The sequence below is a fragment of the Monodelphis domestica genome, chromosome 2 (assembly GCF_027887165.1).
Source record: "Monodelphis domestica isolate mMonDom1 chromosome 2, mMonDom1.pri, whole genome shotgun sequence".
Lineage (NCBI taxonomy): Eukaryota > Metazoa > Chordata > Mammalia > Didelphimorphia > Didelphidae > Monodelphis > Monodelphis domestica.
In genome coordinates, this window is record NC_077228.1 from 295,117,820 (window position 1) to 295,261,998 (window position 144,179).

Sequence of the window (144,179 nt, forward strand, 5' to 3'; positions counted from 1 at the left end):
GACTTTGAGTCAATTAAACAGTACACACATATATATAACAGGTATAGCAGAAGGATTTTTTTAAATTTTGAAGTAAAATTATATCTGCTTGTAAGTACCTATATATATAAATATATTTGCACAAATAAGAAAAAATATAAGAAATTATAATATTGGTGTGTATTTTTATTTAAAAATAAAATAACTTCTGATCATTCTTTAAGCTGTGTAGCACCTGTATATCAATGCATGTGGAGCACTCATTTTAAAATAGAATTTAAAACCCACTTTTACCAGGAAGTCTTCCTGAATTAATTTTAACCTACTTGGACAATTCAAAACGAGGCCTGTGTGTATATATAAAAATACACATATTGATAGATTTATATGTGTAAGTATATATCTACACACATTTAATTTTGTAAACATTAAACTATGATATGAATGGAAACTATTTAACTCAGTTCAATGAATATTCCTCAACCTGCCACAATATTCAACGTATAGTGGACAAAGAACCCAGATAAAAGTCCAGAAAATCTTTGTTTTAAGTTCTGCTTTTAAAAAACACTATTATAAGACCATGGAAATTCACTTAAGTTTTCAATGGCTTAAACAATTCTCCATGACTATAATGTGAGAATGGATTGCTTATCTGCTTTTGGTAGAGGGGTTTTCCACTCTGGGAATTCAGAAATTTCTCCTCCAACCACCCCCAACATTCAAAAAAACCAAGAACAAAATGTTCCAGTCACTATTAAAAATATTGGAGTTGAAAATACAGAATGAAAAGGCATTCTTACCTATAAGGATTTTATATTTTTATAACCTACTTGGGAAACTTACATTCCATGTTAATAAAGATCATGGTGGTGGTGACGACAGTGATGATGATAATAAAAAACCATAAAACATTTATTAAGAACATAACTTTATTCTGGACACTCTCCTAGGTTTGGGGATACAAAAGAAAATGAAACAGTCCTTGTCATGAAGCTAATTATTTTCCTTTAGGGTAAATGATATATACACATATAAGTATCTAAAAATAAATATATACAACATACATGAAAGTAATATGGGAAGGTAGGTACTAGTAGTTGGGAGAAGGGGATCTTAAAAAGGGGGCTTAAATAGGAGAGGTGGTTGGGAATAAACTTTTAAAGAAAAAAAGGGATTAATAAAGGAGGAAGGAATGATAAATTCCAGGAATGAGGAGCAGTCTATGGAAAGACACAGAAATAAGAGAGACAGAGATATAGAAAGAGAGAGTGAGACTGGGACAGAGACAGTCACAGAGAGAGAGAGAGAGAGAGAGAGAGAGAGAGAGAGAGAGAGAGAGAGAGAGAGAGAGAGAGAGAGAGAGAATTGTGTGTGTGTAAGAGGACAGAAGCCTATCTACCTAGATTGAAGAATGAGTCATGGTGGATTAAGGTAAAATAGACCTTAAAAAGTGGGTAGCCATCAAATTGGGTAAGTAGAAGAACTTGTATTTAATCCTAGAGGTAAGAAGTCCTGTTTTTATTAGGTAGGGGAGTGAGATCATGCTCTAATAGTGAGGAATAGCACTATGGCAGCTGTATGGAGGATAGATGGGAAATTTGATGGTAACTGAAGTGATCATGGTGATAAGGATGAAGATTTCTTTACCATTAAGCTCTTTTTAATGTATTTGTCTAGTTCAAAGATTGGCAAACGAGAATGTTCCACCTGTTTTTGTAAGTCTTCAGAGCTAAAAATTTCTGAACATATAATTTCCCCCTCCTTTCCTACCCATTGTAAGTAAAATATAAAAGAAAGGAAAAGTAGTTCAGATAAAAACTAAACACATTCAGTCAAGCCTTTTAGTATATACAAAGTCCCCCATACACAACTACAAAGCAAAAAGGGAAGTACATTTTTTTCCTCTACTTTGAGACTGAGCTTGGTCATTACAGTTAGACAACATCATGTAGATTTCTCCAGCTCCCTTGATTTTATGTTCTAAATTTTCTACTTAAGATAAAAGTTAAGTATATTGACATATAATATAAAAATTCTATCTTTTCCCTTATTTTGAAAATTGTGAGTGCTTCATTTTCCACAATCTGTCAGAGTAATCAATGAATCATAGCCTTCTCTTTTCATTTCTTTTTTCCCCTTCTATATTGTTCACTTGAGCCTTGAACACAATGCTTTACAATCATATCATTAATCTTAAATTTTAAAAATCTACTAACCACTTTTGTTCAATATTTCCCATTCCAAAACTTGATATCTTTGAGATATCAAAAGAGAAAGTGGAAGCAATATGTAACAATATTTGTATAGAATAATAGAGCTAAAGTTGAAAGTGACCACATAGAGCATCTACCTTAATATCTTAATTTAATAGATAAGTTTATTGAAATGTAGAAAATTTGACTTGCCCAAGGTCAAATAGAGAGTGAATCAGAACAGGTACTTGAACCCTGGTCTCCTGGCTTCAGCATTAGAATTTTTTTCTACCTAACATACTGTAGTTTCTATGCATTTCCCCCATCATCCTTTACTATCATCTATTTATAAGCATTCTTATATTCACCAAGGATATAGTTAGAAATCCCTTTGTCTTATTCTGACTTTGTCTTTTGGTGGCTTGAACCAGTCATTCAGTCTTTGTTTTCTCATCTAAAAAATAGAAGAATAAATCCATGTTCTATTTACCTCAGAGGATCAATGGAAGCATTTTGTAATTGAACAGCTTTATCTAAATGTGAACTGACATTACTTCCCTAATTTTATCTTCTTAATTCTATAAGAAAAGAGAGGCATGCAGAGTAGGGAGTACAATGGATTTGGAAACAGAGGACCTGTCTTAGACTCAGTTTTCTAAACTGTTAAATTAGCTTGTGGAAATAGATAATTCCTCTAAATCTATCAGACTGTGTTCCACTTTATTTCTCCTATGATCTTTAAAAGGTATTTAACTTTTCTTGGTCTCTGTTTCTTTCTCTCTAAAATGAGGAAGTTGGACTTCCAGTAAAATGAGGAAGCATCTCGTCAACCTCCAGTTTTAAATATGTAATTATTTGATAACTCTTATTTTATAATTAGAGAAAATGAAACCCTGAGAGTAGGGACTCTAAGATATAGTTAGCAAGTGGAAGGGTAGATTCAAGACAGATAGATAGGAAGCTGGAGTCAGAAAACTTGAGTTCAAATCCAGTTTTAGACAATTACTAGCTGTATGACCTTGAGCAAATCACTTAACCTCCATTTGCCTAGGAGACTTCAAGGTGGCTCAGTGAATAGAGTGCTAAGTCTGGAATCAGGAGGGTCTGAACTCAAATCCAGTCTCAGATATTTACTAGCTGTGTAACCCTAGGTAAGTTCATTTAATTTCTGCTTGTCTCCGTCCACTGAAGAATGAAATGGCATATCATTTATGTACTTTTTCCAAGAAAACCATATAGACATTATGGTTCATGAGTCACAAAGAATCAGATATGACTGAATGACTGAAAGAAGAAGGCCATAGGATTCACATATCACAGTAGTTGAACCACACACCTTTCTTTAATTTAAATCAGAACAAGCATTAGGTCTTTGTTGTCTTTGTGCTTTTCCACTGAGATTTCTCCTTAAAGTATTTTCATATTGTTGCTGTGGATTAGTTTGATGATGGTGATTAAATAGAGTGTCTTGTTTGGGGCTGGAAAACAGTGTGAATCTTTGCCTAAAGCTATATTTTGACATAAGAATTTTTTTTCTTATGATCCATGTCTCAAAGCTGACTGTAATGACCAATTGTCCTAATAGGTCAAGGCTAATAACTAACATAAAAATTTACAAGACCAAGGGGAAACATTTTAAAAACACAACTCTTATGCATTTCAAATTGCACATGGCCTCTAATATCTACTATGGTACAAACCATGTTGGTGGGCACACAGAAGGAGCTCAAAAATATTGGTTGGTTGATTGATTGATTCATAATTTTATAAATTACTCTAAGCAATTTATTATATAACATTTGTATTAACAGGTGTCTTACTACAAATATTTAAAAAGAAGAGATAAACATTTTTCTAAAGAAATTCAAAACATTTAAAAATTCTATTATTTCCTTCTTCCTAGTCTATTAAGATGCTCCATCCCCTCCCCCCATTTTCAAGCAGAATATCTTATCAGAGGTTTCTATCATGGGAACAATTACAAACCTCCATTGTCTAGTCCAAACTTTCCTTACTTTCTTTGACCCCCATTATCTTCTTATTTCTCTTAACTTAGAAATATTTTTCTTTATTTTCTTAATGGCTTCAGTTCTATAACTTGTCCTCTTTTACAGTATTTTTATGATATATATCTTATTTCTAAAGTATTCATATTGTGATTGTCTCATAAAACTTCAACTCTAAAGCATCAATTGGCTATGAGCCTTCCAGCTCTCTCATTGCTTTTTTATATAGCTCATTTAATCTTCCTTATTTAAAAGATTTTATCTAATATTCTGAGAGTCCTGTGTTCTTTTCTGTTTCATAAATGTATCCAAATGTCAGATGTCCCTTGTACTCTTTATACAGTTGAAATCCTTTGAAAACTATAATATGAATTTGTCTCCATGGCAGCCCCTCAACATTTTGAATACTGCTATGAGATGAGAGGAAAGGAAAGGTACAGATAGTTGGCCATGGTCCAAATGTTGGGGCTAAAAATGGAAGATTCAGTTCATCTACCTTTTCAAAGGTAGGATATACTATATTCCTACCATAGCACCAATGAAAGAAAAATATAGAACATAAGTTCTTTGAAGTCAGGAATAGCATCTCTTCTATAAAACCTTCCTTGATGATGCCAAACAAAATTGGCCTCTCCTCCCTTCACATAAAAGATTATTGTTATCTCTCTTACTTGCTTATAATATTCAATTTGATATTTAATTATTTGCACATATGTGTCTTCTCCTTTCTTCTGTTCTTTGCCAACAAGAAGTAAGAAACATTTATTATCTTTGTATGTCTTCTGGTACCTAGAACAGTACCTTACATATAGTATATATTTAATAAACTTTGTTAATTTTTTTAAATGAAAAATAGTTACTATGTGTTTGTTTAATGAAGGAATGAGAGAATGAATGAAAGATCAGTTTCAGGCCAATTCTCAAGCAAAATCATAGATGCGGGTCATTAGAGAAACCTGGCAGAGTGTCCCGCAAGAATAATTGTTTTGAGAAGCAATTGGAGTTGTGGGACTTGGGGTCAGGAGTGCCTTAGTTTTAAGTCCTACCTCTAATACTTGTAAGCAGTATGACCTCTGGCAAGTTATATATATTCTCTAACTCAAATTTTCTCAGTTTCAAAATTGAGATCACAGAATAATTAAACTATAGATATAGAATAAGATAAATACCTATCTCACAAGTTGTTAAGATAGAATTATATAAGATCAAATAGTTAGAACTAATAGTTTAATAATAATAGTAATAATGATAACAGTATCTGATATTTATATAATGCTTAATAATATAATACCTTACAAATATCTCATTTGATTCTCAAAATGATCATAGAAGGTAGATGTTATCTTTTTTTGGAAGATGAAGGAACTAAGTCATATAAACATTAAAGGACTTGCTCAAAGACATTTGGCTAGTGCCTGAGACAGGATTTGACTTCAGGTCTTCTTGGCTCCCAGCTTCAGTACTCTCACCACTGTGCAATAGACCTGTCCTTTATTTACCTTAGAAGTAATCTATTCTAAGTCTTTCACTGGACAGATAAATCAAGATCTATAGAGTTTACACAACTTGTTCAGTGCCACATAGGTAGGAAATAGTAGATCTGGGATTTTAACTCAGCTGCTTTGACTCCAAGCTCAATTTTCTTTCTAGTATATCAACCTATCTATTCTATTCTATCTCCCATTATGTAAAAAGTACTTTGTACCCTAAAAACACTATGTAACGTTAATAAGTTATTAATAACTTTCAGTTCACCATCATAGACATGCATTTTGGTAAAGATTATAATTTTACCAAAAGGAAAATGCCCACGAAATTCACAGCAGAATCTCATCACCAACAAATGCAAACAATCTGAAAAAAAACATAAATTATAACTGATGAGCAAGAAGAACATTCAGATAACTAAAGGCATGAAAATGAGCTATTATCTACAAAAGATTGCACTACAGGAGGGTTACAGCAAGAGGCTAATCATGCTCAGGGCCAGTGTTATCATGAAAATATTCACTAAGCTACCTTGTACAAGTTGACACACTTTTTAGAAGAGAGAAAAGATATGTCCCTTGACCTTGGAATAGCTGATATCTGAACAAAGGTGAGAAGGACTCACATAAATCAATATGAAGAATTCATTATCTTCTGCAGAGAAAAAATAAATGCCTATGGCACTTCAGGTAAGGAGGAACCAAGTTTTCACTTCACCAGGAAAAAAATGGCTTGAGAATTCAACATAAACATAAAAAGAAAGAAAGAAATGAGCAAACAGCAAGACTACATCATCTTTGTTTTTACTTACCATGGCCTAACCTACAACTTGTTTTTCACAGGAAATGTTTCAGTGAGTGCTTATCCCTATCCCACCACCTGATTGAAGGCAAGATTAGGAACATCAATGGTTTCACAGCCAATACCAGTTATTTTAGACATGCCACACAGGAATTCAGGAGCAATGAAGCCTATTCTATAGAGAAAAACCAGTTATTGAGTTATATTTGGGAGTTCATTGAACATTGAACTGTAATAAAGGCAGAATACATAGCATCAAAGAGACTATTCTCTCATCCTATAATGAGGTTTTGTGAGAAAGCATAGAAAAGTATTTGGATCCTACCTAAACTGAAATTCCTATTTTTGACATTCAAGAGTTGCTGCAGGAATAATGAAAGGGACTATATTTCCAACTCCCAGTACAGAATGCTAGTTGGCACTATAACATTGTGAAGAATCCTAGCTTCCTGGGGGATTGCCAGGGGGCTTTGGAGGAAGTACAGAAGTAGTGTCTTCACTGGATAGCACTGAGAACTTCAAGGAGGAGAGTACACAAAGGGGTTAATAACTCCCTTCTGGGAGAAATCCAGAAGGCCAAATTCAGGAAATTTGACTGGTTCTTTTTTTTCCCTCTCTTTTGACATTATATCCATCCATTGCCAAGTCCTATTGTTCCTATTTTCTGTGAAATTCCTCCATCACAAATAACATAGTCTGAGTCCTAATATTTTCTCATCTAGGCTACTATAATAACTTCTTATCTGCTTCCAATCACCTCCCCCACAAGATGGCCCACTATATTTAGACTGGCCATGCTCCTCTTTCTACTATTTGACCATCTTCTCCTCATTAGTTCCGTCTCTATACTATCTCCTCATCCCAACTCTGGAACCAAATAAATATTGATATCTCTACCAAAAAAAATGTATAACAACATATTTCATGATGACTCCACTCACCATTCTGGAATTTTTCTGACCTGAGATGCTGCATTGCCCATAGATACCACTCCTCTATATTTGTTGTCTCCACAATTAGATTAAATAATTCTTGACAGCAAAGAGTCTTGATTTTGTCTGTATTCCTAGTACATAGCACATTGATTGTCATATAATAAAGTCTAATTTTTTTCATTTCTTCATTCTCATTTTAGATGCTCCATAATCTTGTTTCAACTTTTATTTTTAATTTGATGCTATTCCATTAATATACTCCATATTTTGGATTACTCCTTCTTCCATATTCCTATGTTGTCCTTTCCCATCACTGAGTCTTTGTTCTTACCACAACCACCAATAAGTCTAGAACGGACAAAGTCATATGTTCTGCATTAAGCCTAACTCAGATCAGTTCCCTAGGAATTTAGGTTCTATATTGGGTCAAAAGGAATACTCAAAAGTTATTCACCCTTTAACAAAAAGAGATTTACTCTTGCCAAAGCAAGAGAGGAGAAGGATATTCAACAGGGGTTAGACAATGAGGATACATCAATCTGATTCAGGCAAGTGAAAATCTCTCATGTGAATTGTTCACAATGACTCATTAGCCAAACATCACAGTACCCTGGAGCTCCTTCTGGTAATTTTATACTCCAATAGTCATGAAATTATGCCAATTATTCTGAAAAAGAACTTAAGGGTTATCTCAATATCTTTTAAGGAAAAACTAGCCCAACTTGCCTGGTGGGGGCAGGGAAGGGTTAAGATATTATTCCCATTATTGTAGAGATGCCTATGGCACTTCAGGTAAGGAGGAACCAAGTTTTCACTTCTCCAGAAAAGAAAATGGTTTGAGAATTTAACTTAAACATGAGGGGTTAAAATATATTTTTCTTATTTTTATAATATCTTTATTTCAATTTCCACTTTTATAAAAATACCAATTAAAGATGTATTGAGATGTTCAAGGGAGGGACTAAATAATGAACTCCCAAAAATGCATATAGGTACTTGGACTAGGAGTTTCCATTTGTCTTATGATAGTTTAAAGAGTCATATAACCACCATTAGGATGTCTTAACTAATTAATTAATTGTTTTAAAATTAAGATGATTCCATTTCTTGAGATAACTTTAATCACTATACCTTTAAGACCCAGTTCAGAAGTCAGTTTCCTTCATCCTTTGTAATTCAGATAAAAAGATTTTCCCTCTTTAAATTTCTCATAGCATTTTCTATAACTTTTATTTTCACTTCTTTCTCATTCCTTCTTTCTCTGTTTCCATCTCTTTTTCTTATCAAAGTTGCTTGATACTTGAAATTTCCCTAATACTATCATTCCCCAAAAGTAGAATGTGATCCTTCTGACTCTTTATGCCCAGAATCTACCATTTTGACCACAGAAGGCACTTAACATTCATTAAATTTAATTAAACCAATATACCAAGTAAATTCACTCTGAGAGAGGCAGAAGTTGATTACTATGTTCATAAAAAGAACAACTAAAGTTGAAGTTCACTTGTCATCCATCCATACAGAGAGAAGAAGGTCAGAAAGCGAGAAGGAATAGTGTAATGGGGAATGCCAACTCCAATGCCAACTCTTAATATGAAATAGTATACTACACTGAGGTATATTGGATTCCTCAGTGTCCCTCAGTGAAGTAAGGCCAATGGCCTCACCTATTGGGACCAGTGCAGGATCAGGCCTCAAAACAGTATTGGTACACAGGTAAAAGGATTTATTTATAATAAAAGAAAGGATTCTGAAGAGAGGATTAAGGAACAGGGTTTCCCTAACTCTAAGAAGTCTCATTTCCTACTCCCTCTACTTTTCCCTCATGGGAAAATCTTCATTTTCTTGACACTCCTTAAGCCCTTTCCTATCTCTGGCTAATTTCCCCAAATTCCTCATTGTCTCTACCTGTCTCTAATTAATCCTCCTTGTTGGTTTCACAAGATGTGATAGTTCTTTTAGATGACCAAGGACTGAACTCTTGACTGAGTTCAACCCAGCTGGGCCAGACCCTGAGCTTGGCCTCAGTCCTCACACCAAGGCTACTCTTGATTAAATAAGGCTAGAGGTTATAAAGATCATCTTTGATGTATATCTTCTTGTGAGGAAAGGTACTTCCCAGCAGGTCTAAATGCTTCCCTTTAACCTCACTATAGATTTGATTATAGCAGGAACAGCAGAGATCAGCTACCTCCTCTCCTATCAGCTTCAGGGACCAGGAAGTCAAAAGCCCCTTCAGTGGGTTGGTGCCCCTTCAAATCCCCTCTCTGGATTCCAGAATCTCTGGTCACCAGGTTTTTAGCATGCAACCAAACAAACATCTACAAAACCAACCTCTCACTTATATTTCAATCCATTTCTCTCACTGTCCTTTTTACACTAACAAATACCATCAGCTGAGGAATGGCTGAACAAATTATGGTATATGACTTGATGGAATAATATTGTGGAATGGAATAATGACAAGTAGGATTAGAAAAATCTGGAAAGACACATAAAATGATACAAAGTGAAGTGAGCAGAACCAGAAGAGTATTATATAAAGTGACAGCAATATTTTTTTGACAAACAACTGTGAATAACCTAGTTAATTCTCAACAATGGAGTGATCCAAGACAATTCCAGAGACTCATGATGAAAAATACCATCTGCCCTCCAAGAAAGAACTTAGTAGTCTAAATGTAGATTGAAACTTATTTATTTCTACTTTTTTAAATTTGAGTTCTCTTCTACAAAATGACTAATGGAAAATTGGTTTTGTCTGATTGAGCATGTAAAATCCATATCAGATTTCTTACCATCTCAGGGATGAGGGAAGGGTGGGAAAGAAGATAACAAAAGGTATGAAGGATAGAGAGAATTTGGAACTCAAAACTGTAAAAATGAATGTTTAAAAAAATTTTACATGGAATTGGGGAAAGTAAAATATTATTTAAAGCAAATATATAAAAGAGAAAATTTTAAAGTTAAGAAAATACATTATCTTTTTAATTACTAATCTACAGAATAGGAATGGAATAATGGCTCAAATGTCTGGGTAGCCATTAGCTTTCCATAAACTAAAACAATATTTCAAATAGTTTTCTCAGGTACCTTAGGACTGTCTGGCTATGAGAAGTGGAGAAAATAAGAAAAACTACATCTTCCCCAAATACATTTCTGTTTATACTCTGATTCCTGTCACAAAATGCATTGGTAAAGACCTACTCATTCCAGTTACCAATGCATTTTTGTGACAGGGATCAGAGTATAAACAGAAATGTATTTGGGGAAGATGTAGTTTTTCTTATTTTCTCCACTTCTCATAGCCAGAGTCCTATGACTTTGGTGGCCACAGAGGTCTAGGGTTCTGTCCTGGAGTCATAATAGTACACATAAAGCATCTTAGCATTTGTAGGAATGAAAAGATCTTTTTCCTAGACCATGAGAGATCAAAGGATCAGAGATTTGGAACTAGGAGGGGATGCAGAGTGCATGTAATGCAACACTGCCATTTCACAAAAGAGAAAACTGAGTTTTATAGAGTTTCCATGACTTACCCAAGTTAACCTAGGTAGCAAATCAGCATCTGAACCCAAGCACTCCAATTTAAAACCCAGAACCATGGCTATTACACTGTGGTGCATCAAATTATGCTAAAGGATTCTAATCTCTAAACCAGATAAATTGATAGTCATTAAAAACTACCTCATGAATAAAATGTCACAAATTTATCTTAGAAGACCAACTTTCATAAAGTCACAACTGGTTTCTAGTTGCATGTGGGTCCCTTTGTCCCTGAATCAGAGCCTACCCTGACTGGAAAATTTCCTAGGCCACCTGCCCTCCCTATACTTGTCATCCAAAGCAAAAGTTGCCTTAGAGAAAACTGAGACATCTGTTCATCTTAGTAGTAAGCAATATATAGTTCCACGTAAACTATTTGCCTCCAGTGCCAATTACCTTCTTGTTCATCCAGCAATTTTCCCTGGAGTTTCATCTGACTTTATAGGCCAGAGGGTACATCAGAAGCCAGAAATATTTCTTCAGAAAGAACAAAATCCTAAGAGGTAGGACTGAAAATATTTCATTTTGCATCCACATTATTGGACTAGTGGGAAAGGGCGGAGCTTTATGCTCATACTCAGCAGCTACAGTTCCTTGATTTAGCTTTTCTTTTTCTTGTTTATATAGGGCAACAATTTCCACACTTGAAAAAAAAATATTTGTTTGATGAAAAAATCCCATTTTAAAATATTGACTTTACCTTTGGAAACCTGATAATCTGGCCAGCCACTGTAACTTGTCTTTTATAATGTCTGGGGAAATCTACAGGCGCAAACAGGCTATGGTCTGTCTCAGATGAACTAAAGCTGTTATTACTGAATGTATATTATGGAGTCTCCTCACACCAAACTTGTCCTCTGAATATAGCACATATCATTCCAAAAGGGCAAGAGAAACAGAATTAATTCTCACGCAGTTGAATTTATTGCATGCATCTGATTAGCAATTTATTTTTGTATGGCAGGGTCCACTTGTGCAGAATTTTATTTCTTACTTATTTCCTCATGAAGTTCTGATTTTTCTAGCCACTTCATAATTCCATCCTCCAGAATTCGCATCACATGCTTATACTTCAAGCCTCCTTCATTAACTTTCCTAGTGTTTTTCCTACTTATTACTCTTGCTTAGAGATGATGTCTCTGGGTGAGTATGCACTCAAACATTTTGCTTTGAGTTATTTTCTAGCACCAGTTTAGTAATTACAAGGATCATTCTTTAGGGAAAGTGACCATTTCTAAGAGTGGATCCATATGTATGCTGAAGATGTTGCAGTAAATAATCCTACTTCAGTAAGTAAAGTAGCATTTCTTAGTACCAAAGTAGTAATAATGTAAATGGTAAAAAATTTTATATATGATATATGTAACCAGGCTTAATTTCATGTTTTTTTTTATTTTTAAAAATATATAACTGTATATATATGTAATTAGGCTGAATTTCAGATATTCTCATTTTTTAGTTTTCCTTTCTTTTTTGACCAAGGTACTCTTTGAATTCTCCTTAACTCCCTCACCATGAAGATCTTTGAACTATTCCTTATAATAAAAAGAAACCTTTAAATAACACATATAACTGATAAGAACAGACATATTATATGGTATATGTTGCAAATCTATGGTTGTTTGTCTATTAAGAAGGACAAGGTGCATTTCATGATCAATTCTCCAGGATCCAAATCTCCAGGATTCAGTGAAATCCACTGAAATTCAACTTCTTTTTTAGTGTTATTACAGTCATTGTTACAGTTGTTTTACAAACAGATATCTGGGTGGTTTAGTAAATAGAGTGCTAGACCAGGAATTAGGAAGAACTGATTTTGAATCCAGCCTCACAGACTTACTCAGTATGGGTCTCTGAATGAGTCATTTAGCCTCTGTATTACTCAGATTTCTCATCTGTAAAAAGGGGATAATAATAGTATCCATCACCCAGGATTATTGTGAGAACCCAATGAAATAACATTTATGAAATGCTTTCCTGATGTAAATCGCTATATAGATACCAATTTTAACATTATTTTTTCTCTTGGTTTGCTTTCTTCATTCTGCATCATATATGATAGACATTTTACCAAGATCTACAATGTAGCCTGAGTACTTTTTGCTATTTCATTTTTGAGGATACTCTTGGCATTAACCAAAACTAAGCTTTAAGTAATTATCCCTAGAGCTATAAGGTGGAGATAGTCAGATATTGTGAAGGAAATATTGCGATCAATCTAATGACTAGATTCCCCCACGATTAAAGTCATGTCTCTGTTTGTAAGCTTCAGAGGTAGGATCCCTTGGTGTGAAAGGTAGCACCTGCTCCCTAGGCCAGATCTAGTCCATTGTCTCAAATCCTCATACTATATTTTGTTCATCTATCCTTTACTGGTGGATAACCATATTGTTTCCTTCTTTTTTCTGCTACAAAGATTGTTACTACACTATAATTTTGTTATAGTTAAGGCCTTCTGTCACTGACATTTTTAGGGATATATGGTGAGAAGAGAGATCAAAGAGGTATGAGCATTTTAATGGTTTTTATTGACTAATTTTCACAAATTGTTTTTCGAAACGTTGGGACCCATTTTCAGCCCAATCAACAGAATATTAGTTTACTTTTCTTCCAACAAAACTTCTAACATGGAATGCTTTTGTTCTATATCATCTTCATCAATTTGATGGTTGTGAAGGAAAACCTCAGCAGTATTTTAATTTGCATTTTTCTCATTAGTAATAAATAAACAAAGGGAAAAATGAATGAAAATCTAATTATTTGGTGCTTCTTTATGTAAGGTACTGTGCTAAAGGCTAGAGATTACAAGTTCCCACAATCCCTGCCCTCAAAGAATTTGCAATCTTATAAGGAAATTTTTATCCAGGGAATCAGCCAGGAAAAGACATTTTGGTTTGGAGAATCAAAAAAGAAAAAAAAAATGGTGACTGGAAAAATAGAACAATTGACTGTTTCATTATTCTCCATATGTAGAGGTATAAAATAGTATTAGAGAGTAGGTTGTAGCATGGGAGAATTGGATGCAAGTGCAGGAAGCAAGGCAGAAAGCAAGACAACTTGGAGTAGATGACTGAATAAGACATGAAGCATGTTTTGGTCTGAGTCCAGCTAGATATAATGGACTAGATGAGTGTACATTTACATATTCGTCAGTCATTTCAGCTCTGCCCCAGGGATACAAAACTGAACAGATTTACAAGATTAGCTTGCCCATAAATTAGTATAATGTTTCTGGAGCCTCAGTATACAGAATATCATTCCTAAGAAGAGAGGAGCGGGATAGCATCAGGTTAAATAGTGCTAGTAGATGGCTACATGGGATGGAATTTATAGCATTTAAATATTTATTGTTGACCATTTGCCTTTTATCTAAATATTGTTTGATCATATCATTTGACTATGGAGCTATTTGGAAATTAATAGTGGCTTTGTTCTTGTAAATTTCATATGTAACTTTGATTTCATATTTTTATAAGATATTTTATGAAGTGTTCTCCATTGACAAACGCTTTATTTTAAAATTTCAGTTTTTCACTTCTGCTACTTGCCTCAATCATTTTGCCTTCTCTAGATAGCTTATCTTTGCCTCCTCAAATTATCCAAAAATATTAGTGTCTTCTGTCTTCATTTATGTAAGATTCCTTACCATCATGATTTCCTGAAGGAATCACTCTAACCAATCTAAAAGTAACTTTGCTCCTCTGGAACTAAATTTAATACCATGTTTCAGCGATATGTGTCACTATATAATCCTAGATAATACATGTGTGAAAGGATAAAGGATATCCCTCTGGTCTCACAATGGAGAAAATTTCAGCTCAATGATTCATTGATATTATTATTTTTGTTGCTCATATTTTCTCCACAATATCAAAATCTTTTGACTTATCCTGAGGCATAATAAGCAAAGACACCCAAGAAAGCCATTTACCTAAAGTAGGGCAATTTTATAACCAAGATCCACTGAAAGTGGAAGGAGTAAGGATTAATTCAGTTGAAGCAGGGCTGTTTCATTGCTTATCTTTTACACCTTCAACCCTAGACATAGTATCTAGAACAAAACAAATTCTTAATAAATATTTATAACTGACTTATTCAACAATGATATAGAAATTGGAAGTCATTTGTGATGTAGTAGCTCCTATTATTCAAATCCACATCATTCATTCGAAGTAAATTGGAGACCCTTGGTTTAGAGGTTTGTTTGTTTTTTTTTTTCCAGAACCATCTCCCTGATCCACAACAGGAGTCAGACAATTTACAAACTGTAAAAGATATTAAATACTTGGTGAACTTCCATATCTCAAGAGTGAGGCATTGATATTGTCATTCACAAAGTAACTCATATACTCTGTTTATCAGGAGATCTGGAGCATAACATTTCCTTTCCACATTTCCTAAGATAGGCGGCTTCTCAGCAAATTCATATGTCAAAACCCTGTAATTTTATTGGAATGGGTACTCTCTTCATTAACACAGATGGCAACTCAACTATAATGTATATCGTCTTAGAGAATTATCTAAGGCTAAGGGAAGTTAGGTAGCAACTAGACAGAATAGTAGATAGAACACTGAACCTAGAGTTAGGAAGATTCCTATGTTTAAATCCAACCTTAGACATTTACTAGGTGTATGATCCTAGGCAAGTCACTTACCTCTATTTGCCTCAGTTTCCTCAAGGCAAATTATTCCAGTATCTATGCAAAAAAAAAAAAAACAGTTAAAAGGGATGGAAAAATCAGAAATGATTGAAAAATGACTGAACAATAAAGGAGTTAAGTGACTTGCCCAAAGTTACAACTTCTGTCATAGCTGACATTTGATTGCATGCATCATTGACTCTAAACCTAATATTATATCTACTATTCTCTCTTTCCTAAGAACAAGTTATCCAAAAGAAATTCTCAACCAAACTTGTATGCCTGGATACCTTAGTCTAAACCATCCTATGTATCTGAACATATTAACACAAAAGGCCTCAGTAATTCACATCCTAGAAATCTTCTAGTCTAGCTAATTAAGCCTCCTGTCCCCACTACAAACTAACAGAGAATCTTCCTGAAATTCTTTCCCTGTGCCAATTCATCAAAACATTTTAGTTTTACTTTGTTCTGTTTTACCACAAAAAATGACATCTTCATTGAACAAAGGACTCGATAACAAATATCTAAACTATACAAACTAGGACAGGCATTCAAAAGAACCAGAGATGTTGGTGACCCTATGATTATAGGAGAAACATTTTTAGGAGGATAGGCCAATGAAATTCTTTTAATAAATGCTGTAATAATAATTACAGGATGATGTACAAGCTTCTGAATATATTCCAAAGCTTTCACAAGAAAATATTTGAGCTCTGATTTGTCCTTGGCCTTACCTCATTACCAAATGTCCTCATCATTCTGAAATGATGTTTGTACCCAGGAAAAGAAAAAAAATTAGAACTGAAAGGAATTCAGAAAAAAATTCCCAGAACAATTAACATAAAACATCTTTCTCTGGAACCTGCAGCTTTCTTTTAAAGCTTTTCCTTTGTAGATAATTGTTATATTTTTTTTAAATACGAGCAAAGCAATGATTTTTCATTTTATTTGAGAAGCCAGGAGACTATTGGCAGAAGAATTGAATTGGGAGCCAAGAAAGTAGATACTACTCTTGACTAAGCTGTGGATTGGCTCCATAAGTGGATGAGGAACTTCCCTTCTTGGACTTCAATCTCTACGTTTAGACAGTGAATTTAACATTAACTGATTCTCAAGTCACATAAGTGCCAAATTGTAAGTCTGAATCTATTCCTAAAATGTCCTCTTAATGACTCAGCTAATCAAGAAATTCTTTATAAATTCAGTATCCAATAATCAGTCTGCTTACATGTTATTTTGGTTTCAGTTGTTTTTTGCTCATTAGAATCTTTCATCATAGATCATATGATTGTGGGATATAAACAATGGAAAGTACCTTTAATAAATCAATTACTATCAACCAGGAAATATTTATTAAGCACCTATTTTGTGTCAAGCATTATACTAGACTCTAGAAAAACAAAAACAAAAGTGAAACAAATTATATTTGAAAAGAGTTCATTGTAGTTGTTATTATTTGGCTTTTGTTTTTGAGGAGGACTAAGGACATCATGGGATGATGTCTTCACTTGTCTGTGAATTGGATTTAAGGGAGGCAGAGTTACAACAAGTCATCAACCTCATTCTCTCTTCCAAAGTCCTCAAAGTCTAGTGACAAGATAAAAGCAGTGGATGACCTTGGCTTTTTCTTTAGCTAACCGAGAACCAAGCATTCTACAGTTTCTGATTTCAGTGACTTCGTGAACACTGGAACAAATTGTTCTCATGCACTTATTTATCTGGGGAAGTCTTCATCTGATTGGGATAGAAACCCCCTAACTCACTGATGGGTTTGAAGTCTCTCAGTTACCCTCAAATTTATTTAGCTCATCTGCCATGATGATTTATTGGGGTTTGGCCACTATGTATACTATAGCTTCTTGGAGCCACAGGTAAGAGTTGGGTGGCATGCAAACTCCAGAGGAGGAAAGCAACCTGAAAAGACTCAACAAGCCCTCACACTACTTCCTTGTACATTATATATGGGAAACAATATGCATGTGTATATGCACATATACATACACATGTGTATAGACAGATGTGTTTAAAGTATAAATACACAAATACAAGAAGACAAATTGGTGGAGAAAGCAGTAGTAGCTCATGGGATAAGGAGAGAAGGCTGAAGTTGAGGTGAGCTTTAAAGGCAATGGGATTCTAAGAGAGGCCTTAGAATAGAGAATGTCAGAAGCAGAAGAAAATGTAAAAAACACTCAGTTAAAATATTCTTTTCTAAAGAAGTGTAAGCTTTCAGAATAAAAGTGTCTTCCCCAAGATAATACATCAGGTTTAGTTTGATTACAAGGTCAAGACAAGGAAGGAGCATGACATTTTCCATGAGTAGTAGCATGCTGGAGAGAACTGGCCTCATTGATTTTTCACCAATATTCTTTGCAGATTTTGATTTAAGGGTTTTAATTCACTAAATTGACTGAATTTTCAACTGACAGGGGCATTATGCACCCATAACCTGAATTAGACCCTGTTTAGAGCTATAATATAGCATTCTATAATCCTGGGGTTCTGATCAATAACTCTGTGAACAAGAAGAATCAATATACGTTTCAAAATTAATGGAATAATTTAACAGGAGAGGTATATACATTCAGAGATTCTGATCCCCCGTGTTAAAATTGTGCTCTGCATAGATGTTAGTTCTAATTTTAGAGATAGAATAAGAATAGATAAATATTCACAAACAGTTAATTTGGAAGGCAAATGTTCAATTCTTCACTTACCTAAGAATTTCTCTTCCCATCAGTCAGATGATGCTCAAATACCCAAATTAGGAAATCTTAACTCATGAGGTAAACATCAAGATTGGAAATATCCACTTCTCAGGATATTTAATTGCTTACCTACCTCAGGTAAGAAAAAACAAAGGCAGAAAATGGAAGTCAAGGATTTAGTCTAGTCTCTAATCTACCTAGTTAAGCATGCTTATGATGCAAGCAATCATTGCCATAGGGTATTGGAAAGAGGGAAAAAGGAAAGAATTTCCTTTATATTCTCCTTTCTAGAATTTTAAGTCACTCTAGTACTAGAAAAGAATACTAAAAGAGGGTTGATCCATTTATCCTTCCCCTCTTTTACAACATAGGTAGAGATTACTCCTCCTTATATGAATCCATCATCTTCTGCAATAGTCAATAATCATCCTCAGTGCAGTCACACTCACTCAAGGCTAATCAAAAATATCCTATTTCATCCAATGAAAGAGCTCTTCCCTAAACAAAGAGCTGAAGCTCATGCCCAGTCTTATATGGTGTGTCCCAATAAAAGGTTCCCCTGAATACTCCTTCTATACTGTGAGTGGGTGTTTTCCATTACTTCAAGTATCTATAATTTGATTGGTACATACATTTTTCACCAACTCCTGAAAAGACGGCTTTGTGAATTTTTGTGGCTTAAAAAGGTAGTGTGTTGACAAGTATTCTTTTTGAGAACCTCTGCATCTTGATCTAAACTGGTCTTAGGGTCATCATTTGTTAGAGTTGGAAGAGATCTTAGCCCAATATTCCATTGTACATATGAGGAAATCAAGGCCCAGAGTCATTCCTGACATGGGCACTGTACCCCCAGAAACCCAGGCGAATTATTGTCAGGAGAACTTCCTTGTTTTGCCTCCTCCTGACTCTGAACCTAAAAACACCCAATGACCCCACCTAGGGTCCTGAGATGACTATCTTCCTTTGATCATCCTCTAGATGGACAGAAAGGTGCACCTTCAGGCCACACCTTGATCCTATCAGACATCTGTTTGTCCCCTAAAACTAAGGAATCTTTATGTCCCCAGGCAGACCCCAGTATGATCACCACACCTCATGCCTGAGTGACTCTCTTGTAAAAAAAAATGTATAAAATCCCCAGAACTGATGTGGTCTGGGGGACAGCCTCTCCATCCATGCTGTCCCCATGGGGGAACAGCCTTTCCTTTCATGCTGTCCTCCCAGGGAACTGCTCCCCATCTTGCTGTTCCACCTTGCTATCCTCCTGGCCACTCTCAACATTACTTTCTAAATTAATAAATCTCTTTTTGTTTTTAAGCTAAGTTTTGGAGTCATTGCATGCTTGCAAAAGGCATCCTTCCCAAACCCCAAAAGGTTATCCTTCCATGCCCATAACAATTCCCATGTATTCTTTTTTTACTAATTTTGGGAATCAATTACAAAGTTATGTCTCAAATCCAGGCCCTCTGATTCTAAATCCAGCACTATACCACACTGCCTTCAGTGACAATTGATACACAAGGTATGACTTGTTGAACTAGGAATCTTGATCATTAGGACCTAACAGCATTTTCATAAACACCCCAAATCTTTGTCACAATGAGAAATTGGAGAAGGATATTAAGGGAGAAGACTTATATAAGGGCAGTTTCCAAATCAGTAGTTTAATAATCTTCATCTGACCAACCATTTGTGAACAGATCTGAAAAACAAAGGCAAAATTTTAAAAGCAGTATTTTTCTTTGTCTTTTATAATACCAAAAAAAAAAAAAAACAAAACCCAACAACAACATAAAAACTAACACATACCTTTAATCTTGATTGGATTCTTTTTGCTAAGTGTAGAGGTCACAAAGAAACATTTTACTTCAGAGAGCTTCAGAGCAGGTGACAATATTTCTATCTTTGGGTACACTGTCCAACTTTCTGACAAGTCACCACCTTCCCTGATCATGCTAATCGAATAGCATTTGCTATTCTTTGGGGAGGAATTATAAGCGGTGTCTGTCATTCCACTTTATAAGTTCTCTGGAGACTTTCCAGAGGCAGACTACAGAACCACTGCAAGGTCTTTAAAAAAAAAAAAGAAGAAAAGAACAACATTTGTAATGTCTTTAACTTTTCGGGCACTTTTCAGAAGAGAAACCTTTTTATTCTTCATTAGAATTTTTTAATATAGATAAGTAAATTCAAAAGAAAAATGAGGGAATAAAGTTATTCCAAGCTAGCTATTTTGAAACTACTCTCACTGGTAGGAGGGAAAGCCAGACAAAGACTAGGTCATTGGAGAGATTTGTGGTAGTGATGTATGTAATGAGGGCAATTTTTTTATCTGATGTATGTGACACACTGTGCTATTAGCCATCTTTGGTAACTAATTCCTTAATGAACAGCAATACATTATTAATATTCTCTAGACCAATCAATTGTCAAGATCTGTCTGCCTGGATTTTTTTTCTCTTCATCCAGTACTTCAAAATGATGCATTTATTGCCTGTTTTACAACATTAAGAGTATAGCAATTTAAGTCTTCAAATGTTGACTGAAGTCCTACTCATGTTTTCTCATTATAGTCTAGATATATATAATACCTTGGTGTCTTAAAGGGTGTGTCAGTGAAGCACAATATCTAGCAGGCCCTAAAAAGCTTGGAAATACATCTAATGTGGACCTGGTTGTTTATTTTCCTCTATATTTAATTGTTAATCTGCAAAATTTTATCAAAATTATAAACACCTTGTGGTACTTGACATAGTCAATCTGTGCAACAAAATAGACTGACCTCATTATGCAGAGAATTTGCAAATATTCCTGGCCTTCCAGCATTCATTTGGTTATTTTCATAACTGTAAACTTAGAATAGACTGAATAAACGAGAAACAACTTTGAGAAAAATCTCTATGTAATCTCTATTTCAACTTGACAAAGTTTCCCAAGGGTGGCTATCAAAATTTTGTTGTTATTGTTGGGTTTGGGGGGTGGGGGTGATGAAGGGGCAGGCATAGTATTTGTTTTTACCATAATAACATTTTGAGATCACCTAATAAGACATGAAGAAAACTGCACTAATTTCTTTTAAAGGAAATGTAGTGGAACCTGAAATTGTAAGGCAGTGAATTGAACTCAATCTCTAACAAAAATTTTAGAGTATATAATAAAAAATATTGTTTATGTATATTTAAAAAAGAAACAGTAGTTACAAAGGACCCTCATCACTTAAGCCTCTTAATATGTCAACAAAGCAAGAACTGTTATGTTCATTTCACATATGAGGAAATGGTGAATCAGAACGTTTATGTAACTAGAACAAGGTCACAATGATATCAATTGCAGAGCTGTTAGATTAAAATCTCCTTGAGAGTAAGGACTATCTATATTTTTTTATTTGCAACCTCTGGACTCAGAACAGTCTGGTACAGAGTAAACACTTAATGAATGCTTACTAACTACACTAATTAAGTCACTTGTTCAATTTTTAAGTATCCTTGGGAAAAGTTACCTCTTTGTTAAGATGTGAACTCTTCTGTTCCTATGCATTGCCATTTTTCCTCTAAAAACCATATGAAAGGGTCAGCGAGGTAACACAGTGGTTAGAGTACCCAAAGGACCTAAATTATATTATATCATATTTATTATATTATGTGATGTAATGTTATAGGAAGGAGAGAGAGAATGGAGTCCCCCCCTACTGAGACGGGACCAGAGTGAGGGAAAGATGGAATGAAGTCAAGGGTAGAGAGAAAGGGAATAGTTTGGTTTGCCCTCTTCCCTCTCCCTGGCAAACCCCACTCTGGTTGCCTTCAGCATCACAAACTTCCCTTCCCTCAGAGACTTGTAACAAAGTATAATGGTTTCTTCCTCTCTGAGGAGCTTCCCTCCCCCTAAACTTCAAGTCTCTCTACTTGGATACTAAGAAACAGGCACTTGATCTTATGAACTGTTATTTATTCTAAGGGAACAAATGAAAGGTAGGGCAATTGAATTGAGAAATGAGGTATTGGGGAAGAGGGAATGGGAAGTCCCTAGAAGCAATTGATCCCCTTCTCCCCACTGTCTGGCAGGGTCAGGCTTTGCTAGCCTGACCCTCTGGGGTCAATTGTGAAGATGCCCTAACTTTCTAGCTGCTCTAGCTATTGTAACAAGTTCAAGGACTTTTAGGGGATTTAGAGGAATTCTGATTATGGTGAATAGCTTTTAGCAAAGTCCTATTTACTCTGCTTGTCTTCACTGAATACTGGATCATAAGTTACAGGAGGATGGTGCAGGTACAGAGATTTGCTCAGGTCAGCCTCTCTGGTGAGCTTCCCACAGAGAAGTTCTTCTTCAACTGTCCAGATTCTCTCACTTCCTTTGTTCTTCCTTCAGAACTCTTTCTCCTTCCTGTCCTTCCCCCTCTCGAATTGGTCCCCAGTATGATGGATCTGCTTGTCTTCTTCCTCTAGCATATTCCTCTTATATTAATTATATTATATATCATATCATGTATTTTATAATGAATGTAATATAAAAGATGCTTGACTACCTACCCTGTAATATGAGATTTATTTGTATCATGCCAACTGGCTCCTTTGGGGAAAGGCGTAGGCTTTTTTTGGTTTGTTTGTTTGGTTTGGTTTCATTTATCAATATCATCCAATAAACTAAGGAAACATTTTTGTTTAGGTGTGCATTGTGCAAGTGAGAGGATGTGTGTGTTAGGGGGATGGGAATAAATAAATGGGGAGGGTGACAAGGACTCTTCAAGTTTAGTTCCTACTCTCTAGGAGCACACCATCTCAAACAGAGATATTGGCAGGGTGGTAGTAAAAGTGATGTTCCCAGCATTACATGACCAGACTTCAAATCCCAAATCTACTACTTGCTACCTGAGAGACAATAGGCAAATACTTTTACCTCTTTAGGTCTTGATTTCCTCATCTATAAAACAAGAATGCTGGACTCTGATCTCTAAGGCCTCTTTCAGCTCTAATCCCTGTATCTACTACTCTCAGCTGAGTGTTTCTTTCCACAAAAGATCAGAAAGTCAAATCACAAATAAGAGCTTTACCACTTGAATCAATACTGCTTTCTCTACTGAACACTCTTCATTGAAGCTTTTCCACATCTCCCTTGGTTATAATACCATATATCTTACTGAAGTCTGGGAATGTGAAATTTGCTAAGGAATGATTCACTATGAATTCTAAAGAACACCAGGCCTGGTTTCAAAGAGCTAAGTACCAATAAGTGAAGAAATAATTACTCCCTTCTGACTGGAAAAAGATCACAAGGTTTCATGTGCACAGAGTATTTGGAACGTAACAATGATTTCTTCTTGATTAAGTTTTAAGTAGTCATAAAAATCTTAGTTTTAGGAGGAAAAAAACTTAGAGGTCATCTCTTCCTACTTCCTACCCAAAGAAGTCATACCAGCAACATTATAAGTGGCAATCTAGCCTTTCACAAATAATTCCAGAGAAATAAAGGTTACTAACTTGTAAGACATCCTGTTCCATTATAGGACATTTCAAATTCCTTGAAATTTTTATTTTGTACCAAAACAAAAATTTTTCTCCATGTAACTTTCACTTCCAGCATTGATCCTAGTTCTGCTCTTTATAGCAACAGAATATGTCTAATATTTGAAATATTTAGCATGTTATTCTTAAATCTTGTTTACCCTCAGAATAATATAACTTTGAAAGGCAGTATAACACAATAGTAAGAATTCTGCATTTGGCAAGAAGATCTAGGCTCAAATCTTGCTTCTGATATTTACTAACCAAGTGGAGATTTCAGGGAATTTAGTTTACCCGAGAATAAGAATTCACAGGCTAGGAATAGTTGAAGTTCAATGATGAAGAGTATTCTAATGAAGTAATTAGTGAAATTTAAAAGTAATACACCATTAAGTCAAAGTAATCTGTCCTAGTGAAGTCTGTTAACAAGCCTTGAAGAGAAGAGAAACTCACAAGTTCCATGAACTCCTCAATTGTGATAACACCAAATTTTTCGAGGTGCCAAGACTCCTAGAATCTTGTGTCCTTGGCATTCCTTCAAAAGTAAACCTCACACTATATATCCATAATTTTGCTCTAAATTGTCATTATAGAGGAATAGTTTAGAAATGAATATGCCAAGCTACTATAAGTCCAACAACAAACCAAGGATCTTCTGGGGAATCATTGACTTCACAATATGTAAAGTTATAAATAATAGCTTATTTATAATAAAAATAAAATCCTTCACAGCACTCTCAGGAAAAAGGGACACAATTTTTTTTTTCTGAAAGTTAGGCAGATCTGAAAACCCATCCATCTTGACTTCTCTATGAAAAAAAGAGGGATGGAATTGTTACCTTGTAAGTCTTTTTGTATAACAATGATGGCAATAGTTAACATTCATGTAGTGATTTAAAGTTTTAAAAAGTCTTTACCTGTATGATCTCATTTGATCCCCTCAGTAACTCTGGATATAGGAAGTAAGGTTGAGGGGAAAAATATTTTCCTTGACTAATCCCTCCTGGACAGTTTAAGGACATGGGAAAAGACATAAACTCACCATTTGGGGGACATTGAGAATGTCCACAAGCCAAAGAATCATCTCGGTTTTACTCTTAATCTGTGAACAATTTAAACTCCCAAGGCACAAAATTTGACTAGTCTAATTAAATTTACTGCCACTTGATACACAGGAAAGAGAGTTGGATTTGGAATCATAGTCCCTAAATTCAAATACTGTCTCTGTCACACATTCCTCTTGAGTCCTTAGAAACATCATATAATATGTCTGTATGCCTTGGTTTCCTTAACTGTAAAATGAGGGATATTGGACTTGATAACCTTAGAATTGCCTCATTGCTCTTCTAAGCCTATCATCCTTAAATATAATACCACAAAAGCCAATCTCCCTTTATTCCTTGTTATTTCACCACAATGATGTCATCCTGAGCTAAGCTCCAATATAGCTTTGTCTTATCCCATAATATAATGCTGATTTATCTCCTAGCCTTTTCCCAGGCAATGGTACTTATCACTTGTATAATAACAAAACCAGAGTAGGGGGGATGGACTAGGTCAATAAAAATGGCACAGGGGGGCTGAATTAATTATGTAAGTGCTTTACCAGCAATCAATTAAAACTTCCCAAATTGAATTCATAAGCTGATAGAAAATAGTAGTTGTATTTAATAGACCAAAAGGTGTGATCCTTTGTGGCCATAGGTCTAGAATACTTTCCCTTTAATTCACCTTAAAGACCTAATGAAAATATATGCCCCCACATTAGGTATATTTTTATTAAAAATTGTCATCTAGCATACTTGGTTTGATCAATTTTGATCTGAGACAAGAAGTACCAATTTCATATTATGACTACATCCAGGACCAAGGCTGACATCATATCAGCTCCCTGTGTTTTTTATTGCTTAGTCAATTTCTGAAACTATCACTGATACCCCAATTGGAGAGGCAGGTAAGTCAGTTAATTTCTTCAGTATAAGTGATCAAACATAAGAGGGCATGGATTCAAGGGAGCTCTGCAGTTTCAGTGACCGTGAGTGAGTTGTTTTCCCTACCCATGCCTCAGTTTTATCATTTGTAAAATTAAAGGGTTGAATTAGATCACCTTAAAAGTCTCTTCTCCCTCTGAATCTAATGACTCTGGGATAATGATACCCTAAATGAGTTTCTCATCTTTTGCAATACTTTAGCTAGAAGTTAAAATAAAAATGTAGTCACTGTGGTTCAGTGGGCAAGTTAGTAAAACTGCATGCAGTCAGAAGACCTGGCATTTGAATCCTAGTCATGTTACTTTTTTTTTTCTTTGTGACCCATGGGCCTTCACTTAACTTATCTGAATCTCCCAAAGAATTAGATTTAAAACTATAGGAGATTATGTAGTGGATTAAATGTTGAACCTGAAATTAGGAAGACAAGTTCAAATTCCATCTCATATTCTTAGTGGTTATGTGACCTTGGGTAACTCATTTAAACTTTCTGGGAATTTGTGCCTACACTGTAAAATGAGAGGGCTAGACTTGATCTCCTCCATGTTTTTATCCTGTCCTGAAAATTCAGTTCTATAATGTAGTCCAATCCCCTTGTTTTACAGCTGAGAAACTGAGTAAAATAGTAATGCTATGACTTTGAAAATGAGGAGAATCATTGTTATTTCCAGGCCTGTTCAGAAAGTCAACTTTATACATGATGTCAAGTACAGCTTTCTATATTTACTTGAAGGAGTCAATGGAATGCCATGCCTTTTATAGTAATCTTAGACTAGTCCAAAACTTCTAAGGAATTAATCACAACTTTATTATTAATATCATACTTCAGGGTCTTACAGTTGGAACATAGTGGCAACATCACTTAAAATCTGCTTTATAATGAGAGTATTCAATATCTCATTATGGAAGTATCTAGGACATGGTGCAAAGGATGCACTATTTACCATTAATATAAAAGGAAACCTTATAAAAAGGAAAGTTAGCTTTGCAATAAGGTTATTTCTCCAAAGTATTTCCTGTTCTAAGGTTTAGAGGATTAATACTAAAAGAGACTCTGGAGGTTATATAGTTCAAGCCTGATATTTTAAAGGATCCTTTTTTAGAAACCAGAATAACAAAACTTTGGTGGAGAAGACTTGGAACAAAATGTTTTGACAATATAAATAATTTTTTAAAATTTTGAGTCCCTCTGGTATAATTATAAGTCATAAAGGGGTCCCTACAGCAAAATGATGCCAGCTGGGAAGCCAGATTTAGATAGAGTCAAATACAGTGGTAACATTTTGTAGTTAGAGTACCTTGAATTCATGAAAGAAATATTAAATTATGTGCAAAGCTTGACAATACCCATATTTTCTTTATAGAAGGGATGTTTTTAAAAAATCATTGCAGCATCATCTCTTGAAAGCATAACTATTGTATTTTCATACTATAAAATTTATAGAGTAGACAGAGGATTATTTCTCACATTTTCTACTTATTTCAAGCATTGATGCTTGCTTGAGCCATTGACTATGAGAATCTCACTCTTCTACATATATATGTACATATATATGTTCACATATTTGAGAAACATATAAACACAAAAACCTGAAATTAATTTGTGATTTTTAAAATATATATATACAACAGATTTACTAAGTTCTCATTCTGATTTTGCTTTCTTTTGATTCTAAAAAAAGTCTTACATTGTTTATTAGATCCTCTATCAGCAAGGTGAATGCTGAGCGTCATTTTTTCCTCCATTTTTAAACTTCACTATCCCTATCTTTCTACTAAGAAAGAGCACAATTATATTGATCTCAATGAAAAGGATGATTAGTTGACCTACCATGTTTTGCCTGATGATTATTATCAAAAGGACCCATACTGACTGAGATCCAGCAGGGTAGAGTGGAAAGAATGATGGATTGGAGTAAAAAAAATGTTACTTCAAATTCTGGCTCTGCCAGTGTGACCTGGGCAAGTCACTTAACATCATTTTGTATTGGTTCCTTATTTAGTATAAGAAAGGATTGAATTAGATAACCTCTAAAGTTTCCTCTAAATCTATAATCCTATTTTCCTATAAAAATGGAATACTTGCCTCTACTTCATTTTGCTTAGCTTTCCTACTTTTGTTTTTGAAGTTAGAATTGTATTTATGGATTATTTCATATTTATTTAAAATTATGCAAAAGTCACATTGTAATAGAGGACTAAGCCTTAGATTCAGGAAGACCTGGACTCCAATCTTGCATATACTAACTCTGTGAGCATAGGTAAGCCATTTGTATTCCAATGCTCCCCCATTCCAACCATGCCACCCTCTATCACCAAGAAAAATCAAGACCATAAATTACAAAAGAGATGCTGACCGCATTAGTGAAGTGAGATTCTGCATTGTGTTCTCTACACTAAAGAAATAATAGGTACAACCACCTCACCAAAACTAATTTGTGTGTGTGTATGTGTGTGTGTTATGTGTAGAAAGAGTGGCAAAGACAGAGAAGGATTTGTTTATTGTTTTAATAGGCACATTCTAGACACAAAGAAATTTATGATCTTTTTTCTTTAAAGTAGGAATACTTCTTTCATAGATTATAGCCTCTGAAAATACATTTACAGAAAATATAAGTTCCTTTAATGGATCTTAAAAGTGAAATTCTCCCACTATAGGATGAGAATTACTGGATGGAAAGAGTATTGAGTCAGTTACCTTTGCAGAGTTCATTTCAGGGTACAATAGCTATACATTTTACCACTGCTCCTCTTTTAGGTTATTTTTTCATTACAGTTGAGATGAAAAAATTTGTTTAGCTATACCTTGGAGATACTGAGCAAGTGATTCAAAAGCATCTTGTATGATCTGCAATATACCTTTCATAATTTGTCCTTATAAGGATGTGTGGGTTGGTTTGTCTTTCAGACTCAGTCATTCTGAGTTTACACTGAAGGGGTTGATAAGTAAGGCTTTGAAAATATGTATCATATTAACCCCATGTGGTCCTTATAGGACAAAAGATAATATTGCTCTTAAGCTTGATAAATGGGCAGATGATCTAACTCAGAAATTTTCTATTAATAGAGCTTCTTAGCCACACTGAGACATTTTCCCCATCATTATCATGGAAAGTGGCTGTTTGTACATCAAGTCCTGAAAAAGAGATTCAGAAAATAAGGTTTAATACAATAACTTGGGAATGCTGAAGCAAGCAAAAATATATGCATGAATGAAAGAAAGATAGAAGACTCTCTGATCTTTCAATGAGGTGCCAGTTCCTCTGGCCAAAACTGCCTTGGATTTCAATACCCTTTCTGTAGATTCATGGCTTTCATAGTAAAATTCATACTGATCTAGCTCTTGCCAAATATTCATATCAAGTTCCTCAAAATATTGAGACTTTTTAGACAAAAGTATGGTGGGGGAATAGAAATCAGAATCTTTTAGACTGAAAAACATCTAGGGGATGTGGTGGGTAGAGAGCCAGCCTGACTTTCAAATACTTCCTCTGACATTTATTAGCTATGTTGGTTGACCCTGAGCAAGTCTCTTGATCCCAGTGTTCACAGTTTCCTCAGGTGAAAATTAGGGCTAATAATAAGCATCTACATACCAGAGTTTTTCTGAAGATAAAATTTGATATTTTTGAAGTGCTTACTACTACACTTGGTACATAGTAGACATCTACTAAATGCTTTTTCTCTTCATTTTGGCAAAGGAAAATTAGCAGTCCTGAGTGATGACTACTGGTGTTAGTGATATAAAAAGACATAGAAGGCAAACTGCAATTCTTTTCTTTTTCAGGTTTTATTGAGGTGCTTTGCTTTTACTTTGTAGATATCTATGGATTACTCCTACTTCATGAGAAGTTAATTATAAGAAAGTAAAACAGTCAAATAAAACTAAAAATATAGTGATCTCACCTGAAAACAAATGCAATTTTTTCACATGGGATACTTCTCTAAACAGCAGGAACTACTGGGAGAACTGACAGGGAGCACGGGTTGATATTAGTGTCTTAGGTACATAATTAAGGAATTTGTCTATTTTCTCCCAGGTACTTTGTGTGTAATTGGATCCTGTTGTCACTGCTCAGGAATGTGATTCAAAGAGTCATTTCCCATAGTGTGGTTACTAGGGAAAATATAGTGGGCTTCCCAATTATTTTCCCTTTTCAATGGTAAATTAATTCATAAAACAGATCTATCACTGATGTAAACCAATTATTCAAAAATCACTTTTCAAGCACTTGCTATGCAAGCCATTTAGTATGCTAGGCCCTGGGGATACAAATACAAAAGCAAGGTATTCTCTCAGAATTCAAGAAGCTTTTTTTTAAATCCTTACTTTCCATCTTGGAGTCAATACTTCCTATTGGCTCCAAGGCAGAAGAGTGGTAAGGGCTAGGCAATGGGGGTTAAGTGACTTGCCCAGGGAGGGTCACACAGCTGGGAAGTGGCTGAGGCCAGATTTGAACCTAGGACCTCCCATCTCTAGGCCTCATTCTCAATCCACTGAACTGCCCAGCTGCCCCCTCAAGAAGTTTTTCTTACACTGTGGTGATATAACATATTAAGATTCATGCGAAGTAGATAAAGTTGTATTGTAGGAAAGGACTGGGCATAAGAACTGTTGGAATCAGGAAATCCTGCAGCAATGCTTCATTGTGGCATGAAAGTGACCCTATGTTTTTGCAGTAATTGTTATCAAAGATCTGTTGGTTCTAATGAAAACAGAAGAGTTGGAAGGGGGAATAAACATTTATTAAGCATCTGCTATGCACTAAATGGACAGATAAGTGTCACAGTGGATAAAACATTGGGCTTGGAATCTGGAAGACTCATCTGCTTGAGTTCAAATCAATTTACCCCATTTTACATTTAAGGAAACTGAGACAAACAAAAGGGAAGTGATTTGTCCAAGATCACACAGTTAGGAAAGGTCTAAAGATGGATTTAAACTAAGGTCTTTCTGACTTGAGGCCCAGCACTTTTTACTATACCATTTTGCTACCTGTAGATTATAAAAGGGTAAAAAATAAGTATTAGAAAAGGATAGTAGACTGTATTCAAAGAGAAGTAGTAGTTCAAGATTTTAGAGATGAAGTACCTTCAAGGTATCTTGGTATGTGATCAAAGTAGAAGAGAGGTACAGAAGTCATAAGAATTAAGGAGTTCAATGAACTATAATAATCTGGCATTTAGGAATCATGAAGAATTTATTATTTTTTAATTACATGTAGAAAAAATATCGACAATTGTTTTCTGACATTTTATAATTTATATTCTCTCTCTCCCTCCCTTTCCCCTTCCCCCCATAACACAGGTGGCAAATAATCTGATATAGTTTCTACCAGTGCTTTCATATAATATATATTTCCATATCGCTTTTGCCATGACAGAAGACACATACTGTACAAACAATAAAAAAATCCATGAAGGAAATAAAATGAAAGATGGAATGCTTTGATCTGCAATCAGACTCTTAACAGTTCCTTCCTTGGTTTGTGGATAGCATTTTTCATCATGAGTTCCTTGTGGATATCTTAAAACTTGCTTTACTGACAATAGTTCAGTCCTTCAGAGTTGATCATCATGCACTATTTGTTACCATATGCACTATTCTCCTGGTTCTGCTCACTTCACTTTCTATCAGTTCATGAAAGACTTTCCAGGAGCCACTAAAAATAGTTTTGTAAAGGTGGATTTTGTTTCCTTTATCTCTGATCTTTTGAGGATAGAGACCCAATGGTGGTATGGCCGTGTCAAAGGGTATCCACCCTTTGGGAATGGTTCTATATTACTCTCCAGAATGTTTGTATCAATTCACAGTTCCAATGAAATTAGTGTCACAAATTTCCTAATTCCCCTCCAACATCTATCATTTTCATTTTTGGTCATATTAGTCAATCTGATAGGTATGAGATAGTACCTCAGAGTTGTTTTAATTTGTATTTTTCTAATCAAGAGAGATTTGTAGCACTTTTTCATATGACTATGGAGAGTTTTATTTTTTCCTTTGAAAACTGCCTGTTCTATCTTTTGATCATTTATCAATTGAAGAATGTTTTGAATTCTTATAAATTTGAGTCAGTTGTCTATATATTTGAGAGATCATTCCTTTGTTAGAGACACTTGCAATAATTCCCCACCACCACCACCAATTAGTTTCTTTCCCTCTCGTCTTGGGGGCATTGGTTTTGTCTGCATGGAAACTTTTTAATTTAATGTAATCAAAATTATTCATTTTAATTTTATTTTTTGCAACTTCCAGCTTCATTTAAACTTAATCTCTGTTTCCTTATCTTTAGCAGGGTTGACAACAGCACCAGCCTCAATGGATTTTTGTGGGGATCAAATGAGATAAATATATTGTTTTCATTTTAATCTTAAGGCATTGAAGAAATGTAGATATGAATAATTACTTGCCACCAGTATTAGCTATGTGATTGGAAAAGTCAGTCTCTGAGTCTTAATTTCCTCATCTGTAAAATGGGACAAATTTTCTTTCAAATGTCATAGAACCACAGAATTTTAGGGTCTTAAGACACCTCAGGGACCTTTAATCCATCCCTAAATAAGTTACCTTTCAACTACAAAGCAAAAAAAAAAAACAACAACAACAACAAAAAACCCCACCATCCAGTCTTTTTTTGAATGACCTTCAGTCTTCACTGATAAAATTATCACATAAAAAATATTCCACTTTGTAAATCCCTACAGGAAAAAGTTTTGCCCTAGTCTCAATTTTTATATACATGATTAGCAGCCCATAACTAGGACCCCTGTCAGGAAAGGTGATGACTATTTAGCGAATTTCCCAATATTATGTTGGACCTAATTAACTATAAGGGTAGACCTCCATGCTTTGGGCAAGACCTCCCAAGTTTCCTGAAACTACATTTTTAATCCCACATATTCCACTGAAAGTCATTTCAAAACAGTAACCAGCCCAAGTTTTGTTTATTTTACCCAGCAATTTCAAAATAACCTTGGGGTATAGGCATGCATCAATATGACAGAGTTTCAACACAAACATTTCTTGTGCTCCTATTTGAGTAATGGGGACCTTTTGCAGGCAAGTGCCCTGACTGTTTAACGGGTTTGATATCTTTCTTTTTCTCATTTAAAGTGCTATTAAAGCTAGGCATAGAAGACACAGAAGTTTTATTAGCTGCATGACATTTCAGGCTAGGGATTTAGCTTTCACCATCACCTCTAAACCTTGGGTTAAATGTGCAGTGGATCCATTAAGGGTTTTTACAATTTATTTAGCTCATCTCTCCTTAAAAATATGTAATGCTGGGGCAAACAGGAATCTTCCCATGAAATTACCTGTCATGGCCATTTCCAGATGTCTCAGAATCTCTGCCTAAAACCAAAGACTGAAGTCATGCATCTATTATAAAGTGACACTGCAAAAACTCTGTCCCTTTTTATTTCAAGCAAGGTGTTCCCCAGGTTTCTTTCAAGAGAAAATGGAACTACTGAGTCAAGGAGGTTGATATTCGCAATGGGTGTTCAAGGATTCCAGAAAAGTTTGAGAGAACATTTAGCTAGGCACACAGGCCTTGCCACTGCATAGCTGTAGAAAAATTATTTCTTATAAAGGTTGACTTATATTTGAGAAATAGAAAATTGTTACAGGAGATCAAAGGAGGAAGCATGATGTCCTAAAGGTCTTTCAAGAGGCCATAATTCAGCAGCACAAAGGCACAGTTTCATCTTGATGGCTCAGATTTTTTTAATATGTTCTGAATGTTCTTAGAGAATTCACTTTCAGCTGTCTATTGTGGAGCCATATACTTTATGATCCAGTATTTCTGTCAGAAATCTTATGGTATAGAAATACCTGTGTTTAAAGGGTTATTACTTGGCATTATGAAATACCCTCCGGTTTGCTTTAAGACTAAAACTTTATCAACGAAGGTTATGTTAAAGTCTCTAAAATTTTAAATTAAAAAATATTTTGGATATGGACAATATGGGTTTTTTTTTCTTTTTTAGGCCTGTTTATTACAAGATAATTAAAGGGGTGGTAAGAGTTAAAAAATTAGTGCTTGATAAGATCAAAAATACATTTTAATTTAAAATTATCTCTGAGGCAATGTTCTTATCCCAGGAAGTCAGAGTTAATTTTTTTCAGAGTTAATTTTTTAAAAGTAATAAAAAATATCTTTGTAATTTATCTATGACATCCATCACCCCTCAGGATAAGTAAGAGATATTAATATACTCAAATCAGATGGATATGGGGTAAATTTGGGAAGCTGTAAGTGGTGGTCTAGAAAATTGTGAGTTTAGAATATTTGTGGTCTAGGAAAATGTGAGGTATCTAGGGAGACCAAAAGAGGTCTGTAAACTGTTGGCCTCTGGAAGGCCAAGGAACAATTTGAAAAACAAACAAACAAACAAACAAACAAACTTCTTCTCTGAGTCTGAAAGATTCCCTGATAAATCAAAATCAGGCACAAGAAAGCTAAACATGTTGAGAGTACTATGGAATTAACTGGACTAGAAATCTTTTGATGTTAGGTAGAAAGGACCCTAGAGATCATCTAGTCCAAAAACTTAATTTTATTGAGAAGAAAACTGAGATTCAGAGTGAATGAGCATGTTTGTTATCTTATCTCAGCTGGGACCCCAACAAAGCAAGGTTATCCTTTTATTTTTCCCTAATTTGGTTTCTATCCCACTTTTATAGATATTCTGAAACTCACCATCCCTCCACCCTCTCAGGTAATGGTCTTTTGCTCTACATTCCAAAATTCCACTACATAATCCTATGTCCTCGTCCCCTTTACTAGTGGTCTTTGATAAAAAGATGATCCTTCTCACCAAGATCAGTCCCTCTAATGTGTTCCCTTAACACCATCAATTCCTCATTTCCATCACTTAGAAAACTTTATTTCTTTTAAAGCTCAGCTTTTAAAACCCGAGTGCCATTTTCTACATAAAACCTTTCTTTATGTCCCTACCTGATATTACTTCCCATGCCATGGCCTTTTTTTTGAAAAATATTACATAGGAGAATAAGAATAAGGACAAGGTCTATACTTTCACTGACACAGTGAAATCCTTGGTGAGACAATGTTTATCAATAGAAGTCAGAACCTATTCTGCAACCTTAATTGCAGAGACAAAGTTGCCTAGATCCAAGAAATGTCTTCAGTCTACATTTTTAACTGAACAATTAAAAATGTTGATTTTGATCCAAAGTAAAGACATATAGAGGTAGATCCAGAAGGAAGATACTGCCAGTCATTTGTACACTCACTGTCTCAGATCCCTCCATCAGCTATTGAACATCAATATTTTACATGCATTGTTAAGTTGTCCTTGCTAAGAAAGATGCAACATATAAAGGAGTGAGCCATATACTAAATACAGAATCTCTGATCTAGATAATGCCATATAAAAGGATTCCCATAATGGTCAGTGATTTGAGATTTCTCTACCCTCCTCTTTCCTTGCCTTTCCCATGTCCTTTTCCACCTTTTCTATTATAAATCACAAGTGTTGCACAGTGCTTTGCACATAATATGTGCTTAAAGGGTTTTTCATTCAGATAGTCATTCATTCATTCCAGAGACAAAATAGCTTAATGGCACTGGATTTAAACTACAGGAAGTCTCATTCTATGGCAACTGATAAAAGATGAATTTATATAACTTTATTTACTGATATTTTTCTAAATCTTTTACAAGTAGAGGAAGGAAGGACAGAAAGAAGGGCAGGGAAGGGCAGGGCAGGGCAGGGAAGGGAAGGGAAGGGAAGGGAAGGGAAGGGAAGGGAAGGGAAGGGAAGGGAAGGGAAGGGAAGGGAAGGGAAGGGAAGGGAAGGGAAGGGAAGGGAAGGGAAGGGAAGGGAAGGGAAGGGAAGGGAAGGGAAGGGAAGGGAAGGGAAGGGAAGGGAAGGGAAGGGAAGGGAAGGGAAGGGAAGGGAAGGGAAGGGAAGGGAACAGATATATTCTGTTCCTGATTCTGTGCTCAGTGCTTCAGAAAGATAATCTCATTTGATCTTTTATAATAACTTTGATATATGTGATATTATTAACTTCATTTTACACATGAGAACATTAAGGCAGATGGAGGATAAATTACTTGCCCAGAATCACATATCTAATAAGTGTCTTAGGTTAGATTTCAATTTGATTCCTACCCGAATCCAGAACCAAAAGTCTATCCACTGTATCACATAATACTCTTTAGGCAAAGGATAATAGAATTCTAGACTTAATTTTCACCAGATGTTTTTTCTTGAGCAAGTCATTTAACTGTTCTGAGCATCATTTTCCTTATCTACAAAATAAGGGGATGAAAGTTGGTCACCTTAAAGAATCATCCAAACATTGGAATGTTATGATTTTATGACAGAATTGGATGATAGAGGGGAAAAGATAGAAAACTTCTAGAAAAGTATTGATAGGAAATATAAGGCAGAGAATAGAGCTGGTAACCTCTAGGGAAGGAGCCAATTGGTGGAGTAGAGAAAATAACTGAGCTGAGCATTCCATTCTAAATAACTTTAAAACAATGCCTCAAGTCAAATTCTGGAGGGTCAGAACCAACAACGTGTCAGAGTCAGACATTTATCCTACCCAAGACAACATTGGAGGTCAAAAAGAGAAATCTGTGAAATAGGGGAAGAGGTGGGCTTAGAGCCCATGTGGATGGGACCCTAGATAGACACAACAGGAGCTCTGGTAGCTCTCATGCCAGATATGATTAGGATACCTGACAAATGTCCAGAAAAAACATTACAGGTTTTCTTTATTCTAGCAAAAAATGGAGGACCAAATGCCATTTAGCAACAGTTAGTCAAGAGAGAGTAGGAACTCTGAAAGGTAACTTTCTGGCAACTTCATTGCCTATATTCACTTTGGGGTTCAAGAATAAAGAGAGACACTTTCCATCAAAACAGACCTCAACTTTATCCTTTCAAGGCTAGATAAGTCTAAGCATAGAATAAATAAGAAAGAAGTCAAAGAGATGAATAGAATCTTGGAAAAATTAGAAATGATAGACTTCTGAAGAAATCTGACTGGGTATATAAAGGAACATATTTTTTTCTGCTGCATATTGAACTTTTACAAAAAAATGACCATATATTAAAAATGAAAACCCCATAATCAAATGCATAAAATAAATATTAAATGCACCCTTTGGGGACCATAATGCAATAAAAATTACATTTAATAAAGGGCCATAAAAGCATAGGTGAAGAGGTAATTGGAAAAATAATAATCTAAACCTAAAGAATGAGTGGGTCAAAGAACAAGTCATAGAAAAATATCAGCAATTTTATTAAAGAGAATTAAAACAATGAGACAACATACTATAATTTATGGAATGCAGCCAAAGCAGTACTTAAGGGAAAATTTCTATCTCTAAACATTTTCATCAATAAAATAGAGAAAGAAGTTCAATGAACTGGGCATGCAACTAAAGAGAAAATTGGAAAAATAACCAATAAAAATTTTAAACACCAAAATAAAAATACAGAAAATCAAAGGAAAGATTAATAAATTGAAAGTAAAAAACTGAATTAATAGGAGCATTTTAATTTAAAAAAACAATAAAATAGGCATATTATAGGTTGACTTAATAAAGAAGAAAAAAATTAAGATGAAAGATTAAATTATTTAATAAAGAAAAATAAATTACTAGAGTCAAAAATTAAAAGGATGAATTCATAACCAATGAAGTAGAAATTAAACCAATTTAGGAGCTATTTTACTCAATTATATGCCAATGAATCTAATAAGATAAGTAAAATGAATGAATATTTACAAATATATAAATTACTTAGGTTAACCAAAGAGGAAATAAAATACTTTATTAAATCTACCTTAGAAAAAGAAATTGAAGAAGCCATCAATGAATTCTCTAAGAAAAAATCCCCAGGATCAGACAGATTCACAAGTGAATTCTTCCAAACATTCACAGAAAAATTAATTTCAATATTATGTAAACTATTTAGAAAATAGGGCATAGAAAGACTGATCAAATTCCTTTCATGATACAAAAAAGAAAACTAAAGACCAATTTCTTAGTTAATATTGATGCATAAAATTTTAAATAAAATGCTAAGAAGAAGATTACAGCAATTAATAACAAAGACCATGCCCTATGGCCAGGTGATATTTATACTAAGAATTCAGGAGAAAAACTATCAGCATGTTGGGGAAGGAGTGAAAAGTGGGAAAGAATTTGGAACTCTTTTTTAAAATGTGTGTAAATTTTCTCATGCAATTGAGAAATATTTATTGAAATGAAAATAATTTTTAAAAGAAAAAAAGAATAGAACTGGTAAGGTTAAAGTCCAGAATGATATGATGCTTGCCACACATTGTAAGAAAAAAAAAGTTCTTTAAAAATTATATCTGCAATGAAAATGATAAAGGAGATAGGTCAAAAGATAAACAATATGATGGTGATAATCAGGAGGACCTGGGTTCAAATACTGCCAGTCATTCCTAGCTGAGTAACCTTGGGCAAGTCACTTAATCCCAATTATCTTTCCCTTACCACTGTCCTTCCTTGGAATTGACAAATAGTATTGATTATAAATCAGAAGGTAAGAGATTTTTTAAAAATAGAAGATAAACAATTCAACTTAGTATGGTTTCACTAAGATTATTCTGGATTACTTTGATGTTAGTGTTATCATATTCATAGATTACATAAATAATAAATATTTATTAATTACATACAGGTGACAAATTATTTTATTGTAGGTCTATGGAAAGGTGTAGGGCAATGGAATGCTGAATTTCAGTGACATGTTTGAAAAAGAATTTCATAAACCTTTTGGATAAGATGGAAAAATATAGACTCAATGACCATAGAGTTAAGTGGATTTGTAACTGATGGAGCAGTCTTAGGAATATTCATTTTTTAATTTGGAGAGCACTAAATGCAAACTAAAGGAATGTGAATGTTATTCAATAGATTATATGTAATCACTGGGGGTTTGAATAGATGAGTGATAGAAACAGATATATAAATAAAAATGTCTATCTATCATCAGTAATAATAATAATAATAATAATAATAATAGCATTTATATAGTATCTATTTTGTCCCAGGCACACTGAGAAGTGCTTTATAATACAAAGTCAAAACCCTAATTATTGGTTCTATACTTATCCCCACTTTTGAATGGAGGAAACTAGGTAGACATAGGAGAAGAGACTTACTCAGAGGGAAATAACTATTAAGTACCTAACAGAAGATTTGAATTCATGTCTTTTCTGAAGCCAAGTCCAGCATTCTATTCATAGAACCACCTAACTGCCTAGGGTGATAAATAGGGGAAAAATGGTAAATCTATTTTGTGGGATATAGAATAAATAGGAAATAAAGGGAAAATGTATCATGAAGCAAATACTTGTTAGGAGACTATTAAATCAATACTCCAGGCAGGAAACAATCAGGGCCTCTAAAATAGTAGTAATGGAAAGAACAGCATATTGATACCTAATTGCATGTGGGCAGTAAAAGAAAAAGAAGCATCAAAGATCACCGAATGGTTATAAATAGAAAGATTGAAAGATTTAGTAATTCTTAACCAACTTATGAAATAACTAGTCAGACTACCTAAATTAATTAACTCATTAAGTACCATACTAATTAAACTATCAAAAATATTTTGTAGTACTAGAAACAAAAATAACAATTCACTTGGTAGAACAAAGGTCAAAATATAAAAGGAATCAATGGGGAAAATGTGAAGAAAGGCAGTCTAGCAGTATCAGATATCATACTGTACAAAACTATAATCATGTAAACAATCTGGCACTGGATAAGAAATTGAGTGGTTGATCAAGGGAATGGATTAGATATACAATATATAAAAATAAATTTTCACAGTAACCTAGTTTTTTATAAACCCAAAGAAACAAGTTATTGTAGAATGAACTCATTATTTGACAAAAACTCCTGGGAAAACTAGAAAGTGGGCTTGCAGAAACTCAGCATAGACCAAAATCTCATATTCTACCAAGTACAAAAGCTTAAAAGAGGTAAACAATTGTACATAAAGGATACTATCATGAGTAAATTAGAACACAAAAACTATTATGCCATAGTTATGGATAAGGGAAGAATTTATGACTAAACAAGAAATAGAGAGGATTATGGGAAGTAAAATGGAAAATTTTGAAAACATGAAATTTAAAATGTTTTGTCCAAACAAATTAAATGTAGTGAAAATTAGAAAGGAAGAAACTTGATGGGGGGAAGATTTATAGCAAATTTCTCTGATAAAGATCCTCATCATTTCTCAAATATATAGGGAACTAACATGATTTATATATGTATACATATGTAAATATATAAAAAAGTCATCTCCCAATTGATAAATGGTCAGAGGAAATGAACAGGCAGTTTTCAGACAAAGAAATCAAAGCTATTAATAGTCACATGAAAAAATGCTCTAAATCATTATTGATTTAAAAAAGGCAAATTAAAACATCTTTGACGTAAACCTCATACATATAAGATTGACATTCAGAAAGTGAAAACAACACATTTTAAAGGGAATCTGGAAAAATTAGGTATATTAATGCACTATTGGTGCAGTTATGGACTAGTCCAACCATCCTGGAGAAAACAGTAATAAAGAGCTTAAAAGAGGTATAAAATTGTGTATACTCTTTGACCCAGAAATAACACTATTCCATTTATTACAAAGAAAAGAGAAACTAATCATTCAAAAGATATTTATAAGAGCTCCTATTAGGGTGGCAAAGAATTATAAGTTGAATGGATGCCCATCAACTAGGACATGACTGAACAAATTGTAGCATATGATTCTGATGAAATATTATTGTGCTATAAGAAATGTCAAGGCGGGGGAGGGCAGCTGGGTAACTCAGTGGATTGAGAGCCAGGCCTACAGATGGGAGATCCTAGGTTCAAATCTGGCCTCAGACATTTCCCAGCTGTGTGACCCTGGGCAAGTTACTTGACCCCCATTTTGCCTAGCCCTTACCACTCTTCTGCCTTGGAGCCAATACACAGTATTGACTCCAAGATGGAAGGTAAGGGTTTAAAAAAAAAAGAAATTCCAAGAGGGATGGTTTCAGAAAAACCTAGGAAGAATTATATGAAATGATGCAAGATGAGATAAGCAGGACCAGTAATAATAATAATTTTAGGATTTTCAATTGTGAAAGACTTTAGGTACTTTGTTCAAGACAATGATCTAAGATAATTCCAAAGGATTCATTAAAAAGATGCTATCACCTGTAGAGAAAAAAAATTAATGAACTTTTGAGTGCAGATTGAAATATACATCCCCCCTTTTTTCTTGCTTCTTTTGTTTTGTCTGTAATGCGACTAAATAGAAATATATTTTGCATGACTTTGTGTGCATAATTAAAATATTGCTTACCTTATCAATGAATGGAAGAAGGGCAATATAGGAGAAAATTTGGTATTCAAACATTTTAAATGAATTTTTAAAATGAATAAATGAACCATTAATTAATCATTTGTTTTAGGTTCAAAGACAAATGGTAGCTCTACTCTATTTTTTCTTGGTTAAACAGACTAGAGCAATGATGGCAAACTTTTTAGATGCCATGCTCCACCCACTGCACTGAGGGCTGGACATGCCCCACCACCACCACCACCACAACCCCCTTATCCCACACAGAAAAGGGAGAAAGCACCTCCATTGGGCTGCTGGGCAGAGGGTTAGGTGAAGTTAGGAATGTCTTCAGCAAGTGTAGAAAGGAGGAGGGGAGTGGTCCAAGCACTCTGCTCCCCTTCTTCTCTGCCACCTGTGAGCCACCCACCTTACTCCCTGTGCACTCCCATTGGGCTGCTGGACAGAGGGGCAAGTGATGTGAAAAAATGTTGACAGGAATAGGGGTGGGAAGCTCTACCCAAATCCCTCTGCCTTTCTAGTACAAAACTATGGAAGGGATGAGGGGGTAAGGGCAGTGCATGTGCCCATAGAGAGTGTTCTGTATGCCATCTTTGACACATGTACCATAGTTTCACCATCACTGGGTTAGGGAAAAGAAATGGGGATATTTGGTAAATGTTCTATCACAATTTAAATTGCTAATGAGATTTGAAGGTTATTAAGGGCCTAAAAGAAGATGGAAAGTGATCCTGGAAATGGTGAAGTAAAATTTGATAGTAATTAGGGAGTTTATTTTTAAATTTAATAATTCATGCAATGTGGACAATTTCCCCCTTATGTTTGCAGAAAAAACAATTGCCAATTTGGGATAGTTTGTGGTATGAGAGATAAATTCCTCAACTGTATTTCTCATCAGCCTGGAATAAAACTTTGGGGTTCTGTTCTCAAAATACCTAAGAGACGTTTAGTAATATCCTTGGAAGGTAATTTTTAGGGTGCCTGGAGGCACTAAAAGGGAAATTGGAATGTGGGCAAAGAAAGCACTGTACCTAAATCCCAATCATCATTAGTCATCTTTGGCTCTAACTATTATAGTTCAGAAAAAAAAAAAACCTATATACAATAAAACCTCAATTATTCAATCTTCAATTAAGTGGAAATGATTTATACCCTCAGATTTGTGGGTAAAAAGGGAAATTTAGAAATAAAAGCCATAAAAGAATTTTTCTGAGGGGCAGTTGGGTAGCTCAATGGATTGAGAGCCGGGTCTAGAGATGAGAAGTCCTGGGTACAAATCTGACCCCAGAGACTTCCTAGTTGTGTGACCCTAGGCAAGTTACTTAACCCCCATTGCCTACCCCTTACCACTCTTCTGCCTTGAAACCAACATTGGTTCCAAGGCAGAAGGTAAGGGTTAAAAAAATGTGTCCTATTTTATATCTTTATAATATCTTACCAAGAAAATACCAAATGCAGTAATATTCAGAAATAACTAAAGAACATCTTTCTTTCCAACACAAATTTTCCATAGAAATTATAACCTCCTGTAGTTACATCTTAAAATTCTCATGGGTGGACACCTGAGAAGGAGATTGGAAACTGAGGGAAAATGGATAGAGGAGAGAAAGAGAGAGACATAGGAATAAAGACTCAGAAATAAGGAGTTAAAAAATATGGGCTACATGTTTCTGTGCTCCCCTGATGGAATTGAGAGAGGGCTCCACACGTGCCCTCAAACTTTTATTGGAGAGTTTAGGAATGTGGAGTGGGAGGTAACTAATGAACATGTGACATGGCGTAGGCTTTAACATTGGCTCAATTGACAATCATGCAATCAAAAGAGGAGGAGGTTAATCAAACTTGTGACTTGGAAAGGAATGTGGTCTAACAAGGTGTGAGTTAGAACCCTGTGGTAAATAATGTCCTGCTCAGGAATTCTTTTGTCCTTTACACTGAAGATTTGGCAATTCAATAATCAATAAGTAACATGACCATGAGTCTGGTATATGAACACATAGGATACAATATCAATACATCAATAATACTTCCATGATGCTAATATACCTAGTATGCTACAGAAATTCTGTTCAAAACTCAAGGGACTTTCATCTTTCTTCTTCCCCCCCCTTCAAAATTAACTCATCTTAATATGATGCCTGTTCTTTTTATATATTGATTTAAAACATCTTACTTGACTTACTAATAATAACACTTACATGACACTTCAAAGTTCATAAAACATTTCATAAATATTATCTCATTTGGTCCTCTCAAAAACTTTTTAAGACCTACCAACCAAGGTTGCTGTATCAAATGACACAGTAAATATAAAAGTTCTTAGCATAGGGTCAGGCACATAGTAGGTATATAATAAAAGTTTATTCCCTTCCTTTTACAAATGAGAAAACTGAGTCAGCAGGAGACTAGGTTATTTCCCCAGGATCACATAGCTAGTAAGTTTTCTAAGGTTGAATTTGAACCTATATCTTCCTGACTCTACATTCAAAACTCTATCCACTGAGTCACTTAGCTGCCTCTATACTGTCCTTCTAAGAATTGTCAATCCAAGTATGAAACTAACAAAAAGAAAAGTCTACTTCTTTCATTCCTGAGTGCCTTCAATTAGTTGTAGATATGGAAGACTTTTAATTTGTTTAAAATATTGTATTTATTTTAATCAGTCAAATCCATCTTCTCACCTCTCCTGCCCAGGCCCTTCAAAATGAGAACATAAGAAAATCAAAACTCATTACAAACATGTAGAGTCAATCAAAACAAATTTAACAGTGGTCATAGAGTTGGAAATCTTAGCATTTAGGTGACTGTTATAAAGGTGTTCTTAGAAGAGAACTTGTACCTGCTGTGGAAAAGTATTAGAAATAGATATATAGAAAAATCCTTTAAATATGTAGCCTTATTCTGTTTCCCTGAGGGAAATTCTAAATATTACATTTTTTAAAACACTATTTTGTACTCCTTCCGTATTTTTATTTACCAATTCCTTTTTATCTTTGTTTCTAAATTGAGTATTTTCTGAGAATCCCCATAAGCAGCACTGACATTAAAGACAAAAACACATCACTGGCACTGGAGACAGAAAGTCTTGGTTCAAATTATACCTCTGGCACTTGCTATTGGGTGGCTTTGGGTGATTCATTTGACCCACCCTATGCACTATTTTCTTCATTTATAAAAAGAAAAGGTTAGTCTAAGTGACTTCTAAGGCCCTTTCCAACTACTGAACTGATCCTGTGATCATGATAAAGTTCAGGTTATTTTTACCTAGAATATTGATGAACAGAGTTGAGAAGTGATGGGGTATATAAATATTAAATATTTCATTAGGTAATTGGATCGTAGGATAAGAAGAGTAGTTAGAGAAGACTTACAGATCCTCCAAAGGACAGGTTCAGACGGAAAGCTTAAGGGGAGTAAGAGGGTATCAGGTACCTAGGGAAAAGGTATATATATTAGAAGATATCTATCCTGAGAGGTGGAGGACACTGAAGATAATCTATAGTTACTTTATAATTTTGGTAAAGATCAGCCCTAGTGTTGGCTAAACTAACCATTGTATAATTGAAAATCTGTTACCCTAAAAAAGAACTACATTTTCCAAGAGCCCGCAGACTTCCTGTCATTATGTACTTCCTGTAGAAAGGGGATATTAGGTGGGGATGTGGAGGGTCCCACCTCTTTACTTTCTGTCCCCAGCTTGGAGGTGGTAAGGTGGGAGTTTGAACTGGCTGATCAGCCATGGGCACGTGGTCTTAATGTTGTATCCTCTTTATTGCTTGATTTTTAATGATCATTAATAAATCTCCTAAAATATAACATTTTATTATTGAGATTTAACTTAATTTTTACACCATGAAACGCTCAACCAGATTCATAGAAGTGCATAGATGCTGTCTTGGGTTTCTCTGAACAGTGGGTTCACAGAAACTTCCATTAGTATGACATTTCCAGTGCATCCCAGTTTATTCCTTTGTGGTATGGTTGATGCCAAATGGGGACCAGGACTGGATTGTTCAGAATCCTGAGGAGGAAGGAATTGACAATAGAACAAGGGAAGAAGGAAAGAGAAAGGGAGGAAGGAAGAGGAGAAAGAGAGCAATAAAGAGACAGAGGCAGAAACAGAGAAAGACACAGAGAGAGAAACAGAGATTACCAGGCCCCTCCTTCCCGCTACTTTATAGCTAGGAAACGGTAGATACTAATCTCCCCTAAACCTATAAAGTACTCAAAAAACTGGGTGGAAGCTTGTTGTAGTTCTGATAGATAGATAGATAGATAGATAGATAGATAGATAGATAGATAGATAGACAGACAGATTATAGAAAGATAGAAAGAAATAAAGTATAAAAATAGAAAAAGAGGTAGATATTTCAATTAGCATGTGACATCAAGGTGGGGAGTGCCTAAGAGCCCTATAACTCTGGAATTTATAGAGATGTCCAATTTAAATTCAAGTCAGAACTGCCAACTGTTCTGAGCAACCAAGTTATTTTTTCCTTTTCATTGTGTTCTAAATCAGAAGAATTAATGAAGAAGAAGCAGAACTTCTTATTCCATGTTCTCTGACAATTGAAATAGTACTGGGAGTAGGAGAAAGTAGGACTTCAGGCTTGAGGAAGAGGGCATAGAGAAGCAATTAGGGGGTTGAAGTAAAAATTTTGACTGTTTGCTATATCTAGGTTTTGATGCTTATTGGTGTCATATTTTTTCTTGATCCAATTAAATTATGTTTTTACTATGCTTTGAGTTATATGTGATTTCTAATGATAAAACAAAGAGAAGAGTTTGCCAGTGGGTGGAACCTGAGCTAAGAGGATATTGAATTAAAGCCATATAAATATACTCTTGAAAAAAAAGATCTGGAGAGATTGTCCATATGTCTCCATAACAGAAACAAGGACTATCTCTTTGAGCTTTAAACTTTCCATCTTTAAACTGGGAATAATGGTATCCCCTTAACCCATAATAATGATGATTAATGAAGAAAATTTGAAAGGAAAATATTTAAATGAGTCAATGTAAAAAAATGCCTAGATTTCTCCCATACTTCTTTTCATCTTACTTTATAGGAACATGAAGAGTAGTTTTCTAATTGGTAACTACTTGTAACAAATAGATATAAGTGTGTAGTTTATAAATGTATATTGTAGATTCCCAATGGACCTCAGGGGTCAAATAATCGAGCTCTCTCATTTTACAGATGAGAAAATTGAGAACTAGAAAGTCACTTATCTCAATTTACAAGGAATAAGTTATAGCACCTGGATTTGAACCTAAAACTTCTGCCTGCACATCTAGTTCTCTGCCATCTTAAGCATTCCAGAGACTGTATGCCTATTCCTAAATCTCTTTTCACTAGCTCCAACCATATCCCCCTGTTTTATCCCCTGCCTAAAAGAAAATAAGAAAAAAAATGCCATAGTCTGAAATATGCTGATAATTCAGGCTAAAGTGGGTCGGATTTTTTTTCTCCCATTTCTTTCTTAATTATCTCAGAAACTGTTTCAAGCCCCTGATTTCTTTTTGACTGTGGAAACCTAGCCAGACAGACTCTTCAACTAGTGACAAGCTTCTTTGATGCTTATAATTCAAAGATCTATAGGACCACAAAGGAATTAGATAGCTATAAGGGGGGAACACAAAGTGGTTCATTTTTATTTAATTCCCCATGTTAATACTTAGATCCCTGGAAGTCATGATTTACTAAGAGTTATTTCTCTTTCGAAATTGTCAGCCCTCGCTTCAGCACAAAATATGCTACCCCCTCAAAAATTAGTTTTTTCCCCTCAGTTAACACATTGCCACTGAACATTAAGAAATGTCTACAAGAAAACAGCTGTATGAATTTAGATTGCTTTTTAAGTGCAAAAATAAATCAAAGATTGGCCTAAGACAGTCTATAGACATTACTGGCAAGTTCATTACTGGTTTCTTATGCCTTTATCTCATTTTGAATTTCCTTTTGTGCTGTAGGGTTCTTGATGCTTTTAAATACCACATTTACTTAACAAACAAAGCTCTAATCTTTGAGTTTTAATGAGTTGGCCAGGGTTTTGAGCTCACTTTCCTATCTATTTTTTTTAATTATCTAAGAAGTCACACCTGAAATTTCCTTCCACTCAAACAAGAAGTTTAAAAAAAAAACTAAAACCTACTTTAAAATTAGATCATTCCACTTACAAACAACATTTTGTCCTTGGGAATTAGGGCAGAGGGGGAGTCAACAACTACAAAACTGGTTCTGAAGCTGCCTTATGGTTCTACTGGCTTTTGCTGCACCTATCCTGACTGTCCCCTGTGACTGGATCTGCTGCTGAGAATGAGAACAAATGCTGAGTTTCCTTTCTGATCTTCTACATCAGAGTATATTTTTATAAATAAACTTTTGCCGGTTCAGAAGAGAGCATTTTTTGTTATAAACAATTTCTCTTTCAACAAGAACAATCCAGTGAAATCCAGCATAGAAATTAAAACAAATTAAAATCAATTAAAATAACTAAAACCGATGAAGATAACAATCATGTTTGTTAATCCAATGAAAGACAATTACTATTGGAATTCTCTCTTGAAGCCAGTTTTAGTTGACATCGTACATTTCAACCATTTTTTTAATATTCCTATATTTTGGGGTGATTTTCCTTTCCAAGAAAGAAAGAGTGAAGTTTAGAGAGTTAAGAACCTGGATTTCATTCTGGATTCTTCTATTGATGATGATGATGATACTTGGGGATTGTCATTAATCTTTCTGTGCCTCAGATTTCTTTTCTGAACTATAAAAAAGAGGGATTGATTAGATATTCTTTAAAGTACTTTCCAATTTTATTCAATTTAACATATATTTATTAAATTCCTACTATCATATGATAACATGTTAAGCACAGGGTATGGAGAAATGAGAATAAAATAATTTTTACTCTAAATGAGTTTAGATTATACTGAGAGAAACAAGTTCTATATAGATAAATAAATGCAAACTATATACAAAACAATTTGGTGGTTGAACTGAGCCTTTAAGCAAGTAAGGGGTTTTAAAAGAAAAGATTCTAAAAGAGGAGAGATTTTGAAAGACAGATATAAAGAAAAAGAATATTCAACACATTTGATACAGCCACTACAAAAGTATGGAGATGGGATGGAATATTATGGTTGGAAAATAGCAAATAGGCCAATTTGGTTGGAACATCGAGGGTGCATACTGTGAAATCAGTCTGGACAAGTAGGATAGAGTTAGATTTTAAAAGGCTTTTTGCCAAACAAGAGAGTTTGCATTTTTAAATTGCATTTTTTTTTCAATGAGAAAAACTTGCCTTCTTTCCAACTCACCTGAGCCATCTCCTAAAACAAGGATGAAAGAAAAACAAAACTACTCCCATAAACATGTATAGTGAAGCAAAATATATTTTCCCATTGACCATGTCCCCCTGAATTACAGATACATATGCCCATAATATAAACACATATATGTGTGTCTATATTTGTCTCAATTTGCACTCTGAATCTTTCAGTTTGCTATTAGGAGGTGGACAGCATGTTTTATCATTAGTTGTCTGGAACTGTAGTTGATGATTAATTTTGTCAGAATTCCCAATTCTTTTAAAGTTCTTTTTACAATAGTGTTGTCATAATTTTTTTCTTGTTATGCTCAATTCATTCTGTTTTAATTCATAATATCTACCTTTGTATCACTGAAAGAAATTCCTTCATCATTTCATATGTAAAAACTCTATTCTATCACAATTATATGCCTTAACTTCTCAAACATTCCCCAATTGATGAGGATCTCTTTTATTCCCATTCTTTGCCACCTCTAAAACATATATAAATGCTTTTTTCCATCCTTTGTTACTTTGTTTTTCTTAGAATTGAACTCTCCTTTACTTTACTCTCCCCCTCTCCTTTATCCCCTTCCCTCCCATTTCCAAGTAGAGTGAAATGTATTTCTGTACCCACAGTGTATAGGTGGGTGAATTCTTACTTCCTTTCACAAGTTCAGATGAAAGGGAAATTCAAGTGTCAGCCACTTTCCCCCCATCCCTCCTCCTAGTTCATATAAATGTCTCCTAGCAGACTTTGATTATGTGAGATAATTCTTCCTTTCTTTTTTTATATTTTTATAACATGGCCTAAATTTTCTGTTTAATTAGATTCCCTGTATAAGTTCTAATGACAACAATGTTCAGAAAGGACACATGTATCACCTACTCATATTTGAATTTAAGCAGTTGGTCCTTATTTAGTCCTTTATGTTTGTTTTTATATTTATTTTTTTATATTTCTCTTTACTCCTATGATTGAACTTTAAGTTCTGATCTTTTCATCAGAAATGCTTAGAAATCCATTATTTTATTAAAGGTTCATTTTTTTACCCATGGGATTATACTCAGTTTCATTAAGTTATGATTAGATATAAACCTATATCCTTTGCTTTATGGAATATCTTATTCTGAGTTCTTCACTCCTTTATAGTATTAGTTAAGTTATTCATGATCTTCATTCTAGCTCCTTGAATACTTGAATTCATTCTTCCTGAATACCTGTAGTCATTTTTTCTTAAGCAGGAAGCAATGGATTTTCCATAATATTTCTTGGGGTTTTTATTTTGGGATTTCTTTTAGAAGGTAACCATGAACTCTTTTAATTTCTTTTTTGCCCTTTTATTCTAAAAAATCTAGGCACTTTTCTTATAAGATTTCTTGACATATAAGAAATTTGAATGTCTAGGTCATTGGTGTTCAGGTAATCTAATGATTTTTAAAAACATTTCCTCTCAATCTACTTTCTATATCAGCTATTTTTTGAGATGAAATACTTTATATTTTTCCTTTCTTCAGTCTTTTTAATTAATTTTAAGATTTCTTGATGCTTCACAAAATCATTAGCTTCTATTTAGTCTATTATAATTTGGGGAAATTTTATTTCTTGGGTAAGATTTTGTACTGCTTGTGCCAAGCTGTGAATTTCCTCTCCAATTCTTCCAAAGCTGTAATTTCTTTTCCAATTTTCCTTTAGTGTTCTCATTTTATTCATAAAAATTTAAGTCTTTTTTATCTTGATTCTTTTCTTTTAGAATCTCTACCCAAACTGTTATTTTTTCCTCTGAGGCATTATTTATAGATGTTTTAGAATCATTCTCTTCTGTATTTGTTTCTCTAATGTCTCTGTCATCATAAAGCTTCGGTGGTATAATTTACTTTTTGTTTGTTCATTAATCCAACCTACTTTCTTGCTTCAAATTTGGTGTTAGAGTCAGGCTTACTATACTTCTGGAGGGAAGGTCCAGGTTGGTCCTGTTGCTACTTTCTTGGCATATTTATTATTATATTACTCAAGGTTTTCAAGGATAGCTCATGCTCATCACATACTAGCTTTCAGTCCTTCCTAAATGCTATGACCCAGGGAAAAATCAGATCATAACCCCCACCCTGATCTGAGATTTGCAAGTTGGTAACTGAAGTTTGAGTTTGAACCACAACAGATTGCTACTGGACTCAGGTAGCTAGAAAGCTTTTCTCATTCAAAGTGAAACTGTAGTCTCCTTTTTGGTCTGGGATTCCTGCCTTGATCATTATTAGGCAGACTTCATACTGGACTAGCAGTTGTGACTCTTCTATTTGCCTGGGGTCTGATCCACACTGTTGCTACTTGTCTGAAACAAAACATTTAGGTGAAGGTCTCCTCAATAGTCTGTCCTAGTTCTGTGTTCTGGAACTGAGGAATAGACAAGAAGACAATTGGTACCTGGCTACCACTGTATAGTCTGGGACCTCTTTCTTTCCCTGTTGCATAGATTCTCCAGAATTGATCCTTGTGTACACAATTTTGTCAAGCATCCATCCTTGAAGTCTACAGATCTCAGATTTCTTTTGCTACTCTGGGCTAGAAAATTATTCTTGTCTTTTTCTTGTATTTCAACTGGAGATAAAGAGAACCAGAAATTCTATCAATCAATTCTCACTCTTGCATTCTAGGATGATGTAGTCACCCTTGGGTGAACATTGTTCAGAATATGAATTTGCAAAATTAATAATACCAGAAGAGGATATTTCAATGGTTATATATGAAAGCATTGTGAAGTGAGTCAATGGTAACTATTAGCACTTTAGTATGCTCTTAGTTAAAGGTCACAGTTCTCCTAGGTACATGAGTCCCAAAGCAAAATGCCTATTGTGATCCAATTTTTAAGTACACACACACACACACACACACACACACACACACACACACACACACACACATACCTGCTGCAGAAATTCATCAATCAGTTGTTCAAGTTCAGGATAAAAATGTTTTATTGGCTAAGGTACATCAAAGTGGTGTTCAGAGTACTGAGGTGCTTGCTGAAAAGAAGGTCTATTTCTTACAAGAAAGGTGATATTCCTGTTTTACTAGGCAGAAAAAAAGGAAAGCGAACACTAAACCTAAAAATCCCAAAAGGAACTTATTCTGTCCTCTCATAATTGTTATTCTAGTGCTCAATAAATACTGGGTGATTAAATTGCCTGTGAACTTCTCTGAATATTTTGTTTAAATTCTGATTATTGGTTGTACTTAAACTTTTGTTTCTATGACTATTTTTCTGCCATATTCATATACATTCAAAATGACAAAAATATGTGTGTATGCTCAAAAATACATAGGAAAAAATGATTATGTGGATTTTTCAGGTGAGAGATGACAGCCAAAGTCTTGACCATGACCAGATATTTCAAATATCAAGTAGTCAACTCTCAAGTAGTGCCCTTATTTGCTATCTATTACAGATGTAAGCCACTCTAACCAGGGATTCCAATTTTTCATTGGACATGAATTCAAAATGGTAGAAGAAAAGCTCTTATTATCAATGTATCAGCCTTTGACATATACATTCCTCATTTTTAGAGGAATATGGTAATGTAGCATATATTGTCAGATATATATTGGAATACAATAAGAATAATAATGTCAAGTATCTACTTGAGTTGTATTTTTTTTCATATTCCAAAGGACTAAATTATATCTCAATGAAACATCTTCATGAGTGTAATAATGGTACTTTTGAGGTCTGTAATAAAGGTACTTTCTCACTAACTTGATGATAGTTTAGTGGAGTCAATAAGGGAGCTTGTTGGGTAGGTGGCAGGATGTTGAAGAGATGGGACCCTTGGTGAGTTGGTTTCTACTCTACTTTCATCACTCCTGTGTGAGGCTGCTGAAAGGTGTTGCACAGGTATTAAGAGACACCCTGATGTGAAAAGGCAATGGGGAGTTGAAGGGATCTCTCTCCTAACAGATAGACCTGGGGGTAATCTCACATTCCTCACCATGGAGAGGATCCAGAGACAAACTGCCCCCATGACCTCACCCCAGCAGGGGAGGGTTGTGATGGCTCCTTGTTAAACCTGGTTTCAGATACCTCCTCTAGGCTCCCAAGTCAAATCACTTAATAGAAGAATCTGACTGCAAGTTAAAGGTTTAATGACTAGATAAATGGGAAGGTAGGGGAAATGGAAAGAGGGACTTAGTTTCCTTAATTATTTCCTAGCCATGGTCTTTCACCCAGGTCGCTGTATAGCAGGCCTGGGTTTCACTGTCCCGAACTCAAACTAAAGTTTCCCAAATTATCTAATATATTAACCTAAGTAATGGTAAAACAGGTGCAAGAAGGCTGAAGGGGGGATTCTGGCTCTCCTTGACTGTGAGTCCATGGCTCCCTTGCTTTGAGGGGCCTGATCCTCTTTTATGATGTTCCTCCAGGTATCAGACTGATGGTATCGCTAGACAGAAGTTTTGAATGTTGAACTGATAGGTCTCTTTATTGCTCTTGGTCAGGTCCTCAGCAAGGAACTCATGTCCTGCTAGATTGAGGTCCCAGCTCAAAAAGCCAAGAATTCCATCTGGATCTTTCCCAGATTTCTTCTCTTCTCCCAGGATCCTTTGCTCTCCAACTGACATAGTTTTCACACAAGCCCCTTGTGCCAAATTCCATTTCTCTCTTTCTTGCACCCTTCCTTACATGAGCCATGGTTAATTTCCCATCTATCACTACATTAAATATTATCATTAGCTGAATATTTTGTTCCATATCAGTGACCAATTATGTTTTGATAATGTCTTCTATCATTAGTTGTAATTAGCTAGGAGGTACAGTGGATAGAGAGCCAGGACAGAAATCATGAAGACTCATCTTCTGGAGTTCAAATCTGGTCACAGAAAATTATTAGCTATGTAACCCTTGGTAAATCATTTAACTCTATTTGCCTCAGTTCCTTATCTGCAAAATGAGATGAAGAAGGAAATAGGAAACCATTCTAGAATCTTTGTGAAGAAACCTCCAAATGAAGTCATGAAAAATTGGATATAACTTAAATGACTCATCAACAACAACCTTTTATTAAAAATACAAATATTTTTCATGTTTAGGGAAAGTCAGTCTCCTTCCATAACATCTAAAGAGCACAGAGCCCAAATCTAACCTTCTTACAGCAAAAAAAAAATAAAATAAAATAACCAAGAAAGTAGTCGCCTATCAAAGAATGGCTAACAAATTATGATTCATGAAGAGAATGTATTATTCCACCAAAGAAATAGTGATGATAGGACAATCAGTTTGTTGTCCTTTGTATTCAGAGAGGACAAAAATGACATCATGTGGTTGAAGTCAATATTCAGTGTATCTGACCATGATTGATCAAACCAGTATAAGCTCAGAAGGCTCTACCACAGGACAGGCACAAATAGTCCATATAACCATTGGGTGTGGAAATATTTCTAAATTTGCATGCTTCACTTTTCTTTTGAGCTAGTGCAATTCTACTTTGTTCATAGAGCACAGCACCTTCTTTGAAATGGGCATGCTATGCTGGAAAGTTCTCTGCCAGTGTCTCACATGTCTCACAATTGATTTAAACATTCTTCACGGAGGCCTTTAGAACTCCCCGGTGTCATTTCTTCTGACCTCCACATGAGCATTTGCCTTGTGTGAATTTTCCATTACATTTTTTGAGCAAACATACATTTGGCATTCAAATAATGTGGCCAGTCTCTCAGAGTTATGCTCTCTGGAGTAGAGTTTAAATGCTTGGCAGTTCAGTTCAAGAAAGGACTTCAGTGCCAGGTGATCTTCAAAATCTTCCCAAAACAATTCAAATGGAAGTCATTCAGTTTTCTGGCATAGTAATGGCATACTGTTCAGATTTCATAGGCATACAACAATGAGATCAGCTCAATGTCTACATAGACTTTGATTTTAGTAAGCAGCTTAATATCTCTTCTCTCACATATATTCCTTCAGAGACTCTCAGACACTGAGCTAGCTCTGCAATACATCCATCAACCACATCATCTACATGTACACCTCTGGAAATTATATTGCCAAAGTAATTAGTTCATCCACAGTATTCAAAATTTCTCCCTTTGCTGTAACTAATAGTTTCACTCATGGATGGTGCAAACTGAAAGATGGAGAACTCTGTTTTCTTGGGGTTAATTTTCAGTCCAAAATGAGCAAAAAAAATAGTGAAGAAACAATTCATACCTGTTGCATCTCAGTATCAGAGGCTGCACTGAATGAGCAATCACCTGTGTACAAAATACCACACACCAACCCTCTCTCCATTCTAGTATTGGCTTGTCATCTTTTCAAGGTAAATAATTTACTGTCTATGCAAGAGCTGACCTTGATGCCATTTTTCATCTTCATCAAAGACATCTGACAACATCACTGAAAATATCAGGCTACACAGGAGAAAGCATATAGCCCTGCTTAACTGCATTGGTGAACAGAAAAGGATGAATGTTGTAAACTATGTAATAAGACTCATCATGCAAGCAACTATCATGAAATAAGCATACAATACTGATGAATTTCTCCAAGCAATCAAATTTTACTATGATCTTTCATAAGCCCTCACAATCAAGTTTCAAAAACTTTGATCAGACTGATTAATGTTTTATGCAGATCTCTATACTGCTCTTAGAATTTCTCCTGCAGTGGATAACAAATATCATAAAAAGTATTCCTCAGTCCTTCCTGGAGTACTTTTGGATAGAAGTCCATCTTCAAGCTGAAGGATCAGTCAATTAAGGAGACTGGCAAGAATTTTAACAGCAATGAATGATAGAAACTCCCCTGCCTGGTTAATCTCTGCTGAAATGGAACCAGTACCAGGTGCTTTGCCACAAAAAGGCAGCCTAATGGTTTTCAAACTCTTTTCTTCAGTTGGAAGTTTGTCTAGAAAGAGATTGACTTCTACTGGGATATACAGTTAATGGCTACAGCAGAGGTTGATGGCAGTCTGTTTAGGATACTCTGGAAGTGTTCAGCCGATCTCTCCAGGATCATGTCCTTAATCATTGATCAAGGGGGTCCATCAGGCCTGAATAGTTAAGAGACAGTATAGGTTTTGGTCCCATAAATAACCTTCAGGTCATTGTAGAAGTGTTTTAGATTGTTATTGTCAGCATAAAACTAAATTTCATCTTCCTTCTAATTGAGCCAAGAATGCTGCAGCTCTCTAAGCTTCACTTGTACTTCACCTTTGATATAGTTAAATGCTGCCTTCTTAGAGACAGAATGAACTATCCTGCAGAGTGCTCATTTTTCATCTAATGGCATCTGAATTGTCCTAATATTTTCATCAAACTAATTCTGATTTTTGAGAATATTTTGACTCAGATGAGTAAATTTGATTCTATTCACCAAATTTCTGAAAACTATCCACTTTTTCTGCTCCATTGTTGCCAACCCTGTGTTGAATTAACTTTCCCAGCAAGTTATCAGCAAATTGTTCACATGTGGAAAAGTGTTTTAATCTGTTTACTTTGTCTTCTAATAATCATCATGCCTTGAGTTGTCAGTGTTTTCCCCATTTGAGTGTTTCTTTAGTCAACTTAGAACATTATTCCTTGGTTACAATAATCACATTATTTCCCTCCCTCCCCAGCACCCACTCTTTCCACAGCCAAAGGGCAATTTCATTGCATATTACTTGTGTCCTTGATCAGAACCTATTTCCATGTTGTTGTTTACACTAGGATTTCATTTAGAGTCTACATCCCCAACTATATCCCTTCAAACCATGTTCTCAAGCAGTTGTTTTTCTTCGGTGTTTTTACTCCCACTGTATTTCCTCTGGATGTGGATAGTGGTTTTCCTTGTAGGTTTCTCCAAGTTGTTCAGGGTCATTACATTGCCACTAATGGAGAAGTCCATTACATTCAATTCCACCACAGTGTGTGTCTCTGTGTACAATGTTTTCCTGGTTCTGCTCCTCTCACTCTGCATCACTTCCTAGAGGGTGTTCCAGTCCCCATGGAATTCCTCCACTTTATTATTCCTTTGCATACAATAGTATTCAATCACCAACATATACCACAATTTGCTCAGCCATTTCAAAATTGAAGGGCATCCCCTCATTTTCCATTTTTTCGCCACCACAAAGAGAGCAGCTATGAATATTCTTGTACAAGTCTTTTTCCATATGATCTCTTTGGGGTACAAACCCAGCAGTGCTATGGCTGGGTCAAAGGGCAGGCAGTCTTTTATCACCTTTTGGGCATAGTTCTAAATTGCCCCCCAGAATGGTTGGATCAATACACAACTGCACCAGCAAGGAATTAATGTCCCAACTTTGCCACATCCCGTCCAGCATTCATTACTTTCCTTTGCTGTCATATTAGCCAATTTGCTAGTTGTGAAGTGATACCTCAGAGTTTTTTTTTATTTGAATTTCTCTGATTATAAGAGATTTAGAGCACTTTTTCATGTGCTTATTAATAGTTTTGATTTCTTTAAATGAAAATTGCCTATTCATGTCCCTTGCCCATTTATCAATTGGAGAATGGCTTGCTTTTTTGGTACATTTGCTTTAGCTCTTTGTAAATTTGAGTAATTAGACCTTTGTCAGATGTTTTTGTTATGAAGATTGTTTTCCAATTTGTTGATTCCCTTCTGATTCTAGTTACATTGTTTTTGTTTGTACAAAAACTTTTTAATTTGATGTAGTCAAAATCAATTATTTTACATTTTGTGACTCTTTCTAAATCTTGCTTGGTTTTAAAGTCTTTCCCTTCCCAAAGGTATAACATATATTTATGTTCAAGTGATTCACCCATTCTGAGTTTATCTTGGTGTAGGGTGTGAGGTGTTGATACAAACCTAATCTCTCCCACACTGTCTTCCAATTTTCCCAGCAGTTTTTAACAAATAGTCGATTTTTGTCCCAAAAGCTGGGGTCTTTTGGTTTGACATAGACTGTCTTGCTAAAGTCACTTACCCGAAGTCTATTCCACTGATCCTCCTTTCTGTCTCTTAGCCAGTACCAAATTGTTTTAATGACCAATGCTTTATAATATAGTTTGAGATCTGGCGCTGAAAGGCCACCTTCCTTTGTATTTTTTTCTTTATTTCCCTGGATATCCTTGATTCTTTGTTCTTCCAAATGAACGTTGTTATTTTTTTTTCTAATTCAGTAAAAAAGTTTTTTGGAAGTTCAATGGGTATGGCACTAAATAGATAAGTTTGGGTAGGATGGTCATTTTTATTATATTAGCTTATCATACCCATGAGCAGTTAAGGTTTTTCCAATTGCTCAAGTCTAGTTTTAGTTGTGTGGAGAGTGTTTTGTAGTTGTGTTCATATATTTCCTGTGTTTGTCTCGGGAGATAGATTCCTAGGTATTTTATTTTGTCTGAGGTGAATTTGAATGGGATTTCTCTTTCTAGTTTTTGCTGCTGAGCTGTGTTGGAAATATATAGAAATGCTGATGACTTCTGCGGGTTTATTTTGTATCCTGCAACTTTGCTAAAGTTGTTGATTATTTCAATTAGCTTTTTGGTTGAATCTCTAGGATTCTTTAAGTAGACCATCATGTCATCCGCAAAGAGTGATAACTTGGTCTCCTCCTTGCCTATTTTGATGCCTTCATTTTGTTTTTCTTCTCTAATTGCTACTGCTAGTGTTTCTAGTACAATGTCAAATAATAGAGATGATAATGGGCATCCTTGTTTCACTCCTGGTCTTGTTTGGAATGCATCTAGTTTATCCCCATTGCAGATAATGTTTGCTGATGATTTCAGGTATATATTATTTATTATTTTTAGGAATGACCCTTATATTCCTATGCTTTCTCATGTTTTAATAGGAATGGGTGTTGTATTTTATCAAAGGCTTTTCTGTGTCTATTGAGATAATCATGTGATTTTTGTTGGTTTGCTTGTTGATATGGTCAATTATGTGGATGGTTTTCCTAATATTGATCCATCCCTGCATTCCTGGTATAAATCCTACTTGATCATAGTGAATGACCCTCCTGATCACTTGCTGGAGTCTTTTTGGTAGTATCCTGTTTTAGATTTTTGCATCTATGTTCATTAGGGAGATTGGTCTGTAGTTTTCTTTCTCCATTTTTGACCTGCCTGGCTTTGGAATCAGTACCATATTTATGTCATAAAAGGAATTTGGTAGAGCTTCCTCTTTGCTTATTATGTCAAATAGTTTGTATAGTATTGGGATTAGCTGTTCTTTGAATGTTTGATGGAATTCACTTGTAAATTCATCAGGCCCTGGGAATTTTTTCTTAAGGAGTTCTTTGACGGCTTGTTGGATTTCTTTTTCTGATAAGGGATTATTTAAGAATTCTATTTCTTCTTCTGTTAGTCTAGGCAATTTATAATTTTATAAATATTTGTCCATATCACCTAGATTGGCATCTTTATTTCCATATAATTGGGCAAAGAAGTTTTTAACGATTGTCTTAATTTCCTCTTCATTGGAGGTAAGGTCCCCCTTTTCATCTATGACACTGTTAATTTTCTTTTCTTCTTTCCTTTTTAAAATTAGATTGACCAGTAATTTCTCTATTTTGTTTGTTTTTTTCAAAGTACCAGCTTCTAGTCTTATTTATTAGTTCAATAGTTCTATCACTTTTGATTTTATTAATTTCACCCTCAATTTTTAGGATTTCTAATTTGGTTTTCTTCTAGGGGGTTTTAATTTGTTTGCTTTCAAGTTTTTTGATTTGCATGTCCAATTCATTGATCTCTGCCCTTCCTAATTTGTTAATATATGCACTCAAGGATATGAATTTTCCTCTGAGTACTGCTTTGGCTGCATCCCATAAAGTTTGAAAGGATGTCTCACCATTGTCATTTTCTTCAATGAAATTATTAATTGTTTCTATGATTTGTTCTCTAATCGACTTTGGAGTATCATATTATTGAATTTCCAATTGATTTTTAATTTTGCTCTCCATGTACCCTTACTGATCATTATTTTTATTGCCTTATGATCTGGAAGGGTTCCATTTATTATTTCTGCTTTTCTGCATTTGTATGCCATGTTTTTATGACCTAGTGTATGATCAATCTTTGTAAATGTGCCATGTGCTGCTGAAAAGAAGGTGTATTCCTTTTTGTCCATATTTATTTTTCTCCATATATCTATTAACTCTAATTTTTCTAATATTTCATTTACCTCTTTTACCTCTTTCTTATTTATTATTTGATTTGATTTATCTAAATTTGATAGTGGTTGGTACAGATCTCCCACTAGTATAGTTTTACTATCTATTTCCTCCTTCAGTTCTCCTAGTTTCTCCATTAGAAATTTGGATGCTATACCATTTGGTGCATACATGTTGATTAGTGATATTTCCTCATTGTCTATACTCCCTTTTATCAGGATGTATTTACCTTCCCTATTCCTTTTAATCAGGTCTATTTTTTCTTTGGCTTTGTCAGATATCATGATTGCAACTCCTGCCTTCCTTCTGTCAGTTGAGGCCCAATAGGTCTTACTCCAACTTTTAATTCTGACCTTGTGAGTATCTACCCACCTCATGTGTGTTTCTTGAAGACAACATATGGTAGGGTTTTTTATTCTAATCATTCTGCTATTCGTCTACATTTTATGGGTGAGTGATGTAAAAAATAGACTCGAATACAGGACTACAATCCCCATGAGCCTTTGCTCCACTTCCCCAGAATGCCTTGTAATCTCACCTGGGCCGAGATCGAGAAGATATTTAAGCAAAGGCTTTTGAAGGGCTCGGCCCTTTTGGACTTCCGTTTGGAGCAGAGGCTTCTCTTCCATGATGTGAGGTTATTTTGTCTAGGCCTCTGGCCTAGGCACATGTTTCTTACTTGTATATTCTTAATCTTTAACTTTAATAAACCTCTAAAAATTATAATATTCCTTGCAGAGAGAAACTAATTTCTACCTGCCTCAGTCTCCCCCTCTCCCCTAAATTGCAAGAAGCAAATGCAAAAGAAAGGATCCAGGGCTCTAAGGGACTGAGTCTCTGCTGCAGTGAGCACAGACCAAGGCCTTCTTCTCTGGAAGGCTGGGACTTAAATGTTGAGAAGTAAGGTTGAGGGATAGCAGTTGCCTCCCCTGGGTTTGCCTGCCAGACTGGTGATTTCATTTTGGGTTGTTGAGTGTCTATTTGGGAAGCTCTCTGTGGGTCCTCTGGCCACAGCCTGGTGTAACAGACCATTTTCCTCCTCACAAAGACACAGTGAATCCCATGGGGGACACTTTGGCCTCTACAATGGGTGAGTACACAAAGGGTACCCCAGCAAAGCAAGAAGAGGCACTGACCTCTCCTACCTATTCAGCCCATAAATAGTGCCTGACCTTTACAGAAAAGGATCATTACTAGCCTTCTCATTTTGTCCTTTCACTTCACCCCCTCAGTTTCCCCCTCTCCCCTAAATTTTATTCATTACAGTTTGGCTAACCACTACGGGAAAAAGAACTTTCAGTCTTCTGATTTCTTTTCTGATCTTAAATTCAGTTTTAATAGCTAGTACCTAGAAAGCGGCCCCGCCACTTCCTGCCTGCAGCCTGCAGCCCTGATCATCCTCACCTGGTACCTGGTCCCGTCCTTGCCCACCCCCGCAGCCGCTCCTGCTCCTGGCCTCTCACCGGCCCGCTGCCTGCCTATTTCTGTGCCCCAGACCCAGGAGCCCAACCCAGCCGGCTCATCACCCAGATCTTTGGAGCAGATCGCTCAGGACTCATTGCAACCAGCTGGTAACAGTATTGGCCACGTGGGCGGAGGGGAGAGACCAGAGGGAAAGGAGAATGGGTAATTTTCCCTTAAGCTAAGCCTCCACGTGGCTGGGGGTATTGGCCACTGCAGGATCAGAGAGGGGAAAGAGAGAAAAGACTAGAGAGAAGAAACAGACTTTTCAAACAGAAACCTAAAAAGCAATGGGCTGTTTAAAAGGATTTTTGACTCTTCTGGCAGTTTCATTGATTTTACCTGCCTGTCTGGGAGCAGACTCAGCCCAAAGATTCAACTTTAACTTTGGGGAGGAAAATGGGTGGCCCAGCGAACTGGAAGCCAGGCCCAGAGATGGGAGGTCTCTAGTTAAAATCTGGCCTCCGATGCTTCCCAGCTATGGGGCCCTGGACAGATCCCTTGAACCCGGTAGCCTAGCCTTTACTACTCTACCTTCGGACAATAGACATTTAAATGGATAATTAAAAACAAACAAACAAGAAAAAACAACCCAAGGAACTTTGAAGAGACTAAAGGCTCTAAGGCATTTCAGACTCCAATGGTTTATTAAAAAATCTCTGTATTCTATTGCATTTTTTGTTTAAGGTTTAACTTTGTGATTTTAAGTTCATATATTACTGGATTCAATATTATTCTGCTTGAACTGAAGGTTGATTGAATTTATTTTGAATGTACTGAGTTTTGAAATTCTGTTGTTTTCCCCCTATAACTGTGTTGCATTTGCCTTCTACTCACAGTGATCATGGCCAGATACAAAGAGGAAATGGATCTCATTTTTTGGTGAGAAAGCCTTGTATTTTATATTTTCTTAACTGACACAGAGTGTCAATGGTTATAAGCTATATTTTTGAATTTTTTAAAGCTCTTTTATTATTATATTTTTCTTGCATGTGCTATATACTTTTTCAGTTTTTTAATTATTTTTTCTTTCCTTTTTATATTTGAAGCACATGTCACCAGTATTAAGATTTTCTTTAACCTTTTGATTTTCAGTGCTACAAGTTTAAGATACATTTTCTAATGCATGCCCTAAAAAGCTTGTGACTATGAAACTGATGCCACTAATTATTTAAATAAATTATGGGACTTTGCTTGATGATTCTGTCTGATTCCAGGACAAGAGCTACACACAAGAGCCATTTCATAGGGCCAAAGAAAGGCCAATCTAGGATGGATTGATGCACTTCTAGGCCAATACAAAGGTCTTGAACCTAGTGTGAAGACTCGAGGTTACTGTGTTTAACATGTGTTAAGACATAGGATTTCCTTGTATCCACACTCACCCTGAAGATACTCACAGACGAGTATCCCTGAAACCTTGGCTCCTATAATCTGGTCCCTTTCTTTTCTGCCTCTCATAGTGTGGTACCTTTCTGTAGTCCTGGCACTGACTGGGTAAATGCATCATTACTTAGATCATTTTGATTGGGCCCTGATTGAAGGACCTGTTATAGATTTATTTTTCTTCTACTTGGAATTTTTACACATAAGACTTTGATAGTCTATATTTTCATCCAGAAATTTTTATTTTCTTTTGGATTTTCTGGTGTCTTTTTAATATCTCTTGCCAATTGATTCATATACCTCATACCTCAGCCATGCATCCCTAACTGATTCTGAATCTTTCAATCACCCACAACACAGGGGAATGTAAAAAATATCATTATTTAAATTGCAAAGTTTAAATTCCTTTTGAGAAGAATTTTAGGTGAAGAAGATGCTACCTCTCTGAATCCAGAACTGAACTGTTGGAGAAGCCACCATGAAGAAGCCTCCAGACCACAAGTTGCACAAAATTGAACTTTGGGTGTGGTTGATTGAACATTTATTTGTATGTATACTTTTATGCCAAAGGGGACTGCCCCCTAACGGCTTTTTGTCAATGTGTTCAGAAATTATTGGTTTTATTCTTTTTTCTCTTATCCTCACACTATTGTAATCTTTTAAGTTTATTATGTTTTTATGATCCTTTTGGGGAAAAATTAATTTTTCCACAAATGATCACACGGGGGGATGTAAAAAATAGACTCGAATACAGGACTACAATCCCCATGAGCCTTTGCTCCACTTCCCCAGAATGCCTTGTAATCTCACCTGGGCCGAGATCGAGAAGATATTTAAGCAAAGGCTTTTGAAGGGCTCGGCCCTTTTGGACTTCCGTTTGGAGCAGAGGCGTCTCTTCCATGATGTGAGGTTATTTTGTCTAGGCCTCTGGCCTAGGCACATGTTTCTTACTTGTATATTCTTAATCTTTAACTTTAATAAACCTCTAAAAATTATAATATTCCTTGCAGAGAGAAACTAATTTCTACCTGCCTCAGTCTCCCCCTCTCCCCTAAATTTTAATCTTTACAGTTCCTCCCATTCACGTTCAAAGTTATGATTGTCACTTGTGGACTCCCTGGCATTTTGATATCCTTCCCTAATTCTAACCTTTCTTCTTCAGCTCTAACTTTTTAATCCAGTAATTTATTTTAAATCAGTCCCCCTTGTCCCCTCCCTTGATATATTTCCCTTTCTAGACCCTCCCTTGTGTTATCACTTTTGTTGAATGCATATATTTAACTTTTAGAGGATGTCTATGGTCATTCCATAACTCTATACCATGTATCACCTTTGTCATCCTCAGAATCTGTCTGTCTCTTCTCTTTACAATGATATGGCCTATTAAATGTGGTTGTTTGCTATGAGGATGTGTCCATGAAGTTTTCTTGCATTCAGAATAAATAGAAGACTGTTGTTAATGAGATCATAAGAGACACAAGTCTTCAGTACTAAGTGAATGTTATTGTTGCTGTTTCTGACTGTTCCTCTCAAGGATTCTCTGCCATGTCCAATAGTATAGGGGATCCAGAATCATAAGATTGTCTTTCTTAGCACACTAATAATGAAGGTCTCCAAATGTTCATAAAAAGATATTTCTTTAACCTCATTAGGAATCATGGTGGGACCATATACATTAATGATGGTGCCATAATACTTAATTGTGTTAAGATTAAAATTTAGGGGAGACTGAGGCAGGTAGAAATTAGTTTCTCTCAGCAAAGAGTATTATATTTTTAGAGGTTTATTGAAGATTAAGGATTAAAGAAAATACAGGATAAGAAAAACGTGGCTGGGCTGGAGAGGCCTAGACAAGATAATCTCACATCATGGAAGAGATGCATCTGCTCCAAAAACGGAAGTCCAAAAGAGAGCCCAAAAGCCTTTGCAATCAGGTTAAATCCCTTCTCAATCTCGGCCCAGGTGAGATTACAAGGCATTCTGGGGAAGTGGAGCAAAGGCTTGTGGGGATTGAAGTCCTGGATTCCAATCCATTTTTACAATCCCTCGTATGATCGTTGTTGGGCAGCGAAGTTTCCCCAAAAAGGATCATGAGAACATAATCAATTTAAAGATTACAGTAATTTGAGGATAAGAGAAAAAAAAAGAATAAAACCAATAATTGCTGAATGCATTGACAAAAAGCCAGTTAGGGGGCAGTCCCCTTTGGCATGAAAGTATGTGCTATATACTTTTTCAGTTTTTTTTATTTTTTTCTCTCCTTTTTATATTTGAAGCACATGTCACCAGTATTAAGATTTTCTTTAACCTTTTGATTTTTCAGTACTACAAGTTTAAGATACATTTGTTAAGGCATGCCCTAAAAAGCTTGTGACTATAAAAACGATGCCACTAATTATTTAAATAAATTATAGGACTTTGCTTAATGATTCTGTCTGATTCCAGGACAAGATATGAACAAATAAATGTTCAATCAACCACACCCAAAGTTCAATTTTTATGCAGCTGGCTGGTTTGGAGGCTTCTTCATGGTATCTTCTCCAACAGTTCAGTTCTGGATTCAGAGAGGTAGCATCTTCTTTACCTAAAATACTTCTCAAAAGGAATTTAAACTTTTCAATTTAAATAATGATATTTTTTACATTCCCCCATTAAAAGGGTGATTGAAAAACACAGGATTACTTAGGGATGCATGGCTGAGGTATGAGGTATATGAATCAATTGGCAAGAGATATTAAAAAGACATCAGAAAAATCAAAAAGAAAAGAAAAAATTCTGGAAGAAAATATAGACTATCAAAGTCTTATGTGTAAAAATTCCAAGTAAAAGAAAAATAAATCTATAACAGGTCCTTGAATCAGGGCCCAATCAAAATGATCTAAGCAATGATGCATTTACCCAGTCAGTAGCCAGGACTACAGAAAGGTACCACACTATGAAAGGCAGAAAAGAGGACCAGATTATATGAGCCAAGGTTTCGGGGATACTCGTCTGTGAGTATTTTCAGAGTGAGTGTGGACACAAGGAAAGCCTATGTCGTAAAAACATGTTAAACACAGTAACCTTGAGTCTTCACACTAGGTTCAAAGTGGCCTAGAAGTGCATCAATCCATCCTGGATTGGCTTTTCTTTGGCTCTGTGCAATGGCTCTCATGTATATATCTTGTCCTGGAATCAGACAGAATCATTAAGCAAAGTCCTATAATTTATTTAAATAATTAGTGGCATCGTTTTTATAGTCACAAGCTTTTTAGGGCATGCATTAACAAATGTATCTTAAACTTGTAGTACTGAAAAATCAAAAGGTTAAAGAAAATCTTAATACTGGTGACATGTGCTTCAAATATAAAAAGGAGAGAAAAAAATAAAAAAAACTGAAAAAGTATATAGCACATGCAAGAAAAATATAATAATAAAAGAGCTTTAAAAAATTAAAAAAATATAGTTTATAATCATTGACACTCTGTGTCAGCTAAGAAAATATAGAATTCAAGGCTTTCTCACCAAAAATGAGATCCATTTCCTCTTAATATCTGGCCATGCTCACTGTGAGTAGAAGGCAAATGAATTGAACAGTAGTACGAATATGTAGTTATCAATATCCCCAAAATTTTCAATAGCCCAATTAATTACAATAGCAAACAAACACACTGTCATATTTCACATAAGTTGCTGTATGGCATTTTAAAAGTCTATTAATTGATGGATATTTGTCACAGGTTTTTACAATCATAGCAATCTTTCAACCTTGGTAATAAACATATTTTTTAAACAAAGTAAAACTTATCTTGGGTTAAGAACATAATCAAGAAATCTATATATCATTCTGGTGCAAGTAAAATAGTGAGCTGAAGAGTATAAATGAGAGATGCTGCTTTTTTGGGATACAAATGCCCTGAGATTAACTGCCCAACTTCCATTCACATATTTAGAAATGGGGGAAGGTTGGGGGTTATAAAATGTATTTCATTTCAGCTAGAATTGGCCTTACCTCATGGTAGGGGCAGGCAAAAATAACCAGAGGTTGTTAAAAAAAATCCAAAAGTCATATTTAAAAAACCCTTAAAATAACTTGAGATATTTAGCATATTAAATTTTCCAAAGGTTGTTATACAATTATAACCAGTCCTGAAGTCAATCTCTCCTCTATGACAATTTACAAAGTGGAAAATAGAAAAACTGTTTTTTTTTTTTAATATGGGCTTAATTAATTACTATTTTTTTCAGCACAGTTATAGGAGAAAAACAACAGAATTTAAAAAGTCAGTACATTAAATGAACAGTGTAACAGAATAACATTGAATCTAGTAATATATGAACTTAAAATCACAAAGGTAAACCTTAAACAAAATGCAATAGAAATACAGAGAGTTTTTATAAACCATTAGAGTCTGAAATGCCTTGAAATCATAACCTCCAGTCTTTAAAGTTCCTTAGATGTGTGTGGTTTTTTTTTCTTTTAAGTAATTATCCATTTAAATGTCTATTGTCCAAAGGCAGAGTAGTAAGGGCTAGGCAATGGGGGTTAAGGGATCTGCTCATGGCCCCACAACTGGGAGGTATCTGAGGCCAGATTTTAACCCAGGACTGCATGTCTGTAGGCCTGGCTCACAGTTTGCTGAGCCACCCATTTGCCTCCCCAAAGATGAATCTTTGGGCTGAATCTTTCTTCTGGCACACAGGTGAAATCAATGAAATTACCAGAACAGTCAAAAGGTATCATTTTAAAAATAGCCCATTGCTTAAAAGTCTTTCTTTTCCTCTCCCTTTCTCTCTCCCCTGCTATGATCCCTCTTCCTGCCCCAGTCCACATGGAGCCCAGGCTGTCCTCGTGGAGCCAATATCCCCCCCCATTTTGTTACCAGCCCAGGATCTGGATTTGTTGGGCATGCAGGTCACCAGGTGATTGCAATCTTGATTGAATCAGGTAGGCCAGGTAAGAGTGAGAAAAACCACTGGGGTGGGCAGGGCCAGGGCCAGAGCTGGAGAGCAGACAAGCAGGGCTGAGTGGAGCAGGCAGCCAGGGTGGGCAGGTGAGCCGCAAACTGCAAACAGGCCTGGATGGGGGGGGGGGGGGGGGGGCGGCCCGCAGGCAGAAGTGGCTGAGCAGGGTGGGGGAGTTTTCTAACAGCTGGAACGAGCAGCAGCTTTGCGAAGGTTAAAAAAAAAAAAAACTCGGCCAGAGAAATGTGGCTCAAAAAAAATTTCTAGCCACTAGATATTAAAAGCTGAACTAAAGATCAGAAAAGAAATCAGAAGGTTGAGAGTTTTTTCTCCCATTAGGTCGCCAAAACTGTAAAGATTAAAATTTAGGGGAGACTGAGGCAGGTAGAAATTAGTTTCTCTCTGCAAGGAGTATTATATTTTTTAGAGGTTTATTAAAGATTAAGGATTAAAGAAAATACAGGATAAAAAAAAAACGTGCCTAGGCCAGAGAGGCCTAGACAAGATAATCTCACATCATGGAAGAGATGCGTCTGCTCCAAAAATGGAAGTTCAAAAGAGCGCCCAAAAGCCTTTGCAATCAGGTTAAATCCCTTCTCGATCTTGGCCCAGGTGAGATTACAAGGCATTCTGGGGAAGTGGAGCAAAGGCTTGTGGGGATTGAAGTCCTGGATTCCAATCCATTTTTATACTTGCAAATGGAAATCACATTTTCATGGTCCTCTGATTCACTCCTTTGGGGGTATGGCATGCTTGAAATAAATACCTCCTAACTCTGCTCAGCAGTGAGTTTGAGCCCCATCAGTTACCTTCAAAGTGGTTCCGCCTACCTGCTGAGGTTTTCCTGGGAATGTGTTTGCTGCACATGCTATAGCTTCTTGGTGAGACTTGGGTGGCAGATGGACACCAAAGTTGGAGGAGTAGACCTGAACATAGCTCAGCAGGTTTCATAACTGTAAGGATAATTTTAGTGTTTTAACTTAAAATCTAAATAAGTGGTCACCATGGGAAATTCCTAAATATGAAAAAATATCCAAGTTAGCTGGGGATTTATGGAGATTTTAATTGATTAAAAGAGAAGGATTTGAGGGAAGGAGAGAAAGAGAGAGAAGAGAGAGAGAGAGAGAGAATTAATTTAAACTGCTATGGCTCAGGCGGAGCCAAGCAGTAGTTAAAAGCCTAGGCTAAAGTGGCCTCCCTGAGCCTAAGGGAGAGGAAGTCAGTCTTATAACTCACCACAAGACCACCTCCAAGCAAGCTCCAGTCCTCCACTGAATCTCCTGAACTGAGTTCAGAATCTAACTCAAGTCAACTCCCCTCTGAACTGTCTTTTACCTCCTTTTAAAGAGAATTTTCTCTTATGTCACCTCCCCTAAGTTTTCACGTCTACCAATCACAGTAGACGCTTTTCTCCAGGACTGCCCATTCTTAGTTCTCACCTTCTCTGGTTAGATTATGTCTTCTGAATATTTCACACTTCCTTGTTAAGCTTTCCTTTTGTAAGTTACTTGACCTTTTTGTGATTAATTCAACCCTTACAGGTACTCAACACCCTTTCGTATTAGATCTAAAAATAGACTTAGCTTAACATTCTAGCTTTACTACAAGGTATGAGTTAGGGACCTTCATTGTTCAATCAGTAGTTCACAACTTTATCTTCCCCTAAAGCACTGTCTAATTAGGGTGGAGTAATTTTAAAAGTTCCCAATACATTCCTGATTCTTGTTAGACCAAGTATCTCCATTCTTACAATAAGGGAATAGCTAAATCAAATCTTCTAAGGTACAGTCTGAGTAGTTTTTAAGATTCACACAACAGAGATACTAGTTCCCACTGAATGCCACATATACCGCAATGTATGAAGTTAGTGGACTCTAATTGCACAAAAAATAAGGAATGTAAAGGATTTAAGGAAGTATAGGAGGATATGAATTAATGCAGTGAAATAAGCAGAAGCAAAGAAAATATACCAGAACTTCAAAACTGTAAACAGTAAGAACAATAAACAAAATGAATGCTGTAAAATTTAAATGGCTAATTTTGGCCCTAAAAAAAGACCTGAGAAAATATACCCGACCTCTGCAGTTATATTAAAAATGAATGTGATTTGAAAACAAAAAAAAGGATGAATAAACGTGGATTTGTAAATGGAAATGCTTTCTTAAGAGGCAAACTATAATTTATAGTGATTCTATCCTTAATAGTCACTGTTCAATAGTTAACCCATTTGCATATAGCCACACCTATGTTTGATTACCCACAACAGCCCTGCTCAGAACTAGAGAATGACATCCAAAGTATTTTTCCTAGTATGCTTAGCTGAAGTCAGAATTAATGGTTTTTAAATTTTTGAATGTCATTAGATATTTTTATCCACATTTGGACAAGCCAAATGCAATTAATTGCAGAAAGACTGCAAAAGAAATCATACTTTAAGAGAAAGAATAATGGATACTTCAGTTTAGGGCCTGATTCTACCACTCACCAGCTTTGTAACTATGAACAAATTGCTTCATCTTGATACTTAGACTTCAATTTCCTCAACTATGATGAGGTTATTGAACTAGATCTCTAAAGTGTTTCACATTTTGTCCTTCTAGTTTCACTTATGTTAGTCTCAGGGCTCAACTAGATTTGTTTCAAATCAGGGACTTGACCCTTTAGACATGTATTTCTCTCTCTGCCATACCAGAAAAAGAAAATTCCAAGGAAAACACAAAAACAAATTTTCTATGTGATTTATGCCTAGAGTTTCCTAGTATCTCACACCCTGAAACAAAATCCTATCCCAAAAAAGTATTCAAATAAAATATCAACACAGAGAATAGAAAAGCTTGTTATTTCCAATACAGAAAATACATCACACAAAAGACAGTCATGTATGCAAACCAAGTAAAGAAATATAACATATAAATCTAGTCCATTATATATGCATATATATACACATCTGCCTCAGATTATAAGACACTTTATACTGAACAAAACAGTCTCTATTCTCCTTGGATGTACACTGTCAACTCACAGCAATATATTGAATATTGAAAAAGTTCCAAACCTTTGGCCACCTCTGACATAGCTTTAGTTTTATATCCTCTTGTTGGCAGTCATCTCAAGAATACTATGCTATTAAAGCAATCTATTCCCTCTGTATGACTGCATCTCTCAAACTCATAAACTCTCAATATTAAGACTACTCAAAGTAACCTCCAAGGCTGAAAACTTATACTTCAGATTCACAAATCTCTAATTTATGATTAGAAAAGAAGGGCAGGAAAAAGCCCAAAATTCTTCTCAAGACACAAGCAAGCACATAATTAGCCATTGATACTCTTGGTGGGATTGGAAAGAAACCCTCTCCCTCCCTTATTTCATTCCAACATGGAAGTCTAAGAGATGGAGACTGCACATAGAAAGGATACAAGAAGTGGAGCTAGTTCCTAGCTAACTCTTCACATAATTATTCGTTTTTCTTATTCTCAGTCAACCAATCATTAGAAGACAGTCTAACTCATCAAAAAACAATCAAAGTCATTCTCTTTATACTTTTAACAAGGGGTTAAGCATATGTCTACTTCAATGGGGAGATGCCCCCTTCAAACAAAGATCCATCCCCCAAATCCCATCAAATTGATGAATGGATTCATCAGATTTATTAGAAATTCTCTTGATCAACCTCCCATTACACTAGGATTTGATTATGGTGAATTTCTTGTTGCTCCTTGCACAAGACAGTTTATCTCCCAACTCCAGGAATTTTACTCTATGTCTCTGTGTCTGAATTTCTCTTCTTTTTTTATCTCTTCCTTCTAGCTTCCTTGACTTCCTTCAAGTTTTGAGTTAAAATCCTGCCTTCTCTAAGAAGCCTTTCCTGTCCCCATCTCCATGCCGTCTCCATGTTCATTGTTATCTCCAAATTAATATTTATATATCCTGTTTGTACAAACTTGTTTGTATGTTCTCTCCCCCAATTACACTGTGAAAGCCTTGGAAACAGGGACTGTTTTTTTTTTTCCTTTTTTGTGTCCCCAGTACCCAGAATAGTGCCTGGCACAGAGTAGGGACTTATTAAATACTAGTTGACTTACTGATTGAAAGAATGCTTAAAGAATCAGAAACTCTGAGGAGAGTAAAAAAGTGTCTAAGGCATGGATGAGTGTTGTAATGAGCTTATCCTCAAGGAAAAGGAGACAATGTACTCAGAAGTTTCAAAGATACCAAACAGCCAACTGACTTTGAAGGCATCCTTCCCATAACTGGTTAATCTCCAGCCTTTCTTACCCTGATTTTCAAACTCTTTACCTCCATAGCACCTTCATTAACTTTGTACAGAAAAGATAAGAGGCACTTCAATGACCAGACCTTTGAGAACACAAACCCTTGAGCAATATCCTTTTTTGGAGAGAAACCACAGAGAATATGTACATTGGCAATGAAAAACAAGGTCCCTTAAGGATCATCATAAGCATATTGCCTGCCTTCCATTAGAAATACTATCTAGCCCTCCTTTACCCTCACACTGTATTTCACTCTACTGCTACAAAATTAGCTGAGCCAATCTAGCCACACTAGGAGCTTTACATTCAAAACCCATATTTAAGGATGTGGTTTATTAAAATTCTCTCATGAGTTGGATTCCCATGTGACAATACTGTGAACCAATGTCCCCACACCACTTCCTTTCCTGAATACATTATACAAAGGTCAACAGCTTCTCATATCTACCTATAAAAGGAAAGATGATTCTTTATCATAAAGCACTGACTGACTGACTATAAGAGGCTCAACTGGCAGGTTAGTCAACTTGGTGAAATAGAAAAAGCACCAAATTTCAAATCAGGAAGACCTGTGTTCAGATATAAACTCTAATCTTTAGCTTAAACCTGTGTAATCCTACCTGTATCACCAAGCTTTTGCTGCCTTTTCCCTGAAATGAAGATAATAACTTTCCTTATTCCTAGAATATTGGTACTACTTCACAGTGTTGTTGCAAGGACAGTGCTTTATAAACCTTAAAACTATTCAAATTAATGTTATTATTTTTGTTTTTATAACAAAAAGTTATAATCAGTCAGTGAGAACCATTGAGAATATAGGTGCCTTCCTATCCTGAGTTCAATCTGTTGAAATTTTACCCATCCTTTAAGACCCAGATAAAATACAGTGTCTTCCAAGAAGACTTCGATTCCCCCCTCCATTCAGATAGATTTTTTTATTAAGATTTTACCTTCACACATTGTTTGTAACTTTCATATCTTTATAAACTCAGTTTCATAGTAACTGTAACTCCTGGTGAGGAAACACCTTTACCAATGCCGAATGGCACCTTCTCTGCAATATATGATATTGGAGAGTGCCCTGAAGTATCAAGAGGTTAAATGACTTAATCAAGGTCATATAGTCTACATGCTCCAATGGCTTTCCTGGTTCCTGACTTCAAAGCCAACTCTTTATCCATTGTGCAAGAATGGATACCTCTCCTTCTTTCCTTCCATAATCTATGTGTCATTGTATTTGATGATGTAGATATAGATTATCATCTTCTCTATGAGAAGCAGCATGCTGTGGTTAAAAAAAATTCAAAAGATTTCAATTTTAAAGCTAGACCCTGCCTGAATCATCTAGGTGACTTGGTGAATAGGGTGCTATGCCTGCAGTCAGGAAGCCCTGAGTTACACTCAGACACTTAGTAGCTAAGTGACTAATCCCTAAATCTGTCTGCCTCATTTTTTTGAAATATAAAATGAGGATAATAATAGCAGCTACTTCCCAATGTTCTTCTGAGGATCAAATGAAGTAATATATGTAAAGTACCTACCACATAGTAGGTACTTAATAAATGTTTGTTTCTTCCTTCCACTTATTACTTCTCTGCCTCTGAAAAAATCAATAAATTTTTCTAAGTCTAAATTTCCTTATCTTCAAAATGGAACTAATAATACTTATAATACCTACCTCATGTGGACTATTATCAGGGAAGTGATTTGTAAGCCTTTAATTGCTCTATACATGTTAGTAGTCACTAGATTATAAATTCCTTGTGGGAAATGATTGGATCCTGTTGACCTCTTGGCATCTAGCACGTTAGACACATAGTAAATGTTCTATTTAATTAAACTGAAATCAAACTGGGTAATTGCAATTGGGAATGAAGGCAAGAAACATTAAGGAAAAGTCATAAGAAATGGTAGTAAGAATATATTCAAACAACCCAATTACTTCATAATTTCACTTGTGGCTAGCTAAAAAGCCATTCAGAATGTGAATTTTTTTTCCATCTATGCAAAGCTTTTCATTGGTTCCCTAGGAAGCATTCAGCTATATAGGTGAACCTGGACCATCTGTTAGCTCTTTGAGAACATGAAAGAACAATGTTATGGCAGATCTAGCTTTGGTTGGGATAAGTAACTATACTTATGCTTTATTCTTTATTATATATGTTTATATATATATGCATCCCTAATGCAAATTTAACTGAATAAGCATTTATTAAACAACTAAATTCAATTTTATCATACAAATATTCATTAAGAACCTTTTCAAAAGGCAATTTTAGGGTAGTAAATAGAGTACCAGTCTTAGTCAGAAAGACCTGAATTCAAGTCTCTCCTGACATTTACTGGATATAGTATCCTAGTCAAATTGCTTAATCTCTGAAGGTCCTGGGCAACTGTTCAAGATTAGGTTATGGAGTAGTTACTAATCTACATGAGAAGAAGTTTCCCCATCAAGAATTCCCTATATCAGTGAAATAGTTTCTCAGAGTTTCTAGGCAATTATCTAACTATTGTTGCTAAAAAGCTGCTAGGTAGCAGAGTGGATAGAGCACCAGGCTTGGAGGTGAGTGGACCTTGGTCCAAATTTGGTCTCAGATTTTTCTTAGCTGTGTTAAAGTTAAACACTCCAGGTTCTTAGTTTCCACAACGTTTATTAATATTCACTTGAAATAGAGAAAGCAGATAGGTAGAGAATAAAGTCTGTTTGTAATCTAATCCTAACCATGTGCCTCTCTACGTGACTATCTCTCTCAGCCATAGTCCTCCACTGCCACCATCCAAGGTAACAGAGAGATTGCACCCCCTCAAACCCCCTCTTTTATCCTTTCTTTTGGCCCAGACCTTTAGTTTCAGGTCCTGTCTCTAACACTCTTTACCTGTGATCTGTTTTTGGAATGTTCACACGACGTCCAGGCACACAGCACAGAGACTCAGGTTGGAGGACCCCAGAGGAGCGGGTTCCCTTTACATAACTGTATGACTCTGGGTAAATCACTTAATCCCAACTGCCACTTTTCTGTCTTATAACTGATACTAATAAAGAAGGAAAGGATTAAAAAAAGATTGTTGCTAATCTACATCCATGGAGAAAGGAGCTTCTATGCCAGATAAACAGTCACACCAATAAAGTCAGACATAAAAACAAAAACAAAAACAAAAACAAAAATGGCATTATGAAAAGGTGAGATTCAAAAATCAAATGTCATTAATTCCCTTCCCTAACAGAGTTTACAACTTAGAAGAAATAGATACATAAATAAGAAATTACAAATTAGAGCCTCAAGTGTTTATAAGAGAGGAGCAAATAAAAAGCTATGAGATAGATGAGGATAAAAAAACACATCATTTCTAACTTGGGGTAAAATAGCTCATCAACTCTGGACCACAGGGAAGGAAGCCTTAAATAAACCAGAGTTTCAGGCCAGTAAAAATCGTAACTGAAGTTAGCATTAAACCATTCTCCACTTTTACTGAGCGCTGCTGCTGCTCATTGCCATGAGATGCAGCGTCACCTATGGCTTTGATTGAATTTTGGAAAGGCAGGGGGGAATTTTTCAAGCTAGAAAAATTATTTATGGATAGAGGAGGATTTTAAACAACCTGCAAAACTGCTCTACCATTCATTTTTATGAGTTCACTTAATAATACAAAGCATTGCCACTTGCAATTTATTTGACTAAACTGAAAAAAATACAACGCAAAGAGGATAAGCAGCCTTTTGTTATCATTTTCTAGTTAAAAGAAAATTCTTGGGGACATCTCAAAGGAGAAGAAAAAGAACAGAAAGATTTGAGAAGAAAGGGCTAAAATCATAGGATCACTTGAAGCATAATTAATGCCTTCTCACATCAAAAGCTAGATTAGACATAGATGTTATGGATGAAAATTGCTAAATACATGTTTAATTCAATGTAAATGTTTTATCTTCTAATATCTTGACTTAAACTGTTATATGTAGTTTGTCTCCAGATGAATGAAAAAGCTTATTGCAATCTTAAGAAATCAAAATGAATGTCCTTTTCAGATTCATTGAAACCAGGGTTCACACTATTGATTTGGGGGAGCCTCCCTCACAATTGGGGCTGACCCTATAAGTAAACAAAATAGACAAGTATTTACATGTTATAATTAGCAAGGAAATGAGCAGGGACACCCACCCAAAAATCACTTCACCATTGCACAAAATTACATTTGAAATTTCATCTTTGAAACATCAAGAAAATGTCCTCCCCTCTCTTCTTTCATTGGTTAAATAGGGACCTATGGATGTGAAATGATATAGTTTCATGTACAAGCGCTTTCAACAAATTGCTCTCCTTTTTCTTTTTTAGACCTCTGTTACAAAAGAACTGAAGGGAGGTGAAGAAGTCATATAACACCTATTATGTGCTATGTATTGTGCTAAGTATTTTTTATAAATATCCCTTTCATTCTTACAACCATCCTGGGAGATAGGTGCTATTATCCCCATTTTATAGTTCAGGATACTGAGATAGAGCTCAAGAGACTTACTCAGAGTAACACAACTAGTAAGTGTTTGAGGTCAGATTAGAATTCAGTTCTTCCTGACTCTTGATTCAGCACTGTATCCACTGTACTACTAACAGACTCTCCAAGGAAAGGCCCTCTATTTAGAGAATCAGGGAAGGAATATGTTCAGAAATTAATATTATATAAGAAACAAAACACATCATTTAAAATATTCCTTTGGATCATGAGGGCTTTTTCATCTTTGAGACTCTATTATTAATGAAAATTGTGCTGAGAGAGATAATATTCAAAGTTCTAATCAATTTAAGTCAGTGTATCATTTGTAAAAAAAATTAAAGCAAAATTGTTGAGAATGGAATATAGAGTAAGTTAGATGGAGAAAACCTGAAAAGGAATGAAAGAAAAACTTCAACTAACTTGAATTTCCCCCTCCCACAAATCAGATCTCAAATATCTATTTAAAAACTGTCTCTAGGGACATGGTATATATCCACTGCCTTTCAATGGTAGCAGTACCTCATTCCTATTAAAATCCTCAAAGAGAAAAAGTCTTGGAATAGAGGAAATCATCCAGTTTTGAATATGATATTGCTTTATTCTTCATCTCTCTCTTTGAAAGAATCAACTCAATGAGAATAAAAACCACTTTGTCTTATTCTTTACTTAGGTTATAAATTTATTAAAGTCATAAATATTTCTATCTAGTTTAATGGTTTTCTTTTAGTTCTAAAACATTCCCCTACTCAGCTTCTCCTCCATTATTTACTTTTTCTAGCTTCATTTCTTTTATGTCGATTTCATGTCTATTCCATGGCCTTAGTTATGCTTTTTCAATCTCATTCCTTATTATTGTTTCCCTTGTCTATTACCTTTTGATCTTTCCAATGGAGGTCATCTACTAGATTGCATTTATAGTCTTTCCAAGTCATGAGCTATAATAGTAGCTTTAGATTTAGACACTCTGTGTAGGAGTTACATGTGCTATTTATTTCCTGTGAAACTTGGGCCAATCTTCTTAACTTCTCAGGACCTTAGTTTCCTCATCTGTAAAATGAAAGGGTCAAGCAAGATAGAGATTGTCATGGGTCCCTACCAGCTCCTATGATCTTTACCTTTGGGACCCCAGCTTAGCAGATGCAGATTAATTTGTCATCCCCACAAAATACTACTTATATTAGAATATAGCAGGGTCTTACTAACAGCTGTGGACATTTTAAAATTCAAATATGGCAATCATTTGTTAAGCAGTGATCTTGCATTAGCATTTGAGTAAGTGAAACAGAATGTCCTGATATCTCACCCTGTACCTCAAAGAGGGGTCTTTGGATTTAGCACCAGAGGACCTGCATTCAAATACTGTCTCTGCCCCTTGCTACCTGAGGCATATTAGTTAAATTTGTTTTCAGTTTCCCTATATAAAATAAAGTGGTCGAATGAGATGATGTCTAAGGTGCTTTCTGCTACAAATCAGTGGTCCTGAGTCTTTGACTATCCGTTGTCCCCTAAAAAGGAGACACATGAAATGAAGATATCTTTGCTGCATAAATCTGTATTTTCTCAGGATTCTGACCCATATGGCTAGGTACACAATGCAAATTTATTCAAAGGCATGCCTGTTAATAATCTTTGACTTAAAACCCTAATGGATCGATGACAAAAATCATTTTTAGGACATTGTTCTTGATGTTTTTGTCATGCAATCATTTTTTTAGTCATGTCTGTCTCTTTGAGACTCCATTTAGGGTTTTCTTGGAAAAGATACTGGATTGATTTGCCATTTCCTTCTCTAGTTCATTTTACATATGAGGAACTGAGGTAGACTGGGTTAAGTGACTTGCCCAAGGACACACAGCTAGAAAGTGTTTGAGACCAAATCTGAACTCACAAAGAGGAGTCTTCCTAACTCCAGGTCCAGTACTCTATCCACTGTACCACCTACCAATCCTTTTAAGGTACAGGATATTTTGAAAAGCACTTCCTCATCTGGTTTATGACTATAACCTTGGTTTCTTGTTTATTTGACTATTCAATCCAATTCAGCAATTAGTAATATGTAATTTCTGCATCCTAAGCAACATTTTAATTCTTGTAGAATATGTGTAAGTAATAGAATCAGTCTCTGTCCTTAGGAAGCTAATAGTTGATTAAAATCATAAGAGGCAATAGCTTCACAGCACCTTAGACATTATCTAATACATAGAGGAAGAGGTTTACTAATACTTTAGAGGGAGATCTCAAAGAGTGTAAAGGACTGGCTCACAGTCACACTGAGTTAGTGGTAGCCAGGACAAGGGCCAGGTTTCTCTGAATCATAGCTTACTAATCTCCCTGCTATACCAAACTGGCTCTAATTAGAGGAAATAGACATATAAACATTCATGAAACAAAACATCATACTACATGAATGAAAATCAATGGTAAAATGAATATCAGCAAGAAACAATATTCATAAAGGAAATGTTAATCAAGTTCTTATTATATGAAATAGCCAGGATTGAATTGCAAAAGAGATAAAAAATAAATAAAATCACAAGTTTTTTTCCTCAAGAAATTTACAATCTAATAAATTCACAGTAAGAAAAATCAAAGCATTTTTTTAGATGAATCTGTGAAGTCCTCCTGTTAAAAAAGCGGCAGATAAAAATTGTCACCAGCTTGGCAAATTATAGACCTAGAGAACTGACCAGAGCACTGAGTGTTTGAGTGACTTGCCTAATGTGACACATCCAGTCTTTATCAGAAGCCAGTCTTGAACCCACCTCTTTGTGATTCCAAGGCTAACTACCCACTATAGCATAATGACTTTCAACCATATTCTCAATAATAATGTAACATTTGTATGCCACATTGGAATTTATATAGAGTGTCCTAAAAGTCTTAGTGTAATTTAAAACTTTACTACCTCAAAATTGTACAAGGACTTTGGGGACACCTTGCATATTCTTTTTACTCCAGTTAAGATTTATGGGAAAGAAAGAGTACTGTTACAAGGAACTTCATAATTTCATTTATCTTGTTAGAAGCAGAAGTTTTAGGTCAGAGGAAGGTTTTAATTTGCACACTGTTTCTGTAAGAGTCAGAAACAGACAGCTCTGATTCTGTCACGTTAAGAAGAAGGAACAGAGAAATCTTTGTTCAGACTCTTTAAGAGAAAAAACATAAAACCAGTGAAGAAAGTCAGTTAGGAGCTTGATATTGCTCTGACTTCCTCAGGAGCAGAGATTCTGGGTCATTGTCTCAGACAAAGAGGTTCAATTAGTGACTTTAGAGAGAGTTACTTTTGAGAGTTTGAGATATACCCAGGAAGTAGAGTTAAAGTCTGATTCTGGAGAGCTTTTCTCCTGGAGGGAGAAGGAGCTGTCAGAGGAACTCTGTCCACTCTCTGACTTGGGAGTATATCCAGCTTCAATGTCTCTCTGCCAAGAGATTCTGACATTTATATCTGATAGTTTAATTTTATATATTACTGTAAGGAGTTCATTATCAATTTAAGATTTATCATTTAGCATAGGTATAGTTATACAGATGGGGTTGTATGGGGTGCTCAGGGAGGGGTAGTATCTCTGGTATGGAGGGCTTGTCGTGCCCTCCTAGGGCAGCTCTCCAGGCTCTGACCCCCACCTGACACCCAGCTCTCACTTGTGGCTCCCAGTAGCTGCTAGCATGTGGCAGCGGCCACACCCCGGGCAACGGCTTCAACAGGCCAGCCAAACCTTGTGAGAATAGCCATCGGGTCGTCGACCCCTGGTGAACCAGGGCTTTGCTCACCCAGCATGTGAAGACTGCTTCGGCTGAACAGACGGAAGAAACCAATAAGAAGGTTCAACGGCTGAGAGGGCGACACAGCAAAGCACTGTGGAGTGCTTAGGGCATGATGGAGCACAAAGGACAACATGGCCATCCAATGCAGCTGAGGAAGTCTCCAGGTGTAACAACTTTTCCTGCCACTGGACCCAGGCTTCCAACGCCGAGAGAGTGAGACTGTCTCTGTGCATCGGCTTTTCCACTTAAATCTCTTACACGCACAAATATCTTTGTGCACACTCATCTATCCTAACCCCATCCACCCTCTTCAAGACCTGCAGCGATGGGGGAGTGGCGACACAACAGGTGGCAGTGACCACTGGCAGTTGTAGTCACGATCCTGCATGTAGGCGGCCCACGGACCAGTGGTCGCTCGGCCCTGTGGGCAGCAGGGACGTTCGGCAGCATCCTGGGCAACTGAGAAGCCCTCTCTAGGATAGCACTGCTCACCCTAATCAAGGGAGGGGACTAGAAAAGGTGTCCCAAACATTGCCTGTCCTACAAACACCCAGTCAGCACACCGCGGCTGGCGGGTCATCCGTTTAAGCAGTCAAAATCAAAGAAAAAATACAAAGAAACTCCTACTAGGAGCATGGAACATCAGGACATTACTTGATAGAATACCCCAAGACCTGAGAGAAGAACAGCTCGAATTGGTAAAGAACTGGAGCGATATAACATCGACATCGCAGCCTTAAGCAAAACACGCTTACCAGAAGAGGGATCACTCAGCGAACCCACCACTGGATACACCTTCTTCTGGAAAGGTAGAGCCTCAAATGAAGACAGAATCCACAGTGTTGGCCTGGCCATCAAGACCAGTTTGCTCAAACAGCTGCCAGACTTGCCTGTGGGCATCAGCGAGAGGCTCATGAAGATCCATTTGCCTCTCAGCAAAGAGCAGTAAGCCACAATCATCAGCGCATATGCCCCAACACTGACCAGCACAGAGGAGACCATCGAGCAGTTCTACTCTGACCTGAGTGCCGTCCTGCACTCAGTGCCCACATATGACAAGCTGATACTACTGGGAGACTTCAACGCCCACATTGGACAGGACCATGAAAGATGGAAAGGAATACTCGGCAAACATGGCATGGGCAAAATGAACAACTGCCTACTGCTACTCAGCAAATGCTCAGAGTTTGAACTCACCATCACGAACACTGTTCAGAATGGCGAACAAATGTAAAACAACTTGGATGTACCCAAGATCAAAACAGTGGCATATCATTGACTACATCATTGTATGCCGGCGAGACATCCAGGATGTAAAGATCACTAGAGCCATGAGAGGAGCTGAATGCTGGACAGACCACCGATTGGTTAGAGCGACTCTTCAAATGCACATTGAGCCTGGCCATCCAAAAAGCACCCAGACAGTTCGCGCATTTTACAACGTGAGTCGTCTTAGAGATCCATCTTATTTGCAAACATTCCAGTCCTGCTTGGACAACAAGCTGTCTGCCAAGGGACCACTCACTGGAAGCTCAACCGAGAAATGGAACCAGTTCAGAGACACAGTGAAAGAAACATCAAAGGCAGTCGTAGGCCCAAAACAACTCAACCACCAAGACTGGTTCGAAGAGAACAACACTGCTATTGAAGACCTATTGAGCAAGAAGAACAAAGCCTTTATGGAGTGGCAAAATAACCCAAACTCTGCTCCTAAAAAGGACAGATTCAAGTCTCTCCAAGCCATGGTGCAGCGTGAGATCAGGAAGATGCAAGACCAATGGTGGGAAAAAAAGGCAGAAGAAATCCAGTGGTTTGCTGATATGAAAAACTACAAACAATTTTTCAGTGCCCTCAAGACTGTCTATGGGCCATCAAAACCCACCACCACTCCCTTGCTATCCTCTGATGGTGACACTCTCATAAAAGATAAAAAAGGCATCAGCAACAGGTGGAAAGAACACTTCAGTCAGCTTCTCAACCGACCCTCTTCAGTTGACCAAAGCGCCCTTGACCAGATCCCCCAAAACCACTTCATTGAACAACTTGGCGTCCCTTCTTCAATAGAGGAAGTCCAAAAAGCCATTAAACAAATGAGTGCAGGCAAGGCACCCGGTAAAGATGGGATCCCAACCGAGGTGTACAAGGCCTTAAATGGAAAGGCGCTCCAGGCATTCCACATAGTACTGACCAGCATATGGGAAGAGGAAGACATGCCCCCAGAACTCAGAGATGCCTCCATCGTAGTCCTATACAAGAACAAAGGCTCACGAGCAGCCTGTGACAACTACAGAGGCATCTCACTACTCTCCACTGCTGGAAAGATCCTCGCCTGTGTTATACTCAACAGACTCCTGTCATCTGTTTCAGAGCAGAACCTGCCTGAATCACAATGTGGCTTCCGACCAGATCGCAGCACCATCGACATGGTCTTCACAGTGAGGCAAATGCAGGAAAAAGGCCTTGAGCAGAACCTGAGTCTCTACATTGTCTTCATAGACCTGACAAAGGCGTTTGACACAGTGAACAGGGACGCATTGTGGGTGATCCTCAGCAAGCTCGGTTGCCCAGCAAAATTCATCAAACTGATCCAACTCTTTCATGTCAACATGACAGGGGAAGTCCTATCTGATGGAGAGACTTTTGATTGCTTCAACATCCCCAATGGCGTGAAACAAGGCTGTGTCCTCGCTCCGGTACTATTCAACCTATAATTCACCCAAGTATTACGACATGCTGTGATGGATCTAGACCTGGGCGTCTACATCAAATACCAACTGGATGGCTCACTATTTGACCTTCACTGCCTGACTGCAAAAACAAAGACAACAGAGAGACTCATCCTGGAAGCTCTCTTTGCAGATGACTGTGCTCTCATGGCCCACCAAGAAAATCATCTCCAAGGAAATGTCAAACCATTCCAGGATCTTTGCCAAGAAAACCTCAAATAAGGTCATGAAGAAACACAATTGAAAATGACTAAACAACAACATGGAATATTTATGGAAGAACAAAACAGTAGTCCCACAGGGTGAAAAGCTATATGTTTGATTTATTCCATTAAAGGGAATATGTATTTAAAAAAAAAAGAAAATCATCTCCAAACCATTGTGGACAGGTTCTCCACTGCAACAAAACTGTTTGGCCTGACTATCAGCCTCAGCAAATCAGAGGTGCTGTTCCAACCCGCACCAGGGAGGCCAACTAACCAGTCGTGCATTACAATCAACGGCACGCAGCTTTCTAACGTCAATACTTTCAAGTACCTGGGCAGCACCATCACCAACGACGGGTCCCTAGACCATGAGATTAATGCCAGGATCCAAAAGGCCAGCCAGGCACTCGGGTGGCTGCGCTGCAAAGTCCTCCAACACAGCGGTGTAAGCACTGTGACAAAGCTCAAAGTGTATAACACAGTGGTCCTCAGCTCGCTCCTGTACGGTTGTGAGACATGGACACTGTACCGGAAGCACATGAAACAGCTGGAGCAATTCCACCAACGCTCCCTCTGGTCAATCATGAGGATCCGATGGCAGGACCAAATCACCAACCAGGAAGTCCTCGACAGAGTCAACTCCACCAGCATCGAAGTCATGGTCCTCAGAACCCAGCCATGATGGTCTGGACACGTCATCCACATGGACCCACAGGGAATACCAAGACAGGTATTCTATGGTGAACTGTCAGCTGGACTCAGGAAACAAGGCTGACCAAAGAAAAGATTCAAGGATCAGCTAAAGTCCAACTTGAAGTGGGCTGGCATTACACCAAAGCAACTAGAACTCGCTGCCTCTGACAGAAGCAGCTGGCGAACCCACATTAACCAGGCCGCCACCACCTTTGAAGATGAGCGACGTCGACGTCTTGCAGCTGCGCGTGAACGCCAACACCAGGCCACAACAGCACCTCCTGTAACAACTGGCGTCCCAGGCCCCATGTGCCACAAACTGTGCGCCTCAGCCTTCGGACTCCAAAACCACATGAGGGTACACCGTAGATGAAACTGCACAAAGACAATAGTCATACTAGATATACTATACTATAGTTATACAGAATTTTACCCTTAATTTAGTGAAAATAGTTTAAGGAGGCTTGCTTGCAGGCAAGAAGAAGCTGAAAAGAAAGCAGTTAGATTTGGAGAGGGTAGTTATTTAGATATTTTTAGGTATAAGGTTAAGAGATTTCCTATCCTGTTCCTAACCCTTGTTCCTATCTCACCTCTACTATAAATACTATAAATGAATGAATGAATGAATGAATGAATGAATGAATGAATGAATGAATAAGGGCCAAGCTTCAGGATCAACCTCCTGCACAATAGTTTAACCCCCTAACAACTGTCCACAAAATAAGTTTAATATAACAGCTTTAGCTTATCAATAAAAGTTTTAGCTTATTAATAACAGCTTTGTTTTACATATAACAGGACACAGTGTCAAAGAATTAGAGATATAAGGGTTTTCCAGTTCACTATTTTTATTTTTAAAATGAGGAAATTAAGGCCCAGAGAGGGTAAATGATTTGGCCAAGATCAGGGAGACTGATAAGAATGAAATTCAAACTGAGATCTGCTGCCTCCAAAATCTTCTTCCATTGTAAAGAAAGTTTGTGCTTGAAATAAGGCTTGACTTGCCAAGAAAATCCCATGAATAGCTATAGTCCATGGAGCCATGAAGAATCAGACAAGACTCAACAATAATAATACCATTCCCAGATTTCTGAGTGTAAAGATTTCCCTATCCAGGTTCTTTTGTAAGGTTCCAATTTTCAACCTTAATTCCTGATAATATTTCACAAGACTACAAATATGTGGAGACAGAAGAAGGGAGCTTCCATGAAACACAACTCATATCCCTAAAAAAAAAAAATTCTCAGCAACAAAGAAGTCAAGTTTTCTGAACTGCATTTTCTTTCTTTCTATTAGTTCTAAGGGATTTTTTATTATGTAAAAATGGATATTTGAACCCCAAACTTCAATCTCCAAAAGTCCTTGGTGCTTCCTAGAATTCCCTATAATCTCACCTGAGTCTCCACCTGGGCGAGATCACAATTTAGTATTTAATGGACTCTCTGCCTCCCAAGAGCCTCTTCCTCTACTTGGACATTGCAACATGTAGTAAGTAGGCTGTGAATGGGCTAATCAGCCCTAGGCAGGTGGTTTATTATTTTGTATTTTCTTTATTCCTTGATTTCTAATAATCTTTAATAAACCTCATAAAATATAATATTTCTATTACTAGAAACTAATTTAACTGTTGCAGTTATAAGGAAGATGCTACCCTCCTTTGAATTAGGTCACCTTATCCATGATTGCATCCAACGGGTTTATCAAGATAACATCAAAACCTATTAGCCTGGTTAGTACATGTGTACCAAATGAAGACTCAGATAAAGGTACCTAACCTTGGGGAGAAGGAGAAATTGAAATGGGAAGGGTAGAGAGGTGAAATATTCTCTAGCTGAGAAGGTACAACACACCCCATGCCTGCAAAGGCAAGCCTACTGAAAGGAAAATTAATTAGTAGCAACCACAGGATTCTGCAGGTCAACACTGCTTCATATCCTTTGAGAAATAAAATACTTTTAGTCTGAAGGAAATCAAATACATTAAAAATAGCCTGTCAGTGTTGCCTTAAAGTACTATACTTTTAAAAAATATTTCCTTCCTAATTTAAACAAACCTCCAAAAAGTTGCATACACTTTTAAGTAGAGCCTGTTCCTATCAGAAAGAAAAAAAAACATAGTTTTTTAAAAATGTTTTCCTATATTTCAAAGTTGAGTAAAAATGTGTAGGATATGGAGGGGAAACTATTCACTAATAAATGAAAAACCTATTTTTAAATCCTAGAGTGATGAATTTCAGAACTGAAGCATATAGAAAAATCATGTTCTTCATTTAGGGAATAATAATAAAAATAATTGACCCTAGACTTATTGGTATAGAAACAATTAAAGATAGAATAATATGATAATACATACATTAAAACCATGTGATGTCCTTAGAGAAAACCTGAGCTTGAATTTAGAGATTCATAGAAGTTTGGACCAGATAAGGGCATAAGGTATTATCTGGATCAGTTCTATCATTTTACAAATAAAGAAATTGAGGTCCAAGACATTAAATCATTTGTTCAAGGTCATGAGACTAGGAAAAGGTGGAGCTCCAAAGTTCTAGATTAGCATTTCTTTCACCATGCTGTGCTGCTTTCCATTAACTATGAATTTCAAATATATTAAAGAGAGCAGAGTTTAATGCAAAAAACAATGTTGGGATTAAGAAAATTAAGAAATTGGACATTGAGGGGATGCCTGTCAATTAGAGAATGACTGAACAAATTATATTATATGGTTGTGAGGGAATACTTTTATGAGATAAGTGACAAGCAAGATGCTTTAAGAAAAAAAAATTGGAAATATTTAGATGAACTAACACCAAGTAAAGTAAACAGAATCAGGAGAACACTGTATATAGTAATTGCAGTATTGTGTGATGATCATCTGGGAATTACAGTAATCCAAAAAAAACAAGGCTATATTATGAAAAATGCTATCTACTTCCAGAGGGGGGAAAAATGATGGAATCTGAATACAGATTGAAACGAACTTTAAAATTTTTTTTTTATTTTTCTTGGGGTCTTTTTTGTAGGGGTGGATACTAGGGGTCTGCATTTTCTTTCCCTACACAACTAATATGGAAATATATTTTGCTTAATTACACATGAAAAACTTTTATCAGATTTCTTGCCTTTTCCAATGTGGAAGGACAGAAAAAAAAAGATAATTTAGAACTCAAATTTTTAAAAAGTTAATCTTAAAATTGTTTTAAATGTAATTGGAACAAATATTATAAAACAGAACAAAAAAAAACACTCAAGGTATCTCAGCACTTTGTCACACTTTGCCACACTTTTTCAAAATATGATTGGTGGTCCTTTCTTTTAAGCAAGATTTTATCTGACATTTTTTGAGTAGCTATGATTATTGAACTGATGCTGTTCATACTGGCTGTCCAATGGAGAAATATTTCTAGATTTTTATGTAGAAGCTTAAGCCAAAAGAAGTAGGATATTTCATCTGATAACTAGAGTCACAGAATTAAGAATTGGAAAGGCTTTTGTCAGCCATCTAGTTCAATCAATACCTAGTAAAAAGCTCTAATACAAAATGTATGATAAGAAAACAAATAGTCTTTGATCAAAGACCCCCAACAAAAGGATATCCTAGCACCTTCCATAACAATCCATTACATTTTTAGATACCTCTAATTAGGAAGTTTTTTCATGGCATCAAGCCCAAATTTACCTCATTGTCACTTCCACCCACTACTCTTATTTTTGTCCTTAAGGCCGAAATGAGCAAATCTAATCTTTCTTCTATATGGTAGCCCTTCAAAATGTTAAAGGCAGCTAGAGTGCCTCCCCAGTCTCCCATTCTCTTCTCAGTCTTTAATTTCTTCAAGTCATTCTCTTTGTGTCACAAATATTTCTGAAACAAAGTTTATATAGCCAATATATAAGAAAATTTTCATTTTCAGTTTGTTTTCTAAACTCTAACCTACTCTTGTTTGACAAATGAATTTTATGAAATAAGATATATCTTGAAACATGTCATTTGGGAGTCTATTTAACAACATAACATCTCAGGAAAGAAAATCCATATCTTTGTAAGGCTTCAACAAAGTTTGTGGCCCAGAAAGAAGGCTGGTTTAAATTTTAATATGTGTGAATATAATTCATTACTGCTCATTGAACAGCATTTTTACTACTTTATGTATTTCACTGTGGCTGAAGATCATTTTATTTCAGTAATGGTGTATATAGAGTTAAAAAGACAAAATTCAGGAACCAGAGCCAATGAGGATGTCAGTTTTCTTGATAATTCTGCACCAATACAACCTGGCAAGGACAACCATATAAATCATATTTAAGAAATAAAAATGTAACCCAGAGGACAGCTTCCCTGGAAAAATTCCCTTCTTTCCCTTCAAAAACAAATAATTTTTCTAATCCATCTTGAAGAAACCCTACCTCTGCAGTTATTTCTAGTAAAAACTTCTTTCTAGGTGCTACTGGTAACCACTGTATAGGAGTGTAATCATTGGTAACAGTCTAATCTCTCCTCCCCACCCTTTTGGCACAATGGGCATCCCTAAATGAATTAAGTCTTTATGAAGTAATATATGAGTTGTCTCTTCATTAATAGTTTATGATAACTTCAGAATCAAGAACATGGGTGTAGTTATGAACCATTATCTGTACATTCTGGAGTGTGAAGAGCACCCACAGAGTACAGAAAACCAACTTGGACCAGTCTGTGGTGCGAAAATTGCTGAGGTAACAAGACTAATGCCACTGCATAACAGCAGGCACAGAAACTGTACATAAATCAAAGTCTTCAACTCTACTGAGATTGCAGCCACTTCATGAGAGTTGTGCCTCACCAATTAGAATTAGCCTCATACAATGATTTCAAATAGCTTCACAAGGAAACCTAATCTTTCCTGGTTAGCTTGACACTGAGTACTTTACAGTCTGGCTGAGGAATTTCTTTAAAACAGGTTTTGTAAGTGTGTAAGTGAATAAGCTTCTGTCAGACAGGTCTTTACAGGGAAGCGTCTCTCCTTCTGGTCAGAATAGCCTTTCCTCTCCCAATGTTTAGTATATAGCTTGCTCCTGGCCAGAAACCTAATTATAGAGAGACGACTTGTTTTCTGTGTCCCCAAAAGAGTGAGGACTCTGAAGAATTTAGAGTCTTTTCCTGCACTGGCTAAAATGCCAGGATTTAATGTTTATTGATGATAATTGTACTTAAACTAGTTTTTATACAATCTCAAAACAAAGTTTCAAGGTTCTGAGACTTCATGAATATTGTAAGAAAATGTATTGCATTGTGTGAGCCTAACTTGTGTAACTAGAAAGCTAAATCAATTCTATCTACTTCTAAGACACCCTTAATGAAAGACCCAGATTATGCTTACCAGGAGCCCCAGTCAGACCTAAAGAATAATGCAAGGAGGTTCTCACAATAGTACATCTCAAGTAACACATTTATTTTTCTTAAAACCAGCCCCTTACAGATCAATCAGTCATAGTTTCCATGTTGCTTTGATTTCTCACAAACTTTTGGAATACATAGAACACCTACTTTTTGGGTTTCTCTCCCCTTCCCAACTTGGCAAATCTCTAATCTTTCCCCCCCTAGTTTTTCATCCCAATTAAATTTTTTATTTTAATTAATTGCTCTGGGACTTCTGGTGCAAAGATGGCAGAATGAGAAGGAAACTTATCGGATCACTCCCAAATTCAAATCCAAACCCTCAAAACAAAGTCTTTTATTGAATTTTGGAGCAGAAGCTCTACCTAGAAGAGCTCAGAGAATCAGCAGGAAAAAGTCTGTCTTCATAGAGATGGAGATTCTCAGGAGTAAGAAGCCTGTGTCAGGGCAGGTAGCACCCAAGTGATTGTGATAGAGACATGAAGAGAGAGTGGTTTTGCAGGGCAAGATGCAAAAACCAGGATTCCAATGGAATGTACCCAGGAATGGCAGTTGGGAGTTTGCTGGCCACACTGAGAGGAGAAACTTGGCTTTTGGACTTAGTCTCTGACTGGGAGACACACTCTCTCTCCCTGGAGGTTTGAGGCTGACTGAAAGACCTTTGTGAGGCTGATTTGGTTTGGGGGGTTTCTCTGGTTCTGAGAAGTTGAAGTTGACCCTGAAGAAAAGATTTTCTTGGTGAAGAAGAAAGAAGATTCAAACACTTGCCCTCCATCTCCTAACTGTCTTAGAGTCACAGCTTGTGACTGGAATACTTCCTCAAACCTTTCTAAAATTATCCCCATAGTCTAGGGAAATCCTCATCCCTCTTACCTCAGTTTCCCATCCTGTTATCCCCTGACTGAGAAAGCCACTGGAGTATTTTTATAGTTCACTCAGGAGGGAGGAAAGAAGCAAAGGCTTCAAGAAGATTTGGGAGGTGAGGGAGGCAAAAGGGAGAGTTTGTTTAAGGGAGGAAGTGAGGGAGGAAGGGGTTTAGGAAATAGATTGATCCATCAACAATCAATAGGGATCAATAGGCAAAACCCCAGAGCAGTGTCCCCTGTGTACCACCATCCCTGTGTGGCAGCATCCCTCAGCATTTCTCAGTTCTACTTCCATTACCAATAAGCAGCCTCAGGTTCCCATTAACAGCTCTCTCAAGTCACAGCCAGAGAACAACAGTCATTGTGAGAAGAAACAGGTTCCCCTCAGTTTACATTTATATTTCAACAAGTAATAGTTTCTAGTCAGTTTACATCTTTATTATATAAGGTAAGGGAAAAGCCTCAACCCAAGGTAAGCCAGGAGCAGGTCAGGCACAATGGAGGTTAGCAGTGAGATTCCCACTGTGCATGCAGACAATAATGTCCCTTATTGTGCAAATAAGCAGCTCAGGCCACCAACTGAATAAGCGAGAAAGGAGGCCAGGCATCCTGGTCCTTACAAGCAACAAGGTCCTTATTGTGCAAGCCTGCAATGAGACCCCTATAAATTAAAACCAGAAACTACACCCTGAGACTCACACAAGTTAGAAGCAAAACACCAGGTCCCTATAAGGGGGAAAAGAGGTTAATTTTAAAAGGGTTGGACTGGATTATTTAAGAGTGTGGTCACCAGGAATTTATATTAGTTCCAAAGAGATTTCTTTACAATTTATTTACAAAATGTAGAGAGTGAAGTAATGAAAATCAAAGAGAGGATAGGGTAAGATATCTAGCCTAAGCACTAAGTAATGTACTTCTGGCCCCTAGCCCAACCCAGTCAGGGAGAGCTGGTTCTTAGCTGGCTTTGGCAAAGCTGAGGACCTAGGGAAAAACTCTCTCAAGTGGCTAGTCTCTTCTGAGTCTCCTCAGAAAATATCCAAGAAAGGAGTCAGCTCTTTCACTCGGCATTTGTCAGTCCAACAGTCTCATCAGGAAAAGGGCCTTAGGTCCAGTCAACAGATTTCTCCTTTAGCCTCCACTCCAAAGAATGAAGAATTCTCTCTCACAGGAAGTGACTGCTCCTTTTAAAGATGCTTCTTTTGCATCACTTCCTGTGTCTTCTTCCACTTTTTACATGGACAAATCATAGTCTAAAAACTTGCTTATGATTGCCCAGGAGGCAATCAGTCGATTCTGATTACTCACCCACTATTACAAACATGGGTCAAACCCCATAAGAAGAAGCTTGAGATAGTTACATTTCCAAACTCCAAAAAAGAGCCCAACTTCAATATACATTGGAAAATTGCATAATAAGCTGAAAACAGAGCAAAAAATAAAAAGAGCTTAAGCAGAGAAAATTATTATAGGGACAGGAAGTATAATGGCACAGACCTAAAGAGAACAATATCAAAAAGACCATGAGTGAAACCTGAAAGAAAATGTAAATTGGTGTGGGTCCCAAAAAGAATTTCTGGAACAGGCAAAAAGAAGCTTTAAAAAAACAAATAAGAGAGTTGGGAGGAAAATTGTGAGAAAGGAATGAGAATAAAGAAATCATAAAGCAAGGGTCACTAGCTTGGTAAAAGAAAGCAGAAAAATGGGAAAAGACACACAAAAATTCACCAAAGGAAATTACTCCTTAAAAAGTAGAATTAGCCAAATGGAAAAATAAATATGAAAATCCCCTGAAGAAAACAATTCCTAAGAAAGTAGAACTAGTCAAATAGGAAAAGAAGCACAGGAGTTCATTTAAAAAAAATAATTTCTTAAAAATTAAAATGAGGCAGATGGAAGCTAATGTCTCCATGAGATATCAAGACACAATCAAACAAAATCAAAAGAATGAAAAAACAGAATAAAATGTAAAATTTCTCATTGGAAAAACAACTGACCTGAAAAATAGATCATGGAGATATAATTTAATGAATATTGGATGACCAGAAAGCCCTGATCAAAAAAAAAAAGAACCTGAAAAGTATACTTCATGAAATTATCAAAGAAAATTCCCTTAATATCCTAGAATCAGAGAATAAAATAGAAATGGAAAGAATCTATCACCTACAGAAAGAGACCTCCAAATGAAAAGTCCAAGAAATGTTATAGCCAAATTCCAGAGATCCCAGTTTAGAGAGAATATGCTATAAGAAGCCAAAAAGAAACAATTCAAGTATCATGGAACCATAGTCAGGATAATACAAGATTTAGCTACTTCTACCTCAAAGGATCAAGGGGCCTAGAATATGATATTCAGGAATACAAAAGAGATAGCAATCTAACCAAGAATTATATATTCAGCAAAATTAGTATAGCCTTCAGGTAGAAATAGACATCTAATGAAATTGAGAACTTTCAAACATTCACAATGAAAAGACTTGAACTGCATAGAAAATATGACATTGAAATGGAAAATTCGAGAGAAGCATAAGGAAGTAAACAGGAAAGAGAAACCATAAGGAATTCAATCAGGTTGAATTCTTTATATTCTTATATAAGAAGAAAATACTTGTGATTCATAAAAACTTTGTCAAAATTAGGGTAATTAGGAAGAACATAAATAGAGAGAAGATGTGGGTATGAATTAAATATGAGAGATTATCCAGAAATGTATATAAAAGATGAGAAAGAGGTCTTAATGGACAGAAGGGGGAAGGGAGAAACTTCATGGGATGAATTATATCAAATAAAAAAGGTGTGAAAGATCTAATCTAATTAATTAAAGAGGAAATTAAAGGAATGGAAGGCAATGCTTAAACCTTGCTCTTATCAGATTTGCATCAAAGAGAGAAAAATATACACACTTACTTAGATAAAGAAATATATCATACTCTTAGGGAAGAATAAAAAGACATGAATGAGAAAAGTGGTACTTCTGGGGACCGAGCCAAAATGGAGGAGTGACCCAGAGCTGCTCCATGTCAGCATGAGAATCCTCTCTGACCAAGATTAAAATACCACCACAAAATGAATACAGGAGTGAAGAACCAACAAAGAGACAGAGTGAAACAATTTTCAAAAAAAAGAAAAACCCAAAAGGTAGGCAGAGATCATCTGGGAAACTGGGGTGTGAGGAAAACCTAGCCAGCAAAAGGCTGTCATAAGGAGGGAAGAGCAAACCAAGAGCAAACCACCCTCCAACACCCTATATCTGCTGCCCAGTTTTGGAACCTGAGCCCAAGCCAACATTCAAATTCTGAGATCCTGCCTGGGCAAATAATAGTCCAAACCAATGAATACCTCTTAAAATTTCAAACCTGCGCAGAAGTTCAGTGTCACAGCCCAGGGCAGTCTGGGCTGAAGTGGGCTGATCTGTGTTGGCCCAGAGAGAATCCAATATTTATATCTGGGCTTGGGATAAGAACATAGTACACAGTTTGGGGTGGCTGATAGTACTCTACTCAGAGCAGAGCTCCAAAACAGGACAATTGAGGATGTGCCTAATTGGATCAAGTATACAGGAAGACTAAAAACTTGAGCCTAAACCTGGGACTAGAATATGATCAGCCCTTGACCTGATCAAGGTCAGAGTGTAATCAAAAACTTATGCTCAAACCTGAGGCAAGACCTTAAGCCATCAGCATCTCAAGGGCCAATTGAATTGAATCACCGGGGGGTGAGGGGTGCTCTCAGAGCTCTCAGCCCTCAGAACCAGAAAATAAGCAGAGAATAACATCAAGAAAGGTATGAATTTTAAGAGGGTACTCCAACTTCCCAGAGAAAGAGCCTACCAATAATTAGATTTAAAAAATGAGCAAACAACAAAAATGCACCTAATTCTAATGAATTTTTATGGAGACAAAGAGCAAGATAAGAAAAATGAAACAGGAGTTGATAGAAGGGAAGTTGGGTTTGGAGAAACAGTGCTGAGAAGTGAAACCACATCTTAGGAAAAACAGAATGAAAGGAAGGAGTGATAAAGAGAAGAATAGACAGAAAAAATGTAAGATGGATGAAAGTGCAGAGTTAATTATCATAATACTAAATAGTATAAACTCACCCACAAAATGGGAGTGGATAACAGAATAGACCAAAAACAAGAATCCTAAAATTGCTATTTCCAAGAAACACATTTGAAACAGAGAGATATACACAGAGTATAAGTTTAAGGCTGGGTCAGAATCTATTATGCTTCAGTTGAAGTAAAAAAAAAAAGGGCAGGAATAGCAATCATAATCTCAGACAAAGCTAAAGAAAATAGATCTAATTAAAAGAGTTAAGAAAGGAAATTATAGCTTGCTAAAACATACCATACACAATGAAATAATATCAATAAAAAAGATATATTCACCAAAGATATATTCATCCATATTTTTAAAGAAATTAAATGACTTACAGGAGGAAATAGACAGTAAAACTACATTAGTCTCAAATTTCCCCTCAGAGAATTATATAATTAGATAAATCTAACCATAATAATAATAATGATAATAATAATAATTAAAAATTAAGAAATTAAAGAAGTGAATAGAATTTTAGAAAAATTAGATATGACAGACTTCTGGAGAAAGCTGGATTGGAATAGAAAAGAATGTATATACATAAAGTACAGGACACTGACACAAAAAAATCACCCCAAAAAAAGGAAGGGGGTGGGACCAAATATGTGGCTTAGTGAATTGAAATCCATTTCTAAATCTGACTTCTGACACTTTGTTCTATGTGGCCCCGGGTAAGTTCCTTATCTTCAGCTGCCCAACCTTTCCTTCTCTTCTGCCTTAGAACCAAATCAGAGCATTGATTGTAAGACAAAAGGTAAATATTAAAAAAAAATAACCATGTATTAGAGCATAAAAACCTTACCCACAAACATAGAACAGAAATATTGTCTGTCTTTTTCAGAACATAATACAATTGAAGTTATATTCAATAAAGGTCTATAGAAAGACAAATTAGAAATAATTGGAAACTATCTAATCTAATTATAAATAATAAGTGGATCAAAGAACAAATCATAGAAACAATCATTGATTTAATTGGAGAGAATGACAACAATGAGATAGCATAGTAAAACTTACAGGACACAACCAAAGTAGTACTTTGGGGAAATTGATCACTTTAAATGCTTACATAAAAAAAAATTAAAGAAAGAACAGATCAAGAATTGGGAATGCTACTAAAAATAGTGGAGAAAAGAACAGATTTTAAATTTCAAATTAAATGCCAATTTGGAAATCTTGAAAGTCAAAGGAGAGATCAACAAAATTAAACATAAGAAAACCATTTAACTAATAAAACAAAAAGCTGGTTTTATGAAAAACCAAAAAGATAAACCTTTGGGTAATTTGATTTAGGAAAAGAAAGAAGAATATCAAATGACCAGTATCAAAAATGAAAGGGATTAATTCATCGTCCATGAAGAAATTAAAGAAATAATAAGGAACTATTTTATGAAGTTATATATCAATAAATTTGATAACCTAAGCAAAATGGGTGAATAGTTACAAAAACATACTGCCCAGATTCATAGGAGAAGAAATAGACTACTTAAACAATCCCAACTTAGAAAAAGAAATTGAACAAACCATCAATGGATTCCCCAAGAAGAAAATCCCCAGAGCCAGATGGATTTACAATTTAATTCTTTTGAATATTTAAAGAAGAAATAATACTAATGCTGTATAAATTATTCAGAAAATAGGCAAAGAAAGAGTTCTACCACATTCCTTTTATGACACAAATATGATGCTGATAGCTAAACCAGGAAGAGCAAAAAGAGAGAAAGAAAACTATAGACCAATTTCCCTAATGAATGTTGAAGCAAACTTTAAAATAAAATGTTATCAAGAAGATTAAAGCATTATATAACCAGGATCTTTTACTATTGCCAAGTGGGTTTTATATCAGGAATGCAGGGATAGTTCAAATGTTAGGAAAAATATCAGTATAATTGATACAATAATAAAACCAACAGAAACCATATGTTTATCTCAGAAGAAGCAGAAAAAGCTTTTGACAGAATATAATACCCATTAATATTAAAAAAAACAATAGAGAGACTAGGAATAAGTGGAGATTTCCTTAAAATGATTAGTAGTATCTATCTAAAACCACCAACAAGCATTATCCTGGGAACAAACCACTAAAACAAAGATGCACATTATCAACCATAATTATTTAGTATTGTACTAGAAATGCTAGCTATAGTAATAACAAAAGAAAAATAAATTTAAGGAATTAGAAAAGGCAACAAAGAAGCAAAATTATCACTTTTCATGAATGACATGATGATATACTTAGAGATGTCTAGGGTATAAATATAAGTTACTAGAAATTAACAACTTTAGTAAAGTTGAAGGATATAAAAACTTCACATAAATCATTTCTGCATATTACCAACAATGCCCAGCAGCAAAAGTTAGAAAAAGAAATCTCATTTAAATTCACAATAGATAGTATAAAATAGTTGGGAGTCTACCTGCCAAAACAAACTAGGGAAATATATGAACTTACAAAACATTTTTCTCACAACTAATGTCAGATTCAAAAAAATTATAACAATATTTATTGCTTATGGGCAAGCTGAGCAAATAAAATAAAAAAAATTATCTAATCTATTTATTCAATTCCATACCAATCAAACTGCCCAAAAATTATTTCATAAGGCTAGAAAAATAATAACAAAATTCATCTGGAAAAAGAAAAGGTCAAGAATATCAATAGAATCAATGAAGAAAAAAATATGAAGGAAAGTGACCTAAGAGTACCAGATTTCACACTGTATTAAAAAGCGGTAATCATCAAAACAATCTGGTACTTTTTAAGAAATAGAGTGGTAGATGAGTGGAATAGATTGGGTACAAAAAACCTAGTAGTAAATGACTATAGAAATTTAGTGTTTGATAAATCAAAAGTTCAAACCATTTGAGACAATAATTCACTCTGACAAAAACTGTTGAGAAAGCTGGAAAATCATATGGCAGAGCCTGGGAAAGGAACAATATTTCACTCCATATACCAATATAAGTTCAACACGGATACATTCTCAAAACATAAATGGCCTTACCATAAAAAAATTATTGGAGCATAGAAAAGTCTATCTGTCAGATATGTGGGTAAGGGAAGAATTTTAGATGAAGAACAATATAAAATGGTTCATTTTTATTATTTTAGATTACAAAGGTTTTGTACAACAAAAGAAATGCAACCAAAATTAGAAGAATAACAGAAAATTAGAGGGAAAAAAGTAATTCTTCAATTGATATATGGCCAAAGGATATGAATGGGCATTTTGAGGTCCAAGACTAATTTTACATGTATTACTTAATAAATCAATATATTCCGAAGTTTGACCTTTGTTTCTACAGTCATTTCATCTTTAACCTACCACAATATTCAAAAATAGGTGTAGCAATCCAGGGAAAAATAGAACTTGTCATGTTACAGACAATTATAAAAAATTATCAATAAAGAAAATAAATGTCCTTAAAGGAATTTATGGTCCAAATAATTGTGTGAGCTTTTCTGAAAATAATAGCAAGTTAAAAAGTATATCAAAACATAACTAATGAAAGAATAGCAAGAAAGACACTTCCTGAAAGAAGAACTACATTTGACACTAAAAATTATCATCATGCAACTTCCAGCTAATCATGACTGCAGTCTAGATGTGAGATGCTTCCTCTCTCCAGCACCCACCAATTTAGACTACCTCAAAAGACCCTAAAAAAACGAAATTCATAAGAACAAAAGGATTCTACAGTAGGGCGCAGCATTGAAAGTATGTGAGATTTGGGCATTTCCACACTATAAGGGGGTGAAAAAGCTCCTACCCAAACGTGAGCTGATCTACATTCCCCCACCCCACCTATGGAATCAGAGTCAGAGCCAGAGTGTGCCAGAATCAGTGAGTGAGTGAAGGGCATCTCTACAGTGAGCAAGGAACACCTCTAGGTCTTGGGAGCTGACTAAGACCACCAAGGTCCTGCCCCTGAGAGCAGCTATACTTGAAACCCCGGGAAGACTGGGGAACACAGACCATGGGTGCTCCCAGGAAGGTGGTTTGGCACAGGGAAGGGCAGAGAACAGCTGAAGCTGCTGAGATTCAAGGGCTTAAATCAGGCAAAATCCTTGCTCCTTGACTCCATACTGCCTGCCGATCTCACTCAGATTTCTGACTAAAAAGCAAAAGAAAAACCTCCACTGTGATGGCAAATTGTGCCCAGCAGCTCAAAATCCCTCCAAAAAAAAGAAAAAAAGAAAAAGGCATTGACCCTGGAAAACTTTTATGGAGGAAAGACCTAGGCTACAGAGGAAATATAGGAGGGAATTCAAACAAAACCAAAAACCTTCCCCCAAAAAATGGAATTTGGCCACAAGCCCTTGAAGAATTCAAATTGGACCTTATCAAAAAGATGGAAGCCTTCTGGCAAGAGATGTGGGAAATGATTCAAAGAGAAAATAATAGTCTGAAGGACAAGAACTCCCAATTGGAGAAATATCTGGAAGCCACAAAAAGCAGGATAGATCACACCGAAAAGGAAAACCAAAAGATTAAAGCAGAAAACCAAAAGATAATAACCTAAAACCAGGCCCTAAGGACCAGAATTGGACAACTGGAAACCAATGATCTTGCAAAACAGCAAGAATTAATTAAGAAAAGTCAAAAGACTGACAAAATTGAAGAAAACAAAATATTTCACTGACAAGCTGACAGATCAGGGAAACAGATCATGACAAGACAATTTGAGAATCATTGGTCTACCTGAAAAGCCAAAAATAAACAGAAAGCTTGACATCATAATACAAGAAATCATCCAAGAAAACTGCCCTAATGTCTTTGAACAAGGGGGCAAAATAAACATTGAAAGAGTTCATAGAACACCCTCTACACTAAATCCTCAAAAGACATCTCCCAGTAATGTAATTGCCAAATTCCAGAACTTTCAAGCTAAGGAGAAAATTCTACAAGAAGCCAAAAAGAGATTATTCAGATATCAAAGAGCACCAATCAGGACCACACAAGACCTGGCAGCTTCCACACTAAAGGACCACAAGACCTGGAACACAATATTCAGAAAGGTAAGAGAATTGGGTCTTCAACCAAGAATCACCTATCCAACAAAATTGGCTCTATACTGCCAGGGGAAAGTATGGGCATTCTCAACAAAGTAGAAGATTTCCAAGTATTTGTAAAGAAAAGACCAGAACTAAGTGGAAAATTTGATATCAAAATACAAAGATCAAAAGAAACATGAAAAGGTAAATAGGAAAGAGAGGGAAAAGGGGGGGAAATGATTTTTTTATTCAAACTCTCTTTTTTAAGGGCTACAATTGGATCAAATTATATATATATATATATACATACATATATATACATATATGCATATATTAATATATGGGTAAAATGTTATTTGTAACTCAAAATTTGTATTCATTATTATTGTAATTAAAAGAATCATACACAGGAAGAGATTTGGGCATTCATTAAGGTCTATAAGATAATATGCAAAAAAAAAAGAAAAAGGGAGGGGGAAAATCAAAGGTAACACCAAGAGATACTTGAAGAAATAAAATAAATAGGATAATCTCTATCACACAAAGATACATATGGGAAGGGGAGGGGAAGAATACTCATAAGAAGGAGAGGAAGAGAGTGCTAAAAAATAATATTTAAACCTTTCTCTCAGTGAAATCAATTCTGAGAGGGAAGAGCATCTAGAACCATTTTGATCTTGAACTCTAAATTACCCTACAGGGTAAGGGAGAAGGGAAAACTAAGGGGGTAGGGTGTTGGGAGTACAAAAAAGGGAGGGAAGCAGAGGGGGGAGGGAACTTAACAGACCACCCAAAACAAGAAGGGAACAAAAAGGGAGGGATCAGAAAGGGAAGCTTATTAAGGGAGGGGATTAGGGGGAATTGACTAAAAGGAAACCACTGGTTTAAAAGGAGCAAAAGAGGAAAGGATAAAACTAGGAGAGGATATCAAAATGCTAGGGAATTCACAAGTGACAACCATAACTTTGAATGTGAATGGGATGAACTCACCCATAAAACATAAATGAAAAGGAGAGTGGATTCAAATCCAAAATCCTACCATATGTTGTTTATAAGAAACACACCTTAGGCAGGTAGATACTCACAAGGTCAGAATTAAAGGTTGGAGCAAGACCTTTTGGGCCTCAACTGATAGAAAGAAGGCAGGGGTTGCAATCATGATATCTGACAAAGCCAAAGTAAAAATAGATCTGATTAAAATGGATAGGTAAGGTAAATACATCCTGATAAAAGGGAGTATAGACAATGAAGAAATATCACTAATCAACATGTATGCACCAAATGGTGTAGCATCCAAATTTCTAAAGGAGAAACTAGTAGAATTTAAGAAAGAAATAGATACTAAAACTATACTAGTGGGAGACCTGAGCTTACCACTATCAAACATAGATAAATCAAATCAAGAAATAAATAAGAAAGAAGTAAAAGAGGTGAATGAAATCTTATAAAAATTAGAGTTAATAGATATATGGAGAAAAATAAAGAGGGATAAAAAGGAATACACCTTCTTTTCAGCAGCACATGGTACATTCACAATGTGAATTTTAAAAGTCTCCATCTTGGTCTAGCACCCAAAAAATTGTGCACACCCACACTTCACGGGCATGTGCTAGTCAATGACAGATCAGAAATAACCAACTGCCCACCTGGGCTGTCCTAAGCCAAGCTAGAGCCACCATTGGCACTTGTGAGGCACAGGAAGTGAGGTAGGGAACAGCCTCTGGAATTCGCCAACTTCCTGTAGAGAGGGCTAGACGCGAGTTCGTGTGAGGATCTTGGACAGGGAGGAGGCCCGCAGACAGCTTCCCTTCAGATCGGTCACGTGAGTCAAGGACTGATTCCTTCCACCTTGGCCCTTTGGGCCTAAACTCCCTCTGTCTTGGTCAGAGGTTGAGTAGCCCCTTTCCCTTTTCTCCTCTGTCCTTCTCTCCCTCTCCTTTTCCCTACTCCCATTGTGATTAAACCTCCATAAACTCCATTCTGACTTGAGTGTTTCATTTTAGGAATTTCATAAGTAAATTCCTTGGCGGCCATTGTTCAATATTATAACAATCTTAAAAGGTGAAATTTTCACCACAACAACAAAGATTGGCCATGTACTAGGTCATAAAAACATGGCAAACAAATGCAGAAAAGCAGAAGTAATAAATGCAACCTTTTCAGATCATAATGCAATAAAAATAATGATCAGTAAGGGTACATGGAGAGCCAAATCAAAAATTATTTGGAAATTAAATATTATGATTCTCCAAAATCAGTTAGTTAGAGAACAAAGCATAGAAATATTTAATAATTTCACTGAATAAAATGACAATGATAAGACATCCTTTTAAACTCTATGGGATACAGCCAAAGCAGTACTCAGGGGAAAATTTATATCCCTGAGTTCATATATTAACAACTTAGGGAGGGCAGAATTCAATGACTTGGACACGCAAATCAAAAAACTTGCAAGCAAACAAATTAAAAATCCCCAGAAGAAAATTTGAGATCCTAAAAATTAAGGGAGAAATTAATAAAATTATATTGAACAAATAAATAAGACTAGAAGCTGGTATTTTGAAAAAAAAAAAAAACAAACAAAATAGACAAAGTACTGTTTAATCTAATAAAAAAAGAGGAAAGAAGAAAACCAAATTAACAGTATCATAGATGAAAAGGGAGAGCTCACCTCCAATGAAGAGGAAATTAAGGCAATCATTAAAAACTATTATGACCAATTATATGGCAACAAATATGCCAATTTAGGTGATATGGATGAATATTTACAAAAATATAATTTCCCTAGACTAACAGAAGAAGAAATAGAATTCTTACATAATCCCATATCAGGAAAAGAAATTAAACAGGCCATCAACAAACTCCCTAAGAAAAAATCCCAAGGGCCTGATGGATTCACAAGTGAATTCTATCAAACATTCAAAGAACAACTAATCCCAATACTATAAAAACTATTTGACATAATAATCAAGAGTTCTGCCAAATTCATTTTTTGACACAAATGTGGTACTGATTCCAATGCCAGGCATGTCAAAAATGGAGAAAGAAAACTACAGACCAATCTCCTTAATGAACATAGATGCAAAAATCTTAAATAGGATACTTGCAAAAAGACTTGAGCAAATGATTAGGAGGGTTATTCACTATGATCAGGTGGGATTTATACCTGGAATGCTAGGATGGTTCAATATTGGGGAAACCATCCACATAATTGACCATATCAACAAGCAAATCAACAAAAATCACATTATTATCTCAATAGATGCAGAAAAAGCCTTTGACAAAATACAACTCTCCTATTGAAAACACTAGAAATTATAGAAATAAAAGTGTCTTTCCTAAAAATAATAAACAGTATATATCTAAAACCATCAACCAACATCATCTCCAATGGGGATAAACTAGATTCATTCCCAATAAGATCAGGAGTGAAACAAGGATGCCCCTTATCACCTTTATTATTCAACATTGTACTAGAAACACTAGCAGTAGCAATTAGAGAGGAAAAAGAAATTGAGGGTATTAAAATTGGCAATGAGGAGTCCAAGCTATTATTATTTGGGGATGATATGATGGTCTACTTAAAGAATCCTAGAGAATCAACTAAAAAGCTTGTGGAAATAATCAACAACTTTAGGAAAGTTGCAGGACACAAAATAAACCCACATAAGTCATCAGCATTTCTATATATCTCCAACACATCCCAGCAGCAAGAATTAGAAAGAGAAATTCCATTCAAAATCACCCCAGACAATATAAAATACTTAGTAATCTATCTGCCGAGATAAACACAGGAACTAGATGAACACAATTACATATCACTTTCCACAGAACTAAAACTGGATCTGAGCAATTGGAAAAACATTAACTGCTCATGGGTAGGACAAGCTAACAAAATAAAAATGAACATCCTACCCAAATTTATTGATTTATTTAGTGCCATACCAATCAAGCTTCCAAAAAAAACTACTGATTTAGAAAAAAAAACATAACAAAGTTCATTTGGAAGAACAAAAGATCAAGGATATCCAGGGAATGAATAACAAAAAATGCAAAGGAAGATGGGCTTGCGGACCCAGATCTCAAACTATACTATAAAGCAGTTGTTATCAAAACAATTTGGTACTGGCTAAGAGACAGAAAGGAGGATCAGTGGAATAGACATGGGGTAAATGACCTCAGCAAGACAGTCTATGACAAGCCCAAAGATCCCAGATTTGGGGACCAAAATCCACTATTTGATAAAAACTGCTGGGAAAATTAGAAGACAGTGTGGGAAAGATTAGGCTTGGATCGACACCTCACACCCTACACCAATATAAACTCAGTATGGTTGAATGACTTGAACATAAAGAAGGAAACTATAAATAAATTATGTGAACACAGAATAGTATACATGTCAGAGTTTTGGGAAGGGAAATATTTTAAAACCAAGCAAGACTTAGAAAAAGTCACAAAATGTAAAAGAAATAATTTTGATTAAATCAAATTTAAAAGGTGTTGTACAAACAAAACCAATGTAACCAAAATTAGAAGGGAAATAAACTGGGGAAATAATCTTCATAACAAAAACCTCTGACAGGTCTAATTACTCAGATTTACAAAGAGCTAAATCAATTGTTCAAAAAATCAAGCTATTCTCCAATTGATAAATGGGTAAGTGACATGCATAGGCAATTTTCAGTCAAAGTAATCAAAACCATTAATAAGCACATGAAAAAGTGTTCTAAATCTCTTATAATCATAGAGATGAAAATCAAAACAACTCTGAGGTATCACCTCACACCCGGCAGATTGGCTAACATGACAGGAAAGGAAAGTAATAAATGTTGGAGGGGATTTGGCAAAGTCAGTACATTAATGCATTGCTGTTGGAGTTTTGAATGGATCGAACCATTCTGGAGGGCAATTTGGAACTATGCCCGGAGGGTGCTAAAAGACTGTCTGCCCTTTGATCCAGTCATAGAACTGCTGGGTTTGTACCCCAAGAGATAATAAGGAAAATACATGTACAGGAATATTCATAGCTGCACTCTTTGTGGTGGCAAAAAATTGGAAAATGAGGGGATGCCCTTCAATTGGGGAATGGCTGAACAAATTGTGGTATATGTTGGTGATGGAATACTATTGTACTCAAAGGAATAATAAAGTGGAATAATTCAATGGGAACTGGAAAAACCTCCAGGAATTGATGCAGAGTGAAAGGAGCAGAACCAGAAAAACAATATAAACAGAGACTGATACACTATGGTACAATTGAATGTAATGAACTTCTCCATTATTGGCAATGCAGTGTTCCTGAACAACCTGGAGGGATCTATGAGAAAGAGCACTATCCACATTCAGAGGAAAAACTGTGGGTGTAGAAACACAGAAGAAAAAACAACTCCTTGATTACATGGGTTGAGGGGATATGATTGGGGATGTAGACTGTAAATGAACATCCTGATGCAAACGCTAACAATATGGAAATGAGTTCTGATCAAGAACACATGTAATACCCAGTGGAATTACATGTTGGCTATCAGAGGGTTGGGGAGAGGATAGAGAGGAATAGAAAATTATTTTTGTAACCAAGGAATAATGTTTGAAATTGACCAAATAAACAAATTTTTAAAAATTATCATCATGTGTCAAGAAAGGTTCCTGAGGGCATGTTGAAGCAACACCAGATGCCAACTAATTGAGCAGCTGAGTAAAATCATTGGAAAAATTAATTCATCAATAACCTAACAAAATTACATGGCTGAAATAACCCTATTCATATGAATATTTGTTGACTAGAAATCTACCAAGATCCTTCCTCCTATTTAATCTGTCTTGGTCCTCTTTGAAAATGAAGAAGAAACAACAATAAAAACAATAGCTTTTTTCACCCCTCAAACTGAAGCCCTAAACCTTATCTATACTTGTCCATTTATTTCCTGACATTCTTGTTCATTTATTTCCTAACAGGAATCTAATTTACAAATTAGACACCAGCTATTTCTCTCATGAGAGCAAGGATTTTGAATGACTGTGATATCCTAGAAATGGGTGCATAGATTGACTGTGGAATAAAGTAGTCATAGACATTGACATCTAGATAATCTCAAATTCTTTTCATTTGTATGATACCTAAATTTGAATTCTCATTCTTTTGTTCATAGACAAGAAGAGAGTAAGTATTCATTTAGCATTTAATTTATGCCAAAGAGTACACCCAATACTTTACAGATATCTCATTTGATCTTTGAAGTAACTCTGGGAGGAAGATACTATTATTAGTCCCACTTTAGAGCTGAGAAAACTGAGGCAAACAGAGGCTATGAGTTGCCTTAAGTCATACAACTAGTAAGCTTCTGAGTCAGGCCTTCCTGTCTCCAGGTTCATTATTCTATCCATTGTGTCATTTAGCTGCCATGATTATGCAGAAAGTAACTGTCAGTAGTGCAATTCGAACCCAGAACTTTTCAATTCTATATCCAATACTCTTGCTTAAATCATTATCATAGTAATTTAAATTTTAAATATTTTTTCACAATAACCATAGAGAGAATAGAGTGAATTTGTAGATAATGTATCTATTTCTAGTGATGTATGGAGTTTTATAATGAGATTGATTGACCATCAGCAAGTACCTGGCAAATTGGTCATCTCAGGACCTACCTCTAGATCCCTCCAGTTCTATGAAAAATAAAAATGTATTTGCCCAAGGAGTGACCTACAAAGAATTTTTTGCTGTCCTATGAATCTATTTCTCCTGAACAAAAATAAAAAAAAAATGTCCCAGGAAGAAACATAAATATTTAAAGCATTACCACTCAAGGGAAATAACTGGAGCATCCATAAGGTGCTACAGGATGATATTCTAACTGTAAATTGGTCTAACTGTAAATTGATCCAAACATGAGAACTCCTAACACTTATTCCTAATTGGATTCTGTTGATTTATGAGCCTCAATGAGTCCTAATAGACAGAAGAACAAGACTGTAAGCAAAGTTATCAACTTTTTTAGGAAGAAGGAAGGAGGCCTATTGTGAACCAGACAGAAATCTCTAATAGTGTCCAAGTGTTCAAATCTCTAGTAGAATATCCTCAATCTGAATAGAAAAGTTTGTCAGTAAGTTATGAGAAGTCACAAATGGAATTTTTATCAAATTTGTGGATAAGATAAAACAGGGAAATCACTAATTTATTGGTGATAAATTAAGTATTTAGAAAACTATGATCAAGAATGGAGGTGAATTCCACGGATCCTTCTTTCTGTCTCTTAGCCAGTACCAAACTCTTTTGATGACCACTGCTTTATAGTATAGTTTGAAATCTGGTACTACAAGTCCTCCTTCCTTTGCATTTTTTTCATGATTTCCCTGGATATCCTTGATCTTTTGTTCTTCCAAATGATCTTTGTTATGTTTTTTTTCTAAATCAGCAAAAAAGTTTTTTGGTAGTTCAATGGATATGGCACTAAATAAGTAAATTAATTTGGGTAGGATGGTAATTTTTATTATGTTAGCTCGTCCCACCCATGAGCAATCAAAGTTTTTCCAATTGTTTAGATCTAATTTTAATTGTGTGGATGGTGTTTTGTAGTTGTGTTCATCTAGTTCCTGTGTTTGTCTCAGCAGGTAGATTCCTAAGTATTTTATATTGCCTAGGTTGATTTTTAAATGGGATTTCTCTTTCTAATTCTTGCTGCTGAAATGTATTGTAGATATACAGAAATGCTGATGACTTATGCAGGTTTATTTTGTATCCTGCAATTTTGCTAAAGTTGTTAATTATTTCAACTAGCTTTTTGGTTGATTCATCATTTAGAAAACTATGATCAAGAATGGATGGAAGTTATGGATATAAGATTACATTGGGATGCCTGCCCAATCCTGTAGTTGAATTTTTTTAAAAGAACTGTGTAAATATAAAATGGTGCATTTCTAGGGGACATCAAATTCATTTTGTCATGTGACAGTTAAAATAAAAGTATAATCTAAAGTTCACTAATAGGGTAGAAATCTTTGTCACACTGATAAGTAAGGCAATGGATAGGGGCACTGGGTTTGGATTCAAAAGAGATATTAATTTTTTAACTCTTACAGAATTAAACAATTCTGTCTTAGAATTGAAACTGAATATTGATTCTAAGTCAGAGTGGTAAAGGCTAGGCAACTAGGGTTGTGAATTGCCCAGGGTCACAAAACTAGGAAGCATCTATGGTCAGATTTGAACCCAAGACCTCATGACTCCAGGTCTATTTCTCAATCCACTGTCACCTAGCTATCCCTGAGATGTGACTTTTAATCCAGCTTTGAGCACTTAATAGCTGAGTGAATCTGGGTAAGTCTCTTAGCATCTCTGTCTCATTTTTCCCAACTACAAATTTTGGATAATAATGGCAGCTACCTCACAAATTGAGATGAAGAACAAATGATAAAATATTTATAACACTTCCCACAGTGGCTGGTATATATGAGGCACTTAATAAAGGCATATTCTATCCAACCATCTAGGTTAGCTTACTCATGTGGAATGTAATACCCAATTATTATTTATTTTAGAAAAAGCATTGACAAGTTGGAGTATCTTGAGAAGAGATCTGGATGTTAAAGAATAAGCTATCCTGCCATAATAGAATCATTTGAAGGAACTGAGGAACATATCCTGAAGAAAAGAAAACTTAAACACAATAGAGGGTTTTTTTTTCATTTAAAAGAGGGATTTAATTTGTTTTCCCTGTCCCAATGAATAAAACTATGATAAACGTGAAATTAACAAAATAGTACATTTCAATATAAGGAAAAATATGCTAACAATTTGGGTTGTTTCTCTCTTTTTACCCTGGGAGAATAATGATTTGCCATAGTTTCATTCTCGTCATATATTCAAGCAAAAGCTAGAGAATACCATTTAGAGAAGAGATTTCTTTTCAGGTAAGAGTTGAATATCTTGGCTTCTAAGATCTTTTCCAAATCTTAGAGTATATGAGCCTCTGCTTTATGTATCAGAAACATAATTCTACAATAACTCCATCAGATAAGGGACCAATTTTCTAATAACTAGTTTCACAAGATACATGGAACTAACTTTTTGTAGTCATGGAAAACTGCTGCATCAAGATGACAGGTGTAGCTTCCCTGAGGCTGCAAATAGCCTCCCTGAGCTAAAGGTAGCAGGATATGTTCTCTGCCAAGAGCACTGGCAAAGTTCTGATGCTCCAGGTGTTCATGGACAAATGAGTCTCCTTCCTTCACAGCTTCATAACACAGCTGCTTGAAGCTGGGACTGAGTCTTCTTACTCAGTGTCAACAGGTAATAAAATTGTTCTCTGAGAAACCTGAATCAAGAAATCAAGGATTTTTTTAAATTAATGAGCATGCACTAGAATGTATCCCACTGGGAACTCCTGAAGAAAGTTGGCTACAAACGCTTTAACTTCAGTCTTCTACATGTTGACCATAAATTTAAATTAACTAAGAGCACAACATACAGAAAAGAATACTGGAATCTCTTTACCTTCATCCTGGATCCACCATATCTATCTGTCTGACCTTGAAGTTGTCCTCTAGAGTTTTGGTACCTGACTTTCTCCTTGACATCATGACATCTTGATGACAGGTCCATTGTGAGTGAACAGATTTACCACAAACATTAAGAGAGAAGTACCAAGGAAATCCACATAGCCCTGTAGCAGATTGCATCAAAACCTTACTAATTAGTTGAATTGTCAAGAGTAAGAAGAAATTCTAATCTGAATTGTTAAGAATCTATCTTAATGATAGAATTTTTAAATGGAGTTATGATCCTATCAAAAAGAGAAAAGGTAAGTGAGAAATGTTTCAAATATGCTAATGTCTGGTCCAATTATCTGTGCTTCAGGGTTTAGGTAGTTGTACTAGATATTTATACTAGATACTGGTACAAATAACTGGTACACAGAGGATTAATTACTAATTCCAGGACATAAGAAAACAAGGCAGGCTGAAAGATAGCCAGGTTCCTATTAAATGTTCCACAATGACAGAATGTTGGGGGTTTTTTTCACTTCTGGATGTCATATGTTAAGGATATTTGCAGTCCTGAGCAAATCTGTTTTGAAAAGGACAATCAATGTGAGAAAAGTCAAGGAACAATTGAAAGAACTGAGGATTTCTAGGCTAGAAAAGTAAAGAGTTAGCAAAATGTAGTTATGGTCTTCAGACAGCTTTGTTATGTGGAGTAATAATAAATCCCATTCTGATAGTGCTACAGGGTTTACAAATCATTATGAAGATTAAATTTATTTTCAGTAACTTTAAAAGGAGGGTAGAACGATCTGTCCAAAAATGCATTAATATATTTTATGAATTCCTTTTCCTAGGAATGCATGGAACTCAACATATAGATCAAACTCAGAAGCTGCATGAGAAATAATTTGGGGCAACACCTTCTTTTTCTAGACGAGTCAACCAAGGCCCAGAAAGGCCATACAAGTGTTAAAGAGTATAACAGGATTCCAAACCCAGACCTTCTGACTTCAAATCTAGTCCTTTCTCTAACACTTCACATTGGGGCAAAAAATAACCAAATAATGACTTTTTGTTTGTTTGTTTGTTTGTTGTTTATTTTTTAATGGAGGAGGGAAGACACATTGATTAGGGGCTTCCTAAATCTTGAGATTCTGTAATTCTAAACTACATTTTTTTAGTTGATTAAACCACTGCAACAAATCTAACAAATCATTGCAATCTGAAGTCCTCCAGAGACTTAAGCTGAAGTTAGATAAGGATGATTTTCTATGAGCATATACAACATTATTTATAAATTATGCATACTAATAATAACTAACATTTATCTAGGACTTTGAAGTCTTTAAAGTACTTTGTATATATTACCTCTTTTGAACTTCATAAAAATCCTATTAGTAGGTTCTACAATTATCTCTATTTTGCAGATAAACTGAGTCAGAGAAGTGAAATGACTTGCCTACGGTCACATACCTAATAAGTATCTGAGGTAGGATTTTGAACTCATGCCTTCCTGACTTCAAGTTCGACATTCCCTCAACTACACCACCTACCTGTAGCAGAAGTACATATAAATATTTAACCCTCCAAAGAAGCTTAAACAGTGTACTTTATACATTATTAATCTGTTCAAAAAGGCCAGATTATAAATGCTATACATCGACTCAGACCTTGTCTGAAATATCAATGATCAGAAATCAATAGAGTCAAATTGAATGAGAGTTCTACCATACACATTCTTTTTATGACACTGTTTAAACTGCTGCAGGACCACAAAAAAAGACAGCCCTTTATTTTCTTCCTCTGGCTGAATCCCAGCAACACTGCAGATGTCAAATGCAATGTTCAGAGTACTGGGAACCAAATTTGTTAGTCGCTGTTGTTCCTGCCACTGCAGTGCGTCAAGGGGACAGCCTAGATCCTCCTGGCAACATTTGCCCTCAACAAGATCAGTACTAAAATCTCCTGAGCTATCTTAAGGAAAGGGCAATGTCTCTTTTTACATGCAGTGGCTTTGCCCCAAAATACCAGCCACCGAGGTGAATAATGTCCTAGCAATTAGAAAGGAGTTTCAAAGTACTTCTGGTTACAATAAAGTGCTGATGTTATTGTTCTTCACTCCTATCAAGAAGACATGCCCTAAAATATATTGTCTCTGTAACAGTGAAGGATCTGTGCTGATCAAGGAAGGATGGTATAGAGGAAGTGTCAAGATGTAAAAGAAAGAGCCCCAGGGAAAGAAGTGAGGAAATCTAGACTCAAATCTTGGTTCTTCTACTTCCCAAGGAGATCAGATGTATCATATATAAAAGCTTCATACTGTTCTAAATACCATGAAACTACTCAAATTCTTTTCCAGTCCCCCCACCATTTGACTGGCCACAATAATTTTGGAGATAACCAAGAGTGAGGGTTCAAGTCACTTAAAGAGAAAAATTCAAATTTCTCTCATTGTGTATCCTTAATTCATAGCTTCTAATTTCAAAATGCATAAGGAAGAAATGAATGTGAAATATTATTTTCTGCATAAGCAAGGGCCTGAGATATAAAACTAAGGCAATGTCCTTGAAGTAGAGAGACAAAGTTATAGACATGATAAATAGATAAATAGATAAAAATACCTTAAGATTTGTAAATATTGGTTTAAAGAATTGTTATTAAATAGGTAGAAGTGATTGATTTCATTTAACGAGGTTTTGAATATGATAAGATTATATAAAACATTATCATCATAGAAAAATAACACGTATTAAACAACAAATTATTCCTTTCTAACCAAGAGAACTCAATTATTATCATTCAAAGTTATTGCATTTTGCGGCAAGCTGGATTAGATGACCTCTACCAAAGTTTTAAAATTCTAAACTACTATAATTCAATACATAGCCATGATTGAGTGAATTACAGAAACACAGAAACTTATTATAAAAACTGAATAATTTTATATACTTCAATCTATATCTGAACATGAAGCTCCTCTATAATATGCCATATAGGTGATTATCCAGACTCCTCAAGAAGATGTCAAGTAATAGAGAAACTGTCCCATCTAGGATAACCAATTCTGATGTGGGTTAGTTCTACTTGATAAGAAACCTTTTCTAATATATCTTATTCTAGACTTAATAGTGAAGCACTGAAGTATGTTTTAAAAGCAAAGAAATTACATAGTTAAACAGAACTTCACTTTAGGAATTACCATTAGGCTGCCTACTTAATTACAGCTTTAATATAAAATAGAAAGAAAAGTTTGGCCCCAACTACTTTCCAAAGGTAGACAGGTTATAAAGATGGCGCACAAATATGAGGGGTCATATATATATATATATACTGTATAGTAAGAATATGGGAGCTTTCCTCCCCATGCTAATATTGTAAAAGGGAACATTAGAAGCATGGAGTCCAGCATGAAGATGATCATACCCCACCATATTCTTTCATTTTCAGACTACTTCTGGATTCAGGTCTTAATACCTTCTTTAGTAAGGTTTTCACCAAACTAGCACATTATACAGAGGTTGTCTGTAGGATAATGTGACTGAGGTTGAAAGAACTATGGATGATTTGCCTACAGGAAGTGTGACAAGGAAATCACTTTAAAAGACTGATATATATTAATTTAAGGTCGCCAAGGAATTCAGCTATGTAATTCCTAAATGAAACTCAAGTCAGCAGTCAACCTTTTATGGAGTTTTTAATTACAAACAGGAGGAAGAAAGGTATTAGAGATAAAAGAGAGAGAGAGAGAGAGAGAGAGAGAGAGAGAGAGAAAGGGGAGAGAAGGGAATAGGGCTTAAATACCCCCTCTGTTTAGGCTGGGTCAAAAGGCCCAAGCCCTTAGATAGCTGAGGCAAAGAAAAGAGATCAGTCTCTATCACTCACGTGACCAAAATGGAGAAACAGTCTCGGGGGCCTCCACCTTCAGCTTCCTTCAGAGCAAGCTTCTCAGAGCACAACCTCTCAGAGCAAAACCTCTCCAACCACCTCTCAGTCCTCAGACCCTGCTATCTTTAAGGAAACCCTCCAAGTTCCCTCCCCTCAGTTCTCACATCTACCAATCACTGTCCATGTCTTCCCTGTGCCAATGGTGGCTCTAGCTTAACCCAGGACCACCCAGAGGTCTGTGGCTTTGCACATGTCTGTTGAAGGTCATATTCTCAAATAATTAAATCTTGATCCTTTGCTGCAGCCCTTCCTAAATCCTGTTACCCTGAGTAGGGTGGAGATTGGAAGTTCCAAGACCTGGTTCTGTCATTCCAAGTATCTCTATTGTATCAATTCTAAAATCAATCATGACTCAAAGAACTTCCTGTTCTATGCTTAAGCATAGGTCAAAGCCCTTTCCATTGTTCAGCAAAAGGTTTCTGTCCTAAAGTAATCTTAAATAGGGAGGAGAAGGAACCTCTCATGCCAATGGGGTTCACATTCCAATAGAGTTCCCACTATCAGTAGGAAATTCTTCAAGTATGAAATTTCCCAATGGTGAAATTTCCAACATTTATAAGTCTAAGAAATTTTAAGGTTTACAGAAGAAAAATACTGTGGATATTCCAAGCATTCTTCCAGAATCTGAAAGGTTGTCATATGGAAGAAATCTTTCCTTGCTTGTCTACAGAGGATAAAACTAGAAGCAACAATTGAGATCAGCAGAGAAATAGATTGGGACTCAACATAGGGAAACACTTCTTTATGATCACAATGATGCAGGAGTTAATTGGGCTGACTCTGGAAGTGATAAGCTACTTATTTCTGTAGATCTTCAAAAAGATACTGGAGAACCACTCACTGAATTGAATAGATGCCTATGCAAGGGTAATATAAACTAAATTACTGATGAAGGGTTTTCTGTGCCATTTTGGTGAACTGTAATTCTATGGTTTTACAAAATTCTGTGAAGAAAAAAGTGAGAAAGATATTTTACATATTTTTCATGATATTACATGTATAACTCATATTGAATTGCTTGCCAGCTCCAGGAGGGAGGAGAGAAGAGAGGAGGGAGACAATTTGCATAATATAACTTCAGAAAACTTATGAGGAATTTTGATACTAAGATTTTATTTTATGCTATAATCTACTCAATCCAAGTGGATAGCACAATCCTTGCAGAAAATATCAGGGCTATCTCATGATATGCTCAAACAGATATAAGAATATAACAATTTTGCCTGCTTTGATATATCCTCCACTTACAGATATTCACCATATTACAGGAGGGGGGAGAAAGACTATATCACACAAATTTTGGTCACCTTCACCATTGCAAAACCTTTCCTTACATAGATTAAAGCAAAATGTGGACAAGGGTTTTCTAGCAGTTGTAAATGCCCAAAGAGAGAATAGACTGCCATTAAAGGTACTGGTTCCCCATAACAGTACAAATATTTAAACAGAGGCTATATTGTTTCTTGTTATCCCATTATAAATGAGATTCATACTTCAAGCGTAAGTTACACTAGTTAATTCTGAGATCTCTTACAAATCTGAGATACTGTTATTTTCTGAGTACATGGCATAAGAAAAGGTTCAGAATAACTTCTCATTCAAAGTTTGTTCAGAAGTTTGTGCTGATAAATTTCGCCCTCTTTTGAACTGGTAGGTAAAATCCATTTTAAGAATAACAGTATCCCCTCATTTTCTACCTTTTCCCTTCCTTTCAATGCCAATACCTATTTTAACATAGGCCAAATGCCTATTGCTCCTCCCATCTAATCAGGGTGCCTCACTGACATCTTTTTATGTTCCAAACCTTTACTGCTTCTTTCCCCCCACTTTTCCCCACCCAGTAACAATGCATATTCCATATTATTCCATTATCTCATGAAATTACTTTTGATATGGACTGAAATGTCCCATAAACCCTGCCAAGTAACTGTAAACAATTAAAAGAACACAGACACAATAACTAGTTCATTATGATGGGCTACCTGTAAGATAAGATTTGAGTTGCTTGGAATCACAATTATGAGAAAATTCCTCACATCAGTCCACATAACGTAGGATCTTGATGGGGAGTCTCTGGATAGCAAGTACAAGGGTTATAGTTTCCTAGTCACACAGAACTAGGTTCAAACAATTCTCAGTTTCTGTACTGACCACCTTCCTTAGAGTTTGTGCAGAAAAGAGCAAAACTTGACCTAAAGTTGCCCCAAGGTATTTAAGATATCAATAGCATCCCATTTACATTGGATTTGCTCCCCCTTGGCCCTCAGTAGACATACAGAATAAATCCTGGAAAATGCTACACAGACCAAAATGAACCATGAGTAGTGGCATCAGTTCCTTGGAGACACAAGGCAACAACTGTCCAAAAAATGACCACTTTTAGTAACTAATTGAAATAAAAAGCATTCCTGAAAACCCCTTCCTACTCTTATTCTTACCTACCTTTGCCTTTATTTATTTTTACTTCTTACTGTACTAGTTAGCTGTCTATACCCACTCTATTACTATATTCTCTTATAATAAAATTTGTTTTCTTGCAATGGAGTCAGTTTGAGCTGTCAATCAATTCCTTGGATGAGTCCACAATCAACTTTGCCCACATCACTTTCTTTATTATATTAGTCAATTGGATAAATTAATTCCTTCTCAGATGTTAGTGAATAACGCAGTCTCAGTGTGTTACTCCTGCCAAGTAAAATATATTTTCAACTTCAGTTATTTTATCTTTACACAGAGTTGGAAGAGCTTGAGACTGAGATTGAAAATATCTTGGCTTCATTTCCACATTTTTGCCAATTAGCCGTTTAATCTCAGATAAACTATTTCCTCCCTCTAGAACTGCATTCCCCTATTAGTCAGATAAGAGATGAAGTCCCAGTGATATCTAAGATCCCTTCAAGTTCTAAAATTATAGGATTGTGTCAGTGACTAAATATCAGATTTTCTGGTATACTACCAGAGCCAAATGAAAATTCATGAAAACTGTATAAGTATTGCTGTTTATCAGAAATTAAAGCCTTTCTGGATTTCTCTCATACCGTGTATGGGTTTTAATTGCTCACAGCATCATAGATCTAGAGCTGCAAAGTCATATAATATAATATTCTCATTTTACCTATAAGAAAACTGAGACCCAATGAGAGGTTAGTAAACTTACCCAAATTTTCCTAAGTAGTAAATAGAAGGCTTAAGATTCTGACTCAGGACCTTTGGCTACAGATTGCTGGGTAAATATTAAGGAACTGTCTATATACCCTTGTGTCTCAAATTTCCATTTTTATATAAAAATGATCAGACAAGAGAAAAAAAGTGTTTTTTAACCATACTTGGACTATTATTCATCTACTTGTTATAAGCAACAAAAGTGACAGGTTGAAAGAGCTACGGACACTTTGCCTATAGAAAAAAGATAAACTATACTGATTATAGAAGCAACAACAAATATTTAATTTAACTTCTTGAGGATTATAATGTTAGGCTACAAAGCATACTTAAATCTCCCTCTAATGTTATTATTCATGGTATACAGAGTATCTTGAAAGTCCTTAGGGTAGTATTAAGCTATTAAATGCAAATGTTGAAATTTTATCTTCAGTATAAAAAAGAATTTGCTAAAAATTAAAGTCACCCAATAATAGAACATACTTATTTATAAAGTAGTAACTTTACCGATATTAGAGGCAAACAAAGACTAGATAAACATATCAGAAATTCTATTAAAGTGATTTCCACTATTGGGTGAAAAGTAGGTATAATTGACTATTGAAATCTTTTTTTAAAATTCTAATATTCTATGAATGTGGATTCTGTGAAAACGGGAACTGCTTTCTCTATATCTTCATATCTCCATTACTCAAAAACAGTAGGAGCTTAAATGTGTGTTGAATGAATGACTCCCCATGTATCTTAAAAAAAAAAAAACTTACCTTCTTCTGTCTTGGAATCAATATAGTGTATTGTTGAGTGGTAAGGACTTGGTAATAGGGATTAAGTGACTTGGTCACAGGGCTAAGAAGTGTCTGAGGCTGGATTTGAATTTAGGATCTCCTGTCTCTCTCTCAATCCACGGAGCAATCTATTTGTCCTCTCCCAATGTAATTTTTAATCAATTCTTTATCAAATAGATCTCCTTTTTTAATGAAAGTCCTTTTGGATTTGTAGGGAAATACACTAGTATTTTTTTCACTGATTTTTTTTTCACTTCATTTTTTCACTTTTGTTTGGATGTAATTTGTCTTGTGGTACATAAATAAAACAACAATCAGTGGAACTTTAGAGGCAGTGAGAGAAATAATGAATCAGAAGATGGCAAACCTTCATCATTATAAAGTTTGTGAATACAAATTCAAATGCCAGGATTTGTGATGGATTCTTTTTACTCTATTTGTATGTCTTTGTGTGTGTGCTTTCCTTGCCCCACCCCTTTATCTCAAATAATTAAATCTTGCTAATAATATTTCTGAAGAATTTTACAAGATTTTGAAAAAAAAAGATATAGTTAAAGATAAACACACAGGGCAGATATTGCCACTTACAAATATGAAAGGTACATGCAGATGAGTGGGGGGAAAAGGAAGGAAGGAGAAAGAAACAAAAGATACAATTCCATGGACTCTTGTGGGCAAAAGAATTAATATTTTGGTGCTTGTGTTCAGTGATTCTTCTCTTTTCTGATTTTGGAATGAATCACATGGAAACAAGGGTGTGCAAAAAGAAATCAAGGTCAGCTCTCATTTTTTTGAGACTCCCTCAGAGATATAACTGAAGAATATTGTCTCCTCAAATAAAGTACATTGCGATCAGTATTTAACCTTTGATCTTGTTTTTCAGAAAAATGGAAATCATGGTGAGAAGTTGCCAAACAAAATCTTCAATGAGCTGAAAGACAGGTAAGAAGCAATTAGAACTGAACCAAGAGTTTACACAATCTCAGGATCTTCGAAGCTGAAACAATTATTTATACTTATCTGTCCAGAGGTTATAATATTGAGCTGAGGTTACAATGTTTATTTTGTTCATTTAGCTTGTTCTTTACCTTCCCTCTAATCACCAGAACCTGAGACTATGAAGACATGATCCTTTATAAGAAAACAAAGCTATTTAATTAGGGTTGAGGGAATAGGGCTTTGCTAGGGTGCCTAAATTTAAAGGATGTCAATAGTATAATCAGGAGACAACATTTCCGCCCACTAGTGGATCCCATCTGTAATCCATCCTCTCCTCCACCTTTCCATCAGCTAATAGTATTTTGATGGTATAAAATCTTCCTGGGATTTCATTGCATAACTGTACCTTCAGTGATTGTACCTCAACAAAATTCTTTCTCCCCTCCCTAAGGTCAGCCAAGTGTTTGAATATTTCTACCAGGAGTGTATTGGGAGGGAAAAAGTGATATTCCATGAAAAAATACTAGGAGGCAAAAGCAATATTTTTATATGGGCCCCAAAATTACAAAAGTCATAGAAGCAAAAGTCTGTTCAGCTTCTTACCTCCTAAACCATCATAAATGTATTCAAGGCCATTAGCGTAACTCCACGGGGCATAGCCAATATGGCAGAGAAGGTAAAGGTATTCATCTGGTTGCTATCAAATCACCCTCCAAAAGGCAATGATATAAAGCCTCAAAATGAATTCTGGAGCAATATAACCCACAAAAAGACAAGGTGAAATAATATTTTCATCCCAAAACAACCTAGAAGGCAGGCAAGAGGGATCTAGTGCACCAGGGTGGAAGTGGAGGTGGAACACAATATACCAGGGAAGACCTTAACAACAGGAATGGGCCACAACTGAAGCAGCAGCCATGGCTTCCAGAACTCTCAGCCAGAGATGGTGAGGGGCATCTGACAGCTGCTCAGAAAGAGATTACAGGGGTTCCTTTGCTGGCTCTGGGTGCAAAGCTCTTGTTGCATTGCCCTTATGCTGAACCACATTGCTGCCTGGAAGTTCAGTCACAGGGTAAGGAGCAACAGCAGCATACACTAACACCTGCAGTCACAAGGGATCAGGAGACCCTGGTCACAATTCCAAGAAGTAAAAGAGTGTTTGGGGTTACTCTCAGAGCAAGGGGACCAATGTTACTGAATTGCAGAATAGGTTTTGTGAGTGTGAACCCTAAAAATTCCCAGACTCTACTTCATAAGATTGGATTAAGACCATTCCCCATTTGGGCAGAGAACTCTACTTAGATCAGAAATATGAGAACTCTACTTCACCTACTTAAGTCTGCCCTAAGGGAAGATAAAGTTGTAAATTCTTTTCTAAACAATGAAAAGTACTTAAACCCATACTTATAATAAGGCAAAAAGTTCTTAAGATAAGTACCTGTAAAGATCAAGCAACTTGTGAATTTACAAGGAACAAAGAGTAGAGAAAATTTACTCAGAGATTCTAGTCTACTCAGGTGAGAATTACTCAAAAGATTAAGTCTTCTTAGGTGTGAACTAAGAATGGTCTGTCCTTTGAAAAACGTCTACTGTGATTGGTAGATGTAAGAATTTAGGGGAGGTGACATAGGAGAAAATGCCCTTTAAATAGGAGCTCAGATAGGAGCTCAGGGAACATTCTGAAACATTCAGATTGAGGATTGAGCTGGTGAAGTCAGCTGAGATGGAGCTGGCCTGGTGTCACTAGAATCCTTGCTTGGACAGATCTTCTGGTGAGTGATTAAGGACTGACTGATCTTTTCTCTTAGGGCTTAGGCCTGGGTTGGCCAGGACTGGCCAGGGCCAGCTTATCCTTTTCTCATTATTCCCCTTTTTCCCTCTTTCTCTCCTTTTCTTTAATTCCTCATTTGTATTATTTAAAATCTCTATAAAACCCAGCTGACTTGGGTATATTTAAATAATTGGGAATAGTTCCATAGCTACCATCTTATATTTGATTTAAAAACAAAACACTGTAGTGAAAACATATTATCTGCAGTCACAACTTACTCATCCACTCTTTATATCTATCACAATTTATATCTTCCACTATTTTAATCACTACTGTTTATGAGACCCAACTATTTTAATTATTACAGTTTATGGCAACCACTCTTTTAAATCTTACAGAGTTCAGGGTAAGTAAGTTATAAGACTGGCAGGGGGCAGAGAATTAAAGTTTTTGGATGAATTAAAATCCTTCATAATTATAGATTCTTTAAAGTTCAAAACTAGACAAGACCTCAAAAATCATCTAATCTGGGAGGTCCTAGGTTCAAATTTGGCCTTAGACACTTCCCAGCTGTGTGACCCTGGGCAAGTCACTTTACTCCCATTGCCTAGCCCATACCACTCTTCTTCCTTGGAGCCAATATGCAGTATTGACTCCAAGACAGAAGATAAGGGTTTTAAAACAAAAAAAAATCATCTAATACAAAGCTTATTGTAGAGATGAGGAAACAGGAGTCAAAGAAGAGTCAGTATAATATACAGAGATGGGAGATTTGGGTTCAAATCCTGGTTCAGATATTTATTAATTGAGTTAACTTGGAGGAAGTCACAGAACCTTGTTGAATTTCAGTTTTCTTCTTAGTAAAAACAAGAAAATAATACATGTAATCCTCCCACACAAAGTTGGTATGGAGAAAGCATTTTATACCTGCCAATGAACTATATGAAAGTTGTATTAAGACACTCAAATTTACTGAATCCTCTGAACAGAATCTATCAGAGGGACTCGGGGCCAATAATAAGAGAAGATGAATCATATGAATGTATGTAGAATGACTTGTACTAATACACTCAATTTGTATATATTTAAATGAGATCCCAGATACCCTGAGGAATATCTTGTTAAAAGGTTTGCTTAAGGTGGCAGAGCCTTCTGAGTGAGGTCTCCATACACTTGACCCTTGCAGTGTAGACATCAATGAGCACTGATATTTTTTTTTTACTTCAAATGATGGCACAACTGTCCTCTCAAGAGAATGTGTCCTTTAAAATGGGAAGACTAAGATATACAATTATTCACATAATGTTTCTAGGATGTAAGCTTCCTACTGGTTAAATGATGATTTCCAAATTAATACATTCCAAGTAAAAAGAGAAGAATGATCAGGAGGGGAAACTATGTCATTAGACTTGGATTCAGATGAGCTGAATTCGAGTTGTAGGCTCTATTTCTATCAAAGGTACCATAATCCTAGTTACAACCTAGTGCCATCCTCAACTCCTCATTCTTTTTCATTTCATAGTAAATCAGTGGCCAAATCTTGTTCTTTCTACCTCTTATAACAGCTCTTCCATCTATTCCCTGATTCTGCATATCCTCATATCCACCAATATATAATTTAGGTCCTTGACATTTCTTATCTGGGTTATTCCAAAAACTTCCTAATTTCTCTTCCTAATTCAACTCTTTTCCAACTTGAACCTATTCTTCAAACAGCTGCTAAAGTGATTTTTCTAAAGCATTTTTCAGAAGTCTGGCCATGATGCTCCCTTATTATCTGGCTTACCTAATAGTGGCTCCTCTATTATCTCCAGGGAAAAAAATAGAAACGCCTTTTTGTGTGGTGTAAGAGAGAAAGCTCTTCATAAACTAGCCCTTATCTATGTTTCCTAAGAAGGAACTAGATTTTGAGTTGGGAACCTATCGTTCAGTTTTTTCACTCAAGTCTGAATTTTAGAGACCTCATTTGGGGCTTTCTTGGCAAAAAAATTCTAGAGTGGTTGCCATTTTCTTCTTCAGATCATTTTAAGGTAAGGGAGCTTAAGCAGAGCTAAGTGACTTGCCCAGGGTCACCCAGCTAGTAAGTGTTTGAGGCCAGATTTGAACACAGGAAAATGAACCTTTCTGACTTCAAGCCATACACTCTATCTTCTGTACCACATGGCTGCCCAGAGGTCTGCTGTAGAGATCAAATGAAATAATGTATAAAAAGTGCTGAGCTAACCTCAAAAATTCTGCTTAAATGTCAGATATTATTATTCAAGAAGCATTTCTTCATCAACTAGCTTAAGGGCCTATGGTACAACAGAGCAAACTCCTTCTACAGGTCTCATTACAAGTCTTGACATCATGTTTCAGATCTCAAGTTATGAATCATCCCATGGCCTCCAGCAACAATTTCTTTTAGGATGCTGTGTAAAAATAAATCAGCTCAGGCATCAAGGTGAAAAATTGCTGATTGAAATTAACAACATCTTGGGGCCTCTCTTTTAGAAAGAGGAAATTAATTATGCACCTAGGATGGTTTAAAGTATGTTCACATGAATATTATCTGGACTTCAGCATCATATATTTGAATTTCAAAAGTATAGAAATGCATTGCTTGACCAACAGGTAAGAAGAGTTAAGCATTTAAGTTTTAATCCACTGCAAAAAAAAAAAATAGCAAGGTCTGATCGTGGATATCCTTGCTATTGGGGGGTGGGGGAGGGAAGAACTTAAATGTTTACCTTATCTGTGATATTATGAGCAGGGGACATAAACTCTTTGAGCTTTAATTGCAATGCCATTATCTCATACAGAATAAAGAAAAGATTTATAAGTTCAAAAGTCTAGCAATGGGAGCTATAGAACCCTAAAGTTAGAGCTGGAGTGGGGGTGTGCTAAAACAAATTTAAAATGGCTCATGAGAGCTGACAATTAAATTTTCAGAGTGAATATAACATCTCAACAATAAGCAATATACAAATGAGGGTATGATTTGTTGTTTTTTTATTATTTATACTTAAGAAAATGATAGGAAAAATATCAATAATGTAGATTAAACATAAAATTGTGTCATACATACTTTTTTTCCTTAGAACTACTTATTAAATATTTATCAGAAAACTCTGGGCTGGCAAGGACCTCAAAGGACATCTGATCTTGCCACCTCATTTCAGAGATGAGGAAGGTGAGGTCTAGACTTAAAACATTGTCATCTATGAGCATTTGAAAAATCAAATTCAGATTATCAAATAATCAAAATATTTCTTGAATTCCTATGATTAAGGCATGTGTGTCATGACTCAAATTTCATCATCTGAATACTACTTAACTGCTCTGAGATTATTCTGATGGAAAGGAAGATGTCTGTTTTAAAGTCAATGCTTTGATTCTTTTATAGTATCATTATAATCATTTTGATCATGTCTGTTTCTTTAAATTCCCATTCCATTATGGTCTGGAAATATTAAACTAATGATATGAGGTGCAGGGCATTTGCACTCTTACAAGAACATCTAGTCTATTCTCTGCCACAGAAGGAACTGATGGGTTCTAAAGGCAGATTGAATTTTTCACATTACATCCCTCAAGTTCTTTCTTCTATATGTGATATGTGACTTCTTTCACAGTATGATGAGAATGGAAATACATATTACATAATAGCACAGGCATAACTTATAGATTACTTACCTTATCAGGAAAGGAGGGGAGAAGGCAATTTGGATTGAGAAATGTCAGGAAAAAAAAACTGTTAAAATTGTTTCTACATGAACTGAAAAAAGTCCAATAAAAAAGGAAAAGGAAATCTAAATTACTACATTGGTAAAAGCATAAAATAACATCATGTTATATAAAACCCAGTGGAATTGTATGTCTTCTATGGGAAGGGGGTAAGGAGAAGGGGGGGGGGGAAGAACATATTTCTTGTAACTATGGAAAAATATTCTAAATTAACTAATTAAATAATTTTTTCAAAAAATAATATTATGTTCAACCTAGGAAGAATATTGAAGATCATCTCATTCAACCCCTTCATTTTATAGATGATAAAACTGAGACCCAGAAAGGTTTGTGACTTGCCCAAAGAATAGAGTTGAGCCTGGAATGTAGCCCAGCCCTTCTGACTCCAAATCAAGTTCTCTTTCCTCTGCACAATGCCTCTTCTCAGTACATTATTAACATTGTCTAGAAAACAACTTCATGAATATAACAGTTGGTGTGTACTTTCTTGGTTACATCCTTCCACTCTTTTCTCTGTCACCACTACTTTTCTCAAAGGTGAGGAAATGGAGTTGCATGCCCACAATTTATTGCAGATTTCCTATAGGTTTTCATGACTGTTTGCTAACATTTTTGAATTATGAAAGAGGGATTTTATCTACTCATAGGTTCTTAATGTTTAAACTGCTAAAAGCTGTATCTATTTTCTTAGCAGAGATAGCTGTCCTATATACAACTCTTGCTCATTTCTTGGTCAAAGTGATTGGCCGTCTATCTCAAAGGTCTGACAAATGTGTTCAAAGACTCCTCTGAAAGATTCACTCTGACTCTCTCACAATAATTCTTTCCCTTCAGATCAGCTTTTTTTTTTCAATTCAGAAAGAGAGTCTGAGAATATCAATTTAGTTGGTCTGAAAAGTAAATTTCAATAACTAAGAAAAGCTCATGCTCAACCAAGTATACAATACTACAAACACAAAATTTCTTCTCTCCCCATTGTAAACCTTAAAATTTCTTAGATTTATAAATGTTGGAAATTTCACCATTGGGAAATTTCATACTTGAAAACTTTCCTATTGATAGTGGGAACTCTATTGGAATGTGAACCCCATTGGCATGGGAGGTTCCTCCTCCTCCCTTCTTAAGATTACTTTAGGACAGAAACCTTTTGCTGAACAATGGAAAGGACTTTGACCTATGCTTAAGCATAGAACAGGAATTTCTTTGAGTCATGATTGATTTTAGAATTGATACAATGGAGATACTTGGAATGACAGAACCAAGTCTTGGAAATTGCAATCTCCACCCTACTCAGTCCTAACAGGATTTAGGAAGGGCTGTAACATAGATCAAAATTTAATTATTCCAATCTCTACCCTACTCAGGGTAACAGGATTTAGGAAGGGCTGTAGCAAAAGATCAAGATTTAATTATTTGAGAATATGACCTCCAACAGACATGTGCAAAGCCACAGACCTCTGGGTGGTCCTGGGTTATGCTAGAGCCACCATTGGCACAGGGAAAATGATGGACAGTGATTGGTAGATGTGAGAACTGAGGGGAGGGAACTTGGATGGTTTCCTTAACGATAGAGGGGTCTGAGGACTGAAGGGTGGTTGGAGAGTTTTGGCTCTGAGTGGTTGGAGAGGTGCTCTGAGAAGCTTGCTCTGAAGGAAGCTGAAGGTGGGGGCCTCTGAGACTGTTTCTCCATTTTGGTCACGTGAGTAATAGGGACTATCTCTTTTCTTTGCCCCAGCTATCTAAGGGCTTGGGCCTTTTGGCCCAGCCTAAACAGAAGGGGTATTTAAGCCCTATTCCCTTCTCTCCCCTTTCTCTCTCCCTCTCTCTCTATCTCTAATTCCTTTCTTCCTCCTGTTTGTAATTAAACTCTATAAAAGGTTGACGGCTGACTTGAGTTTTCATTTAGGAATTACATAGCTGAATTCCTTGGCGACCTTAAATTAATATATATCAGTCTTTTAAAGTGATTTCCTTGTCACACCTTATAGATTGGAAGATCCTTGAATTCATCAGTGTTGGTACTATCTCTCAGGTACAGATTTCAGTTCTATTTTTTAGTTAAAGGCCTTCACAAATTTGCTATGAATCTATGATTTAATCAGGTAAAACTTCTTGAATCAAAGCAGATCAGCAACTCTTCTGAAAGTATATAATAGCTAACTCTCATGTCGTGCTTTAGGGTTTATAAAGTACCTTGCATATATTATTTCATTTTGTCCTCATGACAACTTTGGGAGGTAGACGCTATTATCATTTTACAGATGAAAAGATTGAAATAGAGAATGACTGGGTAGAGACCCACAGCTGATAAGTGTCTAAGGCAGGATTGGAGGTCAGGTGTTCACAGCTTCAAATCAGACAGTCTATCCATTATATCATCTACCTGCTTCTTAGTCTTAGAGAGTTGACCAAAACATTAAGATGTTAAGTTACTTATTTGCCTAGCATCATTCAATCACTAGATCCAACTTAAATCTGTATCTTCCTAATTATTAAACTAGTTCTAATTTCTCTCCCAAGTTCCAATTTAAAATCACTACCTTTTAGATAACACATGTTGGATATCCTACAGGCATCTCAAATTCAACAAGTTTGAAACAGAAGCCATCGCTTTCTCTTCCACAAAATCCTCATCTCTTTCCAGTTTTCCAATTATTATTGATGGTACCCGCATCCTCCCACTTTCTCAGGCTCAAGAACACAATGAAACCTTTAACTCCTTATCTGCAGCCACCCACATATTCAAAATGTTGTCAAACTTTCATAACATCTCTCCTATCTGCTTCCTTCTCTCCATTCACATGACTGCCACTCTTATATAAAGCCTAATCACCTGCTCTATTCAATAGTGGTCCCTCTGTATCATGTCTCTCTCCATTCCATTTATCCTGTACTCAGCTGTTTAAAATGATATTCTTAAAACACAGATCTGACCATGACATCTCCCTACTCAATAAATTCCACTCACTTCCCCTTGCCTCCAGGATCAAATACAAAAATGTCAATTTGAGGCCTTCAAAATCTGGATTCTTTTTTACTCTTCTTATGCTTTTGTTCCTCTCTACTATACTGTACAATGCAGTTACACTGATTTATTTGATCCATCTTTTCAACTCTTAAGTATTTGTGCTTGCTGACCTCTCTGTCTGAAACTCTGTGCTCCATTAGTGTATCCTCTTAGTTTCTCTAGCTCAAATCCCAAATTCTATAGCAGGGTCTTTCCCAGTGTCTCTCTGAACCATACCACCCCCCACCAGTTCCTTTACCCTAAGATCATCAACTTCCATTTCCACTATATGTATATGTACCTTGTCTGTTTATATTTATTTATATGTTGTCTTTCGAGTATAACATGGCCTTCTTGAAAGCAGAGTTTTTTTTTTTATTTCCAGGATTTAGCAGTGTCTGATAGATAAGTGTTTAATAAATGTTTATTGATTTACTGAATAACTAACCACCTTTCAATCCTCAATATCAAATGATACATTTAGAGCCCACCAGTTGAATATTCTCTCTCTCAATATACATATAATATATCTGTATATATTACATATATACACACAAAAGATTTACACTTATTCTTGGATAGTTCCCATTCATTTCCTAATGCCAGGGTACCAGAATAACCATTGTACCCGCATAATCTGCTAGAATCCATAGTCACTTCCATACCACAATGATGTATCAAGGTAGGACTTTAATCAAAAAAGAGATCACATATTCCAATATATTTTGTTTTCTTCTTATTTAAAAAAGACATGTTGAGAAATGCCAGTTATGATTAGATCTACTTTGGTTAGTTTATCGATTATTTATTGAGTATACAGCCATATCTAGTGAGCATTCTATTCAGTGCCATAGGAGATTATAAATCAGAAGAAAACAAGGAAGGTTGTTGCTCTTATAAACTATTCAGATAATTATTGAATAAATGGTAAGAGGTTAAGAAGCCAAGATGGTGGAGTAAACCAGAGTAGCTCCAAGTCATGTAACAGAGGAAATGGAAAAATAAAATGGATATGCAGAAAAGCAAGAGTCTTGGACCTTTGGCAACTGCCAATCAACTGAGATGGAGTCACAGTTCCATGGAATTGATTTAAAATCACAGCAGTTGGGCAGCTTGAGCTGTTTTGAGACTCACTTCTTCTCTGACTGTTGGGAGGAAGCCAGACTCTCTCTTGGTCAATGATTATTTATCTGACTGAGTACTGAGAAGACTTTTGGAGCTTAGCTCAGAAGAAACTTTGCCAGCCATTTTCTATCAACATCTCCCTTTAGGGAAAAAATAACTTTATTTCATGAATTGAGATCTCCAATCAAGGAAAATATAGGAAGTTAGTTAAATCTATTTTCCTCTCTCCCCCCTTCTCCCTCTCCTTACCTCCTCTTTGTTAAAAAAAAAAATAAAACCTCTTAGTTAAAAGATTTGAGGGTGAGAATTAATTATTAAAAGAAACCCTCAACCTTACCATTCTGAGAATAGCATTCAAATCAGTTAAGAAGAGAACAGGAAGTGGGGGGGGGGGGAAGAGGGCAAGATTTAGTCTTTCCTCCAGCTTGCTTCCTGATGTCCCTGTCCTATTACCATAATTCTCCTAAGAGGGGTATCTATTACAGTCACCACAAGAATCCTCCCCAACCAATATTAAAATATCTCCACAAAATGAATACAGGAGTGAAAGAACCAACAATAGAGTGAAACAATTTTCAAGAAAAGAAAAACCCAAAAGGTAGGCAAAGAACAACTAGGACACTGTGGTTGAAAGGGAACAGAGCCATCAAGGGGCTTTAGCAAGGAGGGAAGAGCAAGCCACACACTCCCACCTACATCAGTTCTCCAAGTTTTGGGTACCTATACCTAAGCCAACATTCAGATATAGAGATCCTGCCTGGGAAAATAGTGGTCCAAGCCAACCCACACCTCTTTAAATTTCAAACCTGTGGAGAAGTCCAGATGGCCAACTCAGGACAGTCTGGGATGAAGCGGGTTGATCTGTGTGGGCCTGAAATGAAACCAGGAATTGCAGTCTGGTCTTGGGATAAGGACATAGTTCACAGTCTGGAGTGGCTGAGAGTACAAAAGGGTGAGGGGTCAGATCTTTTTGCCTAAAGTTAAGGGCAGAGCTCCAGGTCAGGGCAATTAAGGGTGGGCCTGATTAGAACAATTACACAATAAGACCAAAAACTTACACTTAAGTCAGAGACTACAATGTAAGTAATTCCTGACCTGATCAAGATAAAAATAAGACCAAAAGCTTACAACTAAACCTAAGGAAATTCTTTGAGTTATCAGGATCTCAAGGGTTAATTGAGTCAGCAGGGGAAGGGAATTCTCAGAGTTCCCAGCCCTCAGACCATCACATCATCCTCCAAGAACCAAAACTGGTAAAAAGCTAGAAAATAAGCAAAGAATAGGATCAAAGAAGGACTGAATTTTAAGAGGGTACTCCAACTTCTCAGAAAACTTACCTATAAGTAGATAGGAAAAATGAGCAAAAACACAAACAAACAAACACCTAACTCTAAAGACTTTTTTATGGAGACAAAGAATGAGGTACAGACACAGAAGGGGACTGTGAAAGCAAAGAAACACATGCAAAGTCCAAAAGAAAAATATAGATTTGGCACATATTTTGCAAGAGCTCAAAAAAGACTTCAAAAATTAATTCATAGAGGCAGAAGGAAAATAGGAAAGAGAAATGAAAGTGATGCAAGAAGAAATGAAAATAATTCAAGAAGAAATGGGCCAACTGAAAACAGAGAACCAAAAACTGACAGAGGAAAATCATGTCTTAAAAATCAGAATTGACCATCCAGAAACTAATGAGTTTGTGAGAAATCAAGAAACAATAAAGCAAAATCAAAGGAATGAAAAAAAAAAACAGAGGAAAACATGAAATATCTTACTGAAAATATAGCTGACCTAGAAAATATTTCTAGGAGAGACATTTTGAGAATTATTAGACTATCTGAAAGTCATGATCAAGAAAAAACCTTGGACATCATATTAAAAGAAATTATCAAAGAAAACTGCCCAGACATCCTCACACTGGAAAACAAAATTGAAATTGAAAAAATTCACAGATCAACTCCAGAAAGAAATCCTCACTCAAATCACAACTTACAGAAATATAAAAGCTAAATTCAAGAACCACCAAGTCAGAAAAAAATTCTTCAAACAGCCAGAAATAAATCATTGAAATACCTAGGAGCTATAATCAGGATCACATAGGACCTAGTAGCTTCTAAATTAAACGATTGAAATGCATGGAATATGGTATTTAGGAAGGCAAAAGATATGGGTTTACAACCCAGAGCTACCTTTCTAGCAAAACTGAGTATATTTTTTCAAGGGAAAAAATAGGCATTCAATAAGGTAGAAGATATCCAAGCATTCCTGAGGAATAATCCAGACCTAAACCAAAAATTTTAAGTCCAAACGTGAGAAACAAGAGAAACTCCAAAAGGTAAATGAGAAAGAGAAAATTTAAGGTACTCATTAAGGTCAAAATGTTTATATGACTATATGGTAAGAGGATACCTATAATTCTCAAAAATTACTCTTAGTAGTAGAGAAGATAGAATTTAGTCAGAAAAAGGGTGGGGAAATAAGATGATTATGATAATATGATGTATATGATGATATATGATGTGTATTTAAATGTGATGATACGAAATAATATGTATGTATGATATGATGTATACATATGAATGATATGTAAAAAGGGGTGAAAGAGAGAGTTGCCCTGAGAGAAAGGGGAAGGGAGAGATAGAATGGCATAAATTATATAACATAAAGAGGCTTGAAAAATCAATATAAAGTGGGGAAGATAAAGGTGATGGCTGGTGATGATAAATTTAGAATCTCAGAGTTAATATCTCAAAGACCATCTAGGCTAATCTGTACCCAAACAAGAACCCTTTCTTTGACATATTCAAAAAGTGGCCATCCATTTTCCATTTGAAAGTCTCTGTGGAAGGAAAATGCAGTTCCTGAGAATTCATTTTTTTGTCTTGAGACATTCTCCTTTTATTACGGCTAATACTTAGGAAGTGTTTTCTTACAATAGACTTAAATTTGTCTCCTTGGAGCTCCCATGAATTGCTCCTAGTTGTGCTCTTAGGAGTCTAACAGACCAAATCTAATAATTTTTTCCACATAAAAAGTCTTCAAATATTGAAAAGAATTATCATCTGCTAGTACTCCCAGGTCTTCTCTATGCTAAGCATTCTCAGTTCATGCAATTGATCTTCATTCATATGGTATGATATAAACTATCAATTTACTATATTACCTTAATTACTCACCCTTAAATATTCTTCAGCTTATCATGTTATTCATAAAATGTACTACCCACAACTAAACAAAATATTCTAGATGTTATCTGACTAGGCAGGGCTAAATAGAATGGGACTATCATCCTTATTCTGGACAACATATTGTTCTTAATTCTCTTTAAGATTACATTAAATTTCTAAATCACTATTTTTAATTTTGTCATTTAGAGTCATGCCCAATTCTTTCTCATCCCATTTCAGGTTTTCTCAGCAAAAAATACTGAACCAGTTTACCATATCCTTCTCCATTTAAATTACTACATCAAATATAAATTGAATAATCCACTAAAAGCCTTTGATCTTTTTTTCTTCAAATGAACTGCCATCATGCCATAAATCCTGTCTTTTATTAGCCTGACATCCTTGATTTTGTCTTGCCATTGGACTTCAAAGACTCTGGAAGAAAGAGTGAAACTGATAACTTTGTTCAACTCTGCTTCACATAAATACAATTCATATACAAGTCAAGAAATATAGGACCAATGCATTCCTTTAAAGAAAAGTGAACACAGGATGTTTACATTTTCCAAAGAAGAATTGTGCATTATTAACAACCATGTTTTATACCATGGGGAGAAGTGAGTAATTTAGCTATACACTAGCTGTCTGCCAAGGGACCACTCACTGGAAGTTCAACCAAGAAATGGAACCAGTTCAGAGACGCAGTGAAGGAAACATCAAAGGCAGTCCTAGGCCCAAAACAACACAACCACCAGGACTGGTTCGAAGAGAACAACACTGCTATTGAAGACCTATTGAGCAAAAAGAACAAAGCCTTTATGGAGTGGCAAAATAACCCAAACTCTGTTCCTAAAAAGGACAGATTCAAGTCTCTCCAAGCCATGGCACAGCGTGAGATCAGGAAGATGCAAGACCAATGGTGGGGAAAAAAGGCAGAAGAAATCCAGCGGTTTGCTGATATGAAAAACTACAAACAATTTTTCAGTGCCCTCAAGACTGTCTATGGGCCATCAAAACCCACCACCACTCCCTTGCTATCCTCTGATGGTGACACTCTCATAAAAGATAAAAAAGGTATCAGCAACAGGTGGAAAGAACACTTCAGTCAGCTTCTCAACCGACCCTCTTCAGTTGACCAAAGAGCCCTTGACCAGATCCCCCAAAACCACTCCATTGAACAACTTGGCGTCCCTTCTTCAATAGAGGAAGTCCAAAAAGCCATTAAACAAATGAGTGCAGGCAAGGCACCCAGTAAAGACGGGATCCCAACCGAGGTGTACAAGGCCTTAAATGGAAAGGCGCTCCAGGCATTCCACATAGTACTGCCCAGCATATGGGAAGAGGAAGACATGCCCCCAGAACTCAGAGATGCCTCCATCGTAGCCCTATACAAGAACAAAGGCTCACGAGCAGCCTGTGACAACTACAGAGGCATCTCACTACTCTCTACTGCCGGAAAGATCCTCGCCCGTGTTATACTCAACAGACTCCTGTCATCTGTTTCAGAGCAGAACCTGCCTGAATCACAATGTGGCTTCCGACCAGATTGCAGCACCATCGACATGGTCTTCACAGTGAGGCAAATGCAGGAAAAAGGCCTTGAGCAGAACCTGAGTCTCTACATTGTCTTCATAGACCTGACAAAGGCGTTTGACACAGTGAACAGGGACGCATTGTGGGTGATCCTCAGCAAGCTCGGTTGCCCAGCAAAATTTGTCAAACTGATCCAGCTCTTTCATGTCGACATGACAGGGGAAGTCCTATCTGGTGGAGAGACTTACGATCGCTTCAACATCTCCAATGGCGTGAAACAAGGCTGTGTCCTTGCTCTGGAGCTATTCAACCTATAATTCACCCAAGTATTACGACATGCTGTGATGGATCTAGACCTGGGCGTCTACATCAAATACCGACTGGATGGCTCACTATTTGACCTTCGCTTCCTGACTGCAAAAACAAAGACAACAGAGAGACTCATCCTGGAAGCTCTCTTTGCAGATGACTGCTCTCATGGCCCACCAAGAAAATCATCTCCAAACCATTGTGGACAGGTTCTCTACTGCAACAAAACTGTTTGGCCTGACTATCAGCCTCAGCAAAACAAAGGTGCTGTTCCAACCCGCACCAGGGAGGCCAACGAACCAGCTGTGCATTACAATTGACGGCACGCAGCTTTCTAACGTCAACACTTTCAAGTACCTGGGCAGCACCATCACCAACAACGGGTCCCTAGACCACGAGATTAATGCCAGGATCCAAAAGGCCAGCCAGGCACTCGGGCGGCTGCGCTGCAAAGTCCTCCAACACAGCAGTGTAAGCACTGTGATGAAGCTCAAAGTGTACAACGCAGTGGTCCTCAGCTCGCTCCTGTACGGTTGTGAGACATGGACACTGTACCGGAAGCACATGAAACAGCTGGAGCAATTCCACCAACGCTCCCTCCGGTCAATCATGAGGATCCGATGGCAGGACCGAATCACCAACCAGGAAGTCCTCGACAGAGCCAACTCCACCAGCATCGAAGTCCTGGTCCTCAAAACCCAGCTACGATGGTCTGGATACGTCATCCGCATGGACCCACAGCAAATACCAAGACAGGTATTCTATGGTGAACTGTCAGCTGGACTCAGGAAACAAGGTCGACCAAAGAAAAGATTCAAGGATCAGCTAAAGTCCAACTTGAAGTGGGCTGGCATTGCACCAAAGCAACTAGAACTCGCTGCCTCTGTCAGAAGCAGCTGGTGAACCCACATTAACCAGGCCGCCACCACCTTTGAAGATGAGCGACGTCGACGTCTTGCCGCTGCGCGTGAACGCCGACACCAGGCCACAACAGCACCTCCCGTAACAACTGGTGTCCCATGCCCCATGTGCCACAAACTCTGCGCCTCAGCCTTTGGACTCCAGAGCCACACGAGGGTACACCGTAGATGAAACTGCACAAAGACAATAGTCATTCTCGATCACCGAGAGACTACTATGACTATATATATATATTTTTTTAATGGGTTTTGAATTTACATTTTCAATCAATTCAATCAATCAATTCAAATCAATTCAATCAATTATTTTAAGAGATTTTTAAATATATGTGTTATTTTTGCCAAAATAATTATGTAATTTCATGTTTTTATATGATAGGACTTATAATGTTAAGCCATATATGATTTCATTATAAGAATCCAACTTAGTCACATTATTTTTTCTAGAAAAATTTTCTGGAGTATATGAAGGTTTTACTTAAAATTTTATATTAATGTCTTCTAATGAAATTTATCTATAGTTTTCTTCTATTCGTCTTTCATTTGTTTGTCCATCAAAACTCAGAAAAAGGTTCATAAGAAGGGTTTGAAATAGTTATCTCTGCCATGATTTTTTGCAAATAACTTTTATGTCATAGTTACTAATAACTTCTTAAAGAGTTGCTATAATTCATTTATAAATGTATCTGCTCCAGCATATAAAATGAAGGCAGTGGTTAGCCATTAATTTATAAATTGGTCAGCTTCTTTTTCTGATATTAAATTAATATATTTATTTATTGGGGGATAAATTGGCTCTCATATGCAGTCATGTTCATTATTCAATATATTTATATTTTTTCCTTGAATTATACTTTGCTGGAATATAATTATAGCAAATTTTGATCATTCTTTTAATTCCTTCTCTAACATGAATTCATCATATTGATTTTTTATTTGGGCAATTTTATCTTCCCCTTTCTTTTTCTTGATTAGATTAGTCAATGTTTTATTGATTTTGTTAGAAATTTTTAAACAGTCTTCTTTATCAGTTTTATAAATTTTTATTTTTCTTCTAATTTTTAAGAATTCTTTTACTCTCAAGGCTGTTAATTTATTTTTGATCTGATCTTTTGAATTATGTGTTTAATTAATCCTCTATTTCTCTGCTCTATTAATATATTTGAGAGATACAAAGCTCCTTATAATCATGGCTTTATCTGAAATGTTTCATTGTTGTTATTTGTTAATATTGTTATTATGAAAACTAATAAAAGATGAGAAATATTTATAGGGCACTTTAAGGTCTGCAAAGTACTTCATATGTTATCTCACTAGTGGATCTCAACAACCCTATGAAGTAGATGCTTTATTACCCCAGTTTTACAGATAAGGAAATTAAAGTTTAGAGAGGTAAACGGATTTGTCTATTATCACCTAGCTGAGTAAGTGTCTGAACTAGCATTTGAAATCAGTTTGTTCTAACTCCACGTCTACCACTTGATCAATTGTACTGCTTAGTTGCCCTACCACAACATTACTTTTTGCTTCTATAATTTATTCCTTGGCTCTACTATTGCTTGGAATTACTTAGTCTCCACATTGAACTGTATCTTTTTATATTTCCTATTATTGTTTTGTTGATTCAGTCATGTCTGATATTTCATGACCTCATTTGGGATTTTCTTGGCAAAGACATTGGAGTGGTTTGTCATTTCCTCCTCCAGCTCATTTTACAGATGAAGAAACTGGGGCAAAGAGGTTTAAGTGACTTGCCCAGGGTCACACAGCTAGGTAAATCTGTAAACAGATTTGAACTCATGAAAATGAGTCTTCCAAATTCCAAGACAGATGCTCTATCCACTGTGCTAATATTTCCCATATCAGATCATAATTTTATTGCTTTGCAATTTGAAAGTTTTCATATTTTGATATCTGTCCTTTTACATGTCTTTCATTCCTTTATAACTTAGCATGATCTCTTGACTTTTTAAAAATATAATCTGTGGCAGAAAGCTCTCATTCATACCAAAATATTTATAGCAGCATTTAAAAATAATTTACCAGGGGTATAGAAAAAAGTAGATTTCCATGGAAAAGGGAGTAGGTAAACTATAGTATATTAATATAATGGAATATTACAGCATTACAAGAATGCATACATAAACATATGCAATATACTCCTTTAAATGAATGCAGGTTTCCAGGATGTCAAAAAATTAAGACTCAGCATCTGAACTGTAGTGTTTATAGCAAAGTAGGAAGTTTATACAACTGGCTGACTCTTGATGGGCCCTTCCCTTCCCCTTTTTTTCCCTTCTCTCTTCTTTCTTTCTAATTCGTCCTTTCTTATTCTCCTTTTTAAAAAATATTTCCCTATTTTCCTCCTTGTTCTCTTTTCAAATTAGGCTTTAGTTTTCTCATCTGTGAAAGTTTAAACATCTTACAGCATATACCAAGACAATCTAAATGGATGTATGCTTTAGATAGGAAATGTCTCAAAAAACAAATTACAGAAATAATGATGCCTATGGAAAGAGTTCATGATTTGAAAAAAAAAAAGGGGGGGGTGAGAGGATCTCAGAAAATAAAATGGATAATTTTGCATATATGGAATTAAAATGTTTAGTTACAAACATAAGCAATTCAGTAAATCTAGGGAACTGGGGTGCTGAGAGGTTTTTAAATAATATGACTTCTCCAGTGAGGCAGTATTCTAAAGTTTGATTGTCATGCTAATAGAAAAATAGGACTTCTGCTAAAGTAAACTGAGCATTTAAAGTTTGCTGAAGAGAAAGGAAGGAAAGAAAATAGGTATTTATATAACACCTACTATGTGCCAGACACTGTGCTAAGCACTTTATAAATATTCTAATTTAATTCTCACAATAACTCTGCAGGGTAGATACTATTATTATCTAAGTTTCATAGATGAGGATTATAGATTATAATTTTATAGATGAGGAAACTAATTGAATTGCCTGTGATCACACTGACAGAAAGTGTCTGAAACTGAATTTGAACTGGGGTCTTGCTGACTCTAGTCCCAGAACTCAACCAAATGCACCACTTAACTATCTATAAAATAATTCTACAAGCTATTAAATTACCACATACTAACTAATGTTAAGTTTCAACTCTTTAATTCTAAATGTTTATAATATTCTTGCTGAGTAAGAAACCCTTTAAAATCTCCTACATATTCTTGTCTCATCTTTCCCAAACTTATAATTAAAGAGATTATTGAACTAATCTTCTTTCATTTCCAGTTCGTAATTTTCATTTCATTCAACTTCAATCCAAAATGACCATATCTTATTTGAGGATCTTAAGTTTATAGTTTGGAGGAGCCCTTTGCAATCAATGAGTTGAAGTCTCTTCTTTTACAGATGAGGAAACTGACCTCATTTTTTTCTTACTTAAAACCTCACACAATCCTCTCCCTAGAGTTATCATTAAAAGGGCAGATCACTGATCTACCCCTTCTCTAGAGAAATCATTAAAAGGACAGCAGCATGTCTATTTTTTAAAAGGTATAAATTTTAAAGGCAACATTTGAGGAGCTTTCTGGAATGCCCTTAGGCTGTACCAACTTCCTTGAAGGCCTTCACATAAATTGTAAGGTTAACCTACTGGGTTGGAAACTATGGTATCCTTAGAAATCATAACAAAAAATAAAAGCAAATGAACTCCTCATGGTCATATAGGTTGTAAGGAGTAGAGTCCTTAGAGTTGATTTAAACAGTTTTTTGGTTAGTCTTATTCTTTTGTCTCCTATTCCATTGATGAAACTTTGATTCATTTTTTTTAAAGATGTTTTAAAGATGTCATAATGTTACAATCTCTATATATGCATGGTACAATGAAAAGTTCAGTAAAGGTCAATGTGTGACCAATAACCCTTTCCACATATAATATTAATTCTACTTTTTAATTATTATGAATAGTAATAATGGTCTGCATGTGTATAATTCCATGAGTCATATACAATATTTTTTATCATCACAACATTTCTAAATGCTAATCTTTATTATTTTCTAAAGGCCACTGAATCTTGCCTTATACTCTATTGCTCTACTGTGCTCTGCTCTGCTCTGCTATGTGATGCTGTGCTATACTAGGCTACGCTAAACTATACTGTGCTATGCTAGAACTTCAGAAGTTCCATTATTTTCAATCCACCTTGTAGATGAACTTCTTTTATATTTTATCTCTTCCAATAAGAATGTAAATTCCTTGAATGCAAGACTGTCCCAATTTTTCAATTTATGGTCCCAGAATTTCCCTATATTCCCTATGTTTCCCTATATTTACATAGTAAACAATAAATGTTTTTTCATTCATTAATTTATTTTAAAGATGAGGGAAATGAGGTTCATAGAGATTTTCCCTAAAGACATGTATCTAGTAAATATTTTAGGTGGGATTAAAACCCAGTTCTTTCTCACTCAAAATCTACTATATCCATAATGCCACATCATTCCTCATGATCACCAAATAATATGTTATAATGAATCATGTTTTGGTTGATCCTTCTTTCCAGGATTCTGTTAGTGGTCTTTCTGACATTAGTGACAGAATGGGACATTCTGACATTGACCTTAGAGCTATATGACCAGCAGAATTCTAAAATCTTGTAATTTAGATTGAGGGTGCAAAAACAGAAAAGTTCTGCATTATGGTACTGAATTTGGGCTCTACAAAATGCAAAGTAGAATTTCAGGCCAACCTAAATATGCACCACCAGCTCTACTGATACCAGATAGATCCTATTCCAAATCTATCCCCAGGGATGTGGGTTCTGTACATGAACCAAATTGCAAAGGGCAACAAGTAAGTCCAAATCCATAGCTCATCAGTGTTTCAGAGTCATTGCATTCAAATATTTTCTTCATGAAAGTACAAGACCCCAGTAAATCATACAAAAGGGGACAGAAGACAAACAAGTCCATTTGTGAGTGAATTGCGTTTCTCAGAAAATTCAATAAAGGGGAACCCGTACCTTAAAGGATTTATCCAGTCATCGATTTTCTTTTAAACTGTACATTACTATATTGTCTTCCAAGCAACAGAAATGTGCCAGGAAAATAAGCCAGAGTGGTCATTTTTCTTCTTCAGGGCAGTCACAGCAGAAAGCACCTGGCTTTCTCTAATAGGAGGGAGACAAATTTAGAACTGTCAGGGTAAGGAATCCTATGCCCTTTCCTGGGCAAACTCTATAGAGATAAAAGTAGAGTCCGTGAAAGAATTCTACCTTTTTTAACTCCTTTGCTGTAAATTAAAGTAAAATCCCAAATGGCAGAAAAGATAGGCATGAATTAGCTGCTACTTTGGAAACTACCAGTGTCTAACTATCCCCCCCCCACCCCCCGCCCCAGGAGTTCAAAGTGTTAGCTCAGTGTTCATCTATCTTTCTATCCACACAACTTTCTTTCAACTTGCTTACTGGGCTTTATATAATTAAATTGAGATGCACAGCTGGTGTTTTACCCAAGGTTGGGGAAGCGGATCCTCAGCCCCTTCCCACAGCTGACCCATGGTTTAATTTGATATATTCCATGAAATGATTGCATATATAAACTCTGTATCAAATTGCTTGCCCTCTCAGGGAGAGGGGAGATGTGGAAGGGAGGAAAAGTTGGAAGGAGGGAAGGAAAATGAAACCCTTATTTTTTAATGAATCTTGAAAAATATATTTTTACATGTTATTGGGGGGAAAGTACACACACACACACACACATACACACACACACACACACACACACACATAAACATACACATCCAGTGCAATCAAAATGGCTTTTGTCACTGTACTCCCTAAGGGACTGCAGGAACTATTTCATTTAGAGAACAATATAGATAGAAGTATAAAAAGATTGGTTTAAAGCAATAGTTAACAATCTAATTAACACTGCTGACAATAATAAGAGATATTTCCAAATATTTCCAAATATTATTAATTATATTAATATTTCTAAATATTTCTAAATATTTCTAAAAAATTCAGAGACACTGGAAAAGTTTTCTAGATTTGAGAATCAATTGAACCTCTGTCCCCTCTGCCAACTTCAGTACCCCTTCCCTTAATGTTTTTTGTTTGTTTCCCACAAAAGAGGTACACTGGTTGTATAGTCAAATTTATAAGATTAGATTTTTAAATTCATAATATTTTACTCTTGGCTACTTTTTCTGCCCTGAGGGTAAACTTATAGATAATAGTTTCCTGGTGTTTGTAAGAATCAATAAACACATTTCATATGGGCATGGTAATTAAAACAAAGTTAAAATCAAGGGTTTTTTTCACATAATTGCCTTTTTAATCAGAAAGTCCATCTTTCTTAAAAAGTCATAGTAGGAACAATATGGAAAATAGCATTGTTTAGCCCCAGTAAGTATGTAAGCTCCTTGAGGGAGAGGTAATTTCATTTTTAACTTTGGATTGTCAGAGCACTGAGCTTGGAATCAGGAAGATTCATCTTCATGAATTCAAATCTGGCCTCAGACACTAACTATGTGACCCTGGGCAAGTAACTTTATTTTGCAAGCCACTGTTAGCATCTATTTCTTCTGTAAAAGGATCTGGAGGAGGAAATGGCAACTGCTCCAGTAACTTGGCCAAAAAAATTCCAAAATCGATCAAGAGAGTTGGATATATATGAAAATGACTGAACAACAGATTTTCAGAGCCTAAAAAAGTGTCTGAAATACAATAGGTGCTAATAAATGCTTAATAAATTCATCTCAGTACTTTTATTTAATTATGGAAAGTAGTTATTTTTTTCATTCACAAAATCTTAATGAGACTATAAATTGTTCCAACCATTCTATAAATCATTTTGAAATCATACAATGAAAGTAACTAAAATATTCATACCTTTTTCCAAAAAATTCTACTGCTAGGCATATTCCTCAAGGAGACCAATTACTAAAATAAAGGCCCCATAAACATTAATCTATTTGTAGCAACATTTTTTGTAAGATAAAAGAACTGGGAAAAGATGTTCCTCAATGAGAGATGGACTAAATAAGTTATTGTGAATGAATATGAATATTATTATAGGAAACAATATGGTGTGATATTGATGAATGAAACCATGAATATGATTCTCTAATAAATATAGAAGATAATTGGAATGCTTACATGAACTGATGCAAGAACGTTAACAAAACCAGGAAAATATATACAGTGACTACAAAAATATAAATGGATAAAAGCAAAAAATGAAGAGAAGGGAACAAGCATTTATTAAATACCTAATATGTATTAGCACTATCTATTAGGACTATGCATTGTATATAAGCATTATGTTAATAATTTTTTAAAATTATCTCATTTGAGAGTCACAGCAGCCCTGAGAATTAGGTTCATTAGTTATATTAGATTGTCATTTCTCCTTTATAGTTGAGGAAATTGAGGTAGGTGGAGATTAAGCACCTTGCCCAAGATCACAAATTTATTAAGTATCTGAGGCTAGATTTAAACTTGTCTTCCTAAAGGTTCTATTCATTGTTTTTTGTTTTTTGTTGTTTTTTTTTTTTGCTACAAGAGTCAAATAATTAAAACTAAAGGTCATGAAATTATAATAAGCAAGCTTGTCCTTGAAGAAGAAGAATGAGAAGTCACTTTCTACCCTTTTTTTTCTAAATTTTAGGTGGGGAGCAATGAGTGAAACACTACACATAATATCAGATATTTTCAATATTTGGCTTTGTTTTAGAGAATTTTATTATTTTATGTTCTTTGCTCTAAGGGATAATATTTGGAGGTGATGAGGAGAGTGATAAATTGGGGGAAATGATTGTAAATGATGTAAAAACAAATAATATCAATAAAGTATTAATTGAAATGAAATAAGCATTACTGAACAATAACAAAAAAGAAACTAAAAGCTATATAATTGTAGTGACTAGGCTTGGTTCCAAAAAAGAGATTAGAAAATTTACTTCCTTCTCTCCTTTTCAAAGGTAGACAACTATGAATGGGAAGGACTGCAGATAATGCAGACCAAAATGATGTCTTGGCTGACTTTCCTGAATATTTTTTAATCCTTTGTTACAAGAGAAAGTTTACTATGGAGAGGAAGAAAATGAGTTATATCTTCAGGAATAAAAGTGATATAGAAAAAATAGAAATCCTAAAAATTGTTATATATAACTTGAAAATAAGAAGACCACTGAAGTAATAAATAAAACAGGGAGTTGATTTTATGAAAAAAATTATGAAATAGAAAAAACATTAGTTAATTTGATTAAAAAAAAGAAAATAGAACACAAAATTACCAGCATTAAAATGAAAAAGGTTAAGCAGATCAATGAATAAGAAATCAAAGCAATTATTAGAAGTAGTTTTGTCCAACTTTATGTCAATAAATCTGAAAATTTATGTCAAATAAATGAATATTTTAAAAAGTATAAGCTGCCCAGATTTACAGAAAAGTTAATAGAATACTTAAACAACTCCATCATAGAAAAAGAAATTGAAGAAACCATTAAAGAATTCCCTAAGAAAAAGGCCCAGAGTCAGATAATTCACAAGTGAATTCTACTAAACATTCAAAGAACAATTAATTCCAATATTACATGAACTATTTGGAAAATATAGGGAAAGAAGTGATTCTTATATGTATTGATATACAAAATAAGAAAAGCTAAAAACAAAGAAAGAAAACTATAGACCAATCTCAAATATAATTGATGTAAAATTTTTAAATATGATACTAATAAGATTATCACAGAATATTAAGCATTATATCACAAGGGCCATACAACATGACTAGGTAGGTTTTATACCAAGAATGTAGGGATAACTCAATATTAAGGACATTATCATCATAATTAACAATATCAACAAAACCAACAGAAACCATATGATTATTTCAACAGAGGTAGAAAAATCCTTTGGCAAACTACAACATCCATTCCATATGAAGACATTATAAAACACTGGAATAAAAGGAGCTTCCCTCAAAGTGATAAAGAGCATCTACCCAAAACCATTAGTAATAATTATCAGCAATAGGGAAAACTAGAACCCTTCCCAATAATATTAGAGGTAAAGCAAGGATGTCCATTATAACCACTACTATTTAATATCTACTAGAAATACTAGTGATAGCAATAAGAGCAGAAAATGAAAGTGAATGAATTAGAATAGGCAGTGAAGAAACAAAAATATTACTTTTTTGCAGATGATATGCTGGTACACATAGAAAACCCATAGAATTAACAAAAATAAACAAGTAGAAAAAATTAATATCTTTAGCAAAGTTTCAAGATACAAAATATACCCACACAAATCATCAGCATGTCTATTTATCACCAACAAAGTTAAACAACGAGAGATATGGAACCAAACCCAAAGGGGCATATAAATATTTATACCCTTTGACCTAGTAATACCACTACTGGGTTTGTATCCAGAAGACTTTAGAGATCAGAGGAAAGGACTTACTTATAAAAAAAAAATTAACAATTCCCTGAGGGCAAAGAGCTGGAAACTAAGGGCATCCATCACTTGGGGAATAGATAAAAAGGTTATAGAACATGGTTATTATGAAATACTATTAAGCCATAACAAATGACAAACAGGATGAGTTCAGAAAAGCCTAGAAAGATCTATATGAACTTATGCAAAGTGAGGTGAGCAAACCCAAGAGAACAGTATATACAGTAATATATATATATATATACACACACACACATATATATATATATAGTATGATGATCAACTATGAAAGACTAAACTATTATCAGCAAAACAAGGTCCAAGATAAATCCAAGGGATACATAATAAAAATGCTATCCAAAACCAAAGAAGGAACTTATTATTACCTGATTACAGAACAAAGCATTTCATCTTTCACTTTATTTCCTTCATGAATTTTTTATTGCCTGTGTGGTAAGTGTCCTCTGTCATGGCATGGGGAATATACAAAAATTTATTGCAAGAAAGCATTGATATAACCTATAACAGACCATTTACTGATTTTGGGAGGGGGAAAGGGAGAAAAAGAAACTAAGTTGTAAAATGTCAGAAAATAACTGTAAAAATTATTTCTACATATAATTGAAAAAAATTAGAGTTAAATATCCCAAGACTATTTCCATCTGACCTCCACTCAAATAAAATATGAGATGAATATAATAACAATAGTAATATCTTAATAGGTGTCACTATATCAAATACTCGGGGTGTATGGGTGCTCAGGGAGGAGTAATATCTTTGGTATGGAAGGCTTGTTGTGCCCTCCTAGGGCAGCTCTCCAGCCTCTGACCCCCACCTGACACCCAGCTCTCACTTGTGGCTCCCAGTAGCTGCTAGCATGTGGCAGCAGCCACACCCCAGACAACGGCTTCGACAGGCCGGCTAAACCTTGTGAGGGTAGCCATCGGGTCATTGACCCCTGGTGAACCAGAGCCTTGCTCACCCAGCACATGAAGACTGCTTCGGCTGAACAGATGGAAGAAACCAATAAGAAGGTTCAACGGCTGAGAGGGCGATGCAGCAAGGCACTGTGGAGTGCTTAGGCTGTGTTGGAGCACAAAGGACAACACGGCCATCCAATGCAGCTGAAGAAGTCTTCAGGTGTAACGATTTTTCATGCCACTGGACCCAGGCTTCCAATGCCAAGAGAGTGGGACTGTCTCTGTGCATCGACTTTTCCACTTAGATCTCTTGTGCACACTCATCTACATCACAGATGAAAGCGCACAAAGACAATCGTCATCCTCAGTCACCGAGAGACTACTGCTATATCAAATACTCATAATCTCAAATTATGAGCATACAGATGAAGAGATAAAAACAGAGATAGATAAATAGATAGACAGGTTTCAAAAAAGAAGACAGTGAAAATATGTATAAATATATATCACATAAATAGAGAATAAATTAAAAATTAAGTACAATATAGTTTAGGAGGAGGGCACTAAGAGTCTCATGGATCAGGAAAGGCTTCAAGTAGAAAAAGGTTGCAATTAAGATAAGTTCTCAAGAAAGACAGAAATGAGGCTGAATTGAGGGAAAAAATACATTGTAGGTATGTAGAATGGCATATAGAAAGACATAGAGTTAGAAGATGGAATATTATTTTTGGAGAAAAGAGAGAAAGCCAGTTCAGTTGGATTATACTATGCAAGAGGGAGAATAGTAGAGAATGAGGCTGAAGGCAAAACTTAGGGACAGATCAGAAAAAAAAAAAATTTAAGACTAAACAGTTTTTACAATATTTCTGTTGTCAAAGTAATAATAATATTAGCTAACACTGATATTTGGCTTTAAGATTTTCAAAATGTTTTAATATAGTAAGATGCCTTAGGATATATTATGTTCTACCTCACTGCAGGTCTTTCAGAAAAAAGGAAGATAATAATTAATTTGGTATTATATAATGGTGATTTCTTTCAAGTAGTATTTGGACTAGATAACTATTGAAATCCCTTCCAAATCTAAAA